Raw genomic sequence first — 144,179 nt, forward strand, 5'->3', positions numbered from 1 at the left:
ATCAGAGCAGGTTCTGTGAGTTGACTTGGTCAACTCACGGAGGTAATGTGATCCTTTTCTCTAATCCCTAAACCCTAAGTCTAGGTTCGTAGTTATTTTTTTAGTCCCTACGCCCATAGTTTTCTTTGTGTGTTTTGACCTCTATACATAGTTTTTTATATTGAAATTACATATTGACAGAAAGATATTTGAGTCTACTTTCCAAAGAAAACCTATTTGTTTAAGTCGGAGTTAGGTACAGAGAGATATCGATATTCGAATCAACGTAGGTCAGATTGCAAAAAGGTTCGAGCAACAACAACAATCTTCCGATTCCGAGGTACTTTTTGCTATCAAGAACTAGACTTTATATAGAGAAATATATATATCAAAAAAAATATGTGTAAGTCTATTCTTTTACCTATTCAACCAATTTTTTATCTGATTTATCTACAAAGAGAAATCGATATTTGAAGCAACAAAAGTCAGATTGAAAAAGAGGTTCAAGCGGCAGCAGAAAGCTTCAAATTCCGAGGTATTTTATGCTATCAAGAAAGAGACTTTATATGGAGAATTATATATCAAAATAAAGATACATAAGTATATTTTCTTACATATTAAATCAATCCTCAATAATATCTTTTTATAAGGATATATTATTCTTGGAAGAGTTGATGGTCATTCTGGAAAAAAAGGAGAAACAGTACTTAGTTCGGCCAGATGACAGAGGCCAGAATCTATCAGATTATTCATCTTTTGATAATTATATTTTTTGAATATATATTATAATTGAATGAAAGGTATTTAAGTCTACTTTCATAATGATAAAATTTCATGTTAATCTGATCTATTTTTAAAGAAATATTCGCATTGGAAGAATCAAATGTCATGCTGGTATTCTGTTACATTGAAAATCCGAATTTAAGCCGATTATTTTGTGTCACTTTTTGAGAGTATATATCAGGAAAATATCTAACTTCTCCCTGGTTTGAGGGCTTATTTATACATCTCTGTTATTTGGGCCTATTGCTACATCTATGATATTTGGTTCAAGCTGGGATCACTGCCATTACTTCCCAGCTTGAGGGGGAGAAGTACAAGCAATACAAGAAAGAGGTATTTATTCCTTATGTTGTGGATAAGTTTATGTGACCAAAATATTAGAGAAAGGGGGAACACATAAGATGAAGCTTGTGCATCTAAGAAAAAATATTTATATCGAATTATGATTATTTCATGGGTCCTTCTACAAGGTTTATTATTTTGGTTCATGTTATATGTGTTGGAAGATGGTCGTGTTATATTCAGCTGCAGCTATTATGTCTCTTTGGGGACATTATTATTGAAGAAGAGGTGGCCTCATATCATCATTTATTTTACCCCGTCAAAAAATATTACAGTTGGCAAACCATGATGGGCCCTGTCAAAAAAAATAATATCACGGTTAGGAAACCATGACGGAGGATACCCTCTCAAAAAATATCACAGTTGGGAAACCATGATAGGCCTTGTAAAAAACTTTCACGGTTGGGAAACCATGACGGAGGAACTTATTATTACATCTACGTTAACCCCCCCCCCCCCCCCCCCCCCCCCCCCCCCCCCCCTGTAATGACTTTTATGACTTCTTCCACTTGAGAGTCATTGTCCTGTGGAGGGACACGGTGGTGGACACTTCAGAGCAATGCCGATAGACACACTTCTGATAGAAGACGGAGTGTGCCCTACATCCAGCATTAGGACTGGAGTATGAAGCAATGGCTTACCGGCTAGGAGTGATTTTTACTCTAACTTATATTATGCCAGCAGGGCCTCATGGAAGGACGCAACAAAGTAAGGGGGAATGTTGGAAGATGAAGGCATATTGGAAGATGCACCATTTTATACAAAAATATTCTATATATCATATGCAGCAAGTTAGGAGTTCATGTTGTTCTCTCACCTCCAGATTGAGGAGGAGTGTTGGAAGATAAGCTCAAGCCCACACGACCAAGGAAGGCCCACATGTCTAAGATTATTATAAGATGGGCCACATGACCAAGGAAGGCCCACAAGATGGGCCCATGCCCATAAGAAGTAGGACCCACAATAATTACAATGAGCTGACATCCTTATCACATCAGTTGGAAGATCAAGAAAGACTCACAAAGTATCTTATCTTATGGTCACGTCAAAGAAGAGTTTTAGTTTGAGTTATGTTTGTCTTTTATCTATATTAAGTTATTTAATTATGTTAGGACTTATCTTTAAGTGTTAAAGTTTGGGTGTAATTGGGACAAGGGTAGTTTTATTGTAATTGGATTCTTCTACCTTTCCTTCCTCTATTATAAATAGAGGTTCATGTACTATGATTACTACAAGTGATTGATGTCAATGAATTATTTCACTTTTCCATAAATTCAACACACATCTCATTCTCGAGTTACTCTCTCTCTTTGCTTGACACCACCTCTTTTTCTCTTTTATTTTTCCTTCTCTCTACCTGAGAGCTCTTCTTCCCTTTTCTTTTTTTTCTTTCTTCTTTCTGTTGCTCGGAATTATGGAAAATGGATCCTAAATTCAACACCTTTTACATCAAATTTCTTCCGTCATCAATGCCAAAAGTCGGCTACAACCGATTGAAAGATGAAGACACTGAGGAATAGGGATGGATGACATTTGGCGAGGAAGAAAATCAACATCGCAGTCTTAAAATAGGGTGTAGAGAGTCAAATTTGAATTTTCTGAATAAATTGCTCAAATTAGTTATGACAAACTAGAGAAAGAAGGAAGGATTAGAGAAGATGGGAAGAGAGGGAGGTTGTGTCGCGATTTTCCCATCTAGACTTTGAAGTTTCGAAAGAGTGTGAAACGAAGCTCCTGAAGTCAAAGGAAAAAGAAAATCATAAATGGGCCGCAAAATTTGGAAAGGGGGTTTTAGACTTTTGGTGTTAAGTAGTCGAGCCGATTTGCGAGCTCATGAACTGATTCACAACTCAGTTTAGTTTGACTCGATTACTTAAACGAGCACGAATTGCCCCTCGAATTCGATTTGGGTTGATTTCTAATCGATCCGAACCAAGCTAGGATTGAGCTGAGCTCAAACTATTGATGAACAAGCTCTGTTTGATGCCACCCCTACACACTATTGATCAATCATAGCTTTCCGTGATCGATCAATGTGTCTGTTAGCTTTTTGGTAATGGGTAAAAAATAGTTAGTTTTGCTAGAAAACTTACAATAAGGTCCCAAATGAGTTAGGGACTAACCATTGAGCTTATATTAGCATACCAAACCTTTGGAAATTATTTTATATTTTATATTACCATTTTACTCTTTTGAGAGAAAATTGATGCATTTTCTCAAATCCCTCATCTTCTCTCAAATTTTCTTGCATACATTGTTCCATCAAGCTCCAAACAATTTGTCTCATGTGCTTAAAGATTTGGAATCTTGGATCTCACATAGAGAAGGGCTATGCCTCCAAAAGAAAGTTGTAAGTTTGATTTTTCCATCGTATTTTCAAACTTTCTTTGATAGGGGTTATTTAATACCTTAAAGCTAGAAGAATTGGCATTTTAGAACATGTAACCTTGAAAAGAAGTACTTACTAGAGCTGAAATCTAATTATGTAATTGAAACTCTTGGGGAGAGATCAATTGTGCATTGGGGATTACACATGGCTTACAGAGTGTTTGAATAAATTTGTATTTTCCAGTTAAGTAATTAGTAGAATTTTCCCAACAAGGACTCTTAGATGGTATCTATCATTAGAGGAACATTGGGAATAAATAATCATTGTCTCCCATGATATATGCTTATTTTATTATTTGTTCCTTTATTTTAACACTCCATGCGCGTTAAACGATTAACTTAAAACCTCAATTCACCCACCTCTTGAGAAGCCAACTAAGCCAACAATAGGTATCAAAGCAAGCCAAAGCTTGAAATCAAAATCCTAATTGATTTCCTTGATTGATTTCAATGGTATATCAAGTGGATATTATGTTCCAAGAGGTCATGATCCTTATTCTACACCCATGCTTGTTAGTTCACAATACCAATGGTGGGAAATTATAATGGAATTTTTCTTGCAATACATTAGATTCGAATTATGTGAAGCATTAATTAGTAGACCCTTCATCCCATCCAAAACTATAAAAGGAAGATCTATTCCAAAACAGGTATGTGATTGAGATGACCTAGACATTGCAAAAGTTGATGACAATGCTAAGGCTATGGAACATATTCTCAGTTCCTTAAATGATGAATTGCTATATTATTTTTCATCTTATAAATCCGCCAATGATTTATGGGATAAACTAGATATTAATTTTTCTAGGAACATGGAATGTGGCTCTTCCCACTTCAAGTACACTACACTTAGTGACATTATAGGCATTGAAGATAATATGCACTCATGCTTGGTAGGAAATATCATCTTAGATCAAGATTAAACTTCAGAAAAGTGATAGTTGGGGAAAACTAGACAAGGAAGAACTTGTTGGCCCAAGTGGTTTCTCAATAGGGGGTGAATTGAGAATTTGCCTTTAAAAATTTAGTGCTTGTAAATAAAATTAAATCCAAGTAAAGAATTAACAAGCACATACCAGAATAGGAGAAATTTGTTTTGTTATCAATGTTTCACTATTGGTAGTCACCGTCCAAGAACCCTTTCTTGGGGAAATTTCACTAATAACTATTAGAAAAAATTACACAAAAGATATTTTGACTCTCCTTTAGCTACATATATGCTCAAATACATGATTACAAGTCTGTCCTTGAGATTGATTAGTTAAATTCTAGCTATAGCTAGCTCTCTTATCTAGATTAACTAGCTCTAGATCAGTCGTGTGAAGAAAATAATGAAAATACAAAATAAAGGAAAACTTACTCCCTTGAAGTTTGGAGAGACAACTTTCTCCTTGAGATTTCCAAGTCTCTAACCTTTGATGCACAAGAGGAAATATTTTTGGATCTTGAATTGCTATGATGCACATAGAATATGAGAGAGATCGGGAGTTTTTGCAAGTTGGTAGCTCTTTTCTCTCAAAAATGAGTTTGGAAAGAAATTTCAAGTAAGATCAATGGGCGAATGTATTGAATTGCCAATAAATGCTCTTTGTGACTATTCACAAGACATTTGGAGGTGTATTTATAAGTTTATCAATCAAATTAGTCATTTTTTCCTGTTTTCAAAAAAAAAAAAAAGTGTTGATCAATTACTAGAAAAGTATAACAATTAGTCATGGATGATTATATTTTTGTGTTCCCTAGGGTTGTTGATCAATCAGACCATCAATTAGTGAAATTCTCAACTTGTTAAAATTCGATTGATCGATCAATCAAATTAGGTTAACAAATCATGTTTTATGAAACTGGCTATGTAGAGTTTTGGATGATGGATCATTGTATAAGATATGATCAATCTTGCTTTATAACTCAATATGGCAGGCTTCTGGAGGATCGGTTATGCTTTATACATTTCTTTCGTTCAACATATGTCATCCTATTTTACTAAGTAGGTTTTAGAAGACCATTGTGGCATCAACATATATCATCATTTTACTCTTATTTTACCATAAATATAGTTCTTTGTTTTGGCTTAGACGTAAAAGCTGAATTTTGGTTGATAACATGTGGGATGAGATATGGATTATAGATAAGTAGCAACTCTTACCTCTTGGAATAGATGTCTTATATATTTATCATCTGTTGGATTAGATGGTACTTGTACATATGAAGTGTGTTCTTCTAAGATTTCATCATATGCAACAATGGTGAATGAGCCTTTAGGTTTGGGTTAAGAATTTGATATGGGACTTCATGGAAGGGTCTTATACAGGGTAACCGAAAGAAGTTTATGTGAACCTTGTCAAATTTTAGACAAGATGATGTCAACCCTATTTGGGGCGCCAAGTAGGATGTATTTGGACCTCCTTCAGGATGTCGAGGGAGGGATAAGAAATACTGATAAGGGTTACATGAGTGGCATGACGAGTTTGAACTCAAGTATAAGGGCCTCAACTGTAGTGAGGAATAACTACCTCATTGAATGACCAATGTGTTCAATCTAAGGATGTATTGCATTTGTATGGAAAATGTGGTGCAAGTGTATGAAGTTCGACCGTATGTTTTGTCTGAAAATGCGAAATATCCTACTATTAATCTATATTAGATATATTGTTTAATAATATATAAGTTTTCTACCCTAGTTGATATGATTAGTCCTTAGCCTTCGTTTTAAATAAGATCATGTTATTGGAAAATTAGAGATGGTCCTATTGTATAACTTTTTAGATGTACAATGTGAAATATGTTGATAGGGAAATAGGATGATCTAAAGTGAAAGGTCTTATATTGCAAGTGTTACTTGTTGTTTAATATGGATAGGTGTTTCTTTAGATCGATTTTTTTATTGGATTTATGGATAGGACTGATTGGTGATAGCAAAGGACCTCGAGCTTTGTATCAAATCTGAAGGAAAGTTATGAATTCTGAGATTTTGTTTTTATCTATTTTTATAATATCAAATCTGAAGGAAAGTTATGAATTCTGAGATTTTGTTTTTATCTATTTTTATAATAATTTAATATATATATATATAAATACTATTTTGGTGTGTTAGTAAATACATTATATACTTGTTTAAGCGCCAATAACTGATCCAATACGAAAAACTATTTGGTACAAAACATGAGAAATGATATCTCAGTTATTTGATCATGATTAATGACTATCCCAATCGTCCGATCAATGGCTATCACAGCCATCCAATCATGATCGGACGGTTAAGATAGCCATTTTCGCATGATTTGCACCAAATGATTTTTCGTATGATAATTTGATATTTTTATTTTATTATTTTAATTATTCGCTTAAGAGTTTATTTACTGTTTTTCTTTTCCACTCGTGCATTTGAGAGGTCGCCTACCCCATTTGTCTGTCTTTCGATGCTCCTGTTCTTCCGGCTCCTCTGGGAAAATGCAGAGGTTCCTCTCTTTTACTCTCAAATCAGTCTCGAAATCCTCCTATGATTTTCCTGCTTCATTTCACATATGCAACACTTCTAGAAACCTGAATTGTCTCGGGAAGAAAGGCACAAATAAGCTCCTGACTTCTCCTCTTTCTCAGTCTAATTCAACTTTTTGCATCTGCCCCCATTCTTTTCATACATTGGGACGTCAAATCTATAAAAGCCTCACCAACTTGAAACTCATTGAGGTTGTCTGTAATCCCATTAACTTGAAGAAGTTAACCACGAGTACTCGTTTGGCGGTTCTCAGTAGAAGAGGTTTCTCAAGGTGGAGGTACCACGGAGGTTCGTCATGGTATAATTTTTCCGGTTATTTTGTTTTATTTTCTTTCAATTTCATTTTACGGGATTTCGGTTATGCTATCATTTTGGACAGGGTTTTGATGATTTGAGTACTCGTCTTTACGCTGTATTTGAAAACTTTCAGTTAAAAAAATGCGAAGTCTACGTGCCACTTGGTTTGAACACCGGTCTTTTTGCGGGTGGGAAGCTATACATCATCTACTTTCCCTATGCAAGCAGATGTTGGTAGTGTTGAAATAACCAATTAAAGAGCTACTGAGAAGTTCACCCTATACTATCATACATTTTGAGGAAAATTCAGTTTAAATTTCTGTGGTCAAAATTTAAACAGCCAAAGGCAGAAAGAAAACCTTGAGACTTTTGGGACTTCAAAGCATTGTGTTTTATATCCTTGGATATTTTAATAGTTGTCAAAATACCGTTATGTATGGAAGAAATTAATAAATGTTAAAATATCTCCTTCTTGGTTCAGAGTAAATTGTCTCGTTAGCTTTGTTCAGTGTAAGAAAGCTGGTTGGTAGTTGATGAGGTATTCAGATCTTTTCAAAGACCACAAAATCTTCTGAAGCCTCAAAGATAAATCAACCTTTATCAGGTATCGTTGGCTATATTAATGCCAAGACTTGGGTCATATGCATAAAAAATGCCATGGCATATGGTCAAGTGAATGCCAACTGGTTTTTGATTGTGTATCCTAAAGATAAGCCAGAATCCTGAAATATACTATTTTAGCCAGAAAGTATACCCGAGGACTTCATGGGACAAATCTTAAGTGTTTCCTTTGTGATCTTACATGTTGCAAACATAAACACATCTTACCTAGAAAGATTTTGTTCTGTATCTTTCATGGTCTTATGCTCTCTGACGACCATTTTCAGGAGATCATTTCTGCCAAATGCAGATGAAGTTGTCTGGGGTTTGATTGGCATCAATGTTGCCGTTCTACTCATGTGGAGGAGTGGAGATTGGTTGTTTATGCTAAGACACTTTACTGTGAGTATTTCAAACAATAAATTTTCATTTGGGGTGGAGGGTTGTGCAACATTTAAACTCAATAACAGGTTGGGATCTGAATTAATTTTGTGGAGGTTGGAATCACCCCTATGGTTATTGATGAAACAAGTTCTTGAAGTTGACATTGGGCTTGTAATTAATTAAAAGCATTCCAATTGTACTACCTTGAAAAAGTCAGCGGGGCAATGACTTACTTCCTTGGAATGACATCTAGGTTGCAGAATGGTCCACTCTCCTTCCTCTGTTCTCTTAGTTTAGCCTGAAACATGAGAATACTTGGTTGTTTCCTTGAGCAGGTGTCAATGGAGAACTTTAAAAGTGGCCGGATACACACATTGCTGACATCAGCATTCAGTCACAAGGATTTTGGACATCTCTTACAGAATTGTTTTGGCCTTTACTTTTTTGGTACTCATGTACGTCTTCTACACTTATGTTCTTTTCTCAAGAAACTTTGGTGCCAAAGTAGGTCTGCCTGGTAATCATCATTATGTCCTTATGCAGTCTACATTAAAGTTGGGTACATGATACCTCCTCTTCCATTCGGTCCTTAGCTGTGTTCACTAAGTTGTCATTTTTGTCTTTCCTCTGTTTGTTGTTAATTGCTCAAGTGACAATACATAACTCTCTTCATTGATAAAATTTTGGCCCTGTGCTTGACACACCTGAACCATTTTATACAAAACTCACTTATCTTCTCACATTGTCTTATGATCACTTTATTTTGTCCTTCCTAGTGCTGCCACAAATTCATCTAAATATTCTCATCATGATCATCTTCATTTTTTTAATTGTTGCATCTTCATTGCTTAACTTTCTGCTCCATAGAGCAGATGGGCTAGCACTGATCTTGTTTGATTTGGCTGATATCCCTTTCAACACTTGCCCATCCCATTGCACTCGATATCCCACACTTAAACCATCATACATAAGTGCATCCTCTTTAATCTTCCACATCTTCTAAAATGGAGCCCAGCTAGTGAAAAGTGTCTGTTTGGGTAAAGCTTGACCCTGTATACTGGTAATAATAGAAATGAAAAAGAGTGTGAAAGTGAAGATAGAGGAGGACATTGAAAGCTTTGGTTAGTTGTAGTGGTTTGTTGACTTTTTCCTTTAGTTTGTAAGTAAGTTGATAAACTGAAGTCACTTTTATGTTCAGTAGAGTCTAATCTTCTTCCTTTCTGTTCAAGTTCATTATTAGCCATTGTTAGGTGGAACAATCCAGACTAAAAGATAGAATGTGAGAGACAGGCGGTCAGCTTAATTTCAGTTGTCTTATCATTATTCACTTTTATAAACATAGGTCAAAACCAAACTTCCTAGTTAAGTAAAAATCAAACAAGGAGTTTAACTTGACAAAGAGTTACATGTTTAAGATATTATGTTATACTTGAATACAAAAACCGTCTTTCTCTAGTACTTGGACACTCCCCTTCAAGTGGCCAAATACAGATCATTGAGGCCCTGCTTTGCACATTTGGATTGCTGGCTTGCTAGAGATAGATGACAATGAAGATGATGCTAAAGCTTTTCTATATACCCATCTATAAGCTGATTTGTCATGAAACATGCTCGATAGATACAGTTTTGTCCTACACCTTATCTCATCGAAAAAGAAAAAAATGAAAAAAATTCTTGGCTTTGTATATCTGCCTGCTTCTTTACAAGCTTTGGAACTGTTGAATAAGTTCTTGGACCGAAATTCATTAGTACACACTGTAATTTTCTTTCAAGTTAGAAGTACATAACATGGAGGAAACTTCAAATTGTTGTTTTTTTTTTTAACGACAAATTGTTGTTCAATATTTAGTTTACTCATCTTTATTCTCTCATTGAGTAACACTTCTATCTCAAGAAATCCAATTAGACAAGGCAAAACCTATGGAAGATTGAAGGACCAACTAGGCTTTATATGTATATGTGTGTATAATATATATGTATATATATGTGTGTGTGTGTGTGTATATATATATATATACACACACATCCGTATAAAGCTTAGGTGCACCTCATTTATATTTTTACCATCAAAATTGAATTGAATGACTTAAATTGATTTATTGTATTCTATATTTATTCATTATCCAATGCATTAATGTTGGTGTTATTTTTATCAATTTTTATGGTAAGTATGGAGATAATGGCATTGTTATAAATACAATAAAGTGAATAACATAAGGTTACTTTGGCGTGGCACTTCCTTGGATTTTAAGTATCATCTTGTAGGTTAGAAGGATGTGTGCATATCCAAATCTCGGGGAGGTTTGGGTATCCGGCTCACCAAGGATATGAATATGGCCCTTCTCCTCAAGTGGATTTGGAAGTTCAACACTGCTGGTAGTAATCTTTGGAAATCGATGGTATCTTCTAAGCTGAGCTGGCAAGATCACTGGTGAACCTCGGGAGGTAGGAGATCTGTGCTCTCTCCAATCTGGAGAGCTTTCTTCCTTCTCCCCCCTCTATTCAGATCGGGTATTTGTTTAAATAAGAAAAGTTGGGTGCAACCCGACCCTGATTATTGAGTGGTTGGAGTCCCGGTTGGCCACTTGGAGAGGTCGGTTCTGTTAGGAATTAGACGCCTTAATTCCAAACTAACGAGAGCAATAATAATAATTGCAAAAGAAAGGAAAAGCAAGCACGAGAACAAACAAGATTTAAACAAGTTTGCCTCAAGGTGAGACTATGTCCTGTCTTCCGCCGTTGTAGTAATCCACTATGAAGATGAAATAGTTTACAAGAGAGATCGCACACGCTTACAGGTGTTGTTTTTCTCTAACCTTTCTTGGCCGCAATTGATGCTCCTCAGATGACGATAAAACCCTAATAGCAGCGCCCCAAATATAAAGAAGAAATTAGGGCAACCTACAGGAATAAAATTCGTAAATTACCCTTAATGAAACAACAATTAATATATTGTGGATCGACTATTAGTAGTTAACTTAAGGTCGATACGCGTACCGACTCAACGTAGGGCGTTGATTAGGCCCCACAACTTAATAGGTTCCTCTCGAAAGCTGGAAGACTTGTCCTTTTTTAATCCTGTTTGGCTGGTATCTCCAATTAGTTCCTCTCCTTCCTACATTGTTTGGCCACGGTTTGTATGCAAATTGATAGATTGATGAAAAGGTTCCTTTGGCGTGGCACTTCGTCAGATTTTAAGTATCATCTTGTAGGTTGGAAGGATGTGTGCATCTCCAAATCTAGGGGAGGTTTGGGTATCCGACTCACCAAGGATATGAATATGGCCCTTCTCCTCGAGTAGATTTGGAAGTTCAACACTACTGGTAGTAATCTTTGGAAACCGATGGTATCTTCTAAGCTGAGCTGGCAGGATCATTGGTGGACCTCTGGAGGTTGGAGATTTTTCCTCTCTCCAATCTGGCAAGCTTTCTTCCTTCTCCTCCCTCTATTCATATCAAATATTCGTTTCCATGTTGGAAATGGGTGTGCGGTTCGTTTCTGGGAGGATTGGTGGGTCAACTCCGGGCCCTTGAGGACCTCCTTCAGCAGTATTTGATGAGCTTCTACTCAACATTGACTCTCTATCGAATATGCCTGGAGATCTGGCTCCTGGGATCATCACCTCCGGTGTGGGCTGGATGACTCGGATTCCTTACTAGCCTCTCGCCTTTTGGAGATTATCTCATCCTCTAGACCCAAGGATGCCTCCATTGTTCATTACTTATGGGTTGCTGCAATTTAGAGTGGCTGGCTATTAATGCTATTGGTTTATCAGGGGGAATTCTCCTCCTTTGGTATTCATCTGTTGTTGAAGTCTTAGACTACGTCATTGGTTCCTTTTCTATTGGAATTAAGTTACGTGACAGATGCACCGGTTTTATTTGGGTGCTCGCTGGAATCTATGGGCCCACTCGTTATTGGGAATGCTGCTCTTTTGGGAAGAACTCTCTGATCTTCTCCCCTCGCAACCAGAATTACTTACACTGTGTGTCACTTTGCCGACTTCATTGGAAATTTTGAATTGGAGGATATCTGCCTTTCCGGCAAAACCTTTAGCTAGTCTAATGCGTAGAGGCCGCCCATCCTATCCAAGCTAGATCGTTTCTTCGCCACTGGTGATTGGTTTAGATTCCATGAGAATGTCTGTGGCTCAATTTTAAACCGCCCATCCAAAATGACACCAAATTTGACAAATGCGGCCAGTCCCCCTTTCTGTTTGACAATGCTTGGCTGATAAATAAGCAATTTGCTGATTGTATTAACTCGTGGTGGGCGGTTATTGGGGGCTCTAATTATGATGGTTGGATTTTCCCTCTCAAGCTGAAGCAGCTCAAAGATAAGCTCAAGTCTTAGTCCTCAAAATGTTGCCTCTTTGCCCTACCGATAGGTTCTTGCTCCAGTCTTAGATTGCTGGTCTTGACCTGATTGGGGAGCAAATGTGCCTTTATCATGCTGAATTCTCTCATTGCATCTCTCACCAAAATAAATTTCAATCTATTCTTTACACTGAATGGGTGCAATGGAGGTAACAGGCCCGTTTTAAGTGAGTGGCCAAGGGTGATGCCAGCACAAAGTTCTTTTATGCTATTGTCTCGGCCCGTCGGGGGACTAACCAAGTCACTTTTGTCTATTGACAATGAAGTTCCATCGGATAGGGCCTCCATTACTGATGCCCTTCTCAGTTTTTTCACAAATCTATACAGGGAAGATTGCCACCGCCCCCAGCTGCCTCGCCTTCACTTCACCTCGATCTCTCCTGCCTTGGCAGTCTTCATTGAGCTCCCTGTCTCGCACCTTGAGGTTGAGAATACTGTTATGGGCCTTCCTTGTGATAGGGCCCTGGGCCTTGGCGGATATAATAGTGAATTCTATAGACTTTGTTGGCCTACCATGAGAATGTACGTTCATTCTCTCCATGGTTCACAACTTCTACAATCGAGGCATTTCTTTTAAAAGTGTCGGCGTTTCCCTTATTGCACTTTTGCCTAAGAAAACCAACGTTGAGCATCCGCATGATTTTAGTCCGTTTAGTCTTTTGTTTTTGTTTTTTTGAAAAAAGATGTATTTATATTAACAAGAGAAAAATTACAAAGGGAGAGGGAGAAAATCCCTAACAACAAGAGATTGTAGGGGTGCTCTTTGCTTGGTTAGCACATCTACTGTCGAATTTGTAGATCTCGGGATGTGAGTCCAAATACAAGAGAATAGTGAGGTAATTTCTAAAATCTCCCGAAAAATGTCCAAATGGCACCACAAGGGAGGGGAAGCATACTCGCACCCGCCAATGACCACCTTTGAGTCCCCTTCAATGTGAAGGGGGCCACTGCATTTGACTCTGAAAACGCGAAGCTCATTGAGGAGGCCATGGAGCTCAGCCGACGTTTAATCGGAAATGCCTAATGGGCCGGCATAAGAAAAACATTTATTGCCGGATAAATTCGAAATAACTCCCCCAAAACCAGCGATCCTAGGATTGTCGAGAGAAGAGCCATCAAAATTCAACTTTAGGTAACTAGCTTCCGGGGGAGTCCACTCCCGCATGACTTGGACCTTGGTCCCAATGTGCATCTTTGCCAAATTGCTCCAATTTTCACGGATAGAGGTACACTCGGAAGAGGAAAAAGACTTCTTAGTCAGAAGCCAAGAGAAGATTTGGACCGATAACCTGTCCGCTACTCTTACCGCTGATTCACTTCTAGTATCGAAACGCCTTCGGTTGCGTTCATTCCAAAGCCCCTACGGAACGAAACTGGCACAAGCGGAGATCTTCACTTTTCCGAGACCAGGAAGGAGATAGCCAATGAGCGACTTGCTGAATTGCAGCCCTAACTTGCAAAGAACGGAGGTTCACACATTCCATGAGAAGGAGCACTGTAGCAGAATTTGATTGGTGGTTTCAACCAATGTGTTGCAAAAAGGATAGAGGGGGTCGATAGATGGGTGACCCCTTCTTCTAAGCATGTCTGCCGTGAGAATCTTACTTTGGCAAGCGCTCCACATGAAGAATTTTATCTTTGGCGGTGCACAAAGATGCCATACAAAGTATATATCTCATGCTTCCTTTGAGTTGAATCCTAGCCAGTAATGTATCTGTATGCAGATGAAACTGAGAAGGGCCGTTTTTTTCAGGCCACCAAATGAGTTTGTCTGCATCGGAAGGTCTAATTCTGACAGAATTTAAAAAATCCATCAAGCGGCTTGCTTCCAAAGCCTCCATGTTGGAGAGACCCCTTCGGGGATGTAGGCTCAAACCACCCCCCTCAAAAGCATCAACTACTGATATCTCCTTTTGTGTAGAGAGGAGGAATAGATTCCTGAAAGAGATCCGTAAAGGTTCCTGCCCTGTCCACCAATCATCCTAAAATTTAAGGGATTTACTTGTGCCAACAAAGAATCTACTGGTTGAGGAAATGTGTTGAAGAAATGAGTATAGTGATCTCCAGATTGAGGATATGCCTCTCCGATTGCCACCTGACATACACCATGGAGAATTCCAACCAAGCTTGACAAGAACCATTTCCTTCCAAAAGTTAGAAGAAATTGTGTTGAACTTCCATATCCATTTGAGGAGCAGAGCTTGGTTCATTTCCTTTGATTTTCGAATCCCCAACCCTCCCAATCTCTTTGGCAGACAAACATCATCCCATCTGACTAGGTGATATTTAAATGCATCGCTCGATCCCCTCCAGATAAACCTTTTTTTTAGCTTATCCATGATCTTACATGCGGAAGAAGGGCAAGGCATAAACGATAAAACATAATTCGGGATGCCTGCTATACAAGACCTAAGGATGATGAGCCTCCCAACTTTCTGAGTAGACGCTCCTTCCAGGTTGCTAATCGGGACTCAATCTTTTCAACCACCGGATTCCATAGACTTTGGGATATGCAGCCATTAAATAGGGGGAGACCAAGGTAAGTTGTTGGAAAACTAGTTGTTGTACAACCAAATATATTTGCCATCTCTGCAAGAAACTTAGGGCCAAAGTTGAATCCCATGAGAGATGTTTTCCCCCAATTAACTTTCTGCATAGAGGCTAATTCAAAAAGGCCCAATACTGCTTTGATCCCTCTAGTTCCTTCTATATTTTTTATTCCAAATATAATGGTATCATCTGCATACTGAAGTATGGGGATATTAAAAGCCTGTTGGGGACTAGTGGGGGGGATCCATCCAAGATTATCAGCCAAATAAAACATAAAGGAGAGGAATTCTGCTACCATGTTGAATAAGAGCAGAGAGAGCGGGTCACCCTGTCTGATCCCCCTGGTACCTTCGAAATACCCATAGATTGAGCCATTGAGGATGAGAGAGTAGGAGGCTGAGCCCACACAACTTCTGATCCAAAATAGCCACTTTTCCACCGAAACCCATTTTTTCCATTATCTCATCAAGCAAGATCCAATTAACTCTGTCAAAAGCTTTAGGGCGATTCTCGGGTCCTGGTTACGGGGAAGTGATCAATAAGCTCATTTGCTGCCATTGTGGAATCTAAGATTTCTCTCCCCATAAGGAAAACTCCTTGCCCTCTGTGGATGAGTTCAATTAGTCTTGTCTCTAGCCCATACAAGATCATTGCTCACATCCTGGCTTGTCATCTAAAGGTTGTTCTTCCCACCATCATCACTGCGATCAAAATGCTTTTATTTGCAGCTGAGACATTTTTTTGTTTGTTTGATGAAATATGATTTTATTAAGAGAACAAAAAGAGGAGCTAACTCTTAACAACAAGAGGTTGCAAGGAGGCTCCTTGCTTGGCTAAAACATCATCCACAAAATTTGCTGATCTCGGAATGAGAGACCAAAAACAGTCAAATAAATTGACAATATCCATAATTTCAAAAAAAGCGTCCCAATGGCGCCACAGAGGTGCAGAGGAATTCTCACACCAACCAATCACCACCTTGGAGTCTCCCTCAATCAAGATGGGCCTGAAGCAATGATTGCAGAAAACACGGTGTCCATTAAGTAGGCTTTGAAGCTCGGCCGTCGTGGAGTCCGCAATACCGAGAGGGCCGGAGAAGGAGACGATCTACTTCCCAAGAGAGTCACGAATCACGCCGCCAAAACCCGCTAAGCCAGGGTTACCGAAAGAAGATCCGCCAAAATTCAATTTAAGGATACCAACAGGCGACGGGGCCCACTCAAAAATAACTGGGGGCTTCGAAGAAATGTGGAGCTGGGCAAGACATCTCCAATTATTTCTGATGGAAGATCCTGAGAAGGGGGTGAAGGCTTTTCGAGAGTGGAGCTATGTAGCAATATTGCCTGAGATGGTTTCAATGACTCTATCTTGAGTGCTGAACTTGGCATTGAATCTCCTTTGATTGCGTTCTTGCCAAAGGCCCCAGGGGATGAATGCGGAGAGGGCAAAGATCATCAATTTTCCAAGACCGGGGATAGGGGTCCCTGCAAGCTTTCGGCAGGTGGCGGGTAAGTCCTTTGGGAAGCAGAGATGGAGCCCAATTCGGCTAATAATCGACGTCCAAATCTCCCAAGAGAAAGGGCACATGAGAAGCAGATGACTAACAATTTCTTCATTGGCATTGCAGAAAGGGCAAATGGGGTCAACCCCGAGCTGGCCACGAATTCTGAGATTATCAGCAGAGAGGATTTTGTTGCGGCATGCACTCCACATGAAAATTTTTACTTTAGGGTGGGCGTTGAGATGCCATGTGAACTCCACTTCATGCTTGGGATCACGAGTAATCTCTCCTCGAATAACAAGGTAAGCGTAGGAGACTGAGAAGGAGCCACTTTTATTCAGACTCCAGATTAATTTATCTGATTTGTTAGGTTGAATTCTGGCTGGCTATAAAGTGTCCAAAAGGCGATTGGCTTCAAGACCTTCAAGTTCCGATAGACCACAATGAGGTTGAATGTTCCATCCCCCATTATTGGTGACTTCAACAATGGTAATATTCCTTAATCTTGAAATTCTGAAGAGGCTAGGGAAAGAATTCTGAAGAGGCATATCACCCAACCACCAGTCTTCCCAAAATCTAATATGATGGCCATCACCCACAAGAGGCTCTCATGCTGCAAAAGGAGATGCCATTCTTAAAAAATCCCTCAACCATCTTATAAATATCTCCCTTGATAATCGGCCAAGCACGGTGGTAGAATTCACCGTTGAATCCATCTGGGCCCAGTGCCTGGTCACAAGCCATGCCCTGGACTGCCTTTTCAATTTCCTTATGGGAGAAAGGAGCTTCGAGAAGAGATGCAACAAAGTGAGAAAGGTGGCCAAAATGAAGCTGCTGGACTTTGGGTCGATTAAGATAAATCATTAGTTTATAAATCTATGAAAAAACTGAACAACTCGTTAGTAATTTGGATCCTATCCGACGTTACCTCGTTATTGATGCATAAAGAGGTAATTCGGTTGGATCTCTTCCTCGTCGATGTGAGGGAGTGGAAAATTTTTGTGTTGGCATCTCCATCAGTTAGCCATTAAAAATGGGCTCTTTGCTTCCAGCTGATTCTTTTCTGAACTAGGAGAATTTGCAACTCTGTTTGAAGCGAAAGGCGAGTGGAAAATTCAGATTGAGTTAGATACCTTTGCTCTTCTGATGAATCCAGCTTGGCGATGCGGTTGAAGAGAGGATTTTTTTGCTCTAGCTGTTTGACGATGCCGGAAGGACCAGTCCTTAAGATTCTTTTTAAAGAGTTTGAGCTTTATCGGTAGAGACCACTCTGGTCGACCCCAAGCCAGCAAGCTAGACCACCAGTTTTTTCAATAGTACATCAAAATCAGCATCCGAGAGCCAGATGTTTTCGAATTTGAATGGGGGGAGGGACCCCATCTTCCACACGAGGTGGATAATAGGATGGGTTAGTGATCGGATCCTACTCGATTCAGGACTCTTCTGGATATATCATCATAAAGATGAAGCCAATTTGAATCAGCAAGAAAACGATCCTACTTCGAGAGGATAGGATGTTGCTGCCCATTTGACCAAGTGAATGCCTTTCCGGAGAGGGTGATTTCTTCCAACTCTCTACTATCGATGAAGTCAGCAAAACCCCTCATAGAAGATGAGATGTGAGTAGCTGGAGGTAGTCTTTTATCGCAAAAACGAATTGTATTGAAATCTCCCGCAAAGCTCCATGGCAGAGGCCATTGGAATTGGAGGTCAGAGAGCTACTCCCAGAAATTTCTTTTCTCGTGATAGCGGTTAGGACCGTAAACTCTGGCGAGACACCACTGAGAACCTGAACAACGATCATGGAAATGAATCCCCACCGAGTAAGTTCCGTGATTGGTGTTGATTGCATCGACAAGGGAGCCATCCCATAGCACCATGATTCCACCAAAGTGGCCGATCGAATTTATGGCCGACCATTGCAGTGAGGGGCAGTTCCAAAGGTCATAGGCAAGGCAGTCGTTTGGACTTTGGCATTTTGTTTCTCGGAGCACCACAATAGAAGGCTTGAATTGTGATAGGAGGTGACAAATTATTGCTCGCTTCCATGAAGAACCTACTCCCCGAACATTCCTAAAGATCAAGATCATTTAGAACTGATTTGTTGAACTCCCACATCATCTTTCCTTCTTGAATTCTGTCCATGGAAAACCACTCCCAAGAGACGAGCCAGATTCATCATGTTTTGCCATGTTTCCTTGTCATATCGACTTTGTTCAGATTGTAACTTTGTTGCCATCCTCTCAGTTGGAGGGAGGGGAGGGTTGAAATGGTCAGGGGGGGATATTCTGTTGGCCGAAGCAGCCCCTGATTGGTAACGGGCGGGGCCACTCTTTTTCCTTCTTTGATAGGTAGCCAAAACTGGAGGAGTTGGAAGATCCAGGTTGAGCGTGGTGTTAGGATTGGGCTCAGTTTCTGATGTGGCCTTTGGATCTTGAAAAGTGAGTGGGGGCGGCATTTCAGGTGGCTTTTGCATCCTGGGGATGAAGATGGGCGCTGTTTTTTCCATGGTGTTTTGAGAGGCTGGTGTAACCGTGGCCAATTCTTTGGGGGGGGGGGGGGTTTCGCCGTGGTTCGAAGTAAATCGTGTCTGGGCAAGGGTTGAAACCATCAGAATTGTTGTCCTCATGGTAGCTGAAAGGGGGGGTTTTGGAAGGGAGGGGTGAAGAAGTTTGTTTGATGATTATCTGGTGGTGGTGAGAGATCGGAGTTTTTCTGGTGGGTGGGGGTCCCGAGATCATTTTTTGGGTTTGAGATGCTCGAGGGCTGGATGTTGCAGGCAGAGCTACCGAGACACAGTTCAACAGGCACACACGCAGATTGGTGGTGAAGCATGAGGGGGAGGGGGATGATTTTCGAGGTTTGGTTGCGAATGGCATTAGCCGAGGTGGAGATATTATGGGGTTGGCTGTTAATGCTGAAGCCAGTGCTGCAGTCGAGGTCTGAGGGGGGAGGGTTGTATTTCGAAGGGGATAAGTTGGTGATTCGAGGTAAAGGTTTGAGGTGGCGCGTGGGGGAAGGGGAAGGTTGGCTGTCGAGGTAGCATGTGGGGGGAGGGAAAGCGCTGCGTTTGAGGTTGCAGGGAGGAGGGGGATATTTCGAAAGGGGTGATTTGGATTTTCGAGGCAAAGATTAGAGGTGGCATGTGGAAGGAGGGAAGGGGGGGGGGGGGGGGGTTTGATTGCTTGAAAGGGTGGTGGCATTGGGAAGGGCAATTTGGCTTTTCGAGGTGATAGAAAAAGCTGGTCGTGTTTGTGGAAGGTTTTAAATTTGAATTTGAAATTTGGTTTGGATTTGGAATCGAATTTGAAAAAGAATTCGGATTTGGATTTGAAATCAAATTCAACAAAGTCTAGGTTGGGTCGGGTGAATCTGGGTTTATGGGATGGTGTGATACCGAGCGATGACTAGGTCGGGGAGGGGAGGGGGAGCAGAATGGCCTACCTCTGTGGAGTTCCGACGAGTCCACCGTGGAAAATTCTTCGATCACCACCTTAATCCAAAAGAAAACTTCTCCGATTGCTAGCTTTATGAAAAAATTTTCTGTCCAAGGCGTCGAAGGGGCTACGAACACTTTTGCGATGTCAAGTCTGGTGTGATTGGCAATTTCCTTCGCCCATTTGATCTGCTCTCCAAATTTTCTGGCAAGGTGGTTTAGGTTTAGAGTTGTTTCCGACCAAAGCTCCACCGGAATTCCGAGAAAGGAAATCCATTGGCCGTATTGACTTCTAGGAGTGGTCGAGACATTCTTGACTCCACCATGACTGCTCACGAGATTATTGATCACCTCATCAAGCTGTCTCCCCCGTTTTGTCCTCAAGCTCGACCTTGCAAAAGATTTTGACCACGTGAGTTGGTCCCTCCTTGATGATATCTTACAACGCATGGGTTTTGGTGACCGATGGAGGTTTTCGATTCGTAGGTGCATTTTGTCAGCCTCCTACTCTTTGCTTCTCAATGGCACTATTTGTGGCTTCTTCCATGGCTCTCGTGGCATCTGATAAGGGGACCCCTCTCCTCGTTGCTCTTTAATATTATCGCCAAGTACCTCTCCTCCATGTTTTACTCTACTCGTAACCTCGAGTGGCTTGATGCGGTCTTGGATCAGAGCTATTTTGATATTCCGCTGTTGCAATTTGTTGACGATTTGCTTTGGTACTGGCACGCTTGATTAAATCCACAAAACATGGCTCTTTTTGGCCTCTTTGAGATCACTTTTGGTCAGAAGATTAACAGGAGGAAGACGACTCTTATGGGCATCCATATTGATCCCACTCTTCTCTAGCTTAAGGCAGACACCTTGGGTTGGTCGATCATGATTCTCCCTTCCTCCTACCTCGACCTCCCTCTTATTGACTGCAACCAAGGATGGGGCGTTGGACCTTGGTGATTGAGAGGCTCGAGCGACGGTTGTCTACTTGGAAGGGTAGGCTCCTCTCCAAAGCAGGCAGATTGACTCTCCTCAACTCTTGTTTGGCTGGTATACCCAACTACTTCCTCTCGTTTATGCCTTGCCCTGCTTCTGTTTGTTGGCGCATTGACATGATCAAGAGACAATTCCTAGCGTGGTACCAATAATGAGTCCACTATCACCTTGTCAGCTGGGAAGATGTTTTTATGCCGAAGTCCTTGGGTGGTCCGGGGATTAGACGCACTCAGGATATGGGATATGCTCCTTTTGAAGTGGTTCTGGAAGCTCAACTCCAACTCGGCGACCTCTTGGAAGCTGATGGTGTCCTCCAAGCTCCTACGTCTCGAGGCTAGATGGATCATTGATGGTAGCAAGCGTTCTCTCTCCCCTATTTGGAAAGTGATGTTCCACTTATTCCCGGTCTTCCTCTCGGCTATCCTTTACTTTGTTGGCGATGGCTCCAACCTTAACTTTTGGACCGACTGGTGGTCAGGTGATGGCCCTCTTGTTTCCTCCTTCCCCCCGCTTCTCTAGCTCACCACTTGCCGTGATATCTCTGTCGTCGATGCGTGAGGGAATGACTCCTGGGATCTTCGTTTGAGGCGTAGCCTCACTGATGAGGAGGCCATTACTATCTGTGACTTGATTGATGGTTTGGGTGAAATCAAGCTTCACGCTCATGTGGCTAATCGGATGATATGGCTCCCCGACGATCGTGTTCGTTTCTCTGTTTCCTTGGCCTATAGGCTCCTCATGGAGTTGGACTAGGCCCATCGTCGTCCACTCGGCCACCACTGCTTGGCGTCTCATGGCCCCCCCTCAACAATACTTCTCTGGACCTCCTTTGCTCCTTTTGTGGATTAGGGGAAGAAATAACTTGTCATATCCTTTTGCATTGCTCCTTTACCTGACAGATTTGGACATCTCTCCTCAACAATATGGGGCTCCAGTTTTGCATCCCTCATGATTTGAGCACTATGTGTCGCCACCCCTCTGAGGCCCGCCTACCTAGTCTGGGTAAGCTCCTCTTATCAGCCTGTGTGGGTCACATCCTTTGGTGCCTTTGGAAGGAGAGGAACTCTCGACGTTTTGATTGTGCCTCCTACACGGCGGTTGAAGTCATTTGCACTGCAACAAGCCTCATCTCTGCCTGGATCCGCACCAAAAAGGAATTCGAGTGTCTCTCGTCTGCCCCACTCCACACTAATTGGAAGGCGAATACTCAAATGTCCACTCCCTCTCCACCTCCCGGGTGACAATTTGAGCTCCCCTTCTGCCGGTCATTTCAAACTCAACTTTGATGGCAGCGCACTTGGGAATCTTGGGATGGCCAGTTTTGGTGGGGTCATATTTGACCCCGACGGCACTGCTCTTATCTCCTACTCCGGGCCCTCGGCATTGCTGACTCGACCATGGTGGAGCTCTCGGGTCTTCTCTATGGCTTTCGTATTTTCCTGAATCATTTTAGTGGCCCGCTCATTGTGGAAGGTGACTCCCGAGTGGTCATTGGATAGTGCTTCTCCTCATTCCCTCCATTGCGTCATTAGTAGCTATTTCTTGATATTATGGATCTCCTCTCCTCTATCCCTTGTTCCTGGTCTCATGTACTTAGATCTGGGCTGCAGACTCTTGTGCTAAATTGGGTCCCTCCCTTCAATCTCTTGTTGTAAAGGGAGACCTCCTTGATGAAATCTTTCACTTCTTCTTGGGAAAAAATCATCACCATTTAAAAAAAGAAAGAAAGACCCATATGCCATGGTTGATTCGATGATTTGGTGGCTTGAGGCTAGTGGCACCTTTTGAGTCTCCTCTACCTACTCCCTCATCATGGGAGGTCTCCGTTGTCATCTGATCATGAGGTGGCTCTTATATGGCGCTTATGCGCCTCCTCTGAAGGTCAAGTTCTTCTTGTGGAGTGCCGGGCTCAACAAGATCCTTACTGCTGACAATCTTAGGTGCCGTAGTAGTCATAACGTTTGGTCCTCCTGCTTTCTTTGCAGCCTTGAGGACGAGACTATTAGCCACCTTCTCATTTCAAGCCCCTTCTCTTGGTCGGTTTGGATAAGCACCCTCAGTCGGAGTGACCTTCAGTTATGCTTACCTAAGGATCTTCTTACGGTCTGCCGCATGCTTCTTGGGATCTCCCTTCCCAAGTTGGACAAGATGCTCATTTCTGCTTGTGTTGTGTTACAATGTGGGACCCACCATGGTGCACGAGCTGGTGGGACCCACCATGAGGACGTGGGATGCCAAGAAGAGTCCTCACCCAAGCTAGCACGAGTTAAGAAGACAAGAATCACAAGCTGAAATGAGTTAGAAGACTTGAAGATCATGTGGGACCCACAAAGATACCACGAGCTGGAATCTTATCAATATGAGCTGGAAGATCATGTGGGACCTACAAGGATAAGGCCATGAATTGGCCTCCTCCCTTGTCTCCACGTTCTTGAAGAAGAGTTATATTAGAACTCTATTAGATTGCGTTATCCTTTCATGATAGACTTATCTTAGAGAGTTAGAGTTAGAATGTAATTAGGAGATTTAAAGGTTAATTGCATAAGTCTTTATCACTTCCTCTACTATAAATAAAGGTGTTGTAATTTGGAATTAATCAAGTTCTACAATTCTCTCTTGAGTAAATCTCTCTCTTTGCTTGGCGCACACCTTGTTCCTCTTCTCTTCTTCTCTCTACCCGAGAGCCTTCTTCCCCTTTTCTCTTTTTTCTTTCTCTCTTCCCTTGCTCGCAATATTGGAAAAAATGATCCTAAATTCAACATGGTATCAGAGCATTAAATTTAGGACCCCTATATCAAAAGGAATGCTTTAAGAAGATATGATTAACACCACTCATAGAAGGCTCCTTGTGAAGGAAGATAAAAAAGCATGAGATAAGTTCCTTCGCTATTTTTTTTATTACGTCATGTTACTGGTTTCCAGATTTAGAAGATGATTTACAAATGAGTATGTGAATGTTTTTCATCTTATGATATTGTGGATATGAATGCCTCACGATCTAGATGAAGCTATCAAAGCAGTTTTGTCAGTTTGGAAATTCTGTTAACAGAGACCAGTCCTTGATTAGATTGTTGGAATTTTTTTTTTTGTAGGAATAAGATTCCTCTGATATAGAAGATTGATATTGAGTATATTATGAGTGGTTATTTACTAAAAAAAAATCATAATAATGATTGTTTAGCGTCAATGCTAAATTTCTCCATGCACTAAGTTGTTTGAAGAATACTACTTGGATATTTTGATTAGAATTTTTTTGGAGAATTATTTTCGTTGAAGTGCCTATTATGGCTAAGAAAATGTGAGTAACAAAGGGGGTATACTCAGAATTACCACTATACCCTTACGAAGGGTATCAAATTTTATGAGTTGGTCCACATCGGTTCGGAGATTTCTTATAACAAAAGATCTACTTGGTCATCTCACCAACCGTGGACCACCTATTGATCAAGAAGACATTTTTTATAACAAATGGTTAAAAAATGATATTACTGTGATTAGTTGGCTAATCAAAAGCATGGAAAAATTGTGAAAATAATACACTCATTGTGGGAGATATGGCCACACTATCGATACATGCTATTACAAGGAAAGGAGTTACTGTGGAAACAATGGACACTATGGGGAAATATGTTATAATGCCAATGACAACTCAGACTTGACAAAGGCTAATCAAGCCTTGGTAGGTGATAAAAAGGAGGATCGGCCCACAAAATCAACTGAAAAGAAATTTTTTACTGATGAAGAATATGAGTTGTTTCAGAAAATGATGGGTTCTTCTCCAAGTTCCTCATTAAATACCGCTGCCACCACTGCTTCAGGTATGCTATTTGCCTCATCTTCATCCTGGATAATTGACTCAAGAGCCTCCGAGCATCTTATAGGTAATAAACATTTTTTACATTCCGTATCTCCATATCTTTCACATAAGTTTATTACCATAGCTGATGGTTCTCGAACCAAGGTTCAAGGGAAAAGATCCACTTCCGTTACACCATCACTTCCGCTCACTGATATTCTATTTGTTCCTACCTTCCCTTGGAATCTGTTATCTGTTAGTCAGCTGACAAAGTATTTTAATTGTTCTATCACCTTCTCACCCACTTTGTGTGTGTTTCAGGATCTTATAACGAAGTAGGTGATTGATGGAGGCCGTGAACAAGGGAGCCTATACTACCTGGATGTGCCAAAAATAAACACTGTTTCCACCAGTGAAAATGAGACAAGGCTATGGCACAACCGGTTGGGACATCCATCTTCACAATCTCTTCATTATATGTTTCCTTCTCTTAAAGTCAGGTCCGAGTTTAATTGTGAAGTTTGTCAACTGAGTAAACATCAAAGGAGTACATAGTCACCTCGTCCAGAAGTCAAAAGTATTACTCCATTTTCATTAATTCATACCGATGTATGGGGACCCTTGAGTGTCTCAAATATTTCTCAAGTCAAGTATTTTATTACATTTATTGATGACTTCACTCGTACCACTTGGTTGTTTCTATTTAAGGAGCGTTCTGAGATACAATTGATTTTTAAGTCTTTTCATGCTATGATACTCACTCAGTTTGGTCAGAACATAAAAATACTTCGGTCTGATAATGCCAAAGAATACATTTCCAAAGAACTTGACTATTTTTGTGAAGAAAATGGTATTATCCATCAAACATTATGTGCCTACACTCTTTTTTGAAAAGGATGTGTATATATATAAACAAGAGAAATACAAAATTACAAAGAGGAGAGCATGTCCTTGACAACCATGGATTGTAGGGTAGCTCCGTTTTTAGCAAGCGCATCGGCTGCCGAATTTGCGGATCTCGCAATGTGAGACCAAATACAAGATAATAAAGAACAACTTTCAATAATCTCCCAAAAAATGTCCCAATGACGCCACGGGGGAGGGGATGCACGCTCGCACCAACCAATAACCACCTTCAAATCCCCTTCGATATTGAGAGGGCTGGAGCACTTATCTCGAAAAACTCGAAGCCCATTGAGGAGGCCTTGAAGCTCTGCCGAGGTAGAGTTTGAGATACCTAGAGGGCCGGCATATGAATAAAGCTGGTTACCTAGGTGATCCGAGATAACCCCGCCAAATCCTGAGTGTCCAGGGTTACCACAAGAAGAACCATCAAAGTTCAACTTAAGGTAACCAGGATCAGGAGGGGTCCATTCCTGCATAATCCGGGCATTTGTCTTCAAGTGCAGCCTACCCAAATTAAACCAGTTATCACGGACAGGAGTTCCCACAAATGAGGAGAAAGACTTCTTTGCCAGGAGCCAAGAGGAAATATGCCCAACCACTCGATCCGCCACCTGATCTGCATATTCGATTTTTCCTTCAAACCTTCTGCGATTGTGCTCATTCCATAAACCCACGGTATAAAGCTAGCACAAGCCGATAACATCACCTTGCCGAGACCAGGGAGGGACATACCAAGTAGAGATTTATTGAATGACATCAAATCGGCCGCCATACCGAATTGAATCTCCATCTTGCTGAGAATGGATGTCCACACCTTCCAAGAGAAGATGCATAGAAGCAAAATGTGATTAGTGGACTCAAGCTTCGGTATTGCAGAGAGGGCATAAGGGATCTACTGAGGGGTGACCTCTTCTTCTAAGCACGTCAGCCGAGAGAATCTTGTCGAGGCAAGCACTCCACATAAAGAATCTAATCTTTGGAGGAGCACAAAGACGCCAAACAAAGGAGACCGCGTGGTTGTGTTGAGAGGTATTCCAACCATTGATGAAATTGAAGGCAGATGATACTGAGAAGATGCCTTTTTTCTCTGGCCACCAAACGAGTTTATCTGCCACCAAAGGACGAATTTTTATAGTAGATACTGAATCCATCAATCGGCTGGCTTCTAAAGCCTCAGAATCCGAGAGTCCTCTTCTAGGATGGAGGTTCATACCACCCTCCTCGAAAGCATCAACAACTGATATATTCCTATGAGTGGATATGAGAAACAAACTTCTGAAGGCAATCTGTAGCGGTTCCTGCCCCAACCATAAATCATCCCAAAATTTGAGAGACCTACCATTTCCAACATAGAATCTGCAGGCAGTTGAAAATTTTGGCACAAGTAGGTATAGCTTTCTCCAAATTGGAGATAGACCTCTCCGATTTCCCCCTGATATCCACCAATGAGTCATATCTCTAAGCTTGGCGATAACCATTTCTTTCCAGAGGTTTGAGGATTGAGTATTGATTTTCCATAGCCATTTAAAGAGCAGAGCTTGGTTCATTTATTTGGTTTTCCGAATCCCCAGGCCGCCCAAATTTTTTGGCAGACAAACTTCATCCCATTTGACCAAGTGATATTTAAAAGTAGCACTCGATCCTCGCTATAAGAACCTTCTTTTCAGATTATCTATTGTCTTTCATATGGATGCAGGACTGGGCATAAATGATAGAGAATAATTCGGGATACCTGCAATGAAAGATTTGAGAAGTGTGAGCCTCCCTGCCTTACTAAGCAACCTCCCTTTCCAAGTTGCCAACCTGGATTCAATCCTTTCAACCACCGGAGTCCAAAGCCTTTTCCCAATGCGGCCGTTGAATAATGGCATACCAAGATATGTGGATGGTAGATTGCTTGTTGAACAACCGAACAAACTAGCAATTTCTGCAAGAAGCTCAGGACTAACGTTAAACCCCATTAGAGAGGTCTTTTCCCAATTGACTTTCTGGCCAGATGCTATCTCGAAAAGACCCAAAATCGCTTTAATCTTCCTTGCTCCCTCAATGTTGCCAATCCCAAATATGATAGTATCATCTGCATACTGGAGGATAAGAATATTAAATGCTTGTTGAGGGCTGATTGAAGGAAGCCATCCAAGGCTAACTGCAGAATAAAACATAGAAGAGAGGAATTCCCCGATCATGTTGAAAAGGAGGGGGGAGAGCGGGTTGCCTTGTCTAATACCTCTGGACCCTTTGAAAAATCCACAGATTGTGCCATTTAAAAGAAGAGAATATGTGGCCGATCCGACATAACTCTTGATCCAAAATCTCCATCTGTCACCAAAACCCATCCGACCCATGATCTCGTCAAGGAGAATCCAATTAACTCTATCAAATGCCTTCTCTAAATCAAGTTTCAACAGAATTCTGGGCTCCTCATTCCTCTGGAAGTGGTCAATAAGCTCATGTGCAGCCATAGTGGAGTCTAGAATCTCTTTTCCTTTAAGGAAAGCACCTTGCCCTCTGTGTATGACGGTTGGAAGGCAAACTTTTAGGCGATAAGCCAGAATTCTAGCAATGACTTTGTAGGCGCTAGAGACGAGATTGATTATGTGCCTACACTCAACAAAATGGTGTAGCCGAACGGAAAAATCGTCATATTCTTGAGGTAGCTCGAGGTTTATATATGCCATGAAAGTTCCATACTTTTATTGGCTTCATGCAGTCCTTAGCACATGCTTTCTTATAAATCGTCTACCATCTTCCGTTCTTGGTAATAAATCTCCTTACTCTATATTGTTACCAAATGATGATCCGTTTTCACTGCCCTTGAAAATCTTTGGGTATCAATGTTTTGTCCATATTTCCTCCCCAAAACACAGTAAACTTGATCCTAAATCTATCAAGTGTATCTTTCTAGGATACTCTCATACACAAAAGGGTTATGTTTGTTATAATCCCACTCTTCAACGTTTACTCGTGTCCAGAGATGTCACATTTTTTGAAGACTCTCCATACTATTCTGACAATGCTCCTCCAGGTTTATCTTCAGTACCAGGTTCTCCTTGACCGGTTGTGCCCCGTGCTACAAAAACTTCTCAACCTCCAGAAGCACCGATTGACACCACACCTGCTGAGTTTACGGATCCCATCGAGGTAACTCCATATTCTCCAGTTGTTTTTGGCCCACAATATGATACTCGTCCTATCGCACAAAGAAAAAAACCCAGATCATGCACCATACCCTCTATAATTCATCCCATATCAAATTTTGTGTCTCATCATCGTCTGTCCCCTGCATGTTGTCAATTTCTCTATGCTATTTCTTCCATATTTGTACCACAGTCCTATCAGGACGCTCTCAAACATCCAAGGTGAAAGGCAGCAATGGATGAAGAAATGTAGGCACTTTATGAAAATCAGACATGGGCTCTAGTCCCACTTGCATAAGATAAGAAAACCGTCGGTTGCAAATGGGTGTTTACTATGAAACACAATCCGGATGGGTCTGTGGCTTGGATGAAGGCTCACTTCGTGGCTAAGGGCTATACACAATGTTATGGTATTGATTATGACAAAACCTTCTCTCCAGTGACAAAAATGAACTCGGTACGTGTGTTATTATCTCTGGCTGCTAACTCTTCCTGGCAGGTATATCAACTTGATGTGAAAAATACCTTTCTGAATGGGGACATCAAAGAAGAAATTTATATGCAACAACCACCTGGGTATGTGGTTGAGGGGGAGTCAGTATGTCGACTAAAAAAATCTCTGTATGGTCTAAAACAGTCCCCTCGTGCATGGTTTGAGAAATTTAGTCAAACCCTCATACGGGTAGGATTTTATAGATGCTCTGGAGATCACTCAGTTTTTATTAAAAACACACCTAGAGGGAAGGTAATTCTGGCAGTGTATGTTGATGATATCATTTTAATTGGTAGTGATTCCGAGGTCATCCAAGAAACAAAAGAAAAAAATATGTGCTGAATTCAAGACAATGGATCTTGGACTACCAAAATATTTTCTGGGTGTTGAAGTATTACAATCCAGACATGGGATTGTGCTATCCCAAAGGAAGTATGCCCTTGATCTACTGGAGGAGACAAGAATGATGGGATGCAAACCAGCAGACACTCCTATGGACTCAAATACAAAATTATGTGCAGGTACTGGAGAAGATGTAGATGTCGGGAAATATCAGAGACTAGTGGGAAGACTTATTTACCTGTATGTAACAAGGCCAAATATATCTTATGTAGTAAGTGTGGCGAGTCAATACATGCACAAACCTCAACTTAGTCATTGGCAAACACTTGATAGGATATTACGATATCTGAAAGGAGCTCCAGGAAGAGGGCTTCTCTATAAAAATCATGGTCACTTCAACATCGAAGGATTCTCAGATGCGAATTGGGTTGGATCCCCGGATGACAGGAAATCTACTTCGGGATTTTGTACCATGGTTGAAGGGAATTTGATTACATGGAGAAGCAAGAAGCAAAATGTAGTAGCACTGTCTAGTGCAGAAGTAGAATACAGAGTCATGACACACACTGTTAGTGAACTCCTATGGATAAGATCTCTTCTCATTGAATTGGGATTCTACAAAGAAGCTCCGATGGATCTATATTGTGATAATCAAGCAGCAATACACATTACATCAAATCAAGTCTTCCATGAAAGAACAAAGCACATTGAAGTGGACTGCCATTTTATACGAGAAAAGTTCCAAGCGGGTCTTTTATCTCTAAAACATATATCATCACAAAGTTAAGTTGCAAATATTCTCACCAAGCCTGTCACTCACAAGATTATGTCCACCATCTGCAGCAAGATGGGCATTTACGATGTTTTCTCACCCCCAGCTTGAGGAGGAGTGTTACAATGTGGGACCCACCATGGTGCACCAGCTGGTGGGACCCACCATGAGGATGTGGGATGCCAAGAAAAGTTCTCACCCAAGCTAGCACGAGTTAAGAAGATAAGAAGTACAAACTGAAATGAGTTGGAAGACTTGAAGATCATGTGGGACCCACAAATATACCACGAGCTGAAATCTTATCAATATGAGCTGGAAGATCATGTGGGACCCACAAGGATAAGGCCATAAGCTGGCCTCCTTCCTTATCTCCACCTTCTTGAAGAACAATTATAGTTCAACTTATATTAGAACTCTATTAGATTGTGTTATCCTTTCATGATAGACTTATCTTAGAGAGTTAGAGTTGGAATGTAATTAGGAGATTTAAAGTTTAATTATATAAGGACTCTATCACTTCCTCTACTATAAATAGAGATGTTGTAATTCGGAATTAATCAAGTTCTACAATTCTCTCTTGAGTAAATCTCTCTCTCTTTGTTTGGTGCACACCTTGTTCCTCTTCTCTTCTTCTCTCTACCCGAGAGCCTTCTTCCCCTTTTCTCCTTTTTGTTTCTCTCTTCCCTTGCTCGGAATATTGGAAAAGGGATCCTAAATTCAACATGTTGCTATCATTCCTTGGGGCGTCTGGAAGGAGCGTAACAATAGGCGATTTAATGCCAAGTTTCTCTCTCAGGAAAGGGTTACCTCCACTATCATTGGCTTCATTCCATGAAAGAGTTTTCTTCTCTAGTGGGCTGCCCTCTCAGAGATAATTGGTGTGCCCTTGCTCAAATAGGGTCCCTCTCAGAGACAATTGGTGTGCTATCTCTGGCTAGACCTCCCGCTATGTAGGCGTGGCAACCTCCCCAGCTGGGCTTCATCAAGTTGAACTTTGACGGCAGTTCTCTAGGCAATCTTGGCATGGTGGGATTTTGTGGTGTGTTTCGTGACTCTTGTGGTAATCAGCTCATGTCATACTCTGGCCCTATGGGCATCTCTGACTCCATTTCTGCCGAGCTTCAGGCCCTCCTCAACGACCTCTCCATCTTCCTGGATCATCTTTCCTGTCCATTCCACATTGATGGAGTGTCTACTGTGATTATTTGATGGCTCTCCTCTCCTTCCATTCCGTAGTGGTGGCATTGGGATGCTTTCTTCTCTATTATGGACATTCTCCCCCACATTACCTGTATTTGGTTTCCCAGATCTGCCAATTGTGTAGCTGATGCTTTTGCTAAGCAAGGAGCCTCCCTCCAATCCCTTGTTGTAAGGGGTGTGCTTCCCTCTTTAGTTGTTCGTTTTCTTGTTTTAATAAATTATCACTTCTTCAAAAGAAAAAGTTGGGTGTAGCCAACCTTGGCTGGACTTATGTCCAACCTCCTTTCCCTGATATATATATATATATAAGTTTGAGACTGGAATGAAAGAGAAAAGTGATAAAGAAAGATGAGAGAAAAGAAGAGAAAAGCAACATGAGAAAAGCTGCTCACATTAGGGGTTAAACTCGACTCCTAACAGCCTTTACGTATTTTAAGTGAAAAAAGGGGACTAAATGATAGAAATGCCCCTTAGTACATATGTCCATAATACACTAAATATAAAACTATAAAATCAACAAAACAAAGAAGCTAGACTTATAGGCTAACTTCCTATACTATTGTTTGACCACTAGGGGTAAGAAACATAAAGATGAAATTGCCAAAATACCCCAATCACATTTTCTAATATTTCTTCTCAAGTTGAAGCATAAATAGCTAATAATTCCAGCTTGTTACAAAGTATCATATGCTTATGTTTCCCAAGGGGCTTAGTAAATATGTCTCCTAGTTGCTTAGACGATTTTACAAAAGGTTTAACTGTCTTCCCTTGCATGATGGTGTCTTGGATAAAATGATAATGAACTTCAATATGCTTTGTCCTCTCATGGAATACTAGATTATTAGCAATAAATATAATCGCCTGAATGTCACATGTCATGACTTGAGACTCGTTGACTTGAATCCCCATCTCAACCAAACTGATTTTACCACAAAAGTTCACTTACTATATGTGTCGTGGCTCTATACTCGACCTCTGCACTCGATCTAGCTACCCCACTCTATTTCTTACTCTTTTAATTAAGTTACCTCCCACATAACAACAATATACAGTTGTAAATCTTCTATCTGATTTTGAACCAGCATAGTCAGAACCAGAAAATCCCATAACATCAACTTTGTCATGAGAGGTGTATTATAACCCTTTTCAAGAAGCTCCTTTTAGATACTTCAAAACTCTATAGACAACCTCTATGTGGATTTTTGCTTGGCGATTCCATGAACTGACTAACAACTTCTACTGCAAAGGAAATGTCTGGCCTCATTATCTTAATATAAAATAAATTCCTAACCAGAAGTCTATACGTGTTGTGTTCTCAAGTTCAGGGCTCCTAGCATCATGGAGACCATGATTAACTTCTTAGGTATAGAACGAGCACCCAATAATCCAAACTCCTTTAACATGTCCAAGACTTACTTCCTCTAAGATAGGGTAATCTCTTTCCAACTATGGACTACTTCAATTCCAAGAGTACATTTCAATTGCCTTAAATAGTTTGTTTGAAAGTCTCTTGCTAGATATTCTTTGACCTCCTGAATCCCCATACTTTTTTTGAGAAGAGTTGTAAATGTATTCAAAAAAGAAAAATACAAACCTAAAGACTAAAAAGACATTTCCTCCACAACAAGATGTTGGAGGGTAACGCCTTTTTTAGCTTGAACATCGGCTAAATGATTAGCAGATCTTGGAAAATGTTTCCAAGTACATAATAAAACAGAAGTTAAATTACAAATTTCATCATAAATCTTCCAATGACCCCAAGGAGGTTTTGATGGCTTGGAGCACCAGTTTATAATAACTTGAGAATCCCCTTCAATCAACAGAGCACCGTCCTTTTTTTGTTTGAAGAGCTTCAGCCCGTTGAGCAAGCCATGTAATTCCGCACAAGTAGAGTCTGATACTCCAATTGGACCCGCATAAGTGAAGAGAAGATTCGCTTGATCATCGTGAATTACTCCACCAAATCCAGCTGGGCCCGGACAACCGAAAGCACTTCCATCAAAATTTAATTTAAAGTGTCCAGGAGGAAGTCTAGTCCATTCTATCATAATAGGAACCTTCGAACTAAGAGACATTTTCGCAACATTTCTCCAATTTTCCCTCATATTTGTTGCTCTTAGATCACAGAATTCTTTGCGAAGGAGCACCCAAGAGCTAACTCGACCGACTATCTGATCACAAAGAATATTCCGAGGAATAGCTTTCTAATTGAATTTGCGATTGTTTCTTTCTTTCCATAAATTCCACACAATGTGTCCAACACAACAAGATATTAAGATTTTCCCTAACTTCGGAAGACGAGAGCTAACCAAAGTTAAAATAGTGTTTAGCAAATCTTGCGAAGGGCAATATAATAAACCGATCTTGTCCATTAATTCGGTCCAAATCTTATGAGCATATTCGCAATGTAGAAGCGTGTGATCTGCTGTTTCAGGAGATGTGTTGCAAAATGGGCATTCTGGATTGGAAATATTAATGCCTCGTCTTTGCAAAGCGTCAGAAGTTAAGATTTTCTTACGACATACCGTCCAGATGAAAAATTTGATGCGAGGAGGAATCGGGAGCGACCATGCAAAAGCAGCAGGATGTTCTGCGTGAAGAGGAGGGTATGAAATCATATGATGGTACGTTGAGGCTGTAGAGAACATACCTTGTTTGTTGGGCGTCCAAATGAGTATATCGGCAGAATTTTTTAAGGCCACACCAGAAAGTAAATTGATCAGGCCAGTTGCTTCAACAACTTCAGAGTCATTTAATGCCCGCCTGAGATGAAGATTCCAACCACCCGAAGACTGCCAATGGTCAGAAATCATTGAACTACGAGATCTTGACAGTTGGAATAAAAGAGGATAACTTTTCTCTAAACAACTAGCCCCGATCCACCAATCCGACCAGAAAAGAGTATTTGTACCACTCCCAATATAGCATTTGACGACAGATTTGAAGGTAGGTAAGAGTTTGGCAATTTTCTTCCAAACAGGGGATAACTTGTAAAATCTTCCCCCATCCGTCCACCAGCCTTTCTATTTTCCGGATTTAATTGCAACCATTCGGCGCCATACTACCACTCCCATTGTACAATGTCATCCACATATACAACTAGACCCACAACACTTGACTGTCTTTGTAACACAAACATAGAATGATCAAAGTGTCTCCTAAAAAATCCAAATTTCGTAATCACTTTGCTAAATTTCTCGAACCACGACCTCCGTTTGCTCCAAAAATGATGCCATCCGTCGACGATTTCTGTGGAGGGGTTTAGAAGATACCCTCAGATACCATCTGGTCAGTTGGAAGGATATTTGCATGCCTCATAATAGGGGAGGATTGGGCATCCGGCCTACAAGATAAATGAGCAAAGCTCTTATGCTCAAATGGATTTGGAATTTCAACAACAAGCATAACAATTTATGGAAGAATATGGTGAAATTCTACCTTCAGTTTTCGGGTGCATGGTGGAGAGAGGGTGGCGCTGCTTGCCTCCTATCCCCGATATGGAAATCATTTTTCAAACTCCTTCCAGTATTCAGAGATGCTACCGCATTTCACACGGGCAATGGAAGGACCCTTCTCTTCTGGTCGGACGAATGGTGTGGCCCCCGATCTCTCTCAGAGGACTTCTCGGGGCTGCATAGGGTGGCAAGCGACCTCTCTTGCTCTGTGGCTGATTCATGGAGTGATCACTCGTGGAGTCTTCCATTTCGTCGGGGATTAAATGATGAGGAATCGTTGGCTTTTTGCTCTCTCCTTACTAAACTCAGCAGTACTATTATTCGCGAGCACTTAGTTGATAAGCTGATTTGAAGCCTAGTAATAATGGCCGATTTACTGTCACTTCGGCTTACTCTCATATCAGAAAGCAAGACTATAGTCCTCATGACCACAAGGCAAATCTGGCTTGGAAACTCTCAACGCCAAACAAAATCAAATTCTTCGTGTGGTCAGCCATCAGAGAACAGATTCTTACTTCAGATAACCTTCATAGAAGAGGCTTCACTGCCCCCGATCTTTCTTGTCCCCTTTGCAGTGAGTGTGAAGAGACAGTTTAGCATGTCCTCTTACACTGTGGATTTTCGTGGCAAGTTTGAATGAAGATCTTTCAGGAAATCGGGCTCCAACTTGGGCTACATCAGGACCTCTTTGGCATCTTTGAGATGGTTCAAGGGATTCTCCTTCCTCGGCTGGGCAAGTTAATTCTTTCGGCCTGTCTTGCGCATGTTCCATGGTGCATTTGGCTCGAGCGAAACAATCGGAGATTCAACTCCAAAGCTAGCACCCCAGACAACACGCTTCTCATGCCGTTGGCCTCATCTCGAGTTGGATTAATACAAAGAAGGATTTTGCCACTCTATCAGGGGTTTCCTTTCGGGAAAATTGGAATATGATCACTCACATGTCAGGCCTTAGCAGAGCTCCTAGAATGGCTATCTGGGATCTCCATTGCGACTGCATAAAATTGAATTTTGATGGTAGTGCTATTGGATGTCCTGGTCCAGCAGGAGTAGGTGGTATATTCAGAGGTCACAATGGTGACCCCATTCTTTCTTATGCTGGTCCGGTGGGCATTGCCGATTCTAATACTGTTGAAGTTAGTGCTCTGCTGTTCGGCCTCCAAATCTTCAGGGATCGTCTCCATGGCAAGTTAATTATTGAAGGCGACTCGAAGACGGTTATTAGTTGGTGTTCCAAAGACAACCTCCTCCCTTGGCGCCATTGGCCCACCACTGATAGTATTGCTGACATTGTATCTTCTTCGCATTGTAATCGGAATCTCATTCCTAGATCAGCCAACTCTTTAGCTGATAAATTGGCAAAATTCGGAACTTCCCAGCAATCTCTCATTATATGGGAAGGATTCCCTCCTTTGTAATATTCTATTTTGAGTTTTTGTCTTAATATAAATCAGTATCATTTAAAAAAAAAAAAAAAAATTTCTCGAACCACACTTTAGGATTTTGCTTAAGGCCATAAATAACTTTCTTCAATTGAGACACCTTTCCAATCTCCACTCGAGCTACATACCTAGGAGGTTGCTCCATATAAACCTCTTCCTTTAAATCACCATAAGGAAATGCATTTTTGTACACCCAATGACAAACCCACAATACTCTTCCTTGAGGATGATCGCAGAGACTCTATGTCCCCCAAAAAATCAAAGCGTCCATCTCCTTATCTATAGCTTCTTCTTCTCCACCACCTTCATTGTTTCTTCAAAAAAAAAAAAAAAAAAAAAGAAATTTATTTCTTCTCTACAAATATTTGACTTTTCCCTAGTGTCTGTTTTTTTTTTTTCCAAAAATAAATTGAGCCATTTACCTTCTTTCTCTACCTAACGTATTTCCTGGCATGTGCCTATTGCTTGTTACTTGCTTCTGATTCCAAACCCCATAAAGCAGGATGGTGGCATAGATTACAACAAGGTTAAAACATTAGTTAATCATAACACACTATGTTGACCAAGTCCACTGCAGGTTTAAAATGATTACGACTGATTAGGTGATGGACAATGTAGACTTTCAATAGTTGTTATATTATTCTGCTGTTTTTTACGATAATTGCATGGGTAGTTTATCATTGCTTGTGTATAAATCTATTCCAATATATATATAAACATTTTTCATTTTTCAAATGGCAAAGTTCAGGATTTTTATTTTTATTTTTTATGGTTATTATTTGAATTCTGAAAAGTTCTATATTTTGATCTTATTTTGCTAAATCAGATGGGTACGATATTTGGACCTCTATTTTTACTGAAGTTGTATGTAGCTGGAGGGGTTGTTGGCTCAATATTCTTCCTAGTGCATGATGCCTCTCAACGCTCATCTTGGAAGGTATTTGCTTCTCAGTTTGAGCATGTAAATCTAATTGTTATTTTTTATCTGTCTTCTTACCTATTTCTTCATTTATGTTTTTCCAATTATGGCATTGGTGCATGCTGAAAATCAAATTTTAATATAATCAAACCAATTAATGGGCACATGTTTTTTTTAAAATGTTGTTGAATTTTATTAAGAGAGAGCTCAAACGAGTAGATTACAAGGTGGGAAACCTTCCCAAATAATGAGAGATTGCTGGGAGGTTCTGAATTTTGCTAATTTATCAGCCAAAGAATTGGGTGATCTAGGAATGAGGTTCCAATTACAATGAATGGATGACACAATGTCAGCAATACAATCAGTGGTTAGCCAGTGGCGCCAAGGGGGGAGCTATCTTTTGAACACCAGCTAATGACAGTCTTTGAGTCTCCTTCAATAAGCAGTTTGCCATGGAGACGTTCTTTGAAGATTTGGAGGCCGAATAGAAAAACACTCACTTCAACAGTATTTAAGTCAGCAATACCCACTGGCCCAACATAGGATAGAATAGGGTCTCCACTGCTGTCTCTGAAAACACCACAAACTCCAGCCGGCCCAGGACAACCTAAAGCTGCCATCAAAATTGAGTTTGATGCAGTCGCAAGGGGGAGGATCCCAGGTGGCCATAATTGGATTCCTGCAGGGGCCCGCCATATCCGCGATCAAACCCCAATTTTTCCAAAGGGAAACACTCGATAGAGAGGCAAACTCCTTCCTAGTATGTAACCAACTCGAGATAAGGCCCATTGCCTGAGAAGCTGTCTTATCCGGGGTGCTAGCCTTCGAGTTGAATCTCCGGTTATTTCACTTGAGCCATAGGCACCATGAGACATGCGCAAGGCATGCCAAGAGAATTATCTTGCCCAGCCTAGGAAGGCGAATCCCCATAACCATCTCATAGGTGCCAAAAAGGTCTTGATGAAGCCCCATTTGGAGTCCAATCTTCTGAAATATCTTCATCCAGACTTGCCAAAAAAAATCACAATGTAAGAGAACATGTTGGACTATCTCGTTGCACACACCACAAAGGGGACAAGTATGATCGGGGGTTGTGTAGCCTCTTTTATGGAGGTTGTCTGAGGTGAGGATTTGTTCCTTGATGTCCGTCCACATGAAGAATTTGATTTTACTAGGTGCTGAGAGCTTCCATGCCAAGTGATGAGGACATCGAGGCTGCACGGAATACTCACGAACCAATTCAAGTCCCAGTTGGTCCAGTGACGAGGGCGCGAGCTAAAAGATTCAAAGAAATGCTGGATAACTTAGTCCGGAGAGTTCTATAACAGAAAGAGAGTGTGGTCACTACGGAGGGTGGACAAAGGTTGTTTTTACTCATCAAAGTTGATCCGGAAGAGAGCCCAGCAGCCATATACGTGCATTGAGCAAGGGCATGTGGTTAGAAGATTTCGTGGGATCCACAAGGATAGCCACGAGTTGGCTACTTATCCTAGAAGGGCATGCGGTTAGAAGATTTCGTGGGACCCACAAGGGTAGCCACGAGTTGGCAACTTATCCTAGAAGGGCATGCGGTTAGAAGATTTCGTGGGACCCACAAGGGTAGCCACGAGTTGGCAACTTATCCTAGAAGGGCATGTGGTTAGAAGATTTCGTGGGACCCACAAGGATAGCCACGAGTTGGCAACTTATCCTAAAGGTCACGTTGGAATTATAGTAGACTTCTATTTACGCCAAGTTACCTTAAGCTTACCTTTAATTGAATGTAATTAGAGAAGGAATTTAATTCTACATGGATTCTACCACGTCCTCCTCTATAAACAAAGGACCTGGTACACGGATTAGGGGTCTTTGATTTTATTCATATTGAGAGTTATTCTTCTTAAGTTCTTGAAGAAACTTTTCGAACTTATCAGGGTTTTTCCTTGTGGCGTTCAAATGACTTATCAAACGGATTTTCCATCCCCGTTTGTGGTGTCTTCACCATACCAAGGTTCTTGCTTTGCTAAGCAACGGGTTGCGGTTTCCATCAAACTTGAAAGGTGTTGGGGATGATTTCCAGCTTTGATATCGGGTTTCATCATGGGTTGACGTGGTTCGTATCACCAGGTTTGCCTTATGCTCATGCATGCTGTAATCTTGCTTTTTAATATGAGAGTAGGCGGATGCAACTGTGAATCGGCCATTAATGCTGGGCTTCCATGTCAGTTTATCAACTGCATGCTCAAGAATAGTAATGTTGCTGAGTCTGGAGAGGAGAGCAAAAAGCCGAAGTTTCCTCCATCATTGAATCCTCGGAAAAACGTGAGACTCCATGAGCGATCTCTCCAAGAATCGGCCACTGAGCAAGAGGGGTCCCTTGCCACCCTAGAGAGCTCCTGGAAATCCTCAGAGAGGGGGGCGGGGGCCGCAATATTCATCCGACCAAAAGAGGAGGGTCCTTCCATTACCTGTGTGAAAGGAAGTTACATCTCTGAAAACTGGGAGGATCTTTTGAATTGATTTCCAGATCGGGCATAGTAGGCGAGTAGTGCTATCTTCCCTCCACCAGGCACCCTCAGGTTGAAGATAAAACCTGACCATATCTCCCCATAGGCTGTTGTGTTTGATGTTGAAGTTCCAGATCCATTTGAGCATAAGGGCATTGTTCATTTCCTTCGTAGGCCGGATGCCTAAGCCACCTTGATTGCGGGGTATGCAAATATCCTTCCAACTCACCAAATGATATCTAAAGGTGTCCTTTGATCTTCTCCAGAGAAAATGCCGACAGATGGCGTCAGTCCTGTAGCAAACAGAGGCCGGATAGTGCATGAAGGATAATAAATAATTTGGCAGTCCTGCCAAACAAGACTTGAGGAGAGTGAGTCGCCCTATAGTAGATAAAAGCTTTGGCCCTCCAAGTAGCTTGTCTCTTTTTAAATTTTTCAATAAGGGGGGACCAAATCGTCGTCGAAGGCTGTGAGTCAAAGAGTGGGAGTCTAAGATATGTAACTGGCAAATTTTCCACTGAGAACCCCAAATAGTCAGCCATACCTTGAAGCACAGATGAGTCGATATGATAGCCTAGGAGGGTACATGTATTGTTAGAAAACAGTATTAGGGGCAGTTTAGTCTTTTTACATGGTCTGTATTTTCTAGTGAGGATACTTTCTTGCTCAGCACATTTTGATGTGTCTATGGTATAATTTTCATGTAATTTGGAGGTGTATATTAGGAGTTATAAGTAGTTAAGTGTATGGAGCGTATGTGTGTCATTATACTCAATTTTACTTAAATTAATAAGATGGGCTAGGAGTCGAGCTCTATCTCTAACGAGAGCTTGTCCTATGCTCTCTTTTCAGCAGCTTCTTCCTTTTTTCTTTTTCTTCTTTCTTTTCTCAATTCTCTTTATTTCATCATTTCACATGGTATCAGGGCAATAGATCCTGATTACTTGCCCGTGAAACTCCTCTCTCTCCATTGAACACAGCAAGTCATAAAAAGGGGATTTCAAGCTTTGATCTTGATTAGTTGTCAAAATGTAATTTTTTTCTTTCTCTGCCATAACACTAGAGTTGATATCTTCTACTACTTTTTGAGCAGTTTGATGCTTGATTGGAGTCCTAAGGGGGACTTTTGACTTGGGATTATCCCACATCTATCTGGTGCATAGACTAGTACTAGGTTGAGTTGCTTACGTCATCATTCAATAGGCTGATATCAGCTTATTTTATGGGTTTTTTGGCAGTATGAAAGTGGAATTGGATGATTTTTTGTGAGTGTTCGATATTATTGGGTGCATAAACATGTGATTGCTCAAACTCTAATTTTTTGAGAAGTGGGGCCCACATAGTCTGTGCAGGCACTGTCTATGTGAAGCTGTAGTTGCTTGGTTTGGCTGTTACTTGTACTTATGGCCGACTCTGGTGACATAATCACCCTGTCAAGGGAATTTGGAGGTTTTAAGGGCAAATATGCGATTTTGATTACAATAGAGTGGTTAAATGGACAAAATTACCTCAGCTGATCTAAATCAATTTGTATGTATCTCAAGGGCAAACAGAAGTCAAAATTTATTAGGGATGATCTGCCAGTACTCCTTACTGATGATTAGGAAGCGTAAGATAGCCAAGTTATAACCTGGTTACTCAACAACATTGATTCCAAGTTAAGGATTAAAATTATGAACTGTTGGACTGCAAAAAAAAATGGGGATGTCTCTAGAAGCACTGTATGTGCAGGAGAGTAATATGTCTCAAGTTTATGAACTATATGCTGAAGTTATTCAATCATAAGCAAGGTGAAACATCTGTTATAGATTACTCTAGTGAGCTGCTAAATTTTTGGATGGTTTGGGACCAGAATTTGATGGTCAGGGCACATTTACTTGCCTCAGATGATGTCCCATCACTATCTACTGCATTTAACAGAGTCATGAATGTAGAGACTGCCATTACATCTAGGGGGAGAAAAGGCTAAAAATGTTGACGCATCTGCCCTTAACACTCGAGTTATTCAGAATCGTTCAGAGGTCGTGGTGGAAATATTAAGGGTAGATGCAGAGATGGGCCTGGTAGAGGACGAGGCCCAGGTGATGATAAAAATGAAAGAAAATGTATTCATTGTGGCCGGACAAACCACTTATATGATTAGTGTTGGAGTAATTTTGGTAAGCCCGCTTGGGCGAATTTCCTGGCTCATGAAAACACTGAGGCATCTACTGGATCCGTAGTAGGTATTGTACCAGGTGCACGTCCATCAGCTTGCTCATCGTATTGCACCGTTGACCGCTACACCCTCCTGAGAAATTGTAGGTGTGGGAGAGATGATAAATCCTAAGTACGGTTGTTGTACATGGCTTGCATCTCTTCATCCATGACAACTTTCCACTTTGGATCATTGAAGGCCACTTCATGGGTAATCAGAGTACAGGAGGATGATATGGTTGCTAAAGAAGATGCACTACTGGAGTGCGCATATATGATTTGCAATTGGATGAGAAGTAGAGGGTGGTTTTATGGTACTAGAATGAGGTTTCTTTCGTATAGCAATAGGCCTAATATCATAAGGTGAACCAAACACAACAAGTAAGATGATGGAGAGCTTACCTCAGGATCATCAGGAGACTCCATAGGTGAGTGATCAGCAGTGGGAGAGAAGGGGGGCTCAGTAGATGGCTGCTGCTCATGTGAATGGTGATTATCCAGTAGAATAATTGGTTTTGGCATCCCTGTAATAGATTGATAACCAGGAGGACTAGTGGAAAAACATGGCTGCTCTTCAAAGAATGTAACATTAGCAGAAATAAATGTTTTTCTCTGAGTAGGGGAATAACAAATATACCCTTTTTGATTTATTGAATAACCTAGGAAGACACATTTAATAGCCCTAGGATTGAACTTATTTTGCAGTGATGAAGGTTGACGATCTCCCTCCCATTGTTGCTAAGGGGGGAGCCAATGGAAGTGAATTCCTTTCTGGTGGATAACCAAGAGGTACCACTGCTGATAACGCTGCTGGAAACCATGTAAGCATTGCTGGTTTTGAAATTGAAGTGTTTCTGGTTATGCTCCTTCCGAAGGGCCCAAGGAATGTGGCCAGCATAAGAGGAAAGGATGATTTTGCTGAGGCTAGGCAAGGATGAATTCATGATGGATTTGCAGGTGCCGAGGAGAGTGCTGGGCAGACAAATTTGAAGTTCAAGATGGTGAAGGACGCTGGTCCAAATTGACCATGTGGAGTGGCAGTGTAACAGAAGATGGCAAGTTGTTTCCTCGTAGAGGATGTTGGGTGAAGTGTTGCCACGCTTGAGAAGATTGACCGCAGTAAGAATTTTATCATAGGCTGCACACTAGAAAAAAAAGGAAACTTGAGTGCGGTTGCCAACTTCCAGAGGAGAGAGATCATGGGGAGGAGAGGTCGAGGACCATCCCCTGATGAGCTTGTATGCTTATGAAACAGAGAAGATACCATTGTCTTCTAGTTGCCAGATGATCTTGTCCTTAAGGTGAGGTCTTATTTGAGTTTGCTGGAGGTTGGCATATAGAGAGGAGATCAAGGCTACCTCCACATCATTGAGGCCTCTACGAAAATGAAAGTTCCAGCCATCGGGAGGGGATGAGAGATCAGCAACTGAGGTGAGAGGCAGAGAGCACACAACGTTGAGAGTCGGAGAAGCGGAGCCGAATTGTTCACAGCCAGATCACCAGTCTGACCAAAATTTCAGGGTGGTTCCATTGCCAATAGAGAATTAGACTCTTTTCCCGAAAGTTGTGAGGAAGAAAGAAGGCACGCCACAGTGGGGAGCGGTTGTGACAACGCTCATCAGAGGTCCACCAAGGGAAGCACCAGTGAAGGTTAGCAGCGAGCATGGGGCACCAAATGGATTTTGGTTCAGCATTAAACTTCCAAAACCATATGAGGGCGAAGGATTGATTCATGTCTTTGGTTAGACGGATGCTGAGACCACCCCAGGACTTTGGCTTGCAGTGATCACTCTTATTAATTAGATGATATTTGAAATTATCAGAGCTACTCTCCAAAGAAAGCGGCGTTTAAGGGTGTTGATCTTCTTACAAATTGCCATTGGGTAGTGAAGGAAGGAGAGGAAATAATTTGGTATACCTTCTTACCGGCGAGGCAGGAATTGAGGAGGATTAGGCATCCATCTTTGGAAAGTAAGGTATCCTTTTCAGGTGGCAAACCTTCTTTCAAGTCTTTTGATCACAGGAGTCCACATGTTCTTGTGAGGCCAACTATCAAAGAGAGGAAGACCCAAGTAGGAGGCTAGCAAGGTGGTGATTTCACAGCCCAAAGAGTCTGCCATGGATTGGAGGGTGTCCGGGGCAATGTGATATCCAATGAGAGCAGATTTGCACCAGTTAACGTTTTGACCGGTGGCAATTTCAAAGAGGCCAATGAGAGCTTTGAGGTTACTGATTTCCTCCAACGTCCCAACACAAAAAAAAGATAGTGTCATCAACGAATTGTAGGAGAGGAATGTTGAACGCTTGCTGATGAGACATGGGTCAAAGCGATCCAGATTGCCGCCCATAGTGGACCATAACTGAGAGGAATTCCACCATAATATTCAAGAGAAGGGGGGAGAGAGGGTCCTCTTGTTGTAGGCCACAAACACTTTTGAAGTACCCACTGGTCGTGCCATTTAGAATTAGGGAGAAGGAGGGGGAGGTGATGCAACTTCTGATCTGGAAACGCCATTTTTCACCTAAGCCCATTTGGTGAAGGAGATTGTCAAGTTCTCCAAATCGATTTGTAGCCATTGCACATTGACCCGGGTCAGTGACCGAAGGGAGAGCAGCTTTAAGGTGGTGGGAGACAATGCGGGCTATAATCTTGTAGCTACTGGAAATTAGGCTGATGGGGCGATAGTCTCAGAGATGTTTGGTAGTGGCCTTCTTGGGAATGATTGTGATAAAGGTGGCGCCCAAGTTTGGAAGGTGATCCCTTGATGATAAAAGAATTTGACCATGTTGGTGATGTCGTTGTTGATGATGGGCCAGCAGCGTTTAAAGAAGTCACCATTAAATCCATTTGGTTTCGGAGCATGATCAATAGGCAAACCAAGAGTGACTCTGTCAATTTCCATCGCAGAGAAAGGAAGCTCAAGGAGAGCAGCAATTACATTGGAGATGACGAGGAGTTGGACGTTTTGAAGTTTTGGTTGGTGGGTGCACTCTTCGCTGTATAAATCTGTGAAGTAGTTAAGGAAGGTGTTAGTAATAACTGAAAGATCAGAGATCACCTCATTGTTGAGACATATGGAAGTGATACAGTTGATTCTCCTTTATGTTGATGCCATGACGTGGAAAAACTTGGTGTTGCCAACCCCTTCCGAGAGCCATTTGTATCTAGCTCGTTGTTTCTAATGGATCTGTTCACGTTGAGATACAGAGAGGGAGTGAACTTGAAGGGAGAGACTCAAATTCAGACAGAGAGAGAGAGAGAGAGAGAGAGCCGACAGCTGTCGTCTTCAATTTTGTCAAGTTCCGCAATTTTGGGGAGTAATTCGGTTTTTTCAGTAGTAGTGGCAACACGTTTGTTCGAGGCCCATTTTCTAAGATGAGGTTTCAATTGCTTGAGTATATGAGGGAGACACCGGCTGCTGTTACCAATTGAAGGAAGAGAATTCCATTAATGGGTATGCAGGAGTCAAAGTCATCTTCCAGCAGTCAAGCATTTTCGAAGCGAAACGAGTTAGGTCCCCATTGGCCGATCTTGGTGTCAAGAAGGATGGCCAATGGTCAGAGCATATGCGATTAAGAACTTTACCCGTAGATTTCTGGTAGAGCTGAAGCCCATCTCCATATGCAGGAGTCAGTCATCTTCCAGCAGTCAAGCATTTTCGAAGCGAAACGAGTTAGGTCCCCATTGGCCGATCTTGGTGTCAAGAAGGATCGGTCAATGGTCAGAACATATGCGATTAAGAACTTTACCCGTAGAGTTCTGGTAGAGCTGAAGCCCATCTCCATTAGCCAAAATCGATCAAGTTTGGAAAGTATAGGTCTGCGTTGTTGGCAATTGGACCATGTAAAAGTTCTTTCTAGAAAGAGGGATTTCCTCAAGCTCACAAGCACCATTGAAGCCAGCGAATTTACTCATAGATGAGGTGACTAGGAGGCATCTTCTCATTGCAAACTCTGATTGTGTTGAAGTCCCCAGTAAATAGCCAAGCAGTTTGCCACATTGAAGGGAGAGAGGAGAGTTCCTCCCAAAATTGTGAACGTTCACGGTAATGGGTTGGACCGTATATTCCAGCAAGGCCCCAAGTATTACCAGAGGCATGATCAAACACTTTTAGGCAGATGATGTATGAGCCAATGAAGCTATCTTGGACGTTGACTAGATTGGAATTCCACATGGCCAAAATGCCACCGGATTGTCCTGTGGCATTCAAAGCCATCTAGGCAATATCAGGGCTGGTCCAGATGTCACGAACAGTGCTGTCATTCAAGGACTGAAGCTTTGACTCTAAGATGAAGATAATAGAAGCTTTGGAGGAAGCAAGAGTGTCACAAACAACAACCTTCTTGCGAGGGTTACCAATCCCACAGATGTTCCATGAAAGAATGGTCATGACTGTCTTTTGGTGGTGGGGACTCCTGAATTGGGATTAGTGGAGGTTTGTGATCGTGAGCGATGGCACCCATAATTTCGGCAAGTCTCATCATTTGTGCGTAAGTGTCCTCATCATACTTGTGTCGCTCAGACTATAAATCAGCAACCAATTTCCTAGAATTTTCATTTGGAGGGGGGAAGATGTCTCTGTAGGTGTTCGGGTCAATTGGATATTGAGATTTGCAGCTAGGTTCTCTATAGAAAAATCGACTTACTGGGGCCTTGCCTCTCCTTCAGTAAGTGGTTAGGAAGGGGAACAAGGATTAAGGATAGTAGGAGCTCAGTGGGTTGAAGAATTGCTTGTTCTCTGATAATTGTGGGAGTGTTGTATTCAGTGTCTGATGGAGGGTTTTGTGGGTATGATTGATGGTCTTGACAGTGTTAGGATTCGACCCCTGGCGACTGACCGACTGATTTGGCTCCCTGATGACAGCGGACCCTTCTCTGTCTCCTTGGCCTATCGTCACCTTATGGGTTGGACATAGCCTCCCGCCTCACCAGGCTGCTTTTACTTGGAGGCTCTTGGCTCCTCCAAAGGTGAAAATTTTCCTTTGGAGTGCCTACTGCAACAGGATTCTCACTACTGACAATCTTATCAGACGTGGAAACACTGCTCTTCATCCTCTATGTTCCCTTTGTGGGTGGAAGTCGAGACCATTAGTCACCTTCTCCTCCATTGTGCTTTTGCCTGGAAGGTTTGGAACTCTATGATTGACAGTATGGGCCTTAGTTTCTGCATCCCCTCTGACTTGAGCACCATGTGCCGCTTCTCATTTGGCACTCATCTCCCTAGCCTTGGTAAGCTTCTGTTAGTTGCTTACATTCCATGGTGCCTTTGGACTGAAAGGAATTCCAGACAGTTTAATCGTCCCTCACGCTCTGCCACTGAAGTGATCTGCATTGCTACTGGCCTTATCTCTATCTGGATTCGCACTCGAAAAGAATTTGGCTGTCTATCATGTACCCCTTCCCGCACCAACTGGAAGATCATTGCTCAAATGTCTATTCCCTTAGTGCCCGCCAAGTTGATATTTGGAAGCCTCCCTTACTGTATATTACAAGCTCAACTTTGACGGCAGCGCTTTTGGGAACTTGGGCTTGGTTGGCTTTGGGGGGTGATTTTTGGTCTTGGAGGAATTGCTATTATGTCATACTCTGGTCCTCTCAGCGTTGCGGACTCGACCACTGCTGAACTCTCTGGCCTCCTCCACGGGCTTCACATCTACCAGGATCGCTTCAGAGGTCCACTGATCGTGGAGGGTGACTCCAAAGTCGTCATTGAATGGTGCTCCACCGCCTCCTTTCCCCCGTGGCGTCAATGACAACTTTTTCTTGATATTATGGATATTGTTTCCACTACCTCTTGTACTTGGTCCCATGTTCTTAGATCAGCCCATTCGGTTGCTGATTTATGTGCCAAATTGGGTCCCTCCCTGCAATCTCTTGTTGTTAGGGGAGGCCTCCCTTGATGTACTCTTTTGCTTTCCTTAGTAATAAAATCATCATTATTTAAAAAAAAAAAACACATACAACATCAAAAGGTCTTAACTGAAGAAAGTACTTGAGATTTTGCAACATCTTGATATGGTTTTAAATTGGCAAGACAGATGGCAAAGACGAGGGCATCTCTTTGTTTTTCTTGAGTTGCTAATATCAGTTGAATATCACCGAGCAACTTTCCATTGCTGTAGAAGACCTCTGAATCTTGCAAAGTATTCATGGAGACTATCACCTTGCTTTGTCATATAGATCTCCTGAAAAATATTATAAATCTTTTGTAGATTGTTAGGAATTGAATACAGTTTAAAACAGGTCTCTGAATAACCTTGGCTGTATCCAAGTGCACAAAGGTATTTGTAATTGGCTCTTCCATACTGCTTATCGATAAACTCATAAACGAAGTATCTTCCTTCAACCACTTGTGATAGAAAGAGTTATCTTCAGTAATAGGTGGCTGAGTTAAGTCCCTTGTAATCAGGAAGTGTTTAACTGATTGTGATCAAGATGAATAATTGCTCAGACCTCTAAGTGAAATAGTTACATAAACACTAAATAGAACTTTTAATAGACTATCTAAACATAAAAGACTGTAACTAAAGACAAGCAAGTGTCTTAAGCAGAAAGGAACTATGAGAACTGAAATACCTAATCTATCCATAAGGTAAAGGTACAATAATACCCCTTGAGACATAATTCAGCACCCTGTAGACCAGCTAGTTTTTGGGTTCTTTAACCTTTGATGAAACTTTTCAGCAACACCTTGTTGTTGGAGATTCCTTCCCTGTCTTGGGGTAGTTGTTTATCCCATGAGTTTTCTATTTTATGTTCTTCTCTTGTGTTTTCTTTTCCCACCATCCCTTTTATCTCGCTCTGTGGCTTCTCTTTTATTCATTTTTCCTAGTGGAATTATTCTTCTTGCTTTTCCTAAAATAAAAAAAATTGTCTGGCAAAGTGACATAGGGCATGGCATGTTGACCAATAAGCAATTTGTATTCAATCTGTATCAGCTGCATTAGCCGATACAGACTATGATGGTATACACGTGCAGTATCAGATTTTTTCAGGTCATGAAGACCATGCCATCCTTTTCCTGGACTGATTGCTATATGTATTTTAGCTTATTTTTTGTTTGCATTATGGTTACTAGTGAGCTGGTAAGGTGATTAACCCCTGTTATATTCCAGTGAATTTCATCTGCTGTTCATCGTGTGCTTCTCCAATTTATAATGTTTTCTGGGTGATGATGGAAACATCTCAATTAAAGGATGGGTGTCATGGATTTGACTATGCTTTCCTTTTTTTTTTTTGTCTTCAGGATACATTCAGACTGAAAGCCTATGCATTGGTATGTTTTTTAAGCTTTTCTTTATGTATCGAGCATGAATTATAAAACTAACAGAAAATTGACGCACTCAATGTTCATATTCATATTTACATGGACTGCAACCACTAATTTATGCATATTTGCTTTCTCTGCACAGCTTCCTTTTAATATTATCACTGTTAAGTATGGTTTACCAAATATGTAATTTTGCTCTATGTCCCCATGGAGGGGGAGGGTGTTCTTAAGAAGTCTTGCACTCATAATACAAATTTGAAATGTCTGAGCCTGCGCCTGTGCACGAGCCCATGAGAGTGACTGAGCGAGACAGGGTGGCCCTGCCGGCGTCTCCACAATAGCCATATCTGCCTTCGTCCAACAGTTCCTGCACTGTACGAAAGACAGATTGAAGAGGACTCGTGAGCTCTGGTCTGGAAACTCGGTTTTCCTTTTCTCAATGACCACTTTCCGTGGTTGCCGAGATTGCAAAATAACCCAGCGCTGAGAGAGCTCGATCCTTGCTCGCCTCTTCATCCCAAAGAGCACCAACTCCAGCTTTGGCTGGAATGAGCTGGCTGAAGCTCTCCGGCGACCACAAACCTTGCATTTCCACCTCTCCTTCCCGGGCCTCGTCAAAACTGTGTCCCCCCACCCCCCACGACCTTTTTCTTCCCTCATCTCCCCTCCCCCAAAGCACCCCGATCCAATCCCCTTGAAAATGCCCACAACCGCAAGTCTCTCTGAATCAGCACCCTCTTCTCCCCCCACCGAGCTCCAGAAAATCAGCCGCCTACCCCCAAACCTCTTCGGTGACGGGCGGCTTGCGTTGGCACGGTCAATTACCATCCATTCCACCCTCGAAACTGACAAATCCAGCATCCTCCAGTGGCTGATTGATGGTCTAAACCTCGTATACTCCCTCCCCCCCCCCCCCCCCCCCCCCCACCACCACCACCACCACCTTCCAAACCTGGTTCATGCACTTCTGTACCCAACCGGAGACAATGGCGACCCTTGCCCTCGTTCCTCATCCCCCTTCAGGCATGATGGGGATATCAGAATGGCTTCCTTTGATGCCATTCAGTCAATTTGAGCAATGGGCGACCATAACAGTCTTGCAAGTGGAGCTATGGCAGCCTTTGGTCTTCACCGGCATAATGGAGGAGTTTGGGTCCATCATTGCTTTGGATCCACTTACTAAGCATTGACATTGACTTGATGAGGCCCAGGTTCTCACTGCGATGGAGTACACTTCAGATGTGTCTTGGTCGATAATACTCGATTCTGGGTCCGTATTGACATTGGAGCTATGTCTGATTTCCGACACGTGGAGCACCCCACTATCGAGAAGCTAGTTGGAGATATTACCCCATAGTTTGGCAGCGCGTTGAGAGCAGCGCATACTGGCTTCACTCCTCCCCAGGAAGTGTGATCCTCCCCTTGCAGCCCTGTCACGAGCCGTGCTGCTATCCCTCCGGGTCCCCAGACTCGCTTGTCCCCTTGCCCGCCATGTTCACTCCTCCTATCTCCCACCCCCAAGCAGGATAAAAGCCTTCACCACATCCAACCTCCACCAGAAATTAACCTTTCAGACCAACTCCTTGCCAGTCCCCTGATACAGCCTACCGACACTCACCTCGACTTTACTCCAGAAAAAGCCATGCCCCCACTATCCCCGCATTTGGAGGACACCACGTGTCAATTGAATACCCCTTTCGTTCCTTTAAATCCAGCATCTCCTAATGCTTTCACCCCAGAAATCACTCTCCCGAGCATGGACTCACCCCCACACCGCCCCCTTAAATCTGTCATTCGGACGTTGAGTCTGGGACTAGCGAGCATGCTCCTCAGGTTGCCGTCAAAGTCCCCCCCAACCCCCCATAGCAACATACCAGAGGAGGAATAGAGGGCGGTCATGGCAATTGCTTCATGGGGAACCTAGTGCTCAAGCTCGTTTTCCTTGAGATCCAGAGACGAGCCTTTTTGTTTTCCCGGAATCGGGGGAACAATCTTAGTAGTTCGTAGAGGGCGCTTCAATCCTAGCAGCACAAGTACGACCCGAAAACCTGGGCGCAAATCGTGAAGCTAGCAAAAGTGATGGGAATTGTCTTCACAAGGCCTCTTCCTGGGGACAATCACCCTTCGGAAAAGTCGAAGAAAAAGTGAAATGATCAATGATTTTGCTCTCGTGAAACGTACGTGGAATTGGCTCGTCGCGGCGCCGTGCGTCTATTCGTAACCTTCTCGCCTCTACTAAATCTAGCATCGTGCTTCAAGAGACTAATGTGGCGTCTCTTCCGCTCGGCTTTGTTCATGATATTTGGCCTCTGAGGGACCTCGGCTGGATCATTGTGGATGTTGTTGGCTCGACTGGTGGCATTCTTCTCATCTGGGACACCGATACCATTGAGGTGATGGATAGCTTTCGGGGAAGCTATGCATTGGGAGTCAAGTTGTGAGATAAGTGCTCAGGAAACATTTGGTGTCTCGTGGGCTATGGGCCTACTAGGCATAGCAAGAGACACCTCTTCTGGGACGATCTCCTGTCGGTTTGCCAGAGATGGTCTGTCCCTCTGTTACTCGCTGGCGACTTCAATGTGACCCGATTCTGCCATGAGAAGTCCCCGCCATCGAGGAGGATCACTACCTCCATGAAGCTCTTTGCTGATTTCATTGGATGCTAGGAGCTCGATGAAATTGCTTTGTCCGGGAAGACCTTCACTTGGTCCAACGGTAGGCAACCCCTGTGCTTTAAAAGCTTGACAGGTTTCTCGCCAGTGTGGATTGGTTGCGGCTCTATAACAATGTTACTGGCAAAGTGCTTAGCCGGGCAGTTTCTCATCATTGGCTGATCATGGTGGACCACTTACTTCTGCAGTAGCCCCCCCCCCCCCCCCCCCCCCCCCCCCCCCTCCACCATTCAGATTCAACAATGCATGGATCAGTGACCCTCATTTGATTCTTCGGTCCAGTCCTTTTGGAAGAGGACTGTTGCTATCGGGCCAAGCGGGTGGTCCTTCCTGGTAAAACTCAAAAGTCTCAAGCCCCTTTTGCGCTTCTGTGCCCTTGAGCATTAGTCCTTCCGTTCGGCAGAGAAAGCTTTCGCATTTGCTCAGGTGGCTATCATTGACATTGATGAGGAGTCTAGAAGCTTAACCTTTGCTGAATCGGCTCAGCGCTTTGCTCTCAAGGGAAAGCTGCAAGCCTTCGATCATTGTGATCAAGTGCATTGGAAGCAGCAAGCTCAATTCAAATGGCTTTTAGAGGGAGATGCCAATACAAATTTTTTTCATGTCGTGGCCATTGGATGGAGAAGAGCTAATCGTATCTCATCGCTTTGTGTCAATGGTGAGATTACCTCAGACAGAGCCCTTATTTCTAACAATCTAGTGAGTTTTTTTGTAGATCTCTACATTTAAGGTCAGACAGTTCGATCCTTCTTTCAATCGGTTAATCCTATGGCCATCCCTGCTGTAGCCGCCAGTCTTATTGAGCTCCCCTTTTCTAGTAGAGAAATTGAGAAAGTAACTATGGGGCTCCCTCTGGATCCTGCTTCGGGCCCAGATGGTTTCAATGGCGAATTCTACCGACACTGTTGGCCCCTCATCGGTGAAGACATAGCTCACATGGTTCACTCGTTCTACCACCGGGGCATTGCTTTCAAGAGTATAGGGGCTTCATTCATCGGCCTTATTCCCATAAAAGACGGGGCAAAGCTTCCTTTAGAATTTTGGCCTATCAACCTCACCACCAACACCTATAAAATTATTGTGTGTCCTCTTGCCAATCGTCTCCAAGCGGTTCTTCCGATTGCCATCCACCAAGGGTAGAGTGCCTTCATCAAAGGGATGAACATTCTGGATTCTGCCATGGCTTGTCATGAGCTTCTGCATAATTTCAAGACCTTGAAGTTTCTCAGATTTGTTCTCAAGCTAGATTTTGAGAAGGCATTTGACAGAGTCGATTGGAAGCTTCTTGATATTCTTTTGGAAAAAATGGGATTTGGTGCTAAGTGGAGGTTCTGGATTCAAACCTGTATCTCCTCGGCTAGTTATTCGGTGCTTCTGAATGGTACAATGTGTGGTTATTTTAAGGGCACTCGAGGCATCCGTTAGGGGGACCCCTTATCCCCTCTGCTTTTCAATGTGGTGGCGGAATATCTCTCATCTCTGATTTATTCAGCCAAGGGATTTGGGTGGCTTCTTCCCACAGCAGATTCAACGGCTTTTGATATTCCAATTATTCAGTTTGCGGATGACACTATTTGCTTCGGTGTGGGCACCATGGTTCAGATCAAGAAGTTGAGCCGTTCTTGGTCTATTCAAGTTGGCTTTGGGTCATAATATAAATTGAACGAAAACCACTCTCCTGGGATATTATATTGATGGAGCTGAGCTTAGTGATATGGCCGATTTCCTGGTATGCTCTCTGGAGAGTAGGCCAACTACATATTTGGGTCTCCCCCTTTTTGATTCTCGTCCCACAACTAGGCTTTGGTCCCCTCTTATCGAGAAATTTGAGAAGCGACTTGCAAATTGGTGGGGTAAGCTCCTATCCATAGCGGATCGACTCACTTTGTTAAAGTCTTACTTGGCTGGCCTGCCTGCCAAATTATCTCATGTCTTTTATGAAGTGTCCAGTCTTTGTGTGGTCAAAGATTGATGCTATTCGCCATCACTTCCTATGGAGATGTTTAGAAGACACGTTCAAATATCATTTGGTCAGTTGGAAGGAGATTTGTTTGCCCTGGATAGAGGTGGGCTGGGCATAAGACTTACAAAGGATATGAATAATGCCCTCTTGCTTAGTGGATTTGGAACCTAATGCCAATCATAGAAATTTGTAGAGGAATATGGTGTGCTACTATCTTCAGATTCCAGGGCATTCGTGGATAGAGGGAGGTGCTCCCCGACGTCTATCCCCGATTTGGAAATCCGTTTATAAGCTGCTTCCAACCTTCAAGGCCGTGACCTCTTTCTACCCGGGAAATTGGAGGACTCTTTCGTTCTAGGCCGATGAGTGGTGCAGTTTTTGTCCCCTCTTTGAGGAATACCCGTGGTTGTCTAGGATTGCTATGGACCTATCATGCTTGGTAGCAGAATCTTGGAGTAATCATTCTTGAACTCTTCTCTTCCGTCGGAGCTTGAATGATGATGAAGCTATAGCCTTCTGCTCGCTTCTTTCTAGTCTCAGTAGTACCATCTTACGGGAGCGAGTGCTAGATAAGCTGATTTGGAAGCCTATTATCAGTGGTATATTCACAGTCGCTTCAGCCTATTCCCACATCAAGGAAGTTGTCTCTAGTCTGCCAGAGCACTAGGCAAATCTCGCCTAGAGACTCTCAGTGTCTAACAAAGTAAAATTTTTTAGTTGGACAGCCATCCGAGAGCAAATCCTCGTTGTAGGCAATCTTCACAAGAGAGGCTTCACTGCCCCGGATAGTACCTGCTCCCTCTGTGGCATATGTGAGGAGTTAGTACAATATGTTCTTTTGCACTGAAGTTTTTCGTGGAGAGTTTGGATGGCTGTGTTCCAGAAAATTGGCGTTTAAGTGGGCCTCCATCAAGATCTATTTGGCACTTTTCAGATGGTGTTGGTGACTCGCCTTCCTAAAATTGGCAAACTTCTGCTCTCTGCTTGCTTTGCTCACATCCCTTGGTGTCTATGGCTCGAGAGAAATAATCGGAGATTCAATTCCAAGTTCAGCAATCTAGATAGTACGGTCTCTTACTCTGTGGGTATGTTTCCAGCTGGTTCCACACCAGAAAGGAATTTGCTCCTTAGGCCGATGTCTCCCTTCAATGGTATTGGTGTCTTCTGGCTCACATGGTGGCTCCCCAGAAGATTCCGATCATGGTAGAGTGGGAGCCTCCCCCCAGTGACTGCATTAAGCTGAATTTCGAAGGTATCGCTTTGGATTGACACAAGATTGGTGCATAATTCTAGGACGTGAAGGACATTCTTAAATGTAAGGCAATCACTCAAAAAGACATTCCCCTAACCAGCCACAATTGTCACTGATCCATCAGCCATGTTTATTTTTCTGTTGCTGGGACAAGGGGTTTAGGAAACAAATTTTTGAGATGAATGGGTCATGTGATCTGTAGCTCCTGACTCAATGACCCAGGAGTTGGTGGAGACGTTATCCAAGATATTAAAAACATGAGTAGAGGAAACATGAGAAGAGGGAGGAGAAATACCTGAGAACACCAAAGAACAAGTACCTTTTGTAGGTGACTTCTCTAATGTCCCCAACAAAGTCCTCAATTTTTCAATCTCATCTCTGTTGAATTCGGTAGTTGGGAAGTTTTCTTTATTCCTTGGCTGTGTGTTTGCCATATACACTTGTCCCTATCCTCTTGTTTGTCCACTCCACTCTTCTTGAAACATTTTTTGTCCCATTGTTTGACGCTTGCCATGGAGTTTCCAGTACTTCTCCTTGGTATGGCGTGATTTTTTGCAATATATACACCACAAAGAGTCCTTGTTGGATGGTCTTGACAGATCTGTTTGCCCATTGCCTTTATCAGTATGCTGCTCAGAGCCATAGTTCTTCGTAGTAGAATTTTTGGACACTAACACGAAACTCTCTATTATGGGAGTTTCAATCATAACACCTCTTCTACCTTCGTTGGCAAGAACAATTGCTATTGCCTCATTCAAAGATGGCAAATCCTCTTTTCCAAGTATTTGCACTCTTACGACTACAAACTCAATGTTTAATCCAGCAAGAAACTCATAAATTCTATCTTTTTCAACATACCTCTTAAGGATAGATGCATCTTCATTGCATTTCATCTAGAGCATTGATAATGATCCATCTCTTGTTGTTTGGGAAGGCTTTCCCTCTTGTAATCTGCTCGTTTGAGCTCTCTTAATTAAATTCAGTATTATTTAAAAAAAAAAAATGATCCATCTCTTGCCATAGGTTTTTTCAAAAAAATTATCAAATTTAGGATCACCTTGTTTGGGACCGGTGCCAAGCAGGTGACTCAGTTTTCTTCTTCCCTTCAAGAACGTGGGAACCAATTGAGACCACTTTAGATAATTTTTCCTGTTCAACTTATATGCTGCCTGAATATTCTGCAATTTTCCTGTTGTGGCAGATTTGTTGTTATCAGTCAAAGAAACTTCTGAAGTGTTGCTGGTTTCGGTGAATGAAGGCATGGTTTAGAGAAACAAAAGATAATAGAATTCACGATTTGATAATGACTTCACCAGAAAACGAACTTAAACCTTTGATACCATGACAAAATATGCCGAACTTGCTAATTGTATTGAAAACTGAATGTCAAACAAATTACAATGATTTATATATACAATAGAGTCTCACTATATAAGGTAACTACCTAATCCTGGAAGTACAAATCAGAATAAAATCAAAATCTAATCTAATCCCTACAAATCAGGAATTACAATCAATAGAGAAAGTCAAATACTCTCAACTGTACACGAAATGTATTTTCCCACATGCTGTACATGCTGTATTCACGGACAGTATTTTCCCACATTAAATAGAGAGAGAGACCTCAGATTTTTTGGTTAAACCCATCTAAGCTAAAGGAAAACAAACTAAGAGTTCCCTTTTCCAAGAACCGAAGAGGAAAGGTTTTAAATTGGAAGGAAAAACCTAGAGAATAAGAAGGGAAAGCGACATCGGTTAGGACAACTAATGTAAAAAGACAAAATTACCCTTCAGCTGATTTTCTAATACTACCCCTCCACTCCAATGACCAAAATACCCCTAGACAGTATTCTTAACAATTTATGCTTTGTGGTTAGCCTCATGAATCCTATGCCTCTTTTCTGTATGTCCTGAACTCCATTATCAAGGTTTCCTTTGCCAGGTCTTTCTTTGTGGTTAGCCTCATGAATCCTATGCCTCTTTTCTGTATGTCCTGAACTCCATTATCAAGGTTTCCTTTGCCAGGTCTTTCTTCACCAGCTCAACCATGTTCATCTAATGTTCTGATTTTCTATTCAGGGAGCAAGTGGTGCTGTAAACGCGATTATTCTTTTAAATGTTTTCCTCTTTCCTAAGGCTATACACTACTTGAATTTCTTCATACCAGTTCCAGCAGCTCTATCTGTAAGTTTTTTTTTAATTAGCCATTAATGCAATAGTGAATTAGTATTGAAATATGCACTGTTAGAAATTCATCTGTGCTGTATCGTTTTTCAGGGAGCCATTTTGATAGGAACTGATGTGTGGAGGACTATGCAGGTATGTATCTAGGAGTGGTGGGCTTTGTGGCATGATTTACACCTTTCTCCTGTGTTAGATGCAAAAAGACTGACAAGGATTGTTGGGGTTTGCTTGCTCGTTTTTCAGTTTGCAGAAAATACATAGAGGCTTGCCAGGACCTCTCTTTTTCTTTTTTAATAGAAATAAGACATGGCTTGCCAGAACATGTTTACATAAGTTGAAGATTACGGTGAAAACTTGTGAACAGATGTATAGATTGGATATGAACCAAAAAAAAAATCATTTTTATTTGACTGCAGGTGCTAATAAAAAGTTGGTGAAGGAGAAAAACATGCATGCTTGGAATGTTCCAAATGGTTCTTTGTCATGATATTGTTCTTTGTGGATATGCTTAGCAGCTGAAGATTGACTCCCTTAAACCTAGATTTTGTTCAGTGAATATGCTTGCGAACCACTGTGAAAGCTCAGATCTTATGAATGAGCTATTGCTCATGATGGTTGTTAGATCCCTTCAATACATTTGCCTCATCTACATAGAAGACTGTTAGCTATATCAATGAGGGTAGTCAGGCCAGCTGTTTATTACCATGTCGTCCACAAGATAACTTCATCAATGTCCTAAAAACGAATGAGCATTGCTATTCAAAAATTCCTGAACTTTGGCTTTTATTGATTTCTCATCTCATCCTTGCAGCCAAACAGTGAGATATCTGGAGCAGCTCACCTGGGAGGTGCAGTGGTTGCTGTGCTTGTGTGGGCAAGAATTAAAAAGCGTTGGATATAAATTGGTAATTGATCTTGGTGTTCTTTTTTAACCTAATTTTGCATGTTTTGGATTTTTTATGCAAATTTTTATTTGTTGAAAAACAAGACCAGGGGCATTTTGGTTATTTTACCTTGTTATTATTTATATTTTTTTATGTAATCTTATTCTACGGACCAAATTTCATGTAAAAGGAGACACGTAGAATAGGAGTATAGAGAATTAAGGTTTTCACTTAATGTAGGGGCAATGTTGTAAATTGTCCTCACCTACTCAGCCCTAAATCTATAAATAGAAGCTGGAGGAAGTCCAGCCACGAATTTTCAGTTTTCTTTTCTCAATTTTTTCTCTCCAAGTTCTCTCCTTCTCATTCTCTCTCTTCTACCTTTCTTCTTCTTACTTTTTACAGTATTTTTGATTTCATCTGTATGTTGAAACTTATTCACTAGGAAGCTATTTTTAGTTAAGGTTGTGAAAATTACAATATTATTGCTGTTGTAAGAGAGATGCGTATCTTATTGCTTGTCCCTCTTGCCATCTGTTGTGAAATAAAACTATCACATCGGGGGATTGTTTTCCTATGACTTGTCCTAGGGGGGCTCTATTGTGAGTCCCAAGACAATGCTTCTTTGCCCTCCTGCAGGTTATGGTGCAACTTATCCTCGTTAGAAAATGTTAAATTGGGTCCAAGGTCCTATCCCAAAATGACTAGTCAACTTAGGAAACCTCTTTCCCAACTAATAAACTCAAGATTTTTGTACTCACTAATCCATGTGGGACTATTCCTTAACACTCCCCCTCACGTGTAGACCATCTTTTGTGGCTCTACAAGTGGATAATTTAGGAGTAGGCAGTTTAGGTGTAGGCCCTCTGTTGTGACTCTACAAGTGGACAATTTTAGGTGTAAGCCCTCTTTTGTGGCTCTATAAGTAGATAGTTTTTAGGTGCAGGCCCACATATGAATACCTGCTCTGATACTATGTTAAATTGGGTTCAAGGCCCTATCCCAAAATGACTAGTCAACTTAGGAAACCTCTTTCCCAACTAATAAACTCAAAATCTTTGTACTCACCAATCCATGTGGGACTATTCCTTAACAGAAAATATCTTTTTTTTTCATGTATATAGAAATTGAATGGTATCTTCTTATCTAGGGTATTTCAAATTGAAGATTTCAATATTAAGTCCAAAGTGAAATGCTGTTATTGAAGTCACTTGTAATCTCATCTGTCTGTTAAGAGTAGTGCCTACTCTGGTTGCATGTCTCAGACAAGGGTCCTGTCTTAGGACCACTAAAATCTGACTCAACTTGGTCAAGAGCGAGGCTTGTCTTGAAGCCTAAACAAGGCAGGGTCTGACCAAGTTACATTTAATTGCCCGAGGCAGACCCAAGTCAGAAGTCATTCACATTTTTATGTGCAAGATTGGGGCTCTGGCTCAAAAGTGATTCACCACATTGAATTCTGAGTTTGCTAGGCAACTAGGCAAGATGCACTCAAATGGTGACTATGCAAGACTAATGTGGATTTGTTTTGCAAAATTGCCTTTGTTATTCTGTTATGCAACTTTTTTTTTACTTGTTTCTTAATTATGAGAAAATTTTAGTAAAAGAGAAGGGGCGAAAGATCAAAGAGAATAAGAAATTAGGAAAAAAGTAAAAGCAAATTAAGGTAGGGGCTAAGTTCACAACAAGATGTTGACGAGAGGCTCCCTTTTTAGCAAGCAAATCAACCACGGAATTTTCCGAATAGAGCACATGCTCCCATGAAGTCTGAGAGGAACCTGTGAGATCAGCCTTTTGAAGGACTTAATGATCAAACCTTCATGAGGGGTCACTTTGACCTGCACACCAAGAGATGGCAATGACAGAACCTCCCTCAATGATTCAGGTACCGGAGGAATGCTCATAGAACAGCATAATCTCTTGAAGGATATATCTCAAGGGCTTGATGAAGGCTACTGAAGGATTCTTCACTGTGCTCCACTGCCTACCCACCCAAAGAGCAAGATCATCTAGGTTCTAGTCGCCTTGTTTTGCCTCCCCAACAAGATGGTGCGACATTTCTGAAATTTTTGTATTCACTAACTTCAGTTTAACTATAATCACTTGGTTGCCATCCTTTTTGACTATTTAAAATCCCAGCTTCAGAGAGAGGTTCGCCTTAACGTTGACATGAGAGAGAAGATGTTGACCTAAGGATCCCCATGGAGTTAATTTAAATGATAACAAATACTTGGGAACTAATTGTGAAATTTAAATCAGAAACTTGGGTAGAAATTCTTGAAACAAAAATTGGCAATACATCTGTCTGCCCGAGCCATGCACAACAAAAATGGTGCAAGTGAAAACCCTGAGTTGTCATCAAAAGAGATAATGAAGGCAGATCACCTGGCGATTGCTCGACTGAACAACAGGAGAGAGAAAATGTTCTGCTTGTAATCGTTTGCCTAGACGACCAGGTGAACAAAACGCGTGAAGACATGAAGAAAAGGAGGCATCGCAAAAAGATAACTGACTTGACTTGCCCTGATTGGATGACTTGCGCAAAATAGGCCAAAAAGAAAGAATGAATGACAAAGAAGTTTGATCGACTGGATAGGCCTCGGCCAGATGAGATAGGAGAGAAAAAGCTTTGGCGAGCTTTGTAAGTACTCATTCAACCTATTGATCGCATGCCTTGAAGAAATGAGAAATAAGCAGAATATAAAGGTTGACTAACCAAATCCTAGTTGTTCGAACTATTCATTCGAAGATAAGATTGCAGAAATGCTTCTCAGATTTGGCTTCACTAACATAGATGACCATAAATTGTATGTGATTTGGCTTAGTAGCTCAAAATCATGAATTTACATTAATTGTCTGAAGATGTTGGAATCAATTTGGTTGAGTTTTACAAATGACGAAGTGTCGTTTTTTTGGGAGAAATAGCTCTTCAAACGACTAGTTTTTTGGACTATTTGATCACGTCTATTTAGGTGATTTTGTGCCCTACACTATTCACAGACATCCAACAATAAAACTAAACCTACCGCTACATCCTTAGTGCTCTGTGAATTTCCAATTAATTCAGTAGTACCAAAACAAGAAAGTATTTTGAAAGTGATAAGTACTCAAGCCTATTATTTTAAAATTTAGTGTGTAGTTGGTGTTTTTCATACTGAACTTAATTGAGTTTATTTTGAAGTCAAGTAATCTGACTCTAGTATTATTTTGGTTGTGAGACTCCTATATTAGACTTTACATCTAGGTCATCCGTAGTTTTTGAAACTCTTTTTTCTTTTTAGTTTTAGAAATCTCATTCAGTGTTTACTTTGAACTCCTTCAATTAAGATTAAATTGAGTTGTTAATTGTTGTGGTAGTATCACATAGGATTGGGTGTACTTTTCTTGTGCTTTGTTATTGTAATATTTGTCTAAATTAGAGGTTTTGAGCTAAATTGTAAAACAAGTAATCTTTGATGTCCTATAAACTGATTCATACTTAGATAAGCTAATTGGTAGTTACTACTGCAAATTTTTTGAAGGGTGTAGATGCTTGTACACATTTGCTGCTAACCATTAGTCCCAACTGTTGAGCTAATCCTGTAGATGTCATTTGGCTTTTACCTACTGAATTTAATTTCAAGATGAAAAACCCTGAGAAATGGACATAGTAATCCAAGATAGGGTTGTCAACCACTAAAAAAATGGTGTTATATTGCTGATTGATTGAATTGCTTGTTTTGTTTACTAATTGAATTCCTTTTGAAGTAAGTTAAAAATTGAATTAGACTTTAAATTTTGATAAACCAATTTACACCCCCCTCCCCCCCATTCCAAACTAGTGAAAATAGAAATAAGTAAGAAGACTGAAAGTCAATTATCTTTACAAGATTAGAGAGAATTATGAGTGGACACATGTAAAATATTACAAGATTAGGTAAAATAAAAGAAATGAAATTTTTTTAACTGTTAAACAGAATATGGATTTAATTCTTGATCTCTAGGGCAACAATTAGGGAAGAAAACGAAAAGAGAGGGAAACGAGGAGAAGAAGAGGAATAGAAAACTGAAATCTAAGATGCTGTTCTTCCTGTAGCCCTCTGGTTTCTTTTATTTTCCTTTTTTATTGAAAAACAAAATCATGGGTCAGCTAATACTCTGAACCATATTAAGAATTAAAATTTCAAATGAAATGGAGAGGAGAAAGTGAGGAGAAGAAAAGAGGACAAGAATTCCAAGACAAAGAAAAGAGATATATCAAGTTGGTTCTACGGATCTATTGTCCTCTGTGTGACTAGTGTAATTTGAGTTGCAATACAACTGCGAAGTAAATGGAATTCTACATGCTGCTACCGTTAACTTACCTTTCCTAATCTCACTATAATGTACACATAACTCTGGTCTCTATTGACATACCGCTGCTATTTTTTCTTACTTTATTTCTTAAAATGTTCATCAATCAACAGATTCTTATTTGAAACTTGACTTTAAATCTAGCATTTATCTTCAATAAACAGGTACGTCTGATGCAGCAAAGATAGCACCGCAAGAAAAGAAATTTGAAACAAGAAGAGGAGAATGGATGTGGTAAACAAGGAGAGGATAAAAGTTATGCTCCAAAAAGTTCTTTCTAGATTAGCAATCACTAAGGTCCACTCTGATAGAGTTTGGAAATCTCTAAAATTTAAGAGGCTTACTTGTGCTGTGAAATTTGCATGAAAAACATTGCAAGAGTGTGACCCATTTATAAATGTGTTGAATTAGTTGGGGTTGCAGAGGTAGCAACGTAAAGAAGTGGATAGTACCTACTTGGTCCAGTTTTTTTATCTGTTTTTCCATACATTTTTCTGTAGTGTCATTGATATTGTTTCTTTGTTGTTTTTTCTTCTCGAAATCAATTATGATATTGTGAAAGTCTAGTTTTGCCAGCCGAAATACCATAAATGGTGGAATCATAGCTCTAAAACTTGATTTGAGTCATTTGTAGACTCTTGTGTCGAACTGTTATGGTAGGAAAAACCGGTAACTTTTGTTGAATGTGATCATTAGATGGATTTTTTTTACTCGATTTGCCGGATTTGGGAAGATGAGAGCTAGAGGGGCAGGACTCCATTTAGAGAGAGAGAGAGAGAGTCCCAACATTAAGGTTGAATTTATCATTCCATTTAATTTTAGATTTGCTTAACAAGTTTTTTTTTGTATAGAGTAGGTATCCATTTCAATGTTTAGTTATAATAGATTATTTTTAGCTTTTTATTTTTTCAGATGTGAAGCTCATTTATCTTATCAAGTTAGTTTTGGGATCTAAGAAGAGGGAGAGAGAAGAGGAGAATGAGATAAATCTAGACGAGAGAAGTACCCCTAACTCCTTTTATTAGTTAATATCAAAAGACTAAAGTAGCCCTCTTGTTTAAACACCTCTTAACTCGAAAAATACATATCAGATTTTTCTCAAAACTAGACTATCTTTAATAGAAAACATAAAAAAATTCTTGACCTAAGAGGGTTAAAAATATATTGTAAAATTATAATAATACCATTGATATATATTTCAACTCTTCTTCAAGTACATATATCAAGAAGCCCCAAGTTATTATAAAGTTACCAAATTCACACTTTCCAAGGGTTTTGGTGAAGACATCTCAAAGTTAGTCTAACTTTATGTACGAGTGTTACTCATCACAGTATTTTGAACTAAAATGGCAATTCATTTTAATATGTTTACTCATCTCTTGGAATACTAGAATGTTTCTAATTAAGATAACAACTCAATCAACAAAATTCTTCACCATAGGACTTAGTTTGAAACCCAATCTTGACCATTTAGTCATATGGCTTATACAATTAGCCTTAGATATCTCAAGATCTTTTGAGTTACATCTAGATCAAGTTTTTTATGATTTTCAATATATTGGCTAACCACGTTCACAACAAATGTAATATCTAGTCTAGTTACTGTTGCATAGATAAGCTCTCCTGTTAGCCTAATATACATAGTTTTATCTTGAATCGTTGAGTTACCATCATCATGAAGATTTGAGTTCACTTCCATGGGTATTTCAAGTTATTTTGCCGCGCAAAATATTATATTTTTGTAGCATATTTGTGATATATTTTGTTTGTGGTAAAACAACTCTTTTACTCCCAACCACCTTGATCCCAAGAAAATATCTTAGATTCTAAATCTTTTTTTTGAAAGTGGCCCTAGAGATACTCTTTCACTTCTTCAATTTCTTCTTTTTATCGCTTCTTGGCAATCTAATGTCATCCATCCTTACTGTCAAGATTACTTGTTGGACTGAAGATTCCTATGAAATAAATTTTAAGATAATAAACACTCAAGTTATTAATAAAGTGCATTTAAGATTAATTTGTAGTTAAAAAAAACCTCAAAAGAAATTTTTGGAAACAAATTCATTCGATCAACATATGACCGATTGAATGATTCTCACAAAGAAAAAAGCAAATAGTTCATGCTAGAAAACACATTGTCAAGTGACTTAACGACACCATTTGCTAAAACAAGAGAGCTCAAGCATAGCAAGAAAGCAAGCATAAAAAATAATTGATAAAGAAAAACAAATTAGAAAAAAGGGAGAAAAGGAAGAGAAGAATGAGAAATGGTGAAAAGAAAAAAGTTCAAATAAGCAAAAAAAAAAAAAGAAAAAGTTGAAGGAGGAAGAAGTTTGGTCATCCAAGTCAATCGAATGGTCGTTGCATGTAAAAGTAGGAGAAGAAGATAATGAAGTTCAACTATAAGTCATCTAAATGAATTGTATAGAGAAAAAGGTTTCGTTAAAAGTCATATGCCAAGACAACCAGACACATAAGGTGCACGAAGACGTTAAAAGAAGGTACATTGAAGAAAGCAATTGAATGATTCAAAGTTGACCTGACAAGTTGAGATAGAAAAATATCTATTGATGTTGTTCGTGGACACAGCCAAACAATAAGGAGAGTCCAAAGAAGATTTACCAATCTAGTAAGAATCAATCAAATAGTGCGTTATGGAAAAGCTACAAAATGATATTGGCCAAGATAGGTCTCTGAAGTCTATAAATAACTTATCCATGTGATTAACATCTCAAAATAAAGATTTAAGTATTTTCTTGAGATCTTTAATTGAGATTAGTCAAGATTTAAAAAAAGATGTCCCATTTTTAGATCAATAGTTGAATTTTTGACTATTGAAAACTCAAGTAGTAAAAGATTTAGCCCTAAATTTATCCCTCTCGTGATTGCTTGAAGAAAAATGACAACTCCAAAAGGCTCTCGTACATTAAAATCGAAATTTTGGAGATTGAGTTCATGATTTGAAAAGCCACCAGACAAACAACTAAGTACATCTTGTAATTGTATTTTAAAATCTTATTTGTTGTGCTTGATCCTTGTGAGTTTTGTCGTGCCATTATTTTGAAATCATATCATTTGTTCAACAAAAGTATTTATTGTGGCAGTTAAAAGATTTGAAGGCGTTTGAGGCATTTAAAAAGGGCAACTACATATAATTGATTGATTTGGGGGCTTTCTCAAAAGTTAAAGATTCATGGTATTCATACTTTGGTATCATTTGAGTGAAATTGGTCTAGCAAACCTAAACTTAAAGATTCAAATCCCCAACTAGTGTACTTGTAATGTGAAATTATAATTGAGTCAAGCTGCTTTGATTAAGAATGCCAATTTATAAAACTAATCCATTTTATTGTGATTGAATTATGAAATCTAGTCAATTAATTTGTGCTTGAATTACAAAATCTGCCTATTAGTAGGCATTTTGATCGGGCTGAAGTAAAAGCAAGTAAACTTTGCTTATTGGTCAAGACACGGCAAGGCTAGACCATGCCTCCGCCTCAAGTGAATTGAGAGAAGTTGCTAAAGCTTTGAGAAGAGGGTGGTAAGCCTTGTTTGTTGTTATTGTGTGTGCTAAGTCCTATTGAAATAAGACATTATTGAAAATATCTTGATTAGGTCTAAGCTGGATTACCTAGTGAATTGTGGTTGAAAATTTCATTGTTGAGTCTAGGGTAGATTGCGTAATGTACTAAAAATCCTATTGTTAGGTCCAGGTTGGAAGCCTAGTGAACTGCATTAGACTTATTGATTTCTAGGGACAAGACATAAACACAAAAGATCTCAAGCGAAGGAGAAGAAAGAGGAATTCTAGCTCTTGGAAGAGAGGTGAGAAGAAAGAGAAAAAGAGAGAGAGATGTTTGGACAAATTTGAGCCAAGAGGAAGAAACTCGAATGCTCTACCCATGCCTTGAGGTTATATTTATAGTTGTGTAAAAGTGTTTACAATTACAATGTCGTTAGGTCTACATGCTTCTAAAGGAAAATGACATAAGAAAACTATTGATTTTCAGGACTCCATGGATTTAGCTCATCGAGAAAAAGGGAGATGACATATTTGGAGAAAACAAGATGAAGAAAGAGGTTATAGACTTATGTCCTAACCCTTCCCTTGAGGCTCAATTTATAGATGAATAAGGTTACAATATTATAATAATACCTCTAAAATTTAAACTAATTATATCATTGCCTTCTTTATGAGATGACTCTTTATTTACCATCATGTCACCATTGTGTGGGCATGTGGGCCTTCTCCTAGGTCTGTAGACCTTGAGCCCATCTTCCACATCTCTTGGATGTGTAGGACTTGGTCTTATGGGCTTGAGCCCATCTTCTAACACACTTGGGTGTGTGGGCTTTCCTTGGTCGTGTAGGCTTGGGCCCATCTTCCAATACTCCTCCTCAAGTTGGGGTGAGAGAACATCATGAACGCCCAGCTTGCTACAAATAGTGTATAGGATATTCTCATATAAAATGGCAGTCCACCATATCTTCCAACACCCCCTCAAGTTGGTGGTCTTGTTGTTCTTTTCGAAGAAACCCAACTGGCATAATATAAGAGAGAGTAAAATCCCTCTTAGTTGTAAGACATCGCTCTACACTCCAGTCAAATGGTCATAGTCACCAAAATAACCAAAACTAACAAATTGAGAAGTCCTTCAATAATAATGTCTCAATCAGAAAGACACAATAGCAGTAGTTGAAATGGGCCTGCGTCAAATAACACGTACCAAATAATGAATCCTTAATAGACTGACCGAGTGATAACAATCTGATTCGATAAATAAGTCACACCGAGGCAGGAGACCAGGATGAGAAGGCCGAGGTAAACTGACCCTGACCGAGTTGACCCGGTCAGTTGGTGTGGCTCGGTCCAAGTTGACTCGCAGATCGCTCAGTCTGAGTCGACTAGGCAAAATAGGCGCTGGATTAAAATCAACTCTTCCTAACTTAGGTAGTTTTGTAATCTAGAAATATCACATTCTTATTCCGCACTCGCTTCCGAACAGAGAGGGATACCAGCGAGAGCAGAGAGTTTCCGAAAAAATGGAGCTCCTGTTTCTAATGGAATGAATCACATAGCAGATACAAGCTACTGGTGTAGTAGCTGTCAAAGTTCCTAGTAAGGTAAGGAATGATCAAAATAGCACAGGGATAACCTGAAATCAACAACTTTATGTAGGAATTCTTCATATCATGAACTTCTAAATAACATAAATGAAATTCATGAATTCAAAATTGTACCTCTTGACATGGTGTCAATTTCTAGCGAACAAAGTGTCTCATCTATTGTAGAGGCTTGTCGATGGCAATGCCCATGCATGCTTTTGCTAGACCAGACCCTTTCTTATACTCCTCCTTTCCATCAAAGGAGACCACCAAACGATGGGAAGGTGAGAGGTAGTAACTGTTGCTGGCGACCACCCTTTAAGGGAAACACCAAGCGACGGGTCACCTAGGTGATGATTAGAGAACTGTCTAACGTTCTCCCACTTGACCCATGCGCATACTTAATATGTATAATTGATTATTGATACATCTTCAAGAATGTTTCCCATAGATATAATATACTTGTACTCAAACAAAGAAGATTAAATTAAATGAATCGTGACAGTAAGTCCTTTAGAGCAAATATTACCTTCCACGTATTACAATGCAACTGTCTCATTTGAATGAGAACCTTTTTATGAATGAACATTCATAATGCTCATTCAAGATCATCTTATATTATCATTCTCTAAACTTTATGTATACAACCAAATAAGAGAAAACAAAAATGAACTTAATGGAGTTTTTCAATTGACAAATTGCGATACAAACATAAAAGGAATTTCAATTACATAAATTACTTAATAGAACTGAGTCCCAAATGTTCAACATGTCCCTTATAAGAAACGGGTGGTAGACACACTTTGTTTGCTTTGACATGTTCCCAAATAACTAAAAACTTTATGTTAATATGCGTACTACGACTTCCGTTCTTATTGTTCTTGGCCAAAAACACTGATGTGGAATTGTCGCAATAAATCCTTAATGGCTTAGAAATTGTGTTAACAATTTTAAGCCCTGAAATAAAACTCCTCAACAATATGACATGTGATGACGCTTCAAAACATGCTACAAATGCTACTTCTGTGGTAGAAGTAGCAATCAAAGATTGTTTTGCACTTCTCCAAGAAATGGTTCCTCCATCTAATAAGAAGACGTATCCAGATGTCGACTTTCTTGAATCAAGGAAGCGAACAAAATCAGAGTCTTAATATCCAATAACTTCCAAATTATCAGATCGACTATACGTAAGCTTGTAGTCTTTAATCCCCTGAAAGTATCGCATGAGTTTCTTTGCAGCTTTCCAACAGTCCAAACCCGGATTACCTAAATATCTGCCCAACATTCCCACTGCATATGCTATGTTAGGTCTTGTGCAAACCTGAGCATACATTAAACTTCCAACTCCGGATTACTTCGATATCTACCCAACATTCCCATTGCATATACTATGTCAGGTCTTGTGCAAACCTGAGCATACATTAAACTCCCAACTGCAGAAGCATATGGAATGTTTTTCATTTGTTCCCTCTCTAAATTATTTCATGGACCTTGTTCCAAACTCAATTTGACACCTTTTCAAAATAGATGCAACACCAGATGAACAAATATTCATACGATATCTCTCTAAAATTTTGTTGATATAGGTTTCTTGAGACAATCTTAATGTCCCTTGGGATTTGTTTCTCTCAATCTTTATGCCTATGACATAAGAAGCTTCGCCCATATCTTTCATATCAAATTTCATCGAGAGAAATCCTTTGGCTTCATGAAGTAATCCTAAATCACTTGAAGCAAGTAGAATATCATCTACATATAAGACTAAGAAAATTATTTTTCTCCCACTGACCTTATGGTATATACATTGATCCATGATATTCTTCGTAAAACCAAATGAAGAAATAACTTCATAAAATTTTTAATACCATTGACGAGAGGTTTGTTTTAGTCCATATATAGATTTCTTAAGTCTACAAACCAAATGATCATTCCCCTCTGAAATGAAACCTTCAGGTTGTTTCATGAAAACTTCTTCTTCTAGGTCTCCCTTGAGGAAAACCGTTTTCACATCCATTTGATGTAACTCCATATCATAATGACCTACTATTGCCATGATTATCCAAAATGAATCCTTTTTGAAACAGGAGAGAAAGTATCGTGATAATCAACTCCTTCTTGTTGAGTAAATCATTTGGCTACAAGTCTTGCCTTATATCTTTCAATATTGCCTAAAGAGTTTTTTTAGGTTTTAAAAACCTATTTACAGCCAATGGCCTCCCCCCCTTTAGGGAATTCAACAAGATCCCAGACTTGGTTTTTATCCATTGAATCCAACTCTTCCTTCATGGCATCATTCCATAATGTGGATTTATGTCCAACCATGGCTTGTGAAAACGTAATAGGATCATCTTCAACACAAATGTCCATGTCAGACTCTTGAAAGTACACTTCATATTCTGAAGAGATTGCAGGTTTCCTAACTCTTGAAGATCTTCTTAATGGTACGTCAACATTTTCAGGTTGAGAATGTTGAGTAACCGGATCTATAAGAGTATCCTCATGATGAGATGGTTCTTCAACTATTGGTTGTACTTGAATAATCGAATCCTGATGATTATCATGAACAACAACCAATCTATGTGAAGTTGTAGGAGCAGGTTGAAGACTTGTATGCTCCTCAAAAACTAAGCTTTGTGGTTGGTTACTCCCATTAATCTCATCATTCTCAAAGAACCTTGCATTCTTAGATTCTACAATTCTTGTCGAACGAGATGGACAATAAAATCTGTATCCCTTAGACTTTTCTATAGAGCAAATGAAATGTTTACCGACTATTCTAAAGTCTAACTTTGTCTCATGTGGATTGTAAATCCGAACTTCAACTGGACAACCCCAAACATGTACATGCCTTAAACTAGGTTTCCAACCTTTCCATAACTCGATTGGTGTTTTATGAACCGCCTTAGTTGGAACCCTATTGACTACATAGACTGCAGTTTTGAGAGCTTCACTCCACAAAGACAATGGGAGATCAGAGTTACTAATCATACTCCTCACAATGTCCATCAATGTTCGGTATCTCCTTTCAGCCACACCATTTTTCGACGGTGAGCTAGGCATTGTGTATTGTGGTACAACACCTTGTTCCTTAAGAAACCTTACAAAAGGACCAGGCAATTGTCCTCTTTCAGTATACCTTCCATAATATTCACCACCTCTATCTGACCTCACAATTTTGATTTGTTTGCCTAATTGTTTCTCTACTTTTGCTTTATAGACCTTAAAAGCATATGTATCTAGTGCTTCATTTCTATCATAAAGCAGATAGAGATATAGGTTCCTGAAATATCAGTGTGCATGATTTCTAAGACATCAAAAGTCCTCCTGGCACCTTTCTTGTACTTGTTGGTTTACTTTCCTTTTAATGAAATCCACACATGCACTAAAATTAGTAAAATCAAGAGCCTCAAGGACTCCATCATTAACTAATCTTTTAATTCTATCAATAGAGATATGACCTAATCTCTTACAACATGGAAGATTTCTCATATATAACACTTTGCTCAATGCCAACTTTAATACCATGCATAGTAGTAAGTAGGGGTGGCTTCGATCCGAGCCGGCTCGCGAGCGGCTCGAGTTCGGCTCGGTGCCGGCTCGGTTCGATTCATTATCTATCGATCTGAAGCTCTGAAATCGGCATGTTTACCTTAACGAGCCGAGCTCGATCGAAGCCAGGTTCAGTTCGTCAGCTCGCGAGCCAGCTCGAGGTGAGTCGGGATCGGTATCGGGTCAGGAGCGGGAGCGTGAGCGAGAGCGAGGGGGGGAAAAATTTTCCTCCCCTTGTCACCGCCGAGCCCCTCCCGTCCGCTGTTGTCGCCACCTCTACCGCCGTCAACAGCTGCTCGCTGGCCGCCTCTGTGGCCGTCCGTTCGATTTCTTCCAACTTAAGATAAAGATGTCTTTGTGAGTCCTTGATCTTCCAACTTATGTGATAAGGATGCCAGCTTGTGGTAATTATGGTGGGTCCTACTTCTTATGTGCTTGGGCCCATCTTGTGGGCCTTCTTGGTCGTGTGGGCTTGGGCCTATCTTCCAACAATAGAAAATTTGTCTTTTGGTCAATTGACTTGCCAACATAAGACTCAACAGAAATTGAGGGACAAACAAGAGATTAGAAAGTGAAAACAATGGTGAAATGGTGGATGTACTGATAACCTGAATCCTAGTTTGTGATCCATTTTCAATAGAAACAAAGTGATCTAAAGTGCATGGTGTCACGGAGGACAAGATTTCAATTTTACCTATGAGATGCTCAGAAGCTCCAGAATCAATGATCCAAGGTTAATTGCTAGAGCCAAGGAAGACATACCAATAGTGGCAACTGTAGCGATTGTGTTTCTTTGGGGAGTAGTCATCATACTTTTAAACTTCTTAAACAATTCATGATCCTCTTCTGATAAATTCAATCTTCCTCTAGAGGACTCTGACGGTAATGCACTGTTGGTAGATATAGTAGAGGTTGATGCTTGATTAACCTTGAACTAAGGTGGTTTGCCATGTGGGTTCCAAAAATTTTCAACTAGATGGATGTTGAGCCTACAAAAGGTACACTTCCTTTGTTGACCACCAGTGTTAGAGGTAAGAGTATTTCCACATCTTCCTCTGCCAGGTGTCTTTCTACCTCTTCCTTTACATCTACCAGAACCATTGTTCCCTCTCCCTTGGGAGAATATAGCAAAGTTTTCTACTTGTTCTACTTGACTGTTGGACTCCTTAACCGAAATCCATAACATGGTTGCACATACATCATTAAAAGAAGGTTTTACAGCAAAGTTAAAGTACTTGTTATATGAAAACATCCAAGTAGGGAGGTAGATTAGCAAGACATATAGCTGAGACCAGGTCTTCCCTTTGCTTTTCCTGTGAGGTAACATCAAGTGCATATGGTTGTGTAACCTAACACTCTTGTACCGGCCCTTTGAATCTGGCAAAGTACTCATGAAGATTGTCTTTGCACTTTGTGTTTCACATCTTATAAAATATGTCATAAATCTTTTATAGACTATCAGGGTAGAATATAATTCAAAACATGTGTCCCATATTACTTTGGTTGTCCATAGGTGCATCCCATTGTTTGCCACATGTTCCTCCATACTATTTAATCAACCAGTTAATAACTAGTGTGTCTTCCCTCAACCACTTATGGTAAGCTGGCTGATCCACATGCATAGGTGGCTGAGTTATATGCTCAACAAGGTCTCTAGTAATCAGAAAATGTTTTACACATTGGGACCAAGACTAGTAATTACTCAAGCCTTTAAGTGGAATTGTAGTAATCCTTAATGGATTACTTTTGTTGAAATTTGCATATGTAGAGGAAGAAGAAGTATTTGGCAATTCAAACATTATGACTTAAAAAAAAAATTCCCAGAAAACCAGCACCTTTTGTTTAACTAAGGAGGAAAAAGAACAAGAATTTATCAAAACGAAAAAATATTTGAAGTTATGGAATGCAAAACTATGTAATGTCAAGTGATCAAATTCAATAAGTAACAAGTAAGGAGACCAGCCAATAGATCACACAAGCATGACCCCTTTTTTCAAATTTTTTTGTTTTTTGAGATTCTAAACCAGAATTTTAATCACTCAATAACCAATGGTGATTAAAAAAGGAAAAAATGAACTAGGTGCTGGTTAGAAAGAAATAAAAAAATGAACTACAACTAGTGATTACTTTCTAAAACTATTCTTCAAACCCTAACTTAGGGTTTTAAAAACTTAATTGAGCGGCCACTCCTTCAACAAACCAGAACTTAAAGAGAGTTTCAAGATGACTTTTAGAATTCCAAAGGAGGACTTCTTGGCATAAAAATTAAATCAAACAAACAAGGAATGAAGGAAACTCATGCCCATGACAAAAAGGTTGATTTCAGCCATTCAATATGAATGAGAAAACGAATTTTGAGTGGGATAATTAGGCTTGAGTAAAAAAACTTTGTGAATGTCAAAAACTTGAATTGAATCCCTCATAATGTGAAGCATAAGGTGAAACTTATCTTATTAAGGAGAGAACTTTCTGAATTGACTTCCACCTTTTGCTCCTCTTCAAAAGTAGTTGAACTTGTTGTTGCTTGAAGGTTGAATTTAGTTTCCTTTTCACTAAACTATGTTGGAAGATGGGCTCAAGCCCACACGACCAAGGAAGCAAGTATGTTGGAAGATGGGCCAAACCCATAAAACCAATGAAGGCCCACATATCCAAGTGTGTTGGAAGATGGGTCCAAGCCCATAGATATGGGACCCACCATGATCACGTGAGGTGGCATAAGAAGTCTAACAGAGCCACAATGATTATGGAAGCAGGTCTCACAGAAGAGTTTTGGTTTAAAGGTGTTTTAGTCATGTTAGTCTTCTATTTATATAGGTTATTTAATTATGCTAGGACTTATCTTTGAGTGTTGGAGTTTAGCTGTAATTGGGACAACGGTAGTTTAATTGTAGTTGGACTCTATTACTTTCCTCTATAATAAATAGAGGTTTATGTACTCTGATTATAAGAAGTCAATGAAGCATTTCTCTTTTCCATAAATTCAACATTTCATAACTTGATCAACTTTACTTTAAACCCTAGAATTCCAACTCTTATACTATGTTGAATTCTAGGGTTTAATCCATGGATAACTTGGTTTGAGAAGAAGAAAGAAAGAAGACTATAAGAGAAGATGACAAGGAGAAGGCAAGAGCAAGAGTTGAGGAGAGAAACTTTAGGGACTAAGAGAGAGTGAATGAGCTCCTTCCCCTCTCTTTATTATTTATATAGGTGGGGCATGGATGCCCTAATACTTAAGAATAAAAAAGAACACTTAAACTAACCACTAATTATAGATTATGCCACTCACTCTCATAATTACATGGAATACCACTCAAACAACTTCAAAAAGAATCATACCTTTTATAGATTTTTTGTAAATATGGAGTGATCACTTTCCCATTGTTTGAACCCAAAACAAATAATCACAATAGTAAAGTTTTCAAACCAAGCATGAGGGGATTGTTTCAACCCATAAATAGCCTTATTTAGGCGACACACCTTTTCTCCCTCAACCACATAACCAGGTGGTTGACACATCTAGATCTCTTTGGATAGGTCAGCATGGAGAAAAACATTTTTAGCATCCAACTTATATATGACCAATTAAAAATTGGCCACTAAAAAACAAGAACTAGGACAATTTATCTTGGCTACCAAAGAAAAGGTCTCAACACAATCAACTATAAGACTGAGTGTAGCATTTTGCAACAAGTTTAGCTTTATACCAGACCATTGTGTCATTAGGGTTATAGCTAAGGGTAAACAACTATTTATAGCCCACAACCCTTTGAATTGATGGAAGGGAAGTCATATCCTAATTATGGTCGTTACCTAGCTATCCTCATCCTTGCTAGCCTGCCATCTTAGATCAAGTAATGCCACATCATACGTCCGCAACCAAGAATGAGAGCAACCTTTTTTATTTTTTGAGTATCTTGAGAAAATACACTTGATAGCCCTAGGGTTAAACTTGTTTTGGTGAGGACCCAAATTATGAATAAATGAAATACACCCAAATACTCGAGGAGGTAATTGGAAAGTAAAAGAATCATAAAATAACTTGTAGAATGGTGTACTCTCATGTAATTCACTAGAAAGTATGTGGTTTATTAAAAAACAAGCAGTAAGAACTACATATGCCTATAGAATGAAGCGACATTCATGGACAGCATATGTGCATATGCAACTTCAACAAGATGCTTATTCTTCATTTCTGAGACATCATTCTATTGTGGTGTATACACACAAGAAGATTGATGAGTAATGCCTTTTTGTTTGAATAAATTCTGAAATTGAGAGGAAAAATATTTCTTTGCATTATCAAACCTAAATATCTGAATTTTCCTTTGAAATTGTGTCTCAACCATAGCACAAAAAAAAAAAAAAAAAAAGATAGTAAACAATTCGAATCTATCATGCAACAAATATAACTAACCCTTGTATGAGCATCCACAAAATACTTAGATTGTGAAATATTCGGGACATTAAGTGGCCTCCACACATCTGAATGAATCAAAGAGAAAGGAGTAGATGATATATTATTTTGTCTGAGCTTAAACATGGCATGGTGATGCTTCGCAAGCGCAAAAATATAACTAGATAACAGAGATACAAATTTTAATGAGGAAACTGATAATTTCAAAGTTGACAAGGAAGGATAGCTCAACTTGTTGTGCCATTGTATTACTTCTTTATCAGTTCTTGCTACGGCTATCAAAATTGTTGGATCCATAAAGTAGAGATCTCCTCTTTCATGGCCGCTACAAATCATTTGTTTCGTCTTGATGTCCTAAAAAACACAATGAGAAGGAAAAAAGTTAACAAAGAAATTAAGCCTTTTAGTTAACTGGCTAGCAAAAATAGGACTAAGCACGAATTGAGATACAAATAAAACTTTAGAAAGTGAAAGAGAGGGAGATAACGTGGATGTACGAATACCCTAATACATATCAATCAGTAGTACTCAGGGTCAAGGAAGATATTTTATCTATTTTACCGCCAAGATATTCAGAGGCACCAAAGTCAATGATCTAAGATGAAAGATTGGAACATGAAAAATAGGAGAACATACTAGTAGTAGCAACCGTAGTTGAAGTGGCACTTGGAGCTGTAAATTCTTAAAATTTTGAAATAAGTTAGAATATTCATCTCTAAGAACCATCTTCCCTTTGGGATCATCAGAGGTAACACTTTGTGGGACTGTGGTGTTATTAGTTGAGGCCTGATTAACCTTGAAAAACTTTGATTTACCTTGTACATTTCAGCACTTGTCAACCAGATGATTGTTTAAACCATAGAAAGTACATTTTTTTTCTCTAAATAAAGTTTGGGGAGTTGGAAGTGGGTTCACCCATAGTTCTTCCTCTCCCTCTTCCTCTTTCATAGTTGTTGCTCCCCATCCCATAGGAGAACATTGCTGAATTTTTTAGTTGTACTTGTTGAGTTGAGGATGCCTTAACTAGAGTCTTAAGCATGCTAGCACACACATCATTAAAATAAGGTCTAGTTATAGAACTAAGTACTTGTGACTTTGCAACATCAAAGTAAAGTTGTAGATTTGCAAGGCATATGGCTGAGACCATATCTTCTCTTTGCTTTTCTTGAGTTGCAATATATGTTGAGTAAGGTTGAGCAATCTTCCATTCCTATAATGGAACCTTGAATCTAGCAAAGTATTCATGAAGGTTGTTTTTATGCTTTTTTTTTTTTGCACATCTCCTGAATTATATCATAATCTTTTAAAGATGTTCACAAGTGAAATATAATTCAAGACAAGTGTTCCAATTCTCCTTGTTGTTTCTAAGTGAGTAACATTATTTGCAATTTGTTCTTCAATGCCATTTCTTAGCCAATTGATAAATAAGGTATTTTTCCTCAACCACTTGTGATAGGTAGGTTCATTAACATGCATAGGTAGTTGGTTTATATGTCTAACAAGGTCTCTTGTAATCAGAAAATATTTGATAGATTGAGACCATGACAAGTAGTTACTCGAACCCATAAAAAGAATTGTAGTGATTCTTAATGGATCATGCTTATTGGAACCTTGGAAAATCTAGCATCTTGCTTTCTTATACTTATCTATTTTAGAACCTTGGTGGAATTTGAAAATTCTAGCACCTTGCTTCCTTCAATGGCTGAAAAAAAAACTCCTTTGCAAAATTTTAACACTTTGGGAGCAACTTTACTTGAAACCATAGAATCTCTACTCTGATACCATGTTAGATTCTATGGTTTGATGCTTAGAACAACTAGGTTTTAGGGAAAGAAGGATAAACAAGGAAAAAAGGAGAGGAGAGTTTAGGAGAGAAGGCAAGGCACGTGAGGCTAGAAATGACATGGAGAAAGTGATGAATTAGAGCAAGAATTTTAGTGCCCTCCCCTTAACTTGATACTTAAAATTTTATGGTAGAAATTCTAGTACATAAGTAAAAAGAAAAAGAATGTAAATTTATCATAACTACCACCCATGCCACTCACTCAATTACAATTCATATCACTCGTACTACTTCAACAAATTACTGAGATTATTAAAAGTTCCGATGACACTTTTTAGAAGAAAAACTCTCCTTTATGACATCGTCATCTACTAAAAAAAAAAAACTCGCCCCATAGCAATAATCAAGAGAAAATACCTCATTAAAAATAGATTATTTTAGTGTTCCTTAAAAAGTCATATGTTTCTTACTAATAAAAATATCATTGGAGTCATTTAAAATTGACTTTTTTGAATTGACCTCAATTGAGATTTAAAACATGATGAAAATGAAGTGGAATGATGATTGGTTTAAATTTATTAAATATTTTATTTATCAAAAATATCTTGAGCTTCTAGGTAATTTGACTTAAAACAAGATCAAAAAACTAAATTAACAATAATCTTGTTAGGAATAGTCAAATCCAAACTTTTTACTCTATTCATTTTGCTTTAGATTCTTTATAACATCCATTTTTACATTGGTCCCTCCCCCCTACAAAAATATTTTGCTTCCACCCTTGCATTGGGATAAAGTAATAGTCACTCATACCAAACATAACCAACAATATGAAGCATAAAAACCAATCCAATTGAGGAGTTCAAATTTACCTTGACTTTGTTCTAGCAATGGGTTTGGTCCCCTTAGATTACATGAGGAGGGCTGATGAGATCGAAAATAGATTAAAAAATGACTTACGATAAGATGTCATCGAACATAGATTAAAAAAGACTTTGTTCTAGATTACATGGAGAGGGTTGATGGGATCCATTTACATGTAAAATATGATCATCATTTATCTTCTCTAAATGAGCATCGAAAATAGATTACAAAAAGACTTACGATCAGAGGTCATGGCCAGCTTGTTATAAAAGAATATTTCACACACATTTAATAGGATAAAGAAAAGTATCAATGGAATTACCGGATAAGATGCCCCTCGGCGTCCCTGTCTACCTGCACAGTCTATATTTTAATCGGAGCTGTAACATGAATTCCATTGATGGGTTGACGAATAAGCAAGCAAGAAGACATGAACACAGTCATGGGTAATGGGGATTCAAACAACTAAAAGAATCAAACGTTCAATATAATAATAAACTTAGCCGGCTTGACCCTTTAAAATTCACACTTCTTACCAAGTCAAAGCTCGAAACCAGAAGAAGGAAGGTCTCTGCATTCTGCTATCGCAAAAACCATTAATGGAAATCTCAAGCATCTCTTCCACACAGACACCTGATTGGGTGGTTATCGACACTGACAGGCTGCAAAGGTTGAAGGCACCCAAGGGCAGATGCTCCATATACGGAGTCCCATCCTACATCACTGCACGCAATGATGCGGCTTACCGGCCGCAGCTCGTTAGCGTCGGCCCGTACCATCACGGCGAACTGCGTTTGAAACCAATGGAGGAACACAAGCACAGAGCTCTATACCGGGTCCTTGAGAGGTCAGGGGAAAGTGTAAAGAAGTTTCAGGCATCACTGGGCGAAGTGGTGGACCAATTAATGGAATGCTACGAGCAGTTAGGCCAGAAATGGAGGGATGATCACAACAAGTTTGTTGAGCTGATGCTGCTTGATGGATGCTTCTTGCTCGAGATACTGCGTGTTTGGAACGGAGAAGATGACCTGGGTTACACTCCAGGTGACCCTATTTTCTCTACTAATTCAACCTTCAAGAGCGTGCTGTTTAGAGATTTACTGAAGCTGGAAAACCAGCAGCCGCTCTTGGCACTCGAAAGATTGGTAGCTGTGGAAAAGAGGATAGCAATTGCACCGGTAAGACTCCCATCCTAAACCAACTTACACCAAATAGGTACTTGGTTTCTATGTTTTAACTTGAAACCTAATGATTTAACCTTTCATAGACGGTCTGATCTGGATAGACCCAGGGTCTCTTTGGAACCCCATGGCAAAGAAAAGAAAATAAGAATTTGATCATTAATATTCCGAAAAATAGTTAGTGAAAAGGAGAATTTGATCATTATCCCATTTTCACTAACTATTTTTAAGAATAATAATGGATAAATTCTCATTTTCTTTTCTAGGGATTCCAAACAAAACCCATAAGGACCGTCCACAATGTCACACCTAATAAGGACTATTGTGACGCATTATAAGAAAATAAAATGATTGAAAATCATTATCTCTTAGAGGGATTGTTTTCTTGTGCTTGTGCCTTTTCGGATTAATTTTTTCATTCCTATTCTAGCAATAAGAAAATCATTTTCCTCTATGTTCTCTAACTTTTAGTAGGATAAGAAAAATTAGGGTAAAAACTTTTTTTTATCCCCTAAAATGGGAACAAACTCCACTAAATATTCAATTTAAAATTTTTAATTTCCTATAGTTTCATGTTGGTAGAAATAGACCCTTCAGGGGCAAAGTGATATGATGGTTCAACAAATCCTACCCCAAGATTTTGCTACACATACAGAATTAATTTGTATACTTTTTTCTTAAGATCCCTCATAAAATCTATCTTAAATCTCTAATTACTTAGTCTAACTAACTAGAAATATATTTTAACTAGCTAGTAGTATCATATTTGTGGAATCATGTGGTTGAAATTTTTTAATAAAATAAAAAATATTTTCATAAATAAATTATGAGCTATTATACAATGTATAAAATAAACTTTCAAACGATGACTCAACAATGGAAATTTATCAATAGATTTAAACAAAAATGGAAATTTATCAACAAATTTAAATAACTCCTCAATTATTTCTTGAAATAAAGCAATATATAATTATTTTACAGAAATACAATCCTTCATACCTTAGAAAACTGTATTGAAATATTTTGACTCCATATGAGCATAGGAAACTTAGATTCATTGATAGATAAAGAGCATTAAGGCCTTATTATTACCCTTTCTAGAAATGTTGGAAATCTATTTCTAGAAAGAAATCAATTTCTAGGGACCATTAGTGCCTCTTTTTTTCCCTGGAAAAGTGTATCTCCCTAGTAGTTAAGATCATTTTCCAAGGAGAAGTTTCTAGTTGCTGATCTAAATCTCATTCCTGGATTTTGATGATAACAAAGTTCAAGCTATGTAAGCAAAAAAAAAATCAAAATTTATAGCATTTCAAATGCAATTTCCTTCAAGTGACTCATTTACAAGGTTATGAGAAAGACCATGCAAATCCAATGCAAAACCTCATGCTAAAATAAAGACTCAACCACATTAAAGAAACACCTTGAAGAGGAATGAAAATTTGAAGACCTATAGTTTAAGAAATTTTGAAAAATCTCGAAAACTCTAGCAATGAAAAGAGATTAACTATCAAGTTTCCGACCTTAGGTATGAATTTACTTTTGGAGCATAGGACATGCAAACTATTTCCAAAACCACATTTTCAAGGCTTACATTATTTTGGAACTTTTCATTCAATTATAATTGGCCTAAATCATGCTTTGTACTTAATTCTATACACTACAAAAAATCATGATCAATCAACCTGTATATGGCTTGATCAATCATACATAGGCAACAAACCTTTAGTATATAGGCATGATCGATCAACCCCTATAGACATGAACGATCAACTAGAATCTTGATAGATTAGTTTATAAAGCTTGATCCATCAACCTTTCTAAGCATGATTGATCAACCAAAATGTTATATATAAGAGTTATACAACATGATTGATCAACCTTTTTGAGGTATGATTGATCAATCGAAGAACTACCAAGCCAATGTGTAATGGATTGATGGGTCACCCTTGGATACATGATCAATCAAACCTTTGTGAGGTATGATTCATCAATCGAAGAACTACCAAGCCAGTGTGTAATGGAATGATTGGTCATCAACCCTGGATACATGATGAATCAACCCTCCACAAAAGCTTAAAAACCCACTTTGATCAATGCTTTACTTGATCATAAGGCTATTGGGACTCCAAATTATAGTCGTTGGAGGTCAATTGATCGATCAATGAAAATGTATGATTCATCAACCTCCTGTGTAGCTTTTTGGATAATAGTCCAAAAATGGCTAGTTTCACCAATAAACTTATAAATAGGCACCCCAACTTGTCTCTTAGTAGTTAATGAGAATTTATTGGAAAACATGCTAACTCAAAGACAAAAATTTCTGATCTCACCCATTTGCAAGACAAAAATCAGATTTCAACTAAATTCTCTTAAACTCTTGCTTTCTCTTGGTATTTTTAGTTCCTTGAACCTCTAAAATCATCTCTCATTTCTGCGTAACATGTTGGAAACTTGGAAACACTCTAGGAGTGATTATCTCTCCAAATAAGGTGTATATTTTTATATTTCACTTTTGTATTTTCACTTTCTTCAGAGGGGTTTCCTAAAGCCTTTAAGTTTATAAAGGAAATTGCCCACTAGAGCTAGAATCTAGTTGCATTGAATCTCAATGGGAGATTTTTGGGATAGTACAATTGGGTATTACATTTGTTTTGAAGAGAGTCGGAATATCTTTTGTACTTTCTGCAAATAGAATTTATTAGTTAATTTTTTTCGAAAAAGAGTCCTTAGGCAGTGACTATCACTATGAGAGCACTGAAAAATTCTTTGCCACCTTAAGGTGTGTGTGTATTTGTTTGTCCTTCATTCTTATTTTTGAAGAGTAGGTAAGAAAAAGTTTTACATGACTCTCACAACAACAAGTATCTCAGAACCAAAATTAATATGGTGGAGTCGAACAGGAGTCTCATAGGAGGAGGTATCATATAAAAGTCTTAGTTAAAGGTGTTTTAGTTATGTTAGTCTTCTAGTTATGTTAGTCTTCTATTTATGTTCAACTGTTAAACTATTCTAGGACTTATCTTTTAGTGTTTAACTTTGGGTGTAAGGAGGACAAGGGTAATTTAATTGTAATTAGATTCTACTTCTTTCCTCTATTATAAATAGAGGCTCATTGTACTCAAATTACAACAAGTTAGAAAAGTTTTTTCTCTTTCCAAAAAATTCAACATGGTATCAAAACTAATTTTTTGAATTGACTCAGTCAACCCAATAGATAACATGATCCTTTTCTGATCAATCATCTCTAGTACTTTAGGTTCGTATTATCTTTTTTCTTTCTTTTTGTTCCAGTACCCGTTGTTTTCTTGGGGTTCGTACCTCCATACTAAACTTTTCATATTAAAAATTATATATTAACGAAAAGATCTTCAAGTCTACTTTCCAACACAAAATAATTTTGGCAATCAAAGGTTTCTACAAAGATAAATAAAATTTGAAACAGCAAAGGTCAGACTGCAAAAGAAGTTCGAGCTACAGGAGAAAGCTTCAATTTTAGAGGAATTTTATACCATTAAGAACTAGACTGTATATAGAGAATCATATTTCAAAAGAAATGCCTATAAGTCTATTTTCTTACCTATCAAACCAAATCTCAATCTGAGATTTCTAGAAGGAGATATTGATCTCGAAAGAGTCAATGATAATGTTGGCCAAAGAAGAAAGAGTACCCAACTCGGCTAAATTACAGAGTCCGAAATCTATCAGATTATTTTTCCCAAAATAAGTTTATATTATGAAGAAAAGTTACACTTGGATGAAATTCATTAAAGTCTAGTTTCAAAAGGAGAAAATTTTATGTCAAACTGATCTATGTTTAAGTAGATATTCACAATGGAGTAAGGGTCAAGCTATAAAACAAAGAAAATCAAGAGGTCGTAAGAGATTCAAGATCGAATCTTTTTATGTCAAATTAGGTATCAAATTAAATCTTCTTGAGTCTAATTTCTTTATCAAGAAATTGATTGTGATTCATAATGATATCAGAAGTACCGGAGGTCAGTTCTACCAAAAATCTCTTTTTTCCTATTTTCTGTCCTATTATCTCTCCATGCATTGACGTGAATTGAGTTACCTTTTATACTAAAATTCGAGGTTTTTGGGCCAAATTTCTCTTCTAATTAAAGATTTTTGGTCAGACTTAATCACTCCATGTTGTGCTCATTCAAGGTATGCAATATCTTCATTTGATGTTGTTTTTAAGTTTTGCATTTTTGTCACTTGGTTGTATCTTCTGTATAGTTAACTAAAACATTGTGATCATGTAAAAACAAATTATACTTGGTCAAATTTATTAAGTTCTACAGTTATATTCTCCCCAAGTTTTTTTTTTTTTAAAAAAAAAAACAGCCACTTTGGAAGTATGAGTTTTGCATAGTCGCCTCCTTCATATGAAAGTTGTTTTTCTTCTAGTATTTCTTCAGTTTATCATCTTGTTTTTTTATCACTTCAAAGTAATGCCTAGACCCACTACCTAAAAAGTATAGGAGTGTGCCTAACATCTAACTTAAGTCAAGTTTTTTGTTCTTTAGCAAAGAGGTAATTTTTGTTTGAGCTACCCTTAAAAAGTGAGAAGTCTCTTAGTTGTGCCCTAAAGTTGGGCTATTTTTCTACCTCTATAATTGAGCAAAGTGTGTTTCAAACTATGACCATTTTGACCGGTGTATGGAGCTTTTTCATACGATTAGAAATAATTTTCTTCTCCCATATTGTATTTTGTCGGAGTTGGGTCTCTATATCCTTTTTATCTCCGGCTTGAGGGGGAAAAGTACAAGAAGTACAAGAGAGGTATTTTGTTCCACATGTTGTTGTAATTTTTATGTGACAAAAAAATTCAAGAAAGGGGGAGTACAAAAAAATGACGTTTTTTGCATTTAGGAAGAATTTTTTTTCAACAAAAGAAAATTGAAGACTGAAAATCCTTTTTATTGCAAGTTGAAGAGCAGGTATGGAAGAGTCTTACATGACTCTCACAACAAGAAGTCTCATAGAGCCAAAATTAATATGGTGGAGTCTAAGAGGAGTATCAAAGGAGGAGGTCTCATATAAAAGTCTAAGTCAAAGGTGTTTTAGTTATGTTAGTCTTCTATTTATGTTCAGTTATTAAATTGTTCTAGAACTTATCTTTTAGTGTTTAAATTTGGGTGTAATTGGGACAATGGTAGTTTAATCGTAATTGGATTCTACTTATTTCCTCTTATTATAAATAGAGGCTCATTGATCTCAAATTACATCAAGGTAATGAAGTCTTTCTATTTCTCATAATTTCAACACTTATTTACGCATCAGCACTTAAATTTTTAATTCCTATTCTCAAATCATCCCTCTTTTGAGAAGCTACCAAGGCAAATACCAGCCAGGAGAGGTGAAAAAACACTCTCCTAGAACTACATATGGAAGATGGTTTCTTGTTCTTTTTTCCCAAGCTCATGTTCTCTACTTCCCCCTCCCTCACCAATCTCCGCCCTCCCCAACCCTCGACCCCCCTCCAATTAGGTAGGATTAAGCAGTGTTATATGACCCAAGCTAGACTAGTTGAACTAAGTTAATTCATTCAAACAAACCCAATCCATTGTCTTGGATAAACATAGCAGAAAGCTAGGGAAGGGTGAAAATCGGCCAACCTGATTGGTTTTCATGGTTTAACCGATGAATTCTAAAAATACTCTTTGTGACGTTGGACCGGTCTCCCCTCTCCCCATTTGGAAAAACAAACGAGGGAAGGGGGAGGACAAAAGGGGAAGGAGAAACGGGAGGCAGAGGTGGAGGCAGTGGTGGAGGGATCTATTGCTCCTTCCCTGCAATATTATAGACCCCTCCAACCCTCTCCGCCTATCTTTGAAAATTTTGTCTCCCTCTCTCCCCACCTTTGGTTAGTGGGGGAAGGGTCGGTCGACATGTAGAAGCTTCACATAATGAAGGAGAAGGTGGGGAGAGAGGCAGGGCTCCATCCAGACCCCCCCTTTCCCTCCCTCCTCTCTTATGTAAGTTCTGGATCATGGAAATTCTTCTCCTAATTATTTTAATTTTTAAATTATTGACTCATTATGAAATCATCACTATTCAACTGATGATTAAACCCAGTTGAACCAAGTTGGACCAAACCTGGTCACCTCACTAGGTTGGTGTCTAGGTCAAACTTAATAATAGTGATTTTAAGTACTTTCTAGAAAAAGTTTACAGTTTAATCGAATTCACTTTTTAAATAAAATAGTTAATTTTATTAGCACAACTAATTAAAATTTTTTCTTTTGATGTTTCAATTATAGTATTAAAGTTTATATTTGATTAAAACCTTGGATGTTACTGAAATGTAAAAAACATGAGGTGTTAAATAGTACTAATACTACCATCTTTAGTTTTCTTAATGTTGGTTTTAGGACTCCTTTACTAACAGGTCTTCAAAGTTGAGAGAACAAAAACAAGAGGGAAGAAGGAGAAGAGGAGAGGAGGAGAAGAGAGAAGGATGGAGAGAGAAGGACTGAGAGAGAGAGGTGATAAGAGGTCACGTTGAGGAGAGGAGAGAGGGGGGAGAATTAGGGTTATGGAACTTATGCAAACCCTCCCCCTTAAGCTTTATTTATAGATGTTAAAGGTACCAATATTACTAGTCTACCCTTCACCCTAGTAACAATGAGGAAGAGAAAAAAATTATAATATAATTACAACAATGACATCCAAACATGCCTATATCTTCTAGCACTCCCCCTCAAGCTGGTGGTGAAAAGACATCTTATATCCCTAGCTCGGTACATGTAGTGGAGAGAACCCTAGATTTAATTGACTTTGTGAATACATCAACAAGTTGTCTACGAGTTGATACATATTTAAGATTTGTAATTCCTACTTGCAACTTTTCTCTCAAAAAAATGACAGTGCACCTCGATATGATTAGTTCTCTCATGGAAGACTGGGTTGGAGGCAATGTGGATCACAGTTTGATTGTCACAATGAAGTTCCATTGGTCCTTTTTTGTGGAATCCCAACTCTGCTAGAAGAGATTTAATCCATAAAAGCTAGCTCACTACATGTGACATGCCTCTGTATTCTGCTTTTGCACTGAACCTTGCAACCACATTTTATTTTTTACTCCATGTAACAAAATTGCCTTCAACTAGAGTACAATATCTAGAAGTAGAATTTTTATCATCTGGTGATCTAACCCAATCCGCATCGTCAAAACTTTCAACCTTGAAATGACCATGACACTTATATAGAAGCCCTTGTTCTGGTACCTTGTTCAAGTACTTGAGAATCCTCACCAATGCTTGCCAATAAGACATTTGAGGTTTATGCATATACTGACTGACTACACTGAGTACAATAGAAATATTTGATATAGTCACAGTGAGATAAATATTTTTTCCAACTAGACTCTAGTACTTTCCCACATCAACTTCTTCTCCCGAGCCAACACATAATTTTGTATTTGTCTCCATAGGGGTATCAGCAAGGCAACATCCCATCATTCATGTTTCTTTAAGCAAGTCAAAAATGTATTTTCTCTGTGATAAGTTAATACCATGCCTGAACTGAAGAACATCAATACCAAAGAAATACTTAAGGAGTCCCAAGTCTTTTGTCTTTAATTCATTCCATATCTTAAGTTTGACATGATTGATGCTATCGGTATCACTTTCTGTCAAGATAATATCATCCACGTAGACAACAAGTAGTACCACACCTTTCTCAATATGCTTGACAAATACATAATGATCCACAGAGCACCTTGTAAACCCAAATCGAAGCATTACTTTACTAAAGTTGTAAAACTAGGCCGAGGAGATTGCATCATACCATATTATGATTTTTTCAGGCAGCATACCAACTCGCCCTCAACCCCATATCCAAATGGTTATTTCATATAAATTTTCTCCTTAATATCGGCATTAACGAAGGCATTTTTCATATCTAGTTGAAAAACAGGTCAGTGAGTGTTAGCAGCAAGAGGTAATAAAAGACATACCAAGTTGAGCTTGACGACTGGAGAAAAAATTTCCTCATAATCAATCCCTTAACACTGAGTATAACCTTTAGCGACTAGTCGAGCTTCAAGGCGGGCCATGGAGCCATCTGAATTCTGTTTTACAGTGAATATCCATTTACAGCCCATTGGCTTTTTTACAAATGGTAGGGGAACAAGTCACCGTGTCTAATTCTCATAAAGAGTTGCCATATCTTTATACGTTGTTGTTTTCCATCCTAGATATTGTAGGGCCTCCTGATAAGAGTGAGGAACAACAACAGAAGAAATAGAGGCAAGATACAGATAGCAAGATGGGGATAACCGATGGGTAGATAAAAACACTAGCAATGGGTAAGAGGTTTATGGTCGTGTGCATTGCCCTAGGCTCTTTTTGAAGAGCAATTGGTCGGGTATCAAATGGAGGGCCAAAAATTGGAGATGGAGATGGAGAACTTAGCTTAGAGGGGTCTAAAGACACCATATGAGTAGTATTGTCCAATGTTTCAAGGGGCGGAGAAGGTACATCATCATGGCCATGAACTGCTTAGTCATCAATTGGCACAATAGCTTAGGAAACTCATTGCAAGCAGAAAAACCAGGTGGTGCACCAGTGGATGAATAAAAGGATTGCTCTTCATAGAATGTAACATCACTAGAAACAAACATCTTGTTGAGAGAAGGATTTTAACAAGCATATCCTTTTTTAGTATGAGAGTAGCCCAAAGAATATATTTACCCTGGGATCCTATTTAGTAGTATGGAGGGTGGTTACATGAACGAAACAAGTACACCCAAAAAATCTCAAAGGAAGAGAATATGGCTCATCCCCAGGAAAGTGATGAGAGCATGGCATCTTATTGCCAGACATCGAAGAAGGTAACCTGCTAATAAGATAACAGGTCGTAAATATGGAATGTGGCCTGTAAAAATGAAGAACATGCATATGATGTAATAGAGCACGGACAACATCAAGAAGGTATCTATTTTTTCTTTCAACCACACCACTTTGTTGTGGTGTGTAGACCGATGCCTTTATTACTACAAAAGGATTGGAAGTCTACTGACAAATATTCTTTAGCATTATATGAGCGAAGGATATTCAAGGTAGTGTTATACTAGGTAGACACCATGTTACAAAAAGACTTAAAGAGAAGTAAGATCTCCTATCTTTCTTTTAATAAGAACAACCATGTAACCCAAGAGAAATCATCAACAAATATAACGAAGTACTTTGATCGAAAAACATCAAAGATGTTGAACTAAGGAAAATGGAGCAACACCTTTTCTTTCACCTCAAGGAGAATAAGTATTGCACTGGTGTTTACTTACTTGATAATCTTCATAGTTCAGACTGGAAATGGAATACAATGAAGGAATCATCTATTTTAGAGACTACAGGTTAGTATGTTGAGCACTAGATGTAGCTGTGAGTGCTAGTGAATTTAGATAATAACCACACCCCCCCCCCCCCCCCCCCCCCCCCCCCCCCCCCCCCCCCTCATTCACAGCCTCCCCTAGTAACTTGTTTTGTCTTCAAATCCTTAAGAACACAAGTAGTGGAAAATTAATGGAATGGTTAAATTTCTTTATTAGTTGACTACCGAAAAAAAAAAGGGAAAATCAAGAACAAAAAGGACATCTTTCAAATGAAGGGTAGGTGTAGCAAATGAGGACCCCAAGCACCTTGGTTTGGGATTCGTCTGTTATAGAAACAAACTTGTCAGTCAAACAAGGACACATAGAACTTGTTCTTCTTGCCTTTGGTGTTCTTAGGAGCCATCATAGAGCTGAATTCTTGAATAAACCGAACCCCTATAAATCAAGCTGTCAATAATTAGTAAGTAATGAACCCAGGGTAATCAACCAAGGATTTCCTTCTTTAACACTAATGTCTCAATCGCAGAGACACAATAGCAGCTACGGTAATGAGCTAATACCCAAGTAGCACATATCATACTTGTTGTTTTATAGTAGCGGATAACAAGTAAAAAATAAAAGTCCTTTAGTGTAACAAGGACACATGAAATAATTTGTAGTAAGTCCAATCATGAATAAGGAGGTTGCACATCAAGTGATAAGTTGGATCCAAGTAATAACCTACCAATTATAAGTTGAACCGAGTGTTGTCAATCTTCTAAAAAAAAATATTGAACTCAATGCTACTGGGTCCGAGAGTTGTTGCAAGAACTTCCCAAACCAGAGAAGGAGACAAGGTGACTAGCTGCTATAATCAAGCACTCGAGTCAAGTTACAAGATCTTCTGGCACTCAATGGCTGCTATAATTATTTCTCAAAAGGAACCGGAGAGGAAAGTAAGCTCTGAAACTGAGCCACTCATTAGATTTAATATGTAATGAATCCCATTTAAATCAAGAAAGGTTGTTGAAAATAAAAAAGGTGAGAACCAGCATACAAAAGAAGGCAAGGCAATCACAAGTTTAGAATTCTCCTTCAATCTTGTCTAAACATGGAAACTTTCCTTCAAAGTTTAGTTATCCTTCTCAACATGGGAAACACCTTTTAATATGGGCAGTATGCAAAAATAAAGTTGCTGAAAATAAAAAAAAATGAGAAGCAAGGCAACTTTCTATCTTGAGAATTCTAATTGAGGCAAGATAACTTTCAATCTTGGGAACTTGCCTATTTCAAAACAGCAATTATGGAAGATCAAACCAACAATACCGAAATGTTTCCTGAATTATTACAAACTAGAAATCCACGTCTAGGTAAGGTTCTGGATTCAAAACTCAAAAACTGATGCACACAAAGGCAAGCAAGGGAGATCATTCTGCAGCTACACTTTCTCCTCTTGTTTTTTATGCAAATTTCAGAGAGCAAATCAGTGTTTTCTTTATTGTTTGACGGCAACAAACTGGAGTAAATATATTATCAACACTCCAGTACTCCATGCACATCAATTTATCATATGAAGAGCACTTATCTATTAACAATCATGGCAGATATCAAGCTTGAACCTCTTGGGCTGTTGCAGAGTCATCATGGAGTCCTAAAATCGTAGCTTTGATGCCATTTTGTTTTTAGGAGTCCATTACTAACAGGTCTTCAAGGTTGAGAGAACAAAGAGGAGAAGGAACAAGGAGAAGAGAAGAGGAGGAGGAGAAAATTTATTATAAGTTTTTAGTTTTTTCTTAACTGGCTTTTTTTTTATTAAAAAGGTACTTCAAAACAATCAGTTTTTGAGCCTCAAGGAGTTTTTCTACTTCTGCAGATTACGTACATATGCAACCTTATGTGCTACTCCCTGAGCCGTACCCGCAGTAGCCAGGGATCATCATCAGTCTCATCCCTCCATATGCTGGACCAGGTTCGGAACAATACAATCGGGGGGCCATGGCAGAAACAGCCCAACTACGAGAAGGCAAAAGTTATCTACAGGAAAGCAACCGATTACAGCAAGTTAGGAATCATCTTCAAGAAGAAGGAAACGAACTTGCTCTCAGACATCAACCTTCGTGATGACACTCTTCATCTCCCATGTTTCAAGATCAATAATCTCACGGAGCCTGCCTGGCTTAATGCCGTGGCATTCGAGCGTCTTCACGCGGGGCTCTCGCAGGAAATCACAGCCTATATCGAGTTCATGGGTGGGATCATTCGTTCGGTTGAGGACGTTGAGCTGCTCAAGAATCTGCACCTGATAGATACGAGCTTACCGACCGACGAGAAGGTTTTGGAGTTCGTTCAGATGCTTGACGACAGGATAGACTTTTACCCGGTCAGTAGCCTGAATCATGTGGTGGTGGCGCTGAACGATCGAGTGAAAACAGGGAAATTCAAGCGGGTGATTCACTTTCTGGGTTTCGATTTCAAAAGGACTTATTTCAAGAGTCCCTGGACTCTCATCGGCCTCGTTGCAGCTACTTTTCTTCTGATTCTCACTGTTTGTCAAACTGTTTATACGATTCTCTCCTTTTACAGTTCGACGTAAATGGACTGGATTCAAGAAAAACAAATCACTTTTTGCAGGGTGGACTGACAAAAAGATGTCATAGTTGCTTTTATAACTCTATATATAAATGTAATATCGAAAAGAAAGCCTTGTTTGTGATTGTAATTTAATAGAAATTGAGGCTGGTAGAAATTAAAAATTTTGGATCATGTAGTTTTATCTATTTTTTAGGAAAATAATTTCTAGTAAAATTTAGATACCAAGGGTTCATGGGTTCCAAAGACATAGATGTAACTTTAAAGACTTTGACGTTTTTTCTGTTGAAATTTTTTACATGGTATCAGAAATGGCAACAATCCTTACATGGAAAGAAAAATATGATGGAGAAGAAGAAAGGGAATTTAAGTCTTTAAACACATTTTATAACAAGAAAAAAAAGGCCCTAAACTTCAATTACATGCAAACACACTATCAATTAATCAATCCGCAATTAACACAATGGTTTTTATAGTGGTTCGCTAATCATACTCAAGTTGCTAATCCACTCCCAAGGTATCTATGCATGAACTTTGACTTAAATCCACAATGTAAAGCCCAATGACACGTCGAATTAAATTACTTTAAAATGGACTGCTAATCCACTCCCAATGACTATTCAACTTGGAGTTTAAAATTCACTAAGCATCAGTTACAAAATGACAGTTATAACAATATGCCTCTAAGGCCAAATCACAATACTACCCATCAAAGACTTATGCACTCAATTTACCACAACAACCAACTTAGAATAACTCACCCTCACTGAAGAATATCATGGAACAATAGGTGCCCAGTCTAGACAGACAAATGGATTTTTGGCCAATAACTGTTCAATCTTGCCTAGACCCACACAAGGATTTGTAGTAGCACCTCACTATGCACTTCAGGCCTAGACCCAAGAATGGAATTTTATGCACCTCCTACACACACAAGGACTTATAGCTCAGCAACAACAACAAGTTTTTTTTAACTTTTTTCCTCAACCACTTGTGGCTTCTCTCGCTCAAATTGAGTTGAAGATGGTATTGTCATCCCAAAGGTCTGACCAATTGAGCAAGGGTTGCTTTTACTTGAATCCAATATAAATAGCCTCTGCATAGGTAGATTTTATAATTCAAGTACAACAAGATAGGAACGCCAATCGTAAGTGCTTATTCATGTAAATAGCAATCCAACTAAGTCTTAATTTGTCCAGATTTCAAAATGTAAACTCGATATGAATTCAGATTGGTTTTTGAGATAGGGGCAGCACTTAAGGCAACTTAAAACTGATATCACAATATAGGCTCACTAGTCAAGTATCTAAATAGAATAATGTTTAAATTATGAAAAAGAAAACATACTTCACTAACTTGATGTAATTTGAGTACATGAAACTCTATTTATAATAGAGGAAACAAGTAGAATTCAACTACAATTAAAATTAATTTAATTTCTCTTTTAACATTCCCTCTCAAGTTGTAGTGGGGGTAAGAGGAAATACAAATTGTTGTCTTGTAGGATTGAACCTCCATCTTGTGAAGGAGACTTTCTTTGTGTTTAGGATCATTGATGGTGCGTTGAAGTGTCATTTGAGATGGAGAAAATCTAGATGAGATGGTAATGACTATGGAGGAGATCATCCAACTACCATGTCCTAAATATCATGTAAAATATATATAAATATATATATAAGTAAAAAATGTGATAAAAATAAGATAAATAGTGGTAGATGGTGTATGGAAAAAATATATTAATATGATATTTGAAAGTGGTTTGGGATATGAGATTGTATCCATCACACAACTCCTATTCCTAATACCAAAAAGAAAGAAATATCTCCCTATTGATTCAAAAAATAAATCCCTTCTCAATTCTTTCCTTTTTTTAAAAAAAAATAATAGAGTATTTTTTAGAAAAATAAAAGTAAAATTTTCATAAAACTTGAATGAAAATTGAGGGAAATATGAAAGTTTTTTTGTTTGAACAAAAAATTGGTCCGTTTCGGGTTAAAAATGAGAAATTCAAACGCAAAACATGAAAACGGATATCAAAATGGGTTGGATCTTCTATTTGGTTCAAGTGTTAGATCCGAATCCGAGAATCGGAATGTGATGTGGATACTGAAGCAAATGCATTGTGTTTAGGCGGATTCTCTGTCGGTTTTCCTACATGGATTTGGAATTGGCCATAGGATTGTGAGGCAGATCCTTGAGTCAGAATTAAAGCCGCATGTCGAATAGACACACAATTAAGCGCTATGGACCCGGTACCATCGTATTAGGTCTTCACGAGGTTCTAGTGTCAGAGCCGGTTTTTGAAACAGGATGTGTGAACCAAAGTGCCAATTTGGACGAGCAACGTTGGCTCATCATTTTTCTCTCGACTTAAAATAAACGAGGGATTTGAAATCTCAATTGCACCATCCTTTCTTTGTGGATTTTGACCAAACAAGAGGAGACATACTTGGATTTGAGTCCTCTTTCAAAATAATGTTTGAATTTAAATAAAAAGGCACTATATTGCAACAAAAAAAAGTTGTTCAAAAACACGATGCCCACAGGTGAAAAACATGAAATTTTAAAATATTTTAAATAGGTTTTGATTAAACAAGAGACAAAATGCTAGCAGTAAGTTGATCTATCAAACGGACAAATAAATTTGAATGAAAAATAATGTAATAAATAATGCACAAAAATTATGCAAAAATTAACTACAAAACAAAAATAGTCAAAATCTAACCTTCAGCTCTTAGACCATGAAATTTTTTTATGTGAAAATAAAATTAAAGATGAAAGAAACAAAATATATAAACCAATTTTATGTGGTTCAACCTTAGGAGCCTAATCTACAGACGGAATGAGAGAGGGAGAAATTCTATTGAATCAAAATAAATTTTACAATTAATACAAGCCTATTTATAAGCCAATGAAGGATTATTTGATTGCTTAATTCAAGATTCGAATTTTCTTAATTTAAGAAATAAAAAATCAATAAGACTTTCACTTGATTTAGGAAATTGTGATAAATCAATCTTTTGATTGATTTGTCATTATTTTCCTAAATTATTCATAATTTAATTTTAATTTTAATTTTAATTTCTTTTTAAACATGAGCTACCTTTTCCCTTTTTCTAAGTGTCATCCAATTGGACCTTAATTGATCTATTGGACATGTTAAACTTTGACTATGAATTTTGATCAACTAAATAGTCAAGACAAGAAATGAATCGACCAACCAAAATTAACACCAAGATTATAGTAGTTGACAATCACTATTTCAAATTGTTAATCCACTCCCAAGGATCTCTTCTTTGGAATTAAAGCATCTACTATTAGCAGCCAAATGGCATCTATAGTAGCAGGCTATAAGGTTCCAATACAACACCTACCCAATTGAAACTTACGGCTAGAAGCAACTAGGTACAAGTAGTTGTTGACGTAGGTCGACTTGTATTCAAGATTTTGAGGATAGAAAAATAAGATAATTAAGTTGATAATTTGCAATTCATAGTATTACGGGTACATTTCCTTCAAGTGACTAAATTACAAAGTCTATAAGGAAGAACCAGTAAATCCAACACAAGACTTCAAGCCAAAATGAAGAATAAAGTCACATTGAAGAAATACTTTAGAGAAGAAAGAAAAATTGAAGACCTAGAGTTCAAGTGTCAAATTGAAAATCTCAAGAAGTATAGCAATGTAAAGAGGATAGTCATCTAGAACTATGTTTTCAAAGTTCATTATAATGTTTTTGAACCCTTTATTCATGTAGTTTTGACCTTAGTCATACTTAAAACTTAATGGTATACATTGTAAAACAACATGATCGATCATACATAAAGTAGTAAAAGTTTAGCATAAAGCATGATGATCAACTTCTATAAGCATGAACGATCATACAATATGCTAACAAGCAACTTTAGAATGCATGATCGATCAACCTCCTTTGACATGGCTGATCATACAGAATGTTGCATATATAAATAAAGTATGATTAATCAACCAAAATCCTACCAAGCTAGTATATAAAGTATAATTGATCAATTCATAGCAACATGATTGATTATTCTAATATAAAAAGTTTAAAAAACACTTTGATTAATGATATGATCGATCACAAGGCCATAGGAACTCCAAAATATAGTCGTTAGTAGGCCCAATTGATTGATAAACAAAATGGTATGCTCGATCAACCCTTTCATGCAGTTATTTGTACAATGGTCTAAAATAGCTAGTTTTGCCAAGAAACTTAGAAATAGATATCCAAACTTGTCCTTGTTTATTGAGCATTTATTGACAAATCTAAGCTCTCAAGAAATATTTTCAAGTGAAAATTTCTAATTCTACCCTTTTGCAAGAGAAAATCCTGATTTTTGCCAAATCCTTTCGAATCCTCTTGCATTTCTTGGCATTCTTAGTTCCTTCAAGATTCCAAATACATTTATATTTGTGCGTAAAGTTTTGGAAGTTTGGAAACATTCTAGGAGTAGCTATTTCTCCAAAGAAAGTGTAAGTGTTCTATTTCTCTTTTTTAATTTTTATGTTTCACTTTGTGTAGAAGGTTTTCTAGAACTTAAGTCTAGAAGGGAATTGCTCATTAGAGATAGAATCTAGTTATACGAGAATCTCTTTGGGAGAGATTGGAAAGTGTAATTGGATACTAGAGTTGGCTTAAAGAGAACAAGAATCTCTTTTGTAATGTTGAATTTCTGGAAAAGAGAAAAATGTCACTGACTTGATGTAATCTGAGTACATTGTTGAATTTATGGAAAATAGAAATACTATTGACTTGATCGTAATCAGAGTACATGGACCTCTATTTATAATAGAGGAAGGTAGTAGAGTTCCATTACAATAAAACTACCCTTGTCCCAATTACACCCAAACTCTAACACTTAGATAAGTCTTAGCATAATTAAATAACCCAATATAAACAGAAGACTAACATGACAAAAACTCCTTTAAACTGAAACTCCTCTGTGAAACCTGCTTCCATAATAATTATGGCTCTGTAAGACTTCTTATTGTGTAAGACTTCTTATGCCACCTCACATGATCATTGTGGGTCCCACCAATTGGTGGATCCATATCTTATGGGCTTGGGCCCATCTTCTAACTCTCCCCCTCAAGTTGGGGGTGAGAGAACATCATGAACTCCCAACTTGCTGCAAATGATGTGTAGAATCTTCTCGAATAAAATGGCAATCCTCCATATCTTCCAACACTCTCCCTCACTCTAGTGGTCTCTTCCATGAGGCCCAGTTGGCATAAGATAAGTGAGAGTAAAATCACTCCAAGTCGTATGACATTGTCTATATGCAATGCTCAGAAGTGTAATAAAACTCCTCCATCAGCGTGTCCCTCCACAAGACAACGACTCTCAAGTGGTAGGAGTAATAAATGCCAATTAAGGGGGTAATATATATGTAGTAATAAGCTTCTCCATCACGGTGTCCCAACCCTGGCACTGACTCTCACAGGTAGAAATGGGTGATAAATGCATGTCATTCATAAGACGACGACATGATACATGATCAACGACTGTCATTCACAAGACGATGATAAAAGACGTGATAAGTGGGTAATACTTGTCATTCACAAGACGGTGATAAAAGACCCACGGATACATAAAAAAGTCTCAATGGACTTAAAACACCCAAGCATGATGGACTTAAACTCCCAACCGAAGCAACACAAAAGAGGTTGGCCCAAAGAGGTATGTGAGAGTCAAATAAAGGATGTTGGGAGAAAGGTTACTAAATAACCAATGGGTAATGGGTAAAGAGGAAGATAGGATGTTGAGACCACCACTTCTTCAATAATAATGTCTCATCCAAAGAGACACAATAGTTGCAACTGAAATTGGCTTGGGGCCCATATAACATGAACCAAAATAATAAAAATCCTTGTAAAAGGACCCATGAAATAATCCGATATGAGTATCTGCACCAAATAGTATGTTGACCATTGAATATGCTGCCAATACTTTAAAATAATAATCCAGGCAAAGATAACGAAAAACCGAGTCGTGTCGAGTTATGTATCACCAATATAGTCGAGTCGTGGAAGAAATATGTATAAAACTTGGTATTTAGATAGGTATACCAAGGCAAAAAAATAAGCAGGCCAAGTTGGGTTGACCCTGCCCGAGTTGACCCGAGTTAACTCAATAGAGCAGAACAAAGCTCTCGGCCCGGTCCGGGTTGCTCAGCAGGCACTTGACCGAGATTTAATAAGTTTCTTAACTTAGGAAACATTAAATAAGGCAACAATGTCTTCTTCTTCCTCAATGTAGAAGGACTCGGTGGAAACAGTCCAGAAACGGCAACTCAGTGTTGGTGATTGTCGAGCAAAGCGGAGAACCATGCAAAGTTCGTTGTCTCCGAAAATGGCAAAGGATAATCCAACAAGTAGAAACAAGATAAATATTTTCGAATAGAGTCATGATCTTTCCGAATAGAGGAAGATAATTTTTTTTGGAAACTTATGGGATTCGTTTCTTGGTATGGAAATACCAGGGGTAGAGACAGCTCAAACGATAGAGGCTGCAAATAATCTGCAACTAAAAATAATCTTCCAGCAAGTTTCGGGAAGATGCAATTAGGATTCTACCATAGAGTACAGTAATGATCCAATAGAGGCAGAAATAAGGCAGTCGTCGTCCCCGCTTCCGAACAAGGTGGACAACCAAAGACAACAATGATGGCCCTGAACAGAACACATGATCTTTTCAAAAATAATTCAATCCTGTGGAGACATTCCAAAAAAATAAAAATTCTAGCGGAGAGCTTTTCTAAAATAAGAACTAGTACTGGAATAACAAAGCGAGAATAAAATCCAAAAATATGATCTTCCAGCTTGAAGGCAATTTACTGGACAAGATTGAAGGTTGCTGGAAATATGATATTTCTTCCAGAAATAATGTTGGAGATAGCGATGCCAACTGAGAACCAACGATGAACCAGCGAGAATCAGAAATAGTCGGGCTTCATCCTGACAGTAGTAATAGTGGAGATGGCAGTAATAATTTGGCTGATAAAGCCACAACGACAGCGTGATGAAGCCTGAATAATATAAAATATATATCTTCTCACAAACGTCGAACGAAGCAGGAGAGCAGCTTCAGAGACAGAGAGGGATCGACGTGTTCAGCGATCATGAACTAGAAACTCCCATAAATAGAATAGTAGTATAAAGGTGAAAACATAAAGAAAACAATGGGTATAGCGATAGAAAAAAGATAAATACCAACCTAAACTGCTATAGATAATAGATCAGAAAAAGGATCATATTATCTCTAAGGGTTGACCGAGTTAACTCACAGAATCTGCTCTGATACCATGTTGAATTTATGGAAAAAAGAAATACTTTATTGACTTGATCGTAATCAGAGTACATGAACCTCTATTTATAATAGAGAAAAGTAGTAGAGTCCCATTACAATAAAACTACCCTTGTCCCAATTACACCCAAACTCTAACACTTAAAGATAAGTCCTAGCATAATTAAATAACCCAATATAAATAGAAGACTAACATGACTAAAACTCTTCTATGAGACCTACTTTCATAATAATTTTGGCTCTGTAAGACTTCTTATGCCACTTCACATGATCATGGTGGGTCCCACCAACTCGTGTGAACATGGTGGATCCATATCTTATGGGTTTGGGCCCATCTTCCAACACACTTGGATATGTGAGTCTTCCTTGGTCGTGTGGGTTTTGGCCCATCTTCCAACAATCATGAACCCCTATTTATAATAGAGGAAAGTAGAGTCCAATTACAATTAAACTACCCTTATCCCTATTAAACCCAAAGTCTAACACTCAAAGATAACTCCTAGCATAATTAAACAATTAAACATAAATAGAAGACTAGTATAATGAAAACTCCCTTTAATTGAAACTCTTCTGTGACACCTCCTTTCATAATTTTGGCTCTGTAAGACTTCTTATTGTAAGAGTCATATAAGACTCTTCCATATCAACTCTTCAACACTCCCTCTCAAGTTGAAGTTTATAACTTTAACTTACAATAAAAAGGATTATTGGTCTTCAATTTTATTTTGCTGAAAAAAATTCTTCACAGATACAATTCTTCATAGATGCAAAATTTTTCATCTTTTGTGCTCCCCCTTTCTTGAATATTTTGGTCACATAAAATTACCACAACATGTAGAATACATTACTCTTTTTTTGTACTTCTCCCCTCAAACTAGAAGGTATCAATGTAATCCTATCTTGAAACAAAAACACAATTGTATTTATCATCTCCTCCTTCAAGGTGTCGCAAGGATAAGAACTCAATCAGACACAGACTCTCAACAAATAACATGGGTGATGTGTTACGTTGTGGAGCCTAATCAATGCCTTATATTGAGTCAGTACGCAGATCGACCTTCACGGTAAGGTTTTCGTGGGGGTTGGAAGGGGGTGGGGATCCCCCCGAAAGGTCCATGATATATTGATTGTTGTTTAAGGGTAGTTTGGGGATTTCACACTTGTAATTCTGTTGCCCTAATTTTTTTTATATTTGGGGCGTCATTGTTAGGGTTTTATCACCCAGAGTAAAAACATAATCGTGGAGAATCATCTATTGCGGCACAAGAGAGGTTAGAAAAAAATACTTGTAAGTGTGTGCAATTTCTATTGTAAACTATTTCATCTTCATAGTGAATTAATGCAGCGGCAAAAGATAGGACGTAGTCGTACCTTGAGGTGAACCTGTATGAATCTTGTCTTTTTTTCATGCTTGCTTTTTTTATTCCTCTACGATTATTATTATTGCTCTCATTATTTTAGAATTAGGGTGTTTAATTCCTAACATGACGTATGTATGAAAAAGGTCGAAACCAACCTCATAGGTTTTCAAACAAATGTAGTGATAATAATCACTAAAAAGGATAACACCTGTCACTCAAAGGACGAAGATGAAAACCCACCTAAGGGTACTCATAAAAAAAGTCTCAATGGACTTAAAACACCCATATGTGTATAAAAGAGAAACCAACCGAAGCAATACACAAGAGGTTGGCCCAAAGGGTATGTGGGGAATGTACCGAAGGAAAAATAACCACCTTGATAATAAGAAGGAGACTGTAAAGATAGAAAAATAACTTAAAAATTTTGAAGATAATTTCATGAGGGTGAGCAAAATATTTCGAAGTTGACGATGCATAAGATATACAACCAACTAACAAAAACACAAAACTTGACAACAACATTGACTATGAAAACTTTGATAATTTCATGACTTAACTTACAAGTTTATGTTTCCAAATTGATCAATCCATATGAGAAAAGTTTCTAATCAAGTACTCAATGAATTCCTATCTGGAATACTTTCCAAATTCTTAATAATCAAAACAGAAACTTTCCAATGATAGACTTTCCTTGAATTATGAGCACTTTCCTAAATTAGACTTTTCAAAGATAAGAGGTTTTTGGGATCAAATAAGTTTCAAAAAAGAAGAGAGAGTTGAAGTCTGACCAAAAATCTCTTATTAGAAGACTAGTTTGCCTAAAACCTTGGGTTTTAGGAGAAAAGGAAACTCAATTCACGTCAATGGATGGAGAGATAATAGGAGAGAAAATAAGAAAAAAAAAATTTTTTAGCAAAATTGACAATTGGTACTTCTAATATCAATATCTCCAAAAATATAACTCAGAATAACAAATGATTAGTTTCTCAAGAAACTAGAGTAGAAAATCTTTAATTGGATACTCTTTCTTCTTTGGCCAGCAAGACCATTGACCCTTGAGAAATTGATATCTCCCTCTAGAAAACTCAGATTAAGAATTGGTTTGATAAGATAGAAAATAGACTTATAGATATTTCTTTTGAAACATATTTTCCATATAAAGTCTCATTCTATATGGCATAAACCAGCTCAAAATTTGAAGCTTTCTACTACCACTTGAACTTCTCTTTCAGTCTGACCTTTGTTGCTTCAAATATCAATTTCTCTTTGTAACAAACTCTGATTGCCAAAATTCTTTTTGAGTTGGAAATTAGACTTGATGATATTTCCATAAATATATAATTCTCAATATGAAAATCTCATTATGAAGGTGTGAACACCAAGCAAATAATGAGTATTGGGCTGAAAAGAAAAAAAATACGTACCTAAACTACTAGAGATGATAAATTAGAAAATGATCACATTATCTTTGTAGGTTGGCTAATTCAACTCACAAAACCTGTTCGAATACAATGTTCAATTTCTAGAAAAGAGAAAAACTTCACTGAGTTTATGTAATTTGAGTACATGAGCAAAGGAAAGTATTAGGGTCCAATTACAATTAAACTACCCTTGTCCCAATTACACCCAAGGTCTAACAATTAAAGATTGACTTAGTATAATTAAACAACTAAACATAAATAGAAGACTAATATAACTAAAACACTTTTTAATTGAAACTCTTCTGTGAAACCTCCTTCCATAATAATTTTGGCTCTTTGAGACTTCTTATTGTGAAAATCATGTAAGACTCTTCCATATCTTCTCTTCAACATGTAATTTTGGCCAATAGTGCATATCGGTAAAAAATTTCCCAACAATGGTTCTTGATCAGTAATTACCATTAAGGGTACATTGAAAACAAAAAATTTGGCCTCCTGGTGGTGTGTCCATTTTTTACTTAGCTTATTAAATATTTTTTCATGTTAAGAACTTAAAATTATAAATTTTTTTTCTCAATTCACCGCCCTCTTGAAACACCACTTGGGCCAATAGTAGCTAGGCCTAATCAAGGGATTTTCATTCACTACCAATCGACTTATATAAGTCTTGATTGGTTTACAACTTAGCAAGGAAATTTTGATTTTTAATTAAGCTCAAAACCTTTGAATTTGATAGATTTACAATATCAAAAATTGATTAAAAATACACCTAATTCTATATGATACATCCAATCCTACATAACGTTACCACAACTAATAGCAGCTCAATTAAAATCTCAATCAATGAATTTCAAAATACAAGCTCAATGAGATTTATAAAAACTATGGTGTAATCTAGGGGGGTTAGTCAACTTGAAATCTGAGATGAAGATCAACCGCATGACGCCCTTCATCAGTTGAAGTCGTTAGTGGAGCGCATATGACATTTCATCTGGATGCTGGGGATGAAGCGGTCCTTCATCTCCACGTTTTAAAATCCTTCATCTCGTTGAAGACCATTTTTTTATCTTCTTCGAAATGAAGGACGTGCGCGGCTTGGTTTTTTTTCCCTCTCTCTCCTTGTACCCCCCTCTCTCACACGTCCTCGTTTCCCTTTTTCCTCCCTCTCTCCTGCACCTCCTCTCTCGTCTCCCTGTGCTCCCAACGTCGCTGCTCCCTCTCTTTGCCACTGGAGAAGCAGGAGATTTCGTCGATGCCATAGGCAAAATTGTAGCAAGGGGTCTCTGTTTCGGGGGGCTAAGAAACGGTGATTCACACATTTCCAAGAGCCCTCTGTCTCAAAAACTCTCCAGGCGGCGAAGCTCCAACGGGCAGTGATTCGCCACCAGAAAAGCAGGTGACTCCGTCGGTGCCTTGAGAGAGGTAGGAGATGACTGTCGCCCGCCTTCGTCGGTGCCGTGAGGAAAGGATCCGCTTTCGCAACCGACGACCGCAATGTTCGGGAGTTGCAGAAGGAAGAAGACGGGTTCCGATTAAATTTTCCTAAGTTAGGAAAATTTAATCAGCGTTAGCGCAATAAGCTGAGTCTCGCGTCGGAGCAGGTAGACCAAACCGAGTCAACCCAGGCCAATAAACTTCATATTTAATTACTTCATATTAAACTTCATATTTAATTACTTCATATTAAACTTCATATTTAAGTCTCTGGTAAATAAAATATAATTAAAGTATGCATTTGATTAATTAATTAATTAATTTTAATTTTGTGAAAATATATTATTAATTAATACCATGTAAAAAATCTATATTATGTTATTAATATAATACTTTTTTATTCATTAATCATATTTATTTTTTATTTACTCTATTGTATTAGTGATTTAATAGTGGTAATTAAAATATTGTTAACTCAAACACTTGGTTTAATTAACTCATTTTTATAATTAATAAAATCAATAGTTTTAAATTTTGAAGATGAAGATGAAGATGAACTTGTCCACACTAACATCCTATTTCGAAGATGAAGATCATGTAGATGCATGAGATGAAGATGAAGATGAAGATCAAAATTCTAGTTTGTTGACTAACCCCCCCCAAAAGAAACTCAATTCAATTGATTTCAGAGTAAGTAAATCAAGTTCAAAAAGAATAAAACTAAGTATCCAAAGAACTTAAAGATCAAGAGATCAAATACTTAGCTTTCTTGAAATACTTCCTCGATAGCAACCCAAATTTGATTTGAAAGTAGTAAGTTATGAGTATGTAATGCAAGTTTTAAAATCACTATAGCAAGCTTAGTCAAATGGCAAGGCATGAAATAGCTTAAATAATATCAATAAAAATGGTAATACAACTAGTTGTTTAAGTGCCATTTAACCCAAAAAGTGTCATTTCAATATTTTGCAAAAGTCAACAAAATATATTTCAAAACCTTGAAAATAATGTAAATTCATGAGTTGGTTTGCTAAAAGCATTGGTAGATCAGTTACAAATATTATGATTTTTGTTGGCTAAATTGAACCACTAAAATATTCTCAAATGTAAAATATCAAGCATGTCATCTAGTCAAGTTGGCTTCCTCAGGGTGGTCCTTGTATATGCTCTTTATTGCTTTCTTAAGCTATCTAGTTGATGCATTGGATGAGTTTCAATAGCAGCTTTTCTGTTAAATGTTGTCCGATCAAGTTGTATTTGTCCTTTTTATCCATGTAAATGCTTTTGCTCTCCTGGCTAGTTGATGTATTGAATGATGAGTATCAATAGAGACTTCTTTGTTACATGTCGTCCAGTTCATAAGCTTCTTTTGGTTGACTTTCTATAGTGCTCATTTTTCTTCTAATCATCATGTATCTTGCTTGTTTGCTCGTTTAGGAGAACGACTTCAAACAAAGAGTTCTTGTGACTTTTGCATCTTGCTTTGGATGATCGATGTTCATTACTACTCTTGTGAGTTTTGCATGCATTAAAGATCGATTTGATAATTGAACAAGTGCATATCTAACTTTATTTTCAAGTTATTTTTTTAAAAAGACACCCTCATGTGTGGAGGTATCGTGACTAGTAAATTAGGAGAACTTCTATAGATATAGCATAAAATTATATGATTGAATTCTTAAATTTGATTGGATTCTTCTTAGGTATGCGCTTGACTCTTTTGATATGGAGTTGACTCATTTTTACAATTTTATCTCGAAATGAATCTGTTCACACTCAATAACAAAGTAATCAAAATTGCTATATTTTTATCATAAAAATCTGGGGACTTAGAGGAATCTTTGGGCTTCTTCTTCCTCAACAATTAGAATTTTTAAATATTAAAAATATTATTAATCAAAATAAGTAATTATTGTTATGGTGGGTATATTTATATTTTAAAATAAAAATATTAGCAATTAAACTTAATAACAAGTTAATATTTTTAAATTTTAAATTTTAATAATAAATCATATTAACCATTTATCTAAAATGGTTGTGTAAATTAAATAGATGATAATTAAAATAATATAATTATTATTTTATATAAATTTAATTAGTTCAATAATTTTAAATAACATGACATAAAATTTTAATTAGTTATATTTTTATTTAAATAGTTTAATTTAGTAATTTGAATAACTTAAATGCATATATCATAAACTTAAAATATTAAATATTTTAAAAATAACAATACCTTTTGTATTATTATAAATTAATAATAATAATAGTTACAATAGTAATTTTTTTCACATTAAAAAATATTTTAAAATAATAAAGAATGTATTATTATTTAAAATTATTCAAAATATAATTATATAAATAATTTAAATTCAATTCAAATAATTTAAATATAATTTTAAATACTGAGTATTTTTATTTTCGTTATTTTACTTCCCTTTTTGGTATTCTTTTCAGGTTTTTTTGGAAAATTGATATAGTATTCTACAATTACTTTAAATATTCTTCTAGAGTAATCCTGAAATTATAATTAATTTAAAATAATTTTAAAAGTCGAGGAATCGTACATCTGATAGATACTCCAATATTCCCGATTTCTCTTCCAAAGCACCTGTGTGGCGTGATCCATTCACAATTTCGTCCTTTAGATTTCACGTAACTCGTGTCAATATTTAACAGGTTCAGAAGGACGCCACGTGGATTAACCACATTCTTGCATAAGCTCTCCTCCCTCACCCTCAGCACCTGCTTCACCTCCCGATCTCCCTAGCCACATTCCCTCTCCGCCTCTCCCACTCGCTCTCTCGTCTCTGGTCTCTCTACATGGCTGTCTCTCTCTTTTCTATCTTCGTCTGTCGGACACCCGCCTCTGCTTAAAATGCACACTCTAAACGTACATCTCTTGTCTTCTCTCTCCCCTCTCCTCCGGCCCACTTTCTCCTCCTCTCTCTCCCCTCATTCATTCCTCTTCAACTTCAGAACCAACAAGCGTTTCCATGTCTTCATGCCATGTTCTTCTCTTAAACAGACCAAGAATCAGACCCTTCAAAAAGTCTCCTCGTCTAATATCTTTAAGAATCTCAGAGTTGATAATTCGAAGAACGATGACGAAGAAGATGGAGTAGAGGGGGACACTGCAGTCAAAGGAACCCTTTTGGCGGGCCTCTTGCTGGTGGGTGTTGTTGGAGGTTTCGGGTCTGTTGGCTACATCTATAAAGACCAGATTAACGCTTTCTTAACGCAATTTTCGGGTTTTATCGAAGGTAGTGCCGATATACCCGTTCTTATTTATTTTGAAATTTTCTCTGTTTCAGATATATTTTTATGCTTAGGAAACATTTTCACTTTCGTCTTTCTAGGAAATTGCAATGATGATGTCGTCGATTAGGTCATCGGTTTGAAGGAAGATATCTTCTTGATTATTTACTGCCTGTTAAGATTACCTCTTTGCATTTATCTGCACAGTTTGAATCATTTGTCATTCTGTTTCTGCGTTTATCTTTCGTTACTACACAGTTAGGATCATTTGCCTGTTACAATCATTTTGCTGCTTGTTCTACTTCGAATTATTGCTTTTATGAACTCTAGGAGCCCAGTTTTCTTTCTTTCGGTAATTTATCTACATTAGCCGCAATGTAATTTATGCACTTATGCGAGTTCCTATGGTAAACAGGCTATGGTCCTGCTGGATATGCTTTATTTGTTGCTGCTTATGCAGGATTGGAGGTAAAACTTACAACCTCAACTATCCTATTCCATGATAATTAAAATATAAGAAATTCACGTCACCTGGCACTGTTAAAAGTCCTACCATACTAACTAAGAACTGTTTGGAACATTCATCTGTTAATGTTCTGCATTCTTGCCCTCACTTTGTGTTTTCTATGTAATGTTAGATTCTTGCAATTCCAGCTATCCCATTGACCATGTCGGCAGGGCTTCTTTTTGGCAGTGTCACTGGCACTGTCATAGTTTCAATTGGTGGAACGGTAAGATCTTCTAAAGATTAGCAATTTTGAACAAGAGAAAATGATAATGTTCTAAAAGTTATTTTCTGCTTGAGTATCATAATCCCTCAGGTGAAATGGTTTATATGTCTACCAAACACTTTGTAGGGTCATTTGAGTTCACTTTTGTGAAATTGATTAAAGAATACTAGTTTATTAAGTCATCTTCATTGAATTCATTTCAGGTAGCAGCAACTGTTGCGTTTCTTATCGCAAGATATTTTGCCCGTGAAAGGATTCTTAAACTGGTTGAGGGAAACAAAAAGTTCTTGGCCATTGACAAAGCAATTGGAGAAAATGGTTTCAAAGTTGTAACCCTTCTTCGCTTGAGTCCTTTACTTCCATTTTCACTGGGGAACTACCTCTATGGTTTGACTTCAGTAAAGTTTGTTCCATATGTCTTGGGCAGGTTTGTGTTCACACTCTGTTGTGGTTGCTTTTTTATGTTCTCTTAAAAGAATTACATTGTTGGCGAAGAAGCACTCTAAGGAGAAACAGATAGGATTGCACAAACAAAAGATAGAGAAACGAAAACTCCTTCTTTTGTGATCATTCCTGCACCCTTGTGGACTCTCTAAGAGTATCATCAGGCATGATTTAGGCTTGATGGGGTTTTATTTGGAAATACGATACCAAAAGAGGAAAGGGTTCTCGGTGAATTATATCACTAACTCGTATTATTAAGGAAAGAAAGAAGAAGAATAAAGCTCATTATTTTGATGCAATGTCCTCTTTTGCTTCTTCTTTTTTTCCACAGATTTGGGGAAAAAAGTTCTGTAAACATTTGCTCACAAGAATTGGACATTTCATACAAAAGAAAGTTATTTTCATGATAATGATTCTGTTTTTTCTGCAAGAAAACTTTTGAAGTCCTTTTCATTGAACATTTCAAAAGAAAGAGCACATGTTTCATGATAATTTTATGAAACTTGGTTTATGTACTGGTAGGATAATTTTCAATTCCTTTTCCGTTCTTTTCTTCATTCATCTCACATATTATGCATGAATATATATATATATATATATACCCCTAAATAATCCTGGCTCATCATGGTGTGCACTGATGACTGACCTCCATGATTGCAATTATCAGTTATCTGATTACCTTTTGTGAGATTATCCATTGCATTGCATGTTTCACTCATTTGATATGTTGATAACATGAGGGTACCTACCTCCTGGTTAATTTTATAATTATGGTAAATATAATAAATGTATTATGGTAGACATATGAGGGTTTTAAATAACCAGATGGTGCATTTTTATTAATAGTACCACATGTAAACCATGTAAAAGTCGATACATGGGCATACACTGTAGTTTCTTCTGTAGAGGCAACAAAACTCAGGCTGTCCAAGCCCGTTCTTTTGGTGATAACGTTGAGTTCTTGTGGTCCAAATGAACTTCAATGTACTAATTTCCAAGGACTCAGAGATCTTGAAGTTGCCTTCAATGTTCCAAAATAGTCTTTTTAATCTGAAGTCATGTGTTTACTGTGTCTAATGTTAAACATGACTTTTTTGGATACAGTTGGTTGGGGATGCTTCCAGGAACATGGGCATATGTTAGTGCTGGTGCATTTGGGCGAGCCATCATTGTAAGCATGTTCTCTTTTGGATTACTTTTTATTTTCATTGCAAAATGAAAGGATCATCTGCATGCAAGTGGTGCTTGGCCTTGTTTGCTTGACGTCTTCTTGATCTTTTGTTTTGCTTTATGTGAGAAACCCCAGCTAAAAGAAATACATGTAACTTGAATTGGATGGCCAGACCTGACTAGGCCCTGGTCTAATGAATTAAAAGTGGGGACTGCAAAATGGAGGTCATACATTCAGAAAACCCAACTGAAATAACTGCATGTTATTTGTGGTGCATGAATAGGGCCATATAAGCCATACATCATTGTGTTGATTGGAAGAACATAATTGTTTCGAACTACAGGAGTTATAAAACTTCATAAAACAATGGGCAAGTTAATGGGAATTTCATTTAAACCATGGTTTCATGACTTAGTGAGTTCGTGCCGAAACCCGGCTGTGGCCTATCAGATTTGGCTGGAATGAGATGAGTCAGGAGAGGGTGATGCGACACCCCTCCCCATTTTCTTTTTGAGAAGGAAGAGGAAGTGTGGCCCTGCCCCTCTTGTTTTCTGGTGGGGAAGGAGTCCCCCACCCACTCCTCCTTGGGAGGTGAAAAACTTTTTTTTTTTTTTTTCAAAAAAAAAGGTAGGGATCTAATGAATGGCCCCAATAATGAATGCCATATCCCTAACATTCAACAAAAAAAAAAAAAAAAAAAAAAAATCAAATATTATCTAATCTTCAACAATGATAAAAGAATCGATCTTTTAAGTAATCAAAGCCTGAAGATCATTTAGTTACAATTTCAATGAATCAGTGAAATATTTATGCTAAAGGAAGAAAATGGTTAGATTACAGGTTTTAGTGCTTCTTCTTTGGACACTTATGCATTTTATATGCATTTTAATTGTTTATGTTTTTAAAATTCACATTTGTTTTACATGATTTTACAGATGATTCAGATTTGATATTAGAAACCCATTCTTATCAAAAACATGTAAGACATCAAAGATTTTTTGTGTACCTGATATGGGACTCAAGGCCAAGACATGAAACGCAGTTCCATTATTAAACTATTTAAGACAATAGGCATTTCTTGTTTAGTCATAACAGGAGTTCAAATTCTTGATAGTGATTGTGATAATCAAATTATTATCTGGTATGGTATTGTTTTACATATTCTAGTTGACTAATGAAAAACAAAGGCCCTCCAGCCCATGGCCACATCCAGGGTTTTCATGTTGAAGCTAAAAGTTCTAACTAGGTCTACATTCTAAATGCCCCACTACTTTTTGGCGTCAGGAGTGTAATATTTTCTACTTATTGAAGAATGTAACAGATTCTTGTTTGGAACTTGATTGAAGAACATAGATTCATTCTCATTGTATTTAATTTTTTTAAGTATAATAATATTTATTATTAGATTTTAACTGGGATTGTTTCTTTTGCCATTATTTTCAGCAAGAGGAATCAGAAATAGGTTTACCCGGAGGGAATGGTCAATTATTGACTCTTGGCATTGGCCTCTTAGCTACTGCCATAGCAGCAACTTATGTCACTCGACTTGCTAAGGTAGTGCCTCGACCCATCAAATGACTCATCTCTTTATGAACTAAAAGGTTTCACATAACCAGAGGCTCTCTATGGGTGCTGCCATGACCTGTGATTCTTGCCCTTGTAAATTCCATTATGTGGATTGCTTGAACTGGTTATTGTTGCAGTTTGTACTTTAGTTCATGTATGATTAAAACCAATTCAGCTGGACTATCAAGTTCTCTAAAACCTCTATGATACTCAACATATTTCTTGACTCCTCTAACCTAATTACTACTATCCATGGTGCAGGATGCTGTTAAAGATATTGAGTAAATACATTTGTGGAACTTTCCCTCATTACAGAGAAAGTCCTAGTGATAGAAGATGTATATTAAAATCTTGAGCTGTTGCAAATTACAAAATTTTCACTGTTTCTCATAGATACTGATCAAAAGTGTAATATATTTTGTATGCCTTGGTGGAAGTTGAATCAGATATACCTGATTTTCTTAGCTTAGTTTCATGTGAGGGCAATGTCATTTGTGGAGGTTCAAGTGCTTTTTCATTCCTTGAAATCGGTTATGAGTGGCACTGCACTAGAAATCTCTTTGAGTTCTTCTGGATGATGGACAATAGACATGAACTCTACTCCCTACTGTTGTGTTTCCTTTGATGGGATCGTTTGGAGAGATAAAAAGCCCTGGGTTCATATGTTCATGAAGAAATTAAACCATTTTCTAGGGATAGATTTCTTGTTACGGGAGCTTGGAAAACACTCCCTCCCACCCTTTTTCTTCTCCATTCTCTTCTTTCCCCTTATTGCAGAAGCAAATTGCTCTCATTTTGTTTTTCTTCCTCAGGTGGGGTGAAGACCCCTATAGAAGGAAGGGGAGAGGAGCTCGATGGTTCCCCACCCACCCATTGTCAACACGATTGGGGAGGGGGGTGAGGGGTGAGGGGTGAGGAAGGGACTTCAATCTTTTTTGTTTTTAAGATAAAAAAAATAAAAATATGATAATAAAATAAGAAAAATAAGAAGTTATTAAAAATTAATTTATATAAAATTTAACTATTATATAATATAAATAAAATCTCCTACCCTCTTTTTTATTAAAATCTAATAATTATAATTTAGTATAAATGATTTGTTAGTAAAAAAATTAAATTATTTTTGTAATAATAGTATAAATATTTTAAATTAAAATATCAATAAAAAATTTATTTGTTTAACATTTTTTTTACATTTTTCTTGGTCTAGGTGGCATCTTGAGAGGGGGGAGGGGGTTAATTGATTGTAAAATTAAAATTTAGATGTTTAATGTGAATTTAAAGAGCAGAGAAAACTAAAAGTAAATGTTCACAATCACAAAGAAGGCCAAAGTTTTGTTCTCGATGTTTTCTTAGTCATCACCCAAGAATTCTTGCTCGAGAAAATTGACTATCTCGTTCATACGAGAAAACAAAGATTTTAGCTCTGTTTAAGTTAAGTGTAATATCCTCCTCAAGACATTTTCTACAATTATATTTTGACTTTAGTCGACACTCCCATTGCTAAATTTTAGGTTATAGAAAACCCTTTTTAGATAAAGTGAAAATGCAAAAGTTCAAATGAAAAACTTACATGTTTCTATGGAGAGGTAGCTGACTCTTAGAGAAAATCAAGCTTCCAAAGCTTTAAGCAAGAGTTGTCAAGTGTGTGGAGTTTGAGAAAACAAGGAATATCAAGATAGAATGTTGAGATTTTGGACAATATAGAGAATTTGAGCTTATTCTCATGAAGGGGAAAATTGGAAATTGTGATACAAATATATTTGTAGAATGCTTAAGTTTTGCAATAATATCTCATTAAATGCCTTAGAATGTGCTTACATTCTCAATATATGTTTGGTAACAAAAATAGCCATATTAGACCATTAGATAAAAAACCTCAGTGAGTTGATGATCAATCATACATTTCCAATGATTGATCATTGTGCTCCTAGGACTATATTTTTTTGAATCCCCATGGCCTAATGATTGATTAGCCACAAATCATGTATTTTACAAAGTTTGGCAAATCTCAAAGATTGATCATGTTTTATAGACAAAAATTGATCAAGCTTTACATACCTATTTTGCAATATTTTCAATGATCAATCTTTCAATGTAGATGACTAATCATCCATTACAATCATGCCTTGTAGTATTTTGGATGGTTGATCATGTACTATGTTGGAAGGTTTGTTGCTTTCTACATTATCAGTAATACGTTTAAAACAAATCGACTCAATCCCGACTCATTATTTAAATGAATTTGAACTTATGTTTCATTTTTTCGCTCTTTTATTTTTTTATTTTTTCACGAGATGGAGGTCGTCTTCAACCTCCAGCCACACGTAGAGGGGCGATCGATGGCAGCGACTGTCACCCCCCCCCTTCAGATGTCAACAACCGTCATCTGCGTCACTTGCGCACCACGCTCCGACCAGCGGCACTCGTTCGCCACAGAGCCCCGAGAACATGACGGATGAAGGGAGTCGTCCGTCGACGCATCCAACGCCACTCGGCGCATGTTGCGAGGTTGTGAAAAGCTGGCCGACGTGCGCAGAGAGCACAGAGCTTGGCTCTCTTTTCTCAACGAAAATGAAGCCATGATCAGAGAGGAAAGCTTTGATACCAAAAATGTTAGACTTCAACTCAAGAACTTTTTAACATAGATGAAATTCATAAAAACTGAAATGAAAAACGCACCTCCCGTCACGGCGATCAATTTTTGGAGATTGAAGAAGTCTCGTCTATCACAGAGGCTCATCGATGGCAATGTTCAGGCATCCCTCAGCTAGACCAAATCCAAATTTAAACTCCTCATTTCCATTAAAGAGAGGAGAGGTTGTAATTGCTACTAGTTACAACCGATGACCACCATCTACCTAGGAAGCCACCCAGTGAATGGGTCATATATGGAAACTGACTTACAATTGAAAGTCATTATTTTTTGTTATTAATAAAATAATTTATTTATTATATTCATTTTTTACTGTATTAAATTATTGATTTAAGAGTGGTAATTAAAAAATTGTTAAAGTAACCATTTGATCAATTATTTTGTTTAATTATTCCATTTTTATGTTAAAATAATTCTTATGTTATTAATAAAATAATTTATTTATTTATTATATTCATTTTTTTCTTTTTTATCTATTTTTTATAATTAATTAGTACACAATTATTTGTCACACGTAATTATTGTATTAATTTACAATAAAATACAATAATTTATTAATGAAATATCTTATTTGATTAATTAGTATATAAATATATTTTAATACTACATTAAATTACTTATTAGTATAGTAACCATGTTTGTTTTGGTTAATTATTTGTTTAGGTATATTATAAAAAGTTACTCATTCTCTTCTTTATATTATAATTTTCATTTTAGGCACTAACACTACAAACTTTTTTTCCAGTGCATTTGAACTCGTCCACACTAACACCAAATTTTACATGAATTTGAACTAGCTCATTCACTTTTACTTTCACTTTCACTTGAACTTGAACCAAAAGTGCACTAACCCCCCGTTACTTACCCAAAATTGTTAGTGATCACACATGAGGGAAAATGCAAGTGAATGAACTATATAATTCATTTTCAGTCGCTCCAATGTAAAACGAGTGAAAGATAATTCTGATGGTTCACCTTGTTCATTCACTTTCACTAGCTCACTCGAAAGCTCCTCTACCTAGAGTACCTCGATATCGACACCTCCGAGGCCCTCGAGAAAAACCCTAATTTCAGCTCCACCTCCCTCGAGTGCGTCATATCCGTCGAAAAATGTCTTCTACACTTCGGTATTGAACATTATGATATGGGACAAATCTCGAGCTGCTTCGATAGCTCCTGACTACTAAGCCCACCTCTGACCTCCTCCTTGTTTTTGAATTTCTCCTAACCCATGTTCAAATTCCGTTTGCAGATATTCAGATGTCCATCACTCGATGCACGAGGCTACTCATCTCCAACGTGCCTGATCAGCTTTGAACAACCCTTTTCTTCTTGCGAACATTGGGTTTCGAGGGACCTCACAAGATCACTTGTCAGAATTCTTTTCTCCTAGTGTCTAGCGTGAAGTCAACCTTGACTCCCAAGCTTGAGTATTTGCAGAGTTTAGTGTAGACTGTGAAAATGGTCTTGAGGTCGTCTGGCTTGTTGACGTTTAGTGTAGAGAAAAATTTCAGACTGAAAGTCCATTATTTCTTGAATTAAATGAATGGAGAATTAGAGGAATTGAATAAGTTTCCGCAATATTTCTCTTTTAGCATGGATCGGAGAATAAAGCCTGGTGTTCAATTGTGAATATCAAAATAAACAAGGATGATGAAAAAATTCATGTTATTCAAATATTAATTTATTTGAGAGCCTAGCTGAAGGGATGAAAGTTTACTCAATCTTGAGTTTGAATTGAAGTCTTCACCCTACTTCATTAAAATTACTTGGATTAGTCTCTTGGTTGTTGGCTTATGCTTGGCTTAGACTAGTTTCCTTGAAATGAATTTGTTAGATAATGCTGGAACAACAATATTGTAGTATTGGGAAGAGACTTAGGAATTGCATGTTGGTGAGCTGATATTGACATTGAGATTAAACTACAATCTATTTTGGTTTATTAATAAAATACCCTATTTAATTATTTATTATGTTAATATTTTTAATACTAATTATAAAAGTAACCATGTTTGTTTATGTTTATTATTTGTTTAGGTATATTATTTTTTTAGGTATAATATAAAAGTAACTCATTCTCTTTTTTCCACTACATTTTTCATTTTGTGCACTAACACAAGGAAAGTACTTTCTAGTGCATTTTCCGCCGAGCACACTAACATTAAAAAATGTTCCACTTTCCTAATTCTTTCACTTTCCATTTCCCTTCTCCCATATAAGTGCACTAACCACCCCAAAGGTAAATTCAGATCGAACTATCAAACCTAAGAGCTAAATTTGCTTGACTAGTACACTACCTCAAACTGGGATGGATTACCTCAAGTCGAAGCAACTTGGGAAGATGTTCTTACTTTATCTTAAAAGTAAGAGGCAAATGATCAAGAACCACTTTAGTGTTTCTTGGTTTATTTTTCCTATTGTTTCTTATTTGAGCAAGTGGAAACTTATTTTCTAATCCTTTTTAACATTTCTTAAAGATGAGAGGAATCAAGTAGAATCACAAGGAAATTTTCCAGTCCCCAAAAATGGTGCAAATGCGAGAAAATTTTAGTCAACAGGAAATTTTCTTTCTATATTTTCATATTGGCACACACACACCCTAAGAGAAATACCACATCATAGATCTAATAGAAAGGCAAAGGAAATAACAAGCATGGAGGAAAGCGAGGAATCAAACATTCGTTTCCTTTCTTTAAATTCTAGAGGTAGTTCAACTTCGAATTGAGCAATAGTAATCCCTATGATAATTTGATTATTCTTCTTCTTATGAATATATCATGCTAAAGTTGTAGAACAATATACTAGTGGATTTCAAGGCTTGTCTTTTCCCTAGTTAATTTAATAATCCTTGATCCAAAAAAGCAGTATTGAAAGTAAATGAAGTTTGTAACTCATGCAAACAGAATCACTAGTTGGGCAACAAAAGATTAAACATTGGGTTTTTGAACATTCATTTTTATAATTATTCTAAAATCATTAATTTTTGAAGTAAATAAAATTTATTTTACTGCATAACATTAGATTATCTCCCCAAAGGAAAATTTTGGCTCCACCATGACCCCCCAGAAGAAAGTATCTGCCACCCCACCTTTGTTGACCCATTACAACTCCCACAAACAAGATCCAATATGAATATAATTTTATCTTATTACAACTCTAAATTTAATGAAATTCACTTTAAGCATTAAGAGTATATCTAGGATTATAAAACCCTGTGCACCAGCCATTACAACATTTTCGACTATTTCTAAATAAGAAGAAAAGGAAAAATATGTTTCTAAAGTTCAATGAATTGTTGATACAAGGTTGCAAGGCCAGAGTGTCATCCTACAAGAGGAGAAGATTTATTGCTTTCAAGTTGCATCTCATCCGAAGATTCAAGAGATATCCAGTCCGTTTTGTCTAATGGATATGGAAACTTGCCCAATGCAAAACTGATTAGGTTTTGGTCTGGGTGAAATGACTTTAGAAAAATGTAGTGAAAGATGGAAAAAATAAAGCAACCAAAACGACAATGACAAATAGTGGTGAAAATTTGAAAGCTCCTACTGTGCTGTTGCCTCCTGTTTCAGCTTCTTTTGCTTCTTGGCTTTCATCTTGTGCTGCCTCCTCTTTCTGAGACTCCCCTGGTACTCTAGCAGAGTTGCGCCCTTAAGGACATAGCTGCAGCTTCCTTTCTCCTTGAACAATTGTGTGAAATGGGCCTTGCAGTAAAGAACACCATCTAGTGCAGCATAGGATGAAGGAGTGAGGACACAGCCTCTAAGGGCACACTTGAAACAGGACTTATGATATGATTTCACTTCCAGAGTTACCTGTTACAGCTTCCACAAAATTTATTCAAAACATTTCTCAAAACATGAGCAACTAGTATGAGTTAGATTTTAAGAGATAATTTTAGCAGACAGGGAACTAATTTCAACTGGATGAAAGGACAATCCAAGCCTCCATGGAGGTTCAGAGTCATCTTTGAGGAAATTCATGACTCATGCAGGCCCACTGATGTTTCGTAGCAGCATTTACTCAGAGAAGTCAATTCCCTAGCTGATTCTCTTGCCAAAGATGGTCTCTCTCATTCGTCCTTTGTTTCTGGGTCTCCTTCCTTATTGCTTGAATGGTCCTCTCTGTTTGGGATTGTTTTTACCCGCTTAACAATTTCACCATTTCATAAAAAATAAAAAAAGGAATTGGTGAACAAACTAGGTATTGTGACGGTTAATCTAGTTAATTTTCATATCTCTGGTCATCATGATTTCTTTTTAGGTATGTGCTAGACATCTCACAGAAGAATCTTGACAAAAAAGAAAATTACCCCAAAGTCATTGAATGTTTCATTTATTTTGTTCCAATGTACAAACAAATTCCTAAAAATGCAGTAGTTATATGAATCTCTTATTAGCGCATATATATGAAAACCAAACTCATTTGGATCAATACAAGAGAACAAAAAAAGTGACAGACCTTTTCAAGTGGGTATGCTGTTTTCTGGCAAGTGGCGCATTTGTCTTGGGTCCCAGAGAAGAAGGAAGACAATTTGCTGGGCTGCCTACTCTGTGAGGTAAATGATCCAACACGTCTGAGCATTCTGGACAAGTAAAGTGAAGAAAAACTCCATTGCAGAAGATAATGATACAACCTACCAGATCATTAGACTTTTCAGAAGGTTTTCTATCTGGAAAGTCATAAAACTGCACACATGAAAAAAATACCCACAAAAGAAAGAGAGAAAGAGAGAGAGAAAGAGAGAGAGAGAGAGAGAGAGAGAGAGAGAGAATCGGTTTCAAGTATGAGAAAACCCATGTAGGGAAAGAGCATAAATCCTCATGCTGGGAGAAACTTCATGTCTCCTTGAAGAGCTGTTCAAAATGAGGCTTGCAGTAGAGGACTCCATCCATGGAAGAGTAGTTACTCATCTAAAGATATACATCATCAGCATAATTAATGGAAAATAAAAACAGATAAGCTTATTTCAAATGGGTCATACTGATTTCAACAATACAACACTTCTACCCAGAACAACAAGAAAAAAAAGAAGCTTATCTGTGATCCTAATGCAAAAATACTAACCACAAGGGGCTCTCCACAATGGCTGCATTTGAAGCTGGTCTTGTGATAGGCCACACCATCAGCAGATAACATATCAACAATGTAAACAGTCCTATCACATGCCTTGCACTTCTCAAGAGTCCCAGTGAAAGCCACCTTGAAAAATCAAAACTCGAAGGAACAAACAAACAAACAGATGATAGTATGTAAACAATAAAGCCTCTGCAAAGAGGAAGGCCAGGTTCTTGGGTACCAACCCCTCCACCCCAACAGTTTTTATCTCAACGTCACCTTCGGTTTCCTCCCTATCCTCACCGTGGCCCATTCTGAGACTCCAAAACCGCCACCGTCACCTCCACCCTCTCCACCGTCTTCAATAAATGGGAAATGGACCCCAGCCGAAGAATCGAAGGCAGGGAAGACGACAACGAAGATGAAGAACAGAAGAAAGGTCTCTGTGAATGGGACTTCCACCTCTCCACCCTCGTCTCCACCAATGCCATTCACTCCGTCGGCGTCTTGGAGATCGATCCTTCTGGCCAGATCCTCGCCACTGCTGGAATCGCTTGGAAAATTCGGATTCAGGTCGTTGGTAGGAGAGCATGTGATGAATTTCATCGAAGTTGGATTACAACTATGCAAGCGAGTCTTTATTCTTTAAGGCTAATCGTGCGAATTCCCTACTTACCAAGTTTATGCCCTTTATCCATTCTTTCCTATCCTAAAAAAGGAAACGCGGTTTCTTTCAATTCAAATCCCATTCCAATTGGAATTCTATCTGCAACCTCGGCCTATATATAACACTCACTCTACTTCACTCTCAACCTTCTCTCAAATTCTCCATCACTCGACCACTTAGCACGCAAATGCCGAAACGCACCGCCATGTCCAAAGATGAGGATCGTCATGGTACCAAGAAGCGCCTAAAGTTGGTTACAAAGATATTGCCAACTACTTCAGAAGTCCATTGTGGATCGCAACTGCTGCAAGGGATTAATGTTGTGCCTACTCTTTCTTCGGAACTACCGACCGGAATGCTTTCTCCTATCATCGAACATATTGATCGCCCGGAGCTTTTTTCTGCCAATTGCTGCAACGATCACGAACTCCGGTTGAAGAACCGTTTTGCTGACACCATAAAAAGGGCTCAAGAAAAACTTCGTGAGGTAGCTGAAACGAGGAAGAACGTTCGGCCCAGAGGAGTTTGTTTGCTTGCTCAATAGACCTTCTATGAAGATCGCGTTTATGGTTTCTTGATGATAACCTCCTTTGTGAACAGACACTTGTATTTAATTTTGTGTTTCATTGTGTGCGAGTAGAGGGAGCTGCCTGTTACTCTTCCTCTCCTTGCACGATCCGTTTTCCTTTTTTCTTGGTGTTGGAACTCGGGAGGAGAGAAAAGAGTTGATCCCTCTTCTTTTACGTAGTGATTCTATTATAATTAAATTTGAAGGTTTTTTATCCAATACTCTTTTTTTACTTAGCCCTCGAAGCATAAAGGATCTTGGCCACTGTTTGCAAACATAAGCGACGGCTCCCTATCTCTCGTAGATTTGTAAAAACTATGCCTACCCGCAGAAAAATGGGCTTCACCCAAGTAGAAGAATTATGATAAATGTGGAATCACCTCGACTAGTTCAATTTTGGAGGACTGAGAAAACAGCAGAACTATCAAGGGGATGGAATCCAGTCCTCAGTTGGATTCGAGATGGAGGTCCCTGGTTCAAACAATGAGTCATCCCTGCCTGTTGCACTTTCCCTCCCTTTCCATTCTCGATTTTTTTTATTCCACTTGAACTTTAGGATTTCAAGATGGCCAAAGAATCAAGATCCCAAGTTCTGAGAGTTCCTCAATCAGTGTATCCCAGCTGGTTTCCTTCGTTGATGGTGCGTTATGTGAAACATCCATGAGTTCATCTCTCTAATCTTCGTCTGTTCTTTGAATTCTCTAATTTGTTGGAGGGATCGTCAATTAGAGGATTTATAAGTGTATCCCAGCTAGAACAAAATATGCTTACTGACTTGGGTCTAACCTCCATATAAGCAGTGGTATGAAACAATTTTGTAGGGGACAACAAGCTTAGTTTAGACTAATATATGTATAAAGAATATAAAATTATTAACCATGATATAATTCAGATTAAAATTTTAGATAAAAAAAAGTATGTTGAAGAAGTTAAATCATATAGTTATAAGAAGACATTAAAAATCTACCAAGTACCAGATAAAAAAAAAATCTATGAAAGCATACTTAGAAGGAGATCAATCAAATGCATCATATGATTTTTCCAATTTCATTCTGTCAAGTTCTTGTGGTGGCTAAAACCATGCCAAGAGCCACTTTTAGAAAAAGTTGTCAAAGCATGTTAGTTCTAGTACCTTCTTTACCAGAGAATAAGAAACTTGTAACTGAGACAAGGATGGTCTCCATTTGTCCAAGAACGAGGAACAGAGTAGTGAATCTGCTGATATAAAGTGTTAGGCAATTTTTTTATGGAGACCTTTGTTCCTTTTTTTGGGCATGAATAAATTAAATAAATAGATAAAACAAAAGATTTTTATAAAGTTATAAAACTCAAAATATATTCATACAAAAAAGTAATATAAATTAATGAAAAGCATAGTTAATATATATCAATATAGGAAGAAATAGACTAGGCTATTTTACCTCTACTTGCATAACAATATTTTTATTAGAAACACGTCAACTAAATTATCTTTATAGTTATTAAATATATCTTTTCCATTTAATAAATAGTAATGGGTAAAGGGTAAAATTACTTGAATATTTAATTGTTTTTCCCAAACAAACAAATACAAATAAATAATCAGATAAATGTACAAAATTAGGAGGGTCCTTAAAGAAATAAACGAGATCCGATTCCTTATTATAGCCAACGAAATTGATTGTCAATTGAGTGGGTGCCACTTTGATATTTCAATTGTTTTTTTCATGATAGTTTCCTCTCTAAACGTGGATTTTCTCTCAACCTCTGCCAAAGAGTCGAATCCAGCAAATGAATACATACAATGTTGTGATGAATTTGGCCATGAAAGGATATTTAAATGTGTATTTTGATCATTTGGGTCATCCATTGCTAGATTCCAATACTATAGACCCTTTATTAGTGTTGATGGAACATAATTATATATGAAATATCATACTGTGTTGGCTGTTACTACTCTTGATGGGGACAATGGTATTTTTCCTCTAGCTTTTGATGTTGTTCAATCAGAAAATCAAAAAGGTTGGGATTGGTTTTTAGCTTGTCTAAACGTTTTGTGAATCAAGGAAGAAGACCATTTACTTTAATTTTAAATCGTCAAAAGATTTTGATAAGGGTAGTCCAAAGACATTTTCCAGCTCCAAGATGTTTTCATCGCTTTTGTATTTGTCATATAGTTGTCAATTTCAAGAAGATGTTCAAAAATGAAACTTTGACTGCTCTCATATGGTTTATAGCAATTAAGGCAAATATTTAGATTTTGATCAGACAATGGAGTTGATTGTGCAACAAAGTGAGCGAACAAAAGAATTATTGACAGAAGGAGAATTGAGTCTTGAGTTTTGGTCATTAGAGCATGATGGCAATGTTCTCTTTGGTGTGATTATCATCAATATATCTTAGAGCTTTAATAATATTTTGATTCAAGAAGACGTTCAAAAACGAAACTTTGATTGTATCATATGATTTGTAGCAATGAAGACAAATATTATAGATTTTGATCAGACAATAGAGTTGATTGTGTACCAAAGTGAGCGATCAAAAGAATTATTGACATAAGGAGAATTGAGTCTTGAGTTTTGGTCATTGGCGCATGATGGCAATGTTCGCTTAGGTGTGATGACCACCAATATGTCTTAGAGCATGATGGCAATGTTCGCTTTGGTGTGATGACAACCAATATGTCTTAGAGCTTTAATAATGTTTTGAAATGTGCTAGAAGTCTTCCAACTGAAGCATTGGTGGCATGAACATTTTATAGATTAAATAAACTTTTTTTGAAAAGACATGAAATTGTGGGAAAGATGACATCGTTTTGTACTCCCTCTGCTGATGCTTATCTAAAAAATAAGGTGGATATAGCAAGAGCATGTAATGTACTTCAGTATCAAGATAATGTGTATGAAACCCGTGTGGATCAGGAAAGGTTGTATCAGGTTGATTTGGAGAATATGACATATACATGCACTCACTTCCAAATGGAAAAAATTCCTTGTGCCCATTCAATTGCAATATGTGGAAAAATCAATTATGATTTCAATCAATTGTGTGGTCTTTGGTATACAATAGAGGCATACAGACAAGCATATATAATTGGATTCTATCCTCCTAAAGATAAACTCTATTGGCCTAATATGGGTGTACGAGTTGTTCCACCTATAAAAAGGAACAACCCGATCGACCACGTTCAGTTCGAATACGTACAAAAATGGATAAAGGAGAAAGTGGTACCTATGTCTATTGTAGATGTAAACAATCAGGGCATAATGCTAAAAATGTCTAAACCAACCAATTAACGCCCCAACAAGCACTTCAGGAAGTAGCAATCCAAGGTGAACATTTTCACTAGTAAAATTTAAGTATTAGTATTGATAATTGTCTTTTATTTTTTGGTATTCCATATGTATTAACTAGTCATTTTAAATTTTTACATTGTTTAGCCGTTCTTAGTGGAAGTTGTGGTTAGTGCCCATGTAATAAAGCTAACTAGAGTTCAGGTATATATTTTGTCTATGTAGTTTTATTATTTTCTTATGAAAATTGTTTTCATTTGCTCTGAATCTTTTTGCACCAGCAACACCGGGGATAAGTGCTAGAACTCATCTTCCTTTCTTACTTGCAGCCACTGTGTTGGGATACATGGTTGGTTCCAAGTAAGCACTCCCATCCCATCATTTATATGCACCAGAGATATAAAATTCAGTTTTGATTTGAAGTGATAGCAGAATAATCCAGTTTATGATGGGATTGACATTTGCATGTGACTACCTCACCAAAGTGTCATCAAATCTAGGCATCGGTGATATCATTTCATTCGCCTTCGCAATGTTCAAGCAGAGAAAGATATCTTGAACTCAGGTGTGCTTAGCTATTGATGTTTTGTCTGGTATTTGAAAGTAGTGGTAATGATTATTTTCATTTGTTTCTTTCAATTCATCAAAAGGCATGCAACAAAGATATTCTCGCCAGTGATAATCTCCACAATTTTCTCTTTGTACTCAACTGCCATTGTTGGGCATTTAATTGCACTACTGAAACAACTTAGGTATCATGCAAGTGTTTGCATGGATTATGGTCTTACATTCGATAGTGGCTGGGAATTTATTCCAAATTCTCGCATACCTCTTGATTTATTTTGCATGTCAAAGACATACTTAGCAAGATGTTTGAGTAACGACTTTGACTTACTCAATACTATACTTAGAGCTTATTGTTTTCTTGTATAAGACAAGTCATGCTATTGATCCCTATATGTTGACCTAAATTGAATGAAATTTTTTTAAATTTACTATTTTTTACATCTTTGGGTACATGTAATTACTGCTTGTTTCATCATGTGACTAAGTCTCTGGTCAACTATACTTTTTTAATGGGTTCTTTGTTGCATTTTGCAGCGGAAGAAAAATTATATGAGGAGACTAAGAGGAAATGCCGAAAGATGAGGTAGAGATCGAAGTAGAAGTTTTGTTGGGAAGATAAGATGAATATTCTCTTTGTGCAATACTCATTGTGACAGGTAGAAGGGGATTTTGGCCGGAGCCGCACTATCTTATCATGGGTGACAATTTGTTTTGGGAGAGGTTGTCTTGTTGCCTTTTAGTGAAGTCATTCAGCTCTAGGCTTGTAAGCTATTACGATTGATAGACACTACTGATATATTCATGTTTAATGCTTCAATATAAACCCTTGTTGTCCAAACACTGTTTATGAGAATGCTATTGGTAATTGATTATCGATTATGTTATCTACATGTCTCGCCTCTGATGTTCAGGCATTGACATCAACACTGCATGATATCGTTTGGTTAGTGATTATCTTATTATCCAAAAGAGATCTAAGTATAGTACTCAGCTCTAAATTTTATTTCTAAATTCAACAATAGTTTTTTCAAATATTTTTTCAATCAAAAAATATTTTAAATCAATAATAAAAGGAGTAAAAAAGGTAAGAGCAAATTTTTTAATTAATTAATATACTAATTTCATATTTTACTATTTTAAATATAAGGAAATGAAATGTGTACCAATAAATTTTATTTTTAAAGTCTAAAATAAAAATGTTAAATATTTTTTTAATTTAATAAATATTTTAAATCGATAATAAAAGGTATTAATTTGGTAAGAATAAGGTTTTTAATTAATTAATATAAGGGTATTTTATATTATATTATTTAAAATATAAGGTAAAAAAATGTGTACCGATAAATTTTATTTTTAAACTCTAAAGTAAATTTTTGAATAATGTTTTCAATTAATAAATATTTTTAATCGATAATAAAATGTGTTAAATAGGTAAGAGTAAGATTTTTTAATTAATTAGAATACATATTTTATTTTTTATTATTTTAAATGAAAGGTAATAAAAAGTGTGCCGATAAATTTTATTTAAAATAAAACTTTCAATTTATTTTTTAGTTAATAAATATTTTAAATCAATAATAAAAGGCATTAAATAGTATGAGCAAGATTTTTTAATTCATTAGTATACTTTTTTAATAATTGATTATTTGAAATATAAGGTAATAAAAAGTGTACCAAAAAATTTTATTTTTAAACTCTAAACTAAAATTTTCAAATTTGTTTTAGTTAATAAATATTTTAAATCGATAATAAAAGGTGTTAAATAGGTAAGAGTTGTCAGAGTGGTTTTGTCTACTCTTGTAGGCGGTAGCTTTCCGCACATAACAGATCGGTCTGTTGGGTGTATTGGCTAGCCGTTGTTATAGTATCAGAGCTGAGCACGCCACGTCCTGCGTTCGAATCCCGTGAGAGGCGGTCAAGAATGGGCAGGGTAGGTGTTAGAGTGATTTCGTCAACTCTTGTAAGTAGTAGTTTTCCGCACCTAACAGATCGGTCTATTGGGTGTATTGGCTAGCCGATATCATGGTATCAAATCTGGGCACGCCACGTCCAGCGTTTGAATCCCGTGAGAGGCGGTCAAGAATGGGCGGGGTGGGTGTCAGAGTGGTTCTGTCCACTCTTGTAGGCGGTAACTTTTCGCACCTAACAGATCGGTCTATTGGGTGTATTGGCTAGCCGCTGTCAAGAGTAAGATTTTTTAATTAATTAATATACTTTTTAATAAATTATTATTTTAAAAACAATGAAATAAAAAATTTTATAATAAATTTGATTTTTAAACTCTAAAATTAATTTTTTGATTTTTTTAAAATTTTATAAATATTTTAAATCGATAATAAAAGGTGTTAAATCGGTAAGAGTAAGATTTTTTAATTAATTAGTATAAATTTTTTATATAAATTAATTAAAATTGCATCGATAAATTTTATTTTAAAACTCTAATATAAAATGTTCATATTTTTTAATTAATAAATATTTTTACTCGATAATAAATGGTTTTAAATAGGTAAGAGTAAGATTTTTTAATTAATAAATATATTTTTTAAATAATTTATTATTTTAAATATAAGGTAATAAAAATTGTGTCAATAAATTTGATTTTTAAAGTGTAAAATATTTTTTAAATTTATAAATATTTTAAATCAATGATTGTAGGTACTACGTGGATGATGACGTGGTTTGCATTGTATATTTTAAACTGAGGGTTTTTGTTTCATTTAATGATGTGGTATCCTACATGGGTGATGAGATGTCGTTCGACTCACCGAGTGCTGATTTGTCATGATGATGTGGTGATACGTAATCGGTCAAAGCTTACGTGTCACTTTTGACTTTACATGTGTTCAATTGACCGGTCAAAGTCGATTATTTTTCTAAATAAGTTCAAAACTTCATCATTTATCTAAATATGTTAAAAAAGTTGGGTAAAAATAGCAAAGAATGTAGAAAGGGAACAATGAACAGAGATTTGTTTGTCGTTTTGGTCTTCTGAAATGGGTAAATTACCTTGTGAACTTCTGTGCTTGGGGATCATTATCTGCCATGGCTAGGTCAAGAGCTTAACACCTTCATTGTTCACTATACTAGTCTTCACTCTATTGTGTGTAGCAAGAAAATACACAATTGAAATATCATGATTAATCACAGCTAGATGCAATAGAGAGTTTCCATCTTTGTTATCTACCATGTCATAAAATGACACAAAAAACCTTCACAGTCAGTTTAAATATTATGTGGATGCAAAATCTATTATTATCGATTTAAAATATTTATTAATTAAAATTTTATTATAAAGTTTAGAAATAAAATTTATCATTACACTTTTTATTGCCTTATATTTAAAATAATAAAATACAAATAAGTATATTAATTAATTAAAAACCTTACTCTTACCTATTTAAGACCTTTTATTATCAATTTAAAATATTTATTAATTGAAAAATGAGTTTAAAAATTAAATATATCGATACACATTTTATTACCTTATATTTACAAAAAAAAGTATATTAATTAATTAAAAAATCTTACTCTTACCTATTTAACACATTTTATTATTGATTTAAAATATTTATTAATTAAAAAATTCAAACATTATTATAGTGATTAGATATAAAATTTATTGATACACTTTTTATTATCGTATATCTATAATAATAAAATATAAAATAAATATATTAATTAATTATTTTTTACCTATTTTACTCCTTTTTATCATCAATTTAAGATATTTTCTAATTTAAAATTAATTAGTAATTTTTTTATAGTTTTAAAAAAAAATTGTCAGAACACATTCATTAAATATAAATAATATTTATATTTATATTTTTAATAAATTAGAGTTAATGAAAAGTGTTCTGAATTTTTTTTTTGAAAACTATAAAAAAATTACTAATTATTTTTTAAATTAGAAAATATTTTTTGGCTTCTATATTCAACTCTTAATTATTTAAGGAGGGTTAGTCAACACTAGTGTCAACATGAACTTCAACTTCAAATTCATTTGAATCATCTATATGAATTTCAACTTCAAATTTGGTGTTAGTATAGACGAGTTCATGTCCACTGGATAACAATTTCCAAAGTTAGTGCCCCAAAATGAGAAAATATAAAAAACAAAAGAATGAGTAACTTGTAATAATATACTTAAATAAAACATAATACCCAAACCTCAAATTAGGTGAAAAAACATGATTACTACACTAATAAGTAATTTAATGTATAATTAAAATTTATTAATATACTAATTAATTAACTTATATATTATATTATTTAATTATTACAGTTTATTGTAAATTAATACAATAATTATATAAGCCAATTAACTGTGCACATGATTAATTATAAAAAAATAAAGTTAAAAAATAACATAAGTAAATATAATAAACTAAGTTATTAATTTATTAATTACATATGTGCCTATTGATCCCACATTGAAATAAAATATATTTACTTCCATTAACATTGTTTTCTCTAGAGAGCAAATATGTCTAGCATTTGTGCATGAAGTATGTCAAACCTTCCTGGAAGAAAATTATTTTATTTGTTAATGTCAATCTCGACTACAAGTTTATACACCTAAACAGTATTAACCCCACATGCCCCATCTTGGCAAAACCTGGTTTCACTGTCCCTGCCAATCTATGGAAACATCCCCTCAATGCAGAATAATTTAAGAGAGTATATGTATGTTAGTTTTCAAAACTACAAAAGAGGAAATGGGTTATAAAATCTTTTTCCTCTTAAAAAAAGGTCTTCAAGTGCCATAGTTGCAAGCCCGCCTGTCAACAAGCAGATAAAGAACGAAAGACCGGTTAAAACAGTCATTCTAGTATTAGTGGTTCTGTTCAGATCCTTCATTTCCTCCTCCCTAAAAAGAGATCAAACAAACATAAATATGATAGTTAGTTTATCATATTATGACCAAGTTTGTTGATGCGACTTGAGAGACAAAAGATTTCATAAAGTGTACCACTCGCGAAGATAAAACATCTCTTCATGGATAGATTTAATAGTGTCTTCTAGCTTTCTGAGCTCCACTCCATTATCTAGAGGAGGATCAACATGAACAGATCATGAGTTAAAACAGGTTGGTAATAACAATGAGTACCACAAACAAGCACCACTGACATCCATAAAACTCAGGAAATTAATTTCAATGTTAGATATTTAACACAAAATAACAGGCAAGAAATATAAATCATTGATCTACTAAATATGAGGACAAGGCCAAAAAATTTAGTTCATATATCACCCAACATAAAACATAACACTGCCTCACACTCAATATATATCTCTTGGTTGCAGTAGATGTCGTAACTAGCAACTAGACTTTACAATGTTATTCTTATTTGTCTCAAGTTTTCCATTTTCCTCCTCTACATTTGGTAATCCAATTTCAGCAATCATATAATGTTTGTCATCGGAATCATCCATCTGAATGAGATTCATCAGCCCTGATGCTCCAATTCTTTTGCATATATGTTTAGCTTTCTACAACATTGGCATTGTGCATTTAGCTAAGAGAAACATTCATGAGATTCAATATGTGCCTTACATGTGTTTTGAGTAAATTGTATCATTTTAAGTCCACAACCATAGGGGTAACAACTTGGAAGGCCACCAAGGCCTATCAACATCTAAGCATGTCTATCAAAGAGAGTAAGCCACAACATAAGGAACAACAGCCAAGAAAACAAAAAAATCGGTTAGCATGTGACGAAAACTCTATGCAATTAGCAAAACACATAAACAATGTAGCTGGTACTAAGATTAGGAAATTCCCTGTAGAAGCTTCAATGATAATAATCATCAACTAATATACTAAATGCATGATTTGGTTCTTCAAATGCACCATAAAAAATGTACCATTTGTCAAATTCTCAGTTCCAAAAGCTCTCTAATCATTTCAACCACTACTCTTCAGTAGAAAATTATTAAAAGTGATCACTTGGAAAGTGACTGCAATAAAACCTATTTTCACTTTAAAAATCGAAAGCAGGAGGCATCTGAATATCAGAAAATTATTGGTTTTCATACTTCTGAGAAATTTCATCTCCAAATACTTAAAAGAAGAAGAGCCAAACCAACTTTAAACTTTAAAACAAAGTGTTTACACTAACCACTGAATGTCTCTTACCAATCACATATCGGAACAAGTTGCAGACCAAGGTTAAACTCTGAAAAGAATTGAAACAATTAACATTGATAATCAACAGACCGACCTAGATTAATTTAAGACTTGGAAGAAATCGTTCGACCCACCGATCTAGGCCAAAAACAAGAAATAGTGCAGAACTTTGAAGTCCAAAATGGCCACTCGACAGTTAGTAACTTGGTTCACTCTCAAATTTTAAGGAAAGGTTTCATCTGGATTATGTTTATAGAAAAAATGGGAAATTGAAAGAGAGCATATTCCGCGGTCTTCAGAAGGAGAGTTGTTTTAATCTTCTATAGAAAATATAAAAACCATTCCTAAGTAAATAAGACCCAAGGACGCTAAAACGAGAAAATAAGAGATTTTATAGAAAACAAGGGGAATCATGGAATACAAATAAGGAGGCATGAATATAGCAGAGACAGAAAGAAAAGAAAAATGAAAGAGATAGAAAATGGAAAAAGGGAGATGTTACGAGAAGAAAGGAAGATACCAGTTACAACGCCAGAAGAGGAGCTTGGCGTCAAGGTCGCTGCTGAGAGAGCGTAATCTGAGTGTTTAAAAGAGGTGGCTTCAGTTGCAGGTCTAGCTCTCCGGTGGAAGAGTTTCGCACACCTGGTAATTTCGTAATAAACAAAGCAATATAGTAATATTAAAATAGGTTATCTTAACCTAAAGAGGTCAAAAGCCCAAACCATTGCTCATTGCTCAAACTTATGTAATAAATTAGTAATCAAAATTATATATTAAATTAGTAAATGAATGATAAATCAATCAAGAAAAATAAAAATAAAATATCTTGATTGATTTGATTCCTTACATCAGCAGCCAATGAATTAAACTACACACTTTCATCATCCATGAAGAATCTATTATTATCGATTTAAAATATTTATTAATTAAAAAATAATTAAATATATTTTAGAGTTTAAAAATAAATTTTATCGGTATATTTTTTATATACTTTATATTTAAAATAATAAAATATAAAATAAGTATATTAATTAATTAAAAATTGTACTCTTACCTAATTAACACCTTTTATTATCGATTTAAAATATTTTAAAAATTATTATAGAGTTTAAAAATCAAATTTATTGGTACTCGTTTTATTAACTTATATTAAAAAATAAAAAAATAAAAAGTATATTAATTAATTAAAAATATTTCTCTTACCTATTTAACACCTTTTATTATCGATTCAAAATATTTATTAATTAAAAAAAATATTTATTATCAATTTCATTTCTATATATCAATGTTTGATTTTGGCCTGATGTGTAAATTGATTGTTTTTGCACAAGTTTTTTTTATCATGTATATTATGCTCTCCTTCGAGTCAAATTGAGTCATCTATTATATCGAATGGTTACTAATTTTAGGTTTTTCGTCGACAAAGAAAACATTTAAAAAAGTTTCTATTTTACGGTATCATATTTTTTATTTTAAATTGAAGTATGGATTTGAAAGAGAATTAGAAACCTAACATTTTCTCTTTCTTTTTCGTAAAAAAAAATGTAATAATTGTAATTTTTCTTATATATGATTTGTTTGAGTCCAAGGGTTGAACCATGCGAACATCCGATTTTAGAAACAGAGCCTATTGCAAGAACCACATGCAAACAAGATACGATGGTATAGGTTCCACAACACAACCGCGTGTCGAATTGATGAGTAGGTTCAAATCCGACACATGGATCTGCTACATAGTTTTGATGTCCATGTTGATAATTAGGCAATAAATTGGATTATCATCTTGCATTTGCTTCCAATATCCATGGTACATCCGCAAATCTATCCCATTCCGCCTATCCGATTAACTTTTGGTTTTTTTTTTTGTCATTTTTTACCCGAACCGGACCAAATTTGGTTAAAAAAAAAAACGATATGATTCATGCCATTTTTCCTTTCAATTGTTATTTAACTTTTTACTATTTTTTGAATCAAATCAGTAGAGAGATTATTCCTAATAGAGATTGTGCGACATATCCTATATGCATAATTTTATATATAATTTATTTTATATATATTTTTTTAAAATTTTTAAATATAGGCTTTTGATCAACGGCTTTTTTGTTTATTGAGCAGGCCACCAATCGGATTAAAATAAACAAAAAAGGTCAAAAGACTTCTACGAGACAACGTGTTCCACGTTGAGTTACATGGAACGGGTAAGGATAATTTGTGATGACTCACACATGAACACCACTTAGGAAACAAGCACACTAGCACGGGTAGTCAAGTGTTAATTGGACTACGAAGGGTTGCTCATGCCTAGTTCGCCTCTTAGTTTGGAGAATCTGTCAAAATTTAATGGCTTTGTGAAAATATTCATTAATTGATTTTTAGTAGGAATAAATTCAAATTTGATTACCTTGGTTTGAACGAACTCTTGTACGAAGTGATGTCTAGGGGTGGCTTCGAACCGAGTCGGCTCGGTTCAATTCGGTATCCTTGAATCTCGAGCCGAGTTCAAGATCCGGGATCGGCTCGTTTAAATTATCGAGCCAAGCTCGACTAAATCCAGGTTTGGCTCCACGCCTAGCGAGTCGGCTCGTTAACGGGCTGAGTCAGGACCAAGACCGAGAGAGCATGAGCAGGAGCGAGAGTGAGGGCGAGGGGGAAAAAATATAGGCGGGTTCGCGCTCAGCTCGATGCCATCCCAACTCTTGATTCTCTAACTCAAAAAAAAAAAAAAAACAGGTTGAAACCTATAGGTCGTCAAAAAATTTATGTTGCTCTCTTGATTGTAGAGAGAAAATTATTTATTGAACTTCATCTCATAAACTTTGAAAAGTATAGTTTGGTGTTGGATCATGTGTTGGTTAATATTGGTGTGTTTTAATCCATTATTGAAATTCAATCCTGAACCTCCCCTATCATTCTTTTTTTAAAATGTATGCATAATTATATATATAATTTATTTGACATATATTTTATATAGAGTATTAAATGTAGGTTAAGCTCGAACTCGGCTAGAGCTCGAGCTCGAACTCAGTAAAAATTATTAGGCTCGAGTTCGATTACAATTTTAAGTTCGAGGTTAGGGTTGGCAAAAAAATTATGTTGTTCTCTAGATTGTAGAGAGAAATTTTCACTTTGAAAAGTACAGTTTGGTGTTGGATCATGTGTTGGTTTATTTTTGAGACAACAAATAGCTTATTGATCCGGTTTATGTAGATGTCCAATTCGAGTGATCTAAGGCAGGTACTTCCAATGGTCAGCCATTTCTTGACGGTTGTCTCAAACAATACCAGTTGAATTTGCATTTGATCATGTAATGTAATCAGAGAAGTAACGCATCACTCATTGCTTTTACAGAAACTTCTGGTTCAAACATGGGTAAGAAGGGCGTCCTATTATGTCATTCTTGAAAAACCCAATTCAAGGAGGGAACAAAACTCATTGCTACTTGAAAACCCAATTCATGGGCCTCCTATTATGTCATTCTTGAAGAAGATGAATAAAATTCCTGAGGTTTGGATTTGGTTCTCTCAATGCATTTATAAAGTTTTCTAACTTGATGGTGGTGATATGAGGTTGAAATGGGTAAATACACTTCCATTTTGCAGAAGATGCAGCATACTAATGGTAACATCCTCGTTTTCTCTGCTCCTTTGAGCCAGAGTGACACTACAATGGCAAATTTGAGGGCTCTCCTCCTTGGCCTCGGGCTCTATGCCTGCCACTTCTCTTCACCTCTCATTGCTAAAGAGGACTCTACAGTTGTTATCAGCTAGGCCAATAAGAGCAAAAGCTCACCAGACAGATTTGCTTCACACGCCTTGATGTGCCAACAATATAGATGATGTTTTGGCTTAAGATGGGGTCACCCGGCAAAACATTGTTGTCTGGTCTTCCCTCCTTGGATTTTTTGTAGTTTTTTTCTTTTGTATTCCATGTTTGTACTTCTCCAGGGGTCCTCTTGTTAATGGATTCTCCTTTCTTGCTTGATTAAAAAAAAAAAGAAAAAGAAAAATTGAATGAACATAAGAAACTGCAGTTTTGTTCTTGCCAGTGGAAGAGGCATCAGAAATATAAAAACCAGGCCACCAAAGAGAGAGTCTAAAGCAGATTCAATTACTAGTGATAACATATACGGTGATTTGTAGAGCCCGAACCAGGAACCATTCTTGTGGAAGAAGACAACAGCACCATTTCTTGTGTTGAATCAGCCTTAGCATGACTTGCACCGTATAAACCATCTATTCACTGGGATATTGATCCTTCACACTCATTTTTCTACTGGACGATCAGTGATTATGCTCATGCCTATCGATCTGGACGGACAACCCCTTCAGTTGTAAGTATCCTGACATACAGGCTTTTATTACTACCCAGTAGTGGAACACTGTCCACATCTAGGTTGCAGAGCACGTTATCTCAGTAGTGGAGGACTCCAATAACAAGAAGCCTCTTATCCTTGAAGAGGCTGTTTGTGTTTCAAGATTGGGTAGTTGTGGTGTTATTTTTGTAGGCAGGGCAAATATGCATGAGTTGGGGCTTGGCTTATTATCTCTTTCTCTTTCCTTTCTCTCTCTCTCTCTCTCTCAGCAGTCGATTCTTTAGTTCTTTTGGCATGTTTTCTTTTGACTGGCTTATTTTATAACAGAACAACAAGGAGGCTCTGGATCAGACTTCTTCAAGAGAAGCATTCAACTGCTTCGCCCACTGGAACCAATATTTTCAAACAGTAGCAGCAAAAAATCAGTGTTCCAGATTCAACAACAGTCCATTCAAATTATGCTAAAATCTAAATAGAAAGAGAAAAAAAAAAACACTGATTTGATTACCGAAACGCCAGATTTCTCCTTATCATATACTGCTTGGTTAGGTAGAGACGAAAGAAAGAAAAAATACGAACAAACGTTGATCTTTTGAAGCCGAAGTCTGGGAAAACACACACTATAACCTACTTTGCACAAGGAAGAAATACGAAGCAATCGTAGATTCATACAAAAAAAAAAAAAGGCCTACTGACCACGCGAACCATGGGGGCGAGGACGTGCTTGTTCTCATACTCCATCTTCGTCTGCAGGCAGCTCGGGAACGAATCGAAGAAATCAACACAGACCACATTCCCTCGCCCTCTTTCTTTTCGTGCATTTGGGGCGGGGAAAATAAAGAGAGCAGCGACCCTTTCCCGCTGAAGGAAACTTCACAGCCGTTAATCTTGTGAACCGCCTTCATCTTCTACCGCCAGATTTAAACTAACTACGCGGTTTCTAATCACTTCGCCTATAAATTAAGGGTTCACTCCAGCCTCAGTCTCCAACCATCCTCTCCTCCTCGGTTTCTTTTTCTACTCCGGTGTTCTTTTCCTCTTCGTCCACTCCACTCGTTCCTTTTCTTCAGTGGCCTTCATGGCTGATTACCCCGCTGTTTCTCCTCTTCCTCCTCTTCCATGGCCTTCATGGCTGATTACCCCGCTGCTTCCCCTGTTCCTCGTCTTCCATTGATCGATACTCCCCTACTTCAGAAGAACCTCGTATCACTCTCAACCCTTCGTGCCAAGCCTCAGTCGACGAGACGTCTGTGGTTTGTTTCGAAGAGTTAGGAGGATCGACGAAGGCGGTGACGGAGGCTCTCATGTTTTCCACACTGACTTTCTCTTTCCTTGGTTGAGCAGAGCGACTACATCCTCGCCGCAGATCTCCCTCCGACTCCCATGATCCAAACTCTCCTTACTTGAGCAGAGCGACTACAAGTCCTCGCTGCAGATCTCCCTCCGACTCCCAGTATCCGAGCTCGAATAATACTGTAACAGATCTCCGTTTTGCATATCTGCAATAAATTGATTCGATAGGAAACAGAATCTACAGCTTTTAATTTCCTCATTTCGATTAATATGTGATACTTTTACTTGGTAGCTGGTTACGATCGTTTGCTGGGTAACTGATCTCATCAAACATATCCCTCTGTTTTGATGATTCGACAACTCCGTTTCCTAGCATTTAGATTATCAAATATTATTGAAGGGGAAACTAAAATAAAATGAAAATTGCACTTCATGGTGTAAGTGTGTAGCCTTCTTATGTGAAAATTAACAACAGCTGAACTTCAAGCTTCAGTTATCTCTTGGGGTTTTACGTCATCAACTCTGTTTTTGTGAAATTCAAGATAATATTGTTTTGTAATTGGTGTTTTGTTCCTAGATTATCAAATTCTGTTACTGATTCTCTAGCTAGAGAGGGGGTTACCCTTCAATCCCTCATTGTAAGGGCCCCTCTCTTTGATTTTTGTTTTTTGATTGCTGTATGCCTTGGGGTTTAATAAATGCACCCCCTTTTCCTCAAAAAACAATATGGTTTTATACATAAAAGTGTCATGAACATTTGGTATGTCTCCTACATCTTCTTGACTGTTTCTGCAATGCAGCCTATAAACTAATGTTGGATTGTGAAAATGTTGGATTGTGAAGGAAACTAGCAAAACAAAAACAAAGAGAAGCAGAGAAGAAGATGCTAAACTTGATTTCAAAGTGTTTTAAATAAAAATTAAATCTGATTCAAAGCTATAGCAACAGTCTCTAATCCTTTATTTATAACTTTCTAGAACTGAGTATCCTACTAAAACTCACACTAGAGACTTTTTAAAGTAATTACCGTTACAACAATATAAGTTATAGACTGAACCATCAGATTTGATGTAATACAATATGTGCTTTCACCGATTGAAGAACATCAGCCCTAACCCCATTAAGACTGACATAAGAAGAAGGGCAAGAGCAATTAAAATGATAAAATAGAGGTGCTTAGTTTCTGTACTTCGCTTTGAGTCCTTTCCTTTCTTCATCTGGGAACCATCAGGTTCTGATTTTGAATTACCACGAACAAAGATCCCAAAAGGATTTAGTACTCAAAGAGGTGGCCTCTGTTTCTGGTTCTAGAATCGCTTTCATATCAGACAAAGCATCAATAAAGAGTAACTCTTTCCAACTTGCAATTTCGGCAAGACCACCTGCATAACAAGCACTTATTAGTCACTTGATTCTGATTTTGATTTAGTACTCAAAGAGGTGGCCTCTGCTTCTGGTTCTATAATTGCTTTCATATCAGACAGAACTTGCTTCAATGAAGAGTAACTCTTTTCCATTGATCCTTCAGATCCTGAAGCAATGAATAATAGACTTGAGTAAAGTTTCAAGAGCATGCAATAGAGGCAGTAACAGAATTGTAAACTGGAAAAAGGAAACTAAAGCTCAGTAAGATTCACATCATCAACCTTGAAAGAAACTAATATGAAAAGTTTAAATTTACAATAAACAACTAACGAGAGAAATTGAGACACCAATGAGAAATATTATATAATTATTAGAAAAATCTTCAGCAAATTATGAATTGCATATAAAGAAACTTGCAGTATCTAATGAGAAATTTCTTAAGAAACTCGCAGTATCCAGTGACAAATTTCTTTTGATCCTCTTTTTTTAAGGATGACATCTTCTCCTCTTTATCAGGGTTCCACATCTCCTCTTTAGCGTCTGAAGTGAGATGTCTTGTATTTCAAAATACATTAAAAACTGATATTAGAGGTGTCAATTTCACCGAATAACAGGTCTACCACCTGTTCATTTGTATACAGAAGCAGAAGAAAAATCCTTTACAGAGTAAGGATGGATACTTTTACCTCTATACCACTTACCACTTATTAAACAGAATGGATACAAGTACTGAAGAGTTATTTCTGTAACCAGACATAACCAAAACAAAATGGGTAATAGAACACCTTACTTTATTTTGTACTTCACCTATTTACACCCTTGGACATCAGTTATCTCCATGGACCTTGGCTGTTTTGTAACAGACTTTCAGCTGTCCGGTGGGGTATAGGTTGTGGAACCATGCTCTTCATTTCACAATCTCTAGATTGAGAGACATTGGAATATTTATCATGAAATTTGTGATCTGCGAAGAAAGTCTGTAAAATGGTCTCATGTAAATATATCTGCAAATGATATTGCAGAATGTTTAGCCAAGGAAGGGAATCAACCAGCAATAACTGTCTTGGTCGATCTTCTTCTAGCTGTAATCTTACACTTTTGTTTGGGAAATCACCATTTTCAAAAATAATAATAATAATAAAGACAAGCAGGACCTCCCCTTCTCCCACATGGCAGTGGGTTTTTCATCCCAACACCTTGTGGGGAGAGAATGAGAGCCCTGCCCCTTCCCCTTACCATGAGAGGAGGGGTGCCACCCCAACCTTTCATTCCTGACAACATAGAGAAGGAGTAGAGAAGGTGGGCCCCCCTTCCACCACTTCAAAATTTATTTATAAGGGGTGAGAGCAACCTCCGACCTCAATGCTGGAACAAGGTTGTTTTAAAGTTTTGCTACATGCTCTAGGAAAGAAAATAGCTATTCTTATGTTAACAGAAAAAACATTCAATTGAAGATCCATTAACATCTGCACCAAATCTCCTTTTTTTAATTAGAGCACCACAATTTCATTGGTTGCTCATTGTTGACAATCTCTCAATTAAAAGGTCCATCAGTCCCACCGAGTGAAAACATGCTTCAACCTGAACAAGTGGTGTCGATTGCACCTCAAAATTGATGAAAACTCTGTATGCTGGGCGATTAGAACAATGTCAAGCTTACCTTAATTCATGCAAGGTGAGCTTGTGAGCAGGCTTCTTAGGAGAAGCAACACTTCCAAATTTTCCTTCATTGTCTACTTTCAACCTTGAATTCTCCTCATCAGATACATCACACAATATCTAACGTACTCAAGCTGTTGATTATATCAACCTGAGAGAGAGAGAGAGAGAGAGAGAGAGAGAGAGAGAGGTTTTGTAGAATAAGAATCTCCAGGAAAGGCGGAACACACGAAACCTAGAGAACAACAAAACAAATGTATAAAAATGAAGCAACTGAGATATGTAAATCAATTACCTTCATGTCTGATATAGCTTGAGAAATAGGTTCTTTCGGACATAAGTAAGTAGAAGAAAATATAGCTCTACTAACACAATGACACCCATAACTTCCTCAGTGCTGCGTGCTTTACAGAATTTCATAGAGTAAGGCAATGGTTGATTTGATGGCTTTCAAAACTATTTTGTTCATTTATTTATTTTGAATGTTGATTACACATTTACACACTTCCCTTAGTCCTTATCCCTAGTGAGATTTGAGACCAAGACCTCATACTAGAAAAGCCCCAATGTGACCATTGAAAACTATTTTATTAAATGTGACAAATTGGATAGCTGTTCTTATCAAGGATAAAACCTTAACACACCTTCTTTAGTTGGACCTTTGGTGAAGGGTTGAAGTAGCTCAACTTCATGTGCGGTGTCAGATGCGCTTGGCTGATCCCCTACCACCTAACAAAACCAAATCATAGAAGAAAAAAAATAACTTACATGAATATACTCAAGGTTTTCTATCCCTCCATCTTTTTTTAACATTAAGAGTGGCAAAAGTTCCTCTAACCTTTTTGGCCGAAACTCATAATAAAGAAAAAGAATCCTTTTGAGGAGAGGAGGGCTCTCAAGAGAGCAAGGAGCAGATAAAGAGGATGCTTACATATAACAGGAGAAAAAAATACAAAAAGTCAAAAAAGAATATAGTATTATAGTGCAAGGTGTTGCCAAAGAGTACACTGTTTGCACATCTAGGGTGTGATGCCACGTTACAGTCAATGATCAGCAAATGTCCTCAATTTTGTCCAAGTATGTCAAGAAGAACCCGAGGAGCTTTCTTCCCTGAGGCCCAAGTGATGACCACTGTGCAGTCTTCCTCAGCAATAACGGGAGAAGAAATCCATCTCCAAAGACTCCAACACCCTATAAGGGAGCTCCCAGCTCCACCAATGGCCTCATAATGACTGAAGAGAGCAGAGAAGACAAGGAGGCTACCTGGTCACTGATGCTTCCACTCCTACTTGACAGGCCAGGATTACCCTGAAACTGCTTTCAAAGTTGAGTTTTCACCAACCAAGCCATAAGATTCTAATTCTGGGTGACCAAGTTGAAAACGACTTTCCAACTTTTCTAATGAGAGAACATGGAGGACATGTAGCCTAGAAAAGGACACGGTGCATTGTTTTCCCCACAATTCCCCCTGGTTCATTTGCATGTTCTCAAATATTCTCTTATAATGCTAGTTCAACAGATTCCATGCGATGATGGCAATAGATAAAGACAAAAATATTTTACCAATTTTGTTCCCAAAGGATCTGTTCGGATAAGGAAAGAGGGGACTGATTGCAGGAAGCATAACTTCAGACCAAACTTAAAAGTTAAGGTGTTCCAAACCTGGCGGATGAAGGGACAGTGGCGAAAAAAGTGACCGCCTGTTTCAGGATGACTAGAAAAGATTTGTTGAAATAAATTTTGAAAGACAATGTTTGTTACAAATAGGATTGTCAGAAACAATGGCAAAAACAACGACAATCTAGCAAGTTTAGGAAAACAGAAAGAGGAAATATACTGATCTCACAGCTTTTTTGTCTCTTAGCTGAACAGAACAAAGAAAAGAAAATAAAAAACAATGCAATGACAAAAAGAGGACGTAAAAATAATAAATCAATAAACTGGAACGTGTTTACCAGATTGCCATCAACTAATGCTTTTACATCTCTCAAATCCTTGGCATATGAAGCAATTTCACTGCGAGGGAGCCTCCAAATGACCAAGCTTTTGAAGCATCAGCACAAAAAATGGGCAATATGAGCAAAAGAAATCACATATTAAGAAAAAAAATCACACTTGTAGAATATTAAAAGAAAACAGAACAAAACATGTACCTGTATCCCATAAATAAAATACACAAACACTAGAAAAAAAATCCATGCCGGCAGAAAAATATGAATGCAATAACATATCTTCAGATCAAGAAACATCTCCAAACTCTTAGCCTCTAACACCAGACAATTCATGTATGTCTATAACAAGAAGCCTCATAACATGACCATAGCTAAAAAAAGGAAAAAAACAACCAACTTTGGCAACATTCAAATAGAGAGAAACTCCAAGAAGAAATCTAGCAATACCTCATCTCAAATTTGTACATGCACTTAAAATTTTGAAGGGACGGTAACACTTTTCCCATTTTGAAGTCACAAGGTCTTAAGCTGCTTGATGAAAAAGTAGACCCCAACTTGCGATTTCGGCAAGACCACCTGCATAACAAGCACTTATTAGTCGCTTGCAAAAGGGATAAGGATCCTATAGCATAGTACTAAAGCAGAAAAAAAAAGGTCAATGCATTCTAATAGAATTTTCCTTCCAGGTATAAGATATAAAACACGTTCGGGTAAAAAAAAAAAAAATCTTCTTGGGACGAACGAAATATGAATTAGGAGCCTTTCATCCAAATCACTTTCATACCATTGTGCTGCATCCGCAACAACCTTAACCGTCTGTAATATAATGTCTAATCAGCAAAATTTGGCAAAATGTAACAAGGGTTTGAAAGCACTTTTGGACATGTTAGGTTGTTTAAGATATATCAAGTCTATTTAGTAAAGGGAAAAAATTAGTACCTGCCACAGTATAGTGGTTGATGTTTTGAATGAGCTCTCAGCAGCCCAAATATAGATCCCAATAACATTTACACCATCCAAGAGCAATCTTGCGACCTAAACCACATTATCCACGCCCAAAGACAACTTTACATCCATGTAATTCATTCTCAACTTACAAGCTCTGACAAACTAGCTAGCTCTACAGTGTCTTGAGGTGACTTAAGAAGTCGAATTTTACAAGTTACTGGAATGTCTAAGTTCCTTCTTAATGTAGTTAAAATCTGCATAAAATGAAACCACAGCATGACATCGGATAATAATAGCAATAATCAAGATCAAAATCCTGAAACTGCCATATCTCAATAAAGACACATCAATTACATCATGGATAAGCTCCGGCTTTGACAATAAAGCTGCACCCATGCCCCCACTGATAGAGAATGACTTGGGGCAGCCCATGTTGACGCCAATAGCCGCTACATCTTTGAACCTGAAAGTGGAAATAAACTCTAAAAATTCTCCAATTATGATGATCATGAAATGACTGAGATAAACATTACCAGAATGCAGAACTTGAGAAAAATATCAGTTATGTAATACCCTTTTCTTGTCAAAGTTATCTTGCATAATAACCGGAAAAGTTGAGAGTTATATAAATTCCATATGATTGACCGGTTAGACCAGTAATTACTAAGTGCAATGACTCAGTAATTGATCACCAATTAGATTTACTTGTTTACAACTTGATCTATATCTAAGATACAACAAGAATAAACGTACACCATCTGAGCAACAGTAAGAGCCCTCACAGCATCTGAAGTACCCAATTGAAATACTACTGGACTTCTCTCCTTGGCGCAGGCCCTGAAAACTAAAGTTGCCGTTCCTTTCTCCACAAAATCTGTAGTACCAAGAGACTAGAAGAAAACAGAATTTATTTAAGAGATTTTACCACAGCATGAACAAGAATTTGTGTAAAACCAGTATCCTTCTCAGTAAACAGAGGACATGATTTGGTACCAGTAAGATTTTTCAACCTTAGAACTATATTTCCTCTTTGCTATATACCTAAATAAACAAACAATATTTCCTAGTCAAGTTGTGGAAATTGAAAATTATCAAAGAACATAAAACAAGTTCTAAACTATAATTTTGATGTTTAAAACCAGCATACTGTACCATTTATCTTCCGCTCACACTTCAGCATCTTATGATCGATTATCTCTTCTCTATAAATGATGTCTGCACCATATCTGCAGCTAAAAGCCGAAATGGTAAAGTTCCCTACATGCACAAGAATGGGATAGCACTCTTTAGTGCAAATAAACAGCTTAAGAATGAAGGAATCAACTGTAGAAAAACTATTCATAGCAATCTATTTTTAACCTATCTAATATTTTCTATCTCGGAAGTTACTGGAGAAAAACTAAGGTTTGACATTTTCTACTTTTCAATAATGATAGGAAATTCTGGACAATTCCTCCGCGACATACTTCGCATGACTACTCCGGTAGATGGAGTTCAATATGGATGGAGGAGTCAGTTCTCACATAGACATAATTAAAACATTGATATTTAGAAGAGAAAGTCTGGGAAAACACACGCTATAACCTACTTTGCAGAAGGAAGTAATATGAAGCAATCGTAGATTCATAAAAAGTTTGAAAGAAGGAATGCTAACTTAAATGTGAAAAACACAAACACTATGGATCCGTTCACTTAGTTTCGAAATCAATAATCTACAAATTCTACTATTTGTCAAAAAAAAGAAAAAAAGTAATAATTCCAAAAGTAAGAAAGAAAAAAAAAAAGGCATGGTACTGCCAACTGACCACGCCAACCATGGGGGCGAGGACGTGCTTGTTCTCAGACTCCATCTTCGTCTGCAGGCAGCTCGGTAACGAATGGAAGAAGAAGAAATCAACACAGACCAGAGTCCCTCGCCCCCTTTCTTTTCGTGCCTTGGGGCGGGGAAAATCAAGAGCGCATCGACCCTTTCCCGCTGGCGCTGAGCTGCCCCCGCTGAAGGAAACTTAACAGCCGTTGATCTTGTGGACTGCCTTCATCTTCCACCGCCAGTTTTAAACTCGAAAAGACGCGGTTTCTAAACTAACTGCGCGTTTCTAAACTCACTTCGCATGTAAAATTAAGGGCTCACTCCTTCCATCACTACTCCTTCCACTCCAACTGCTCTTTCCTCTTCTTCGCAGCCGTTGATCTTCGGGACAGCCTTCATCTTCCAGCGCCAGATTAAATTTGGAAGGTTTCTAAACTCACTTCGCCTATAAATTTGAGCTTCAGGCTCACTCCACTCCACTGCTCCTTCCTCTTCTTCCACTCCATTGCTCGTTCCTCTTCTTCACTGGAATGGCTAATCACCCCGCTGCTTCTCCTGTTCCTCCTGTCTCTTTTGATATCACATTTAACCCTACGTGCCAAGCCCCACTCCACGCTCCCACGGCAGTCATCTCAGTCTGCCATCGACGCAAGTTCTTCTATATGCGTCCTATGCCGGAGGGAGCCCATGTTGAACAAGTTACTTTCCTTACACCGGCTATGAGCTTTCGCCTGCCGCTTCCCTTATTGTTCGATCGGAGTCGCTGGCAGAAAGTGGCCTCCAGAATACTGCACCACTTCTCCTTGAGCTCCGAGGCCTACACACAACTCCTTTCACATCTCTATATTCTTGGAGCTGATTGGGCGGAGATCACACGGAGGAATGGGTGTACGAGGTTGGATGTGATGATTGACGTGCGTGAGACGATTGAAATCGACTTTCCGCCACTGGTTCCCGCAGAGCCTGAGTCAATGCCGCCACTAGAAGTGGCTTCTGTCGGCCAGAACATGAAGTTGAAGGAGCTCAGCGAGATAGCTGTCGGAGAGACGTGCACTGTTTGTTTCGAAGAATTGGGAGGATTCACGAAGGCAGTGGTGGAGACTCCATGCTCTCATCTTTTCCACAATGACTGCCTCCTTCCATGGTTGAGCAGAGCGACTACATGTCCTCTCTGCAGATCCTCCCTCCGACTCGCATGATCAAGTTCAAAAAAGATTAGTTGAATAAACGAGTCAAAGTCCTATTTACTATTTTTTTTTTTTTGTAAAAAGTATTGGGTTTTGTATAGAAACTTCTTTCGTGCAGCCGCCACAATGCAAATAATGCTGTAACATGTCTCCACTTTGCAAATCTTCAATAAATTGATTAGATAGGAAACAGAATCTACGACTTTTAAATTTCCTCATTTAGATTATATTCCTCTGTTTTGATGATTCAACGACTCAGTTTCCAACTTCCACTAAATCCACGCCAGTTTTAAACTCGAAAATATTTAATATTGAGATTTTTACTGATTTTATATTATTTATTAATATTTTTTTTCAATATTAGGATGTTTTTGTGCCAAAAACAAATTA

The 144,179-nt window shown here is 37.9% G+C and overlaps 4 protein-coding genes, 1 long non-coding RNA gene and 3 pseudogenes across 6 annotated transcripts; 5 read left to right on the top strand and 3 right to left on the bottom strand.

Annotated features, from left to right (window-relative positions):
• The first annotated feature begins 6,898 nt into the window (after nucleotides 1-6,898).
• On the top strand, nucleotides 6,899-63,517 carry LOC137946449 (RHOMBOID-like protein 12, mitochondrial). 2 transcript variants are annotated; one of them, XM_068792746.1, is made up of 9 exons: nucleotides 6,899-7,289; nucleotides 8,176-8,290; nucleotides 8,608-8,727; nucleotides 37,495-37,605; nucleotides 49,517-49,546; nucleotides 57,507-57,611; nucleotides 57,705-57,746; nucleotides 58,423-58,516; nucleotides 62,992-63,517. In XM_068792746.1, the coding sequence occupies exons 1-8, from the start codon at nucleotides 6,943-6,945 to the stop codon at nucleotides 58,510-58,512; spliced, it is 960 nt and encodes a 319-aa protein (XP_068648847.1). In that variant the 5' UTR covers nucleotides 6,899-6,942; the 3' UTR covers nucleotides 58,513-58,516; nucleotides 62,992-63,517. The 2 variants fall into 2 exon arrangements, with proteins under 2 accessions (XP_068648847.1, XP_068648848.1); XM_068792747.1 differs by lacking the exon at nucleotides 57,507-57,611.
• A 15,628-nt stretch (nucleotides 63,518-79,145) lies between these two features.
• On the top strand, nucleotides 79,146-91,639 carry LOC137945650 (UPF0481 protein At3g47200-like). Its single transcript, XM_068791612.1, has 2 exons — nucleotides 79,146-79,724; nucleotides 90,920-91,639. The coding sequence occupies exons 1-2, from the start codon at nucleotides 79,146-79,148 to the stop codon at nucleotides 91,637-91,639; spliced, it is 1,299 nt and encodes a 432-aa protein (XP_068647713.1).
• A 14,277-nt stretch (nucleotides 91,640-105,916) lies between these two features.
• Nucleotides 105,917-110,997, top strand: LOC137945332 (uncharacterized). Its single transcript, XM_068791177.1, has 7 exons — nucleotides 105,917-106,441; nucleotides 106,852-106,904; nucleotides 107,075-107,167; nucleotides 107,371-107,594; nucleotides 108,716-108,782; nucleotides 110,226-110,336; nucleotides 110,610-110,997. Exons 1-7 carry the CDS (start codon nucleotides 106,057-106,059, stop codon nucleotides 110,631-110,633), a joined length of 957 nt encoding a protein of 318 aa, XP_068647278.1. The 5' UTR covers nucleotides 105,917-106,056; the 3' UTR covers nucleotides 110,634-110,997.
• Nucleotides 110,998-113,017: 2,020 nt separating this feature from the next.
• Nucleotides 113,018-114,636, top strand: LOC137945654 (transcription termination factor MTEF1, chloroplastic-like; annotated as a pseudogene).
• A 1,913-nt stretch (nucleotides 114,637-116,549) lies between these two features.
• Nucleotides 116,550-118,668, bottom strand: LOC137945655 (LIM domain-containing protein WLIM2b-like; annotated as a pseudogene).
• An 8,994-nt stretch (nucleotides 118,669-127,662) lies between these two features.
• On the bottom strand, nucleotides 127,663-129,873 carry LOC137947030 (uncharacterized). Its single transcript, XR_011111104.1, has 3 exons — nucleotides 129,784-129,873; nucleotides 128,106-128,181; nucleotides 127,663-128,003 (listed from the first exon to the last, which is right to left on the bottom strand). It is a non-coding gene; the product is annotated as an uncharacterized lncRNA (long non-coding RNA).
• Nucleotides 129,874-140,886: 11,013 nt separating this feature from the next.
• LOC137945199 (uncharacterized) lies at nucleotides 140,887-142,642 on the bottom strand (annotated as a pseudogene).
• A 490-nt stretch (nucleotides 142,643-143,132) lies between these two features.
• LOC137945656 (uncharacterized) lies at nucleotides 143,133-143,801 on the top strand. Its single transcript, XM_068791617.1, has one exon. It carries the CDS (start codon nucleotides 143,133-143,135, stop codon nucleotides 143,799-143,801), a length of 669 nt encoding a protein of 222 aa, XP_068647718.1.
• Nucleotides 143,802-144,179: the final 378 nt, after the last annotated feature.

Source organism: Aristolochia californica, unplaced genomic scaffold (genome assembly GCF_029961685.1).
Source record: "Aristolochia californica isolate CCGP_79_NKW_82.1479 unplaced genomic scaffold, dmAriCali1.0.hap1 SCAF_12, whole genome shotgun sequence".
NCBI lineage: Eukaryota > Viridiplantae > Streptophyta > Magnoliopsida > Piperales > Aristolochiaceae > Aristolochia > Aristolochia californica.

Excerpts from the sequence above, each read along its gene's own strand:
- LOC137946449 (XM_068792746.1), top strand. The coding sequence starts at position 6,943 with ATGCAGAGGTTCCTCTCTTTTACTCTCAAATCAGTCTCGAAATCCTCC. Across the intron at positions 8,728-37,494 it reads TTTACTTTTTTGGTACTCAT|ATGGGTACGATATTTGGACC; the intron begins GTACGTCTTCTA and ends TTGCTAAATCAG. Across the intron at positions 37,606-49,516 it reads CTCAACGCTCATCTTGGAAG|GATACATTCAGACTGAAAGC; the intron begins GTATTTGCTTCT and ends TTTTGTCTTCAG.
- LOC137945650 (XM_068791612.1), top strand. The coding sequence starts at position 79,146 with ATGGAAATCTCAAGCATCTCTTCCACACAGACACCTGATTGGGTGGTT. Across the intron at positions 79,725-90,919 it reads AGAGGATAGCAATTGCACCG|ATTACGTACATATGCAACCT; the intron begins GTAAGACTCCCA and ends CTACTTCTGCAG.
- LOC137945332 (XM_068791177.1), top strand. The coding sequence starts at position 106,057 with ATGCACACTCTAAACGTACATCTCTTGTCTTCTCTCTCCCCTCTCCTC. Across the intron at positions 107,595-108,715 it reads GTTCCATATGTCTTGGGCAG|TTGGTTGGGGATGCTTCCAG; the intron begins GTTTGTGTTCAC and ends TTTTGGATACAG. Across the intron at positions 110,337-110,609 it reads ATGTCACTCGACTTGCTAAG|GATGCTGTTAAAGATATTGA; the intron begins GTAGTGCCTCGA and ends TCCATGGTGCAG.
- LOC137945656 (XM_068791617.1), top strand. The coding sequence starts at position 143,133 with ATGGCTAATCACCCCGCTGCTTCTCCTGTTCCTCCTGTCTCTTTTGAT.